Below are 144179 nucleotides of genomic sequence, written 5' to 3'. Positions count from 1 at the left end.
CCATATAAACATAAACTCCTCATTTTATTTTTGGTCCTTAGAGGGCTAGAAAGACCAAGTCGTTTTAGTCTTTGGAGATACCGCATTTCACTGTGCTCCTACGGAGCAGTGCACATCTCTTGGTCCTTAGAAGATGCTGGAATGAATCAGACTCTGAACTCCCCCAAAGCAGAGCCCATAGTCTCAAAAACTGCAAGTGGTGAGCTGGCCTCCAAGGGCTGTGTGGGCCCCAGATCATGCCTCCCTCCCCACACTGCAGGAGGGCTATCTCTCTGAGTTGGTCAGAAGTGGGCGAGCTCCAGAACCCATAATTCACTCAGCACATTTAGACTGAATGCCAGCGGTGATTCAGCAGTACTTTAGGTGCTGAGGATTCAGCAGTGACCAAGACACCAGCCCTGATGTCATGGAACTAATGCTCTGGGCTTGGCAGGACATGAAAGAAACAGAGCAAGCTCTCAGATCAGGTTGTGGCAATGTCACGAGGGCTGTAATGTGATGGCCTGGCGATGATTAAAGTGACGTGGGGAGAACTGTTTTGGATTAAGTGGTCAGGAAAGGCCTCTCAGGACAGGTCATTTTGGAACTGAACCTGAATGATAACAGTATTAGCTAACAATGATTGAGGGTTTTCTTGGAGCCCAGAGATATTCAAAGCACTTTCCATGTATGAATTATTTTAACCCTCTCAACAACTCCATAAAGTCAGTACTATTATCTCCATTCACTGCTGAAGACACCACGGCAGCAAAGGGTTTGATTACGTTCTGAGGGTTGCACAGCTAGCCAGAGGGGGAGGCAGCATGCTAACCCACAGAGTCTGGCTCTGGAGTCTGTGCCCTTAGCTCCTGCCCTATACAGCCTCTTAGCAAATGCTATAAAGAACTACGACCTGAGACGATCTTGGCATGCACTCCAGGACAGAGGGTACAGCAAGCACCAAGCCCCTATGCTTGGAAAGCAGACATCCTTCCCACAGCAATCTCTGTTTGGACCACTGAGTTACTTCCACTTCCAGCCAAACTCAACCTAACTGTCTGAGGCCTCTCACCATTATGCTTGATAACCTCCAACCAAATATTGCACAAAGAAGATGTTGCAAATTTTAACTTGAACTTGAGATCAAGCCCAACATAATTGCTCTCTGAAATATTAAAGCCTTGCTATGGCTCCTGCAACCATCCGGGACCTTATAAAATCTAATTTCATCTTGGCAGAGCTCCTCGCAGGATAAACACAAGCCTATTCAAGGAAGTCTTAATTCAATAACATTCAAAATAGGCCAGCAATTGATCAAGCCAGACCTGTAGGCTCTGTAGAGGAGGGCAGATGTGCACTGAGCTTGTCCATTCAGTGGATAAAACCCTCAGCCTGTGCTGAGCACTGGGGAAACACAGAATGAGGATTTGATGGCAATATTCAGGATCCTGACTCCAAAGATTACAGTTATAGAGATTCTGAGTGCCCTGCTTGACATAGTGAGAATTTCCCCCAAAGTACTAAAGAGATGACAGAATTTTGGAAGTGGAAAATGAAGAAAACGTTGGCACATGTTCTGAACCTCTGATCAGGGAAAACAGCCTATTAAAATGTTCAGTAACATTTGAAGGTTTTTTTCCCCCTCTCCACTTGGCGAAATGCAATAGTTTCAAGAACTGATAGAATGTAAAATACAAAGTAAAAGTAAAACTACAGTGAAGTTTATGTCCCATAATCCTGACGCAGGGCTGCAGGAGAGCTAAGAGCACGGGTTCCGCCGCCACAGGCTGAGGCCCTGCCAAGTTCCAGGGCCCCAGGTGCGCCCGGGCACTGACAGGTGAGAAGAAACACTGTCCCTGAGACAAGATAAAGACTCCACTACAGGGTCCGCCTCTGCTGGAGACACGGGTAGAGGTTTCAGCTGATTTCACCGTCATAAGGCAGGTGGAGTGTGCCCAGTCAGTAGGCCAAATGTGAAGGCAGACAATATTAATGAGAATTCAGTGTCTTTAGACCAGTGGCTTCCAAGTTGAGTCTACCCTAGCATCACCTCTAAGGCTTGTTCAAACAGACACACTGGGCCCCATCCCTGGAATGTCTGATTCAGTCGCTCAGGCTGAGGTCTGAGACGTGGCATCTCTATCTTCCCAGGTGATGCTGATGTTCTTGGTCCAGGGACCACACTTTGAGAACCCCTGCTAATGAAATGAGAGGAAGTGGCAGTGTGAAAGGAGATTTCCAAAGGTATGTCAATGACTGGAACCACATGGAAGCAGATGGGAGCGAAGATTCAGGAACTCTGTCCTTGATAAGTTGTCCAGAAAGGTCTCTTACTGGGACCCACCACCAAAGGCACATCTCTCCCAAGGAAGGGAACTAGCATACAGAACATAAACTGTGGGCAGGCACTGTGCCCAATGCATCAAGAAGGGTCATTTTAATCTTACAACAACCTTATGAGCTAAGAAGCATGATCCCATTTCAAACATGGAAAACCCTGATGGTCAGATAGATGAATCAAGAATTCAACTGTCTCAAACATTAAAAGAGAAGCTCCTTCTCACAATCTGTGTAGCTTTTAGGTGCTATCTTCTGCGACATTTTATGCAGAAATAAAATACAAAGGAAAACTACCAGGACCATTGCAATAGTCAGTGAACAGGGGCCAGTCAGAGAGATAGACTTGGTTTCTCCAAAGATTAGTTCAAAGCATCAGTCCTTGAAGAGGCTTCTGGGATCCCCTCAAAGGGTTGCTTTATGGTCCTAAGAGCCTATGGATAAAGATGCTCACAAATCTTCAGTTCCCTCATGAGGACCCTGCACACAACCACCTTCCCCATCAGCCCCCCAAAACCACTATAGGGTGTGTTGTTGTTAAATTGCTAAATAGTGCCCAACTCTTTGGGATCCCACAGACTGTAGCCCACCAGGTTTCTCTGTCCATGGGATTTCCCAGGCAAGAATGCTGGAGTGGGTTGCTGCTTCCTCCTGCAGGGGATCTTCCCCACCCAGGGATTGAACCCATGTGTCTTGCATTGGTAAGTGGATTCTTTACCACTGAACCACCAGGGAAGCCCACTATAGGATGTACCATCCCTGAAAAGTGATAAGTAACAAGCAGTAGCTGTTATTTCCCAAACGCTAAACTAGTGCGTGTGCACGTTTGCGCACGCGCGCACACACACACACACACACACACACACACACACACACACACACACACACTCTTCACATAATAAAGGCATGAATTGGGCTTCAGTTTGTGACACAGCCCCGCTTTCTGTCCATTTGTGAGCCCTGGGGGATTTCTAGTCAAGCAACCCCTGGCCTGACCGCTGCAGGATGGTAAAGGATGTGGTCCTCATTTGGGAATGAGGACTCATTTTTCCGTTCAAGCTGATTCAAGCCTGTTCCGTTTTACATGTTTGCTTAAAGACAAATAACATGTATGAAAGGAGGTACACCATTAAGTAAAAGGACAGACACACAGTACACACTTTCCCTGGTCAAGGGGAGACAGCTATAGAGACCTTCCAGTCCCAGTGAACATCCTTCTCTCCTTGTCCCCGAAATGCCATTTCCATGGGTCTGGCCCCACCCGTGGAGCTCAGCAAAGACGGGGACCCTGCAGGAGGGGCTCTGATGGTGACGATGCTCAGGGACTGCCACCGGTCTCCTGTTTGGAATTTCTCAGAGTTTCACTAAAACTGGGAGCTGCCACACAGAATTGTTCCTGTGCGTTTGGGGGCAACCTAAGCATGCGGCAAGTGCTTCCTGAATCGCAAATGGCAGGATCCTATGTAGCAGGGAAAGTCTGGGATTGGCGCCTGTCATAAAGACCAAGAAACTGGCATCACAAGTGGGCAAAGGAGGAACTGCCAAGATTTTTTGGTGTTTATATGTGTGCCTGACTCCTGAGATGAGCTGTGTGGATGGCTTCTCAAGGGTGTACCAAACAGATTTTGACCTATTGTTCCTCTCTGTTGAGCAAGTATGCCATAACTTTTGGAAGGAAATTTGACAGTGAGAATCCGAAGCTTTAAAAATGTTTATAGCTTGGAATCTAGTAATTTCACTACTGGGAATCAAGCCTGAAGAAATAATACTAATGCATGAAGAACTTTATGTACAAAGATATTCATCATAACAGTGAAATGACTGAGGCAACGTAAATATCCAACTCTAAGTAAAAGCCTGATACTTTGGGTTTTCACTTTGATCTTCTTGGGAAGGAATCACTGAGACCTGTGTATCTAAAATTCTCCCACTCAAGTATGGAAATTAAAGTACACTTACACTCTAAAACATATAGCTAATGAAAGTGCCTGCAAAAGTAGAATAATATGAATTGTGCTTCTAGTATAGTAATAAATTTAAGTAGACAATCATTTCTACTAGTGTTGTGAATATTGGATAAATGGTAGAAACTGGATATACAGAAATATTTGGACAGCTGTACATAAAGATGGAAGATTGAAAATATCTGATTTTCCTCCTTTTCTAAAACCTCACTAAAGCTATAGTAAAGGGGTTTCTTTTAAAGGTATAATTTCAAAAAGATGGAAAGATCAGGGAAGGAGATAGCAAGAAAATGCTGAAAACTGCCAAGTGAATGAAAGATGGACAAGGGGTAACTGAGTAAACTGTTGAAAACAGAAATTTTTGATTATTTTTAATTGCAAGATAATTGCTTTACAATATTGTGTTGGTTTCTGCCATACATCAGCATGAATCAGCCATGGGTATATACATGTGTCCCCTCCCTCTTGGGCCTCCTTCCCACCCCCCACCCCATCCCACCCCTCTAGGTTGTCACAGAGCACTGCATCTGAGCTCCCTGCATCCTACAGCAAATTGCCACTGGCTATCTATTTTACATATGGTAATGTATATGTTTCAGTGTTACTCAAAAACTGAATTTTAAAAAGGCAGCAGGGAATCCAAGGCCAGCCTGAGTAACACAACAGAATCATCAAAAAGCTCAGGTACTGTGAGCATTAAGTATCTCCAGCAATGGGGTGAAAGAGAGAGAAATCAAATCGTAAAGGAGGGATGAAGGGTCAGATAGCGCTCCAGGCCCCACGCTCACCCCACACTGCACGAGACTTCCCACCTGAGGAAATCTGGAAGTCTCCCTCTGAGAAGGTGAGGGGTAAGCAGAAAGCTCCCAGGCTGGCACAGAAGACAGTGGGCAATGTGACCCAAAGCAGTGGAGTCAAGTAAGGCTATATGAACTGAATGCAGAGGTCACTGCTCTTCCCTCTCTAGGCTCTTAGAACGCTGACAGCCAGACCTTCACCCTCTGCCTAGCCCCGGAGGAAGGACCATAAGATACTGATGTCGAGGTTCCCCAGTAAGACGACCTACTGTGATGCTCACAGTCTTCAAACCAACTCATTTGCTCAGGGTTTCCAAGGGTTTAGCACACACCCCCCCACACACACTTCTTTTATACATGATCAAGAATCACTAGCCTTCTAGGTAAACCTCTAACATAAAATATAATGATCAAAACAAACAACATATAAAAAGAGGCAACTCAGAAAAAATAAAATCTCTGCAGAGAGAACAAACTTTCATAAAAATGTAGATTGTTGGTTACCTTGAGAGAAATAAGAGAAGACATAGCTTCTATGAAACAGGAACATGAACCTAAAGAAAGAATATGCTGCCACAGCATTTTCCAGAGAATTGTACATATCTCTGCATGACTGGTGCCTGACATTACTGTCATCTGCCCCCAGGCTTATTGCAAGGACACTTGCCTTATAATCTAAGTCATAGAAAAATCTTAGCTGCAAGGGAGTCTGGGAAATGTAGTTCTTAGCATTTGATTCATTCTCTATAGCAAGGAGGGTGAAAAGGGCGCTGAGTAAGCCACACTAACTATATTATCAGCTACAAATGGTGCGTTCACTACACTGAGAAATTCACATCTTTTGAAATAAACTCTACTTTTAATCATGAGTTTTTCTATCCCTATTACCTGCATAGAATCAGATCAAATAAAGTCCAAATTCCATTTGTTCCACAGGACATAGAACTGACTTTCAGCAAAGTCAGCCACAGTCATGAGTGACCACTGAAATTAAAATTCCCAAGCACTGTTTCCTGACTTCTACCACTGAGAAAAAATATCACCTACTTATAAACCAGGGATATGCTTTTCTTACTCATACTTTTTCCCATTACCTGTTATAGTTCCTCTACACTTAAGAGTCTCCAGAGTTGCAAATGCATTCCTAGATGAAGATATTAATTCCTGCAAATGTGGAACTAATCCTGGTAAGTATGGAAGATGTACCTGATGGGATGGTGACATACAAGTGGAGTATGGACAGAGTATCAGATGCTTGTTTCAACAGGTGACAAACAATCCTGCGGCATCAGCAAAATCCAGAGGCAGTAAAGGGTTCGGGTGCCGGCAATGAACAGCCAGGGGCTGGAGCTTCATGGGGGCTTCAGCTCCATTCTTCTCCAGTCCTGCTCAGTCCCAGATCTCCCCACCCTATCATGCCTAAATCCTGAGTCCATCTGGATAAGGCTACAAGGTGCAAGACAGCCTTAGCCATGCCATTCCGTGGGGATCTGGATTTTATTATGCTGCCAAAGACCCAGGAATTGATGAACTGGAAATGAGCCATGGAGGTCCAAGTTATCACAGAGCTGTCTCTTCCCCTGAAAATGCCACCTTTGTCCTGAAGACACAGACGTCACTCCACTTTGCCTCTCCTGCTCGAGTCCCAGCTCTTTTGGTTTGGCCCCAGTCCCTGCCCATCTCCAGCTGCTGTCTGGGGTCACTCATAATGGGTGGGTTAGCAGAACCATACTTTATTCCCTCACCACACATTGAATATCATCTGCTTGTTATGGTATCTCGTTGGCAAACTGAACCACCTAAACCAAAGCCATGGCTTTGAAAACACACTGTGATGCACTACTTCAGCCAGATCAGAAACTCAACTTGGCTTTCTCCTTCTTCCTCTTCTCCATGAACCCATGAAACACAAGTCTCAGCAAAGCACCCTGTTTTGAAGGACCTCACTTGATTCTGACAATGGGGGCCATTCAGCCTTTGGTCACGCTGGCCCTGCAGGAACCTAGAATGGAGGAGAAGCAGGGTCAGCACGTAACAGACCTTCACCAATTCCTTTCCCTCATGTCAAATAGTAGCAGAAGTGTCTCATATTTATAACCAGGTATCTGTGAGTCAGGAACTGTGCCATCGGCTTCATAAAAATCAACTCACTTGATAACCACAGCCACTCTTCATGGTTGATACAATAACCCTCATTGTGCAGATGAAGAAATAGGATTGCAGGCACCAAATGATGTGCCACAAGTCACACAGGAAGTATGAAGCATTTCTGTGGAGCAAAACAATACCTTGACTCCTAGTCTCACATCCTTGGAGCAGACCAACAAAAAGATATTCCATAGTTTACTGACAGGATCTCCACCCTGAGGTGTACCAAGTCAGTGGATTAGAGGAGGATCACGGCTAATGAAGAGGGTTCCTTATGCCTCATGACCATTTCCTGAGAAATTGATGGTCCTCATACAGGAACTGAAAATCCAGGAGGCAAGCTGCAGGCAGATGCATTCATGTGTCTTACTGTTTTCTCTTGGACTTGGACCTGATCATTTAGTAAAGTCTGGATTAAACATATCAACCTCTTCACCACTGCTCTGCATGGGAACACTGGTTACCTCCCCATCCCATTGTGTTTTTCTGCAAACAACAATCTGTATTTCCTCTACCTGCGGCAAATTACTTCTTTTGAGAAGCCCGATCCTCCATCTCTCTTAGTCCGGGAAGAATTAATCTTTTTTCTTTTCCTTTGTACTCTCCTAACAGAGTGCTGTTTTGTGACCAAGTGTTTACACAGAGGCAGCATCGCATTGTGGGAAAGCTTTGAATCAGGAGCTAGATGACCTGGATTCTGGGGCTGCTGCTTGCTAGCTCTGCAATCTTCAACAAGGCCCTTGTTCTCACCTATAAAACACAGATAACACTTGCCTCACCTGCCTTGCATGTGGGGCTAAATGAGATGTTTGTGAAAGTGCTCAGAAATTTTCAAGTCGGTTCCTGGGTTAGTGGCTTGGGGGAGGGGGGGCTGTTTTTATTTGCTCTTTGTTCATTTTGGTTTTATGCTTCTTCATCTACATCGTGAGGGTGGAGACTTGTGTTAAGTGGGTTTGTATCCCACTCAGAGCCTGCAGAGTGCTGTTACAGGGCTCCTTGGGACTGGCTTCTCCATGAATGTTTGTTGAAAATAAAAGAATGTAACTGTGAACAGAGAGATCTCGCATCCTTGACACGCAAGGTATGATTACCATACCTCTCTCCCTCCTTTTCTGCATGCCTGTATTGTGTGATTGAGCACAGGCATGCGTGTGTGTGTGTTCCATCGTCAGCCACATCCTTTTTTCTTAACTATGTCTTCCTGGTCCTGCAGAGGAGTCCTGGGGCTGACTGACAGAACCAGACAATGACTGTGAAACAGAATCTTTTTCTCCAGGTTCACACTGTCAGTGGGCTTCAGTTTTTGTTTGTTTAGTTTTTCGTCTTCTTTGCACCTGGACTTGCTGCACCCAGGCTTCAGCTTTCAAATGAGAGCAAACCAAGCTTGGGAGGCAGGCCCTGCAGGGCAGCACAAGGGAGACGCAAGAGAGAAGAAGCCCCCCACCCAGCCAGATGGGCAGCTCAAAGCCAGACTCCATGAGCCTCAGCATAGCCTGCACACAAACCTTCTGTGTCCAAAAGGGCACAGGGCGGGCAAACTAACCTAAGCCGTTCCTTTCTGACACTATTCTTTATTTGGAGTGATATGGAGAAATAGTCAGTACTGTGCAAAGCAGAAAGGTTTCCAATTCAAGACAGATAGCCACATCACAAAGAATAGTAGCTCCAAGATGGGCAGGTGTACAGATGGTGAATCTACAGAACACAGTATGCATGTTCCTGTGTAGATGAGTTCAGGACATCTAGGATGATTCTTCATCTCACTGATATAAAGTCAAGGTGAAGCTGAAAAAAGTGGAAGTTCTTGAAACACAGCTGGATTCTAATACTAGCTCAGATGTGTGTTCTCGGGGGAGTTCTCTCATCTTCCATCCCATTTCATAAATGCGTAGGAAATACCTTCCACAGAAAAAGTAACTTGCACTCAGCCCTAGGGAAAGACTGGGATAAACTACAGCTTCTACGTGAAGATACACACCGCCCAAAGAATGACTGTGTGTCAAAGTGTCCAGCCAGACCCTGAGCAGATGCTCATTCCACACTTTCTCTATATCCTTTTCTACTTTATCAAGTTTCAAGCTGATGTTGGAAACACTGCTATTAAATCTTTATTTCTCTAATTCAGAAATTCAGATTTTTTACCCTTCAAACTGATTTTAATCTCTCCCAGGAATCACATCTCTGATGGATTTTTGAATAACAAATATTTGGTATTTATAAATTATTCTTCAGCACATGTTAACTCAAATTACCACACTGAGTTGATAAAATTAAAGTTCAAAGACGGAAATTTGATTTATCTGCTAGATGACTGTCTCATGGGTAAATGTCTTTTAAATGTTGAAAATAGTTCAAAGATATTTCTTTCCCTATCTACACAGAATGTTGGGGTTCAGGTATCCCAGGTTGGAAGCCACCAACATCTTGGTAATATTCATTCATTCCTGTAAAAAGCACTGCTTTCTCCTAAGAGTTGCCTACATCTTGTTGTGATTCAGTTTATGATTCTTGCTGGAAAGCAAACACTAGTGGGGAAACTGAGATCATCTGAGGTTAGGAGCAGATAATAACTTCAGAGGTCTCATGCTGGAGAAACAAAGAACTGGCAATATAATCCTAGTAAAAATGAATTTTTCAGATTATAGTTTTGCCCATGATGTTCTGAGAAGAACTTAGTGAAAAGTTTCAGATATTGCTACAGACAGTTACTTATTCTTGGCCAAGAAGGAACCATAATCAGTTCTACAACTGTGAGCCATTTCCCATTAAAAAAAATTCTCTAAGAGAAAAGCTTTCATGTACACAACAGAAAATACATATAGATCCTGAGATTTAGCAGGAAGCAAGTAATGTTAAGACGGAAGGTCTTCCCTCCCTAAGATTTCATCACCATATCATGTTACCAAAGGCATGGCAAACACAAACAGTCCCTGGCTGAAGAATCCTTGGAGGTTCAGGGGCTGGAGAACACAACTTGAAATGAGATAAGAAAAGAGTGACAGAGCCCCTGTGGTGGTTTCACGTTCTTTCAAGATGATTTTATTTTCCCCCAGGTCATAATCCAAGAAGATTACCCTCCCCAGTGAAAGGTCTAGAGTTGCATTCCCCCAGGCAGGGAAGAAAGAAAGGATGTGTTGTTAATTATGGAGTTGACTTCCCTGGTGGCTCAGACTGTAAAAGCATCTGCCTACAATGCGGGAGACCATCCCTGGGTCGGGAAGATCCCCCGGAGAAGGAAATGGCAACCCACTCCAGTACTCTTGCCTGGAAAATCCCATGGATGGAGGAGCCTGGTGGGCTGCAGTCCATGGGGTCACAAAGAGTCGGCCACGACTGAGTGACTTCACTTCACTTCCCAACATTTAATGCTTTTGCAATGTCTTCTGGTTGGAACAGCAAGAAAGTCTCAGGGTCCACATGTGAAAACTAGCCCCTGCTTGTTTCTTCTTGTAACCAGTAAGAAAAAGTGTCAAAGCTGATCTTTTTACAAGCACAAGGAGACAAACTCTAGGTATCAATGTGGCTAGTTATAACTAATGTGAAGTTCAAGTGAGACTGAGAAAAGACCAGAGGAGACAGATAAATACGTAATATACCAGCAGGGCTGATATTTGAGGCCCAAACTCTGACTTCTTCCTTTGTAGGGCTGCTTGTAGTATTTTATGCTATTGGAAAACAAAGTTTGTATGTTTATTTTAGCAACATGATTTTAAAAGATATTTCTATTTTCACTTTCACTGCAAAATAAAAGTAATTTATATTTATCGGGTTTCTTTTCCTTTTTTCTCATTCATGGAAACAATATTGTATTTTTTGAGTCAGTTCTAATGAGGTGGATGAACCTAGAGCCTATTATACAAAGTGAAGTAAGTCACAAAGAGACAAATACCACATATTAACACATATATATAGAGTCTAGAACGATGGTACTGATGGGGGCATATTCTTCATATTTTTAACTGTATTTGGGCTTCCCTAGTGGCTCAGATGGTAAAGAATCTATCAGCAATGCAGAAGATTCAGGTTTGATCCCTGGATCGGGAAGATCCCCTGGAGAAGGGAATGGCAACCCACTCCAGTATTCTTGCCTGGAGAATCCCATGGACAGAGGAGCCTGGCGGGCTACAGTTCATAGGGTTGCAAAGAGTTGGACACAACTGAGCGACTTTCACTTTTGTTCCAGGCATTTTCAATGAAACTATTTTCCATAACAGTCTACTAATCTTTTTTTTTTTTCCTAATTTCTTTTCCTTTATAAAAAGCTTTTCTTTATATTTAAGCCAAAATGTTTGTGAAGGTCCTTTTAAATTCAAAGAAAATGAAGTCAGGCATTTTTGGTGCAGAGAGCAATTCCAGACCCAGTAGGAGAGCGCTTATGACTGAACAAAACTCTTCTCTCCTAGGAAATGTGAGCTCTCTGCCTGGGGTTCACACACTAATGACTGTGTGAGTCATTATACATATATGCCTCCAAGGCTGAGGTTCTGTGCTAACCCATCCTGTGCGGCAGATTTCAAAACGTTAATCACGGGATGGCGGGTGTGGCTGCAGTTGTTTTTCTCGAGTTCTTCTCAGCACCACTCTTCCAAGCCTTGTGATCCAGCCAGCACCCAGTGGCAGGTTAACCAGAGACTTTAATTGACACCTGGTATCAGGTTCCCCTCCATCAACGAAACTGGGGCTCTTCCCAAGGGTGCCTCCTTTACCTCCTCCTGTATAAGGGAACTTTTGGTGGGTGGCAGCTTTTCAAATGTCAGATGGCTTATAACTGGTTCTGTGTCTGTGTGTTTGAAGAATTGAGGGGAAGGGGAAAGAAAGTCAGTTTGGAGAAGCAGAGTCAGAAAAAGGATAGAGACCTAGTTTGAAATCCCAACTAAATCCTGGAAAAGGTGTTCGATGGTGAGGAAGATCCTAAAGATTCCTCAACCTCAGCTTCCTCATTTTGAAACAAAAGGAAATCTATTTTTATTCAACATGTTGGAGGAAGGTGGAGACACAAGCAATTGTGGGAAAGATTTGCATAGTACCCACAAACAATAAATACTCTGGGCTCCGTCCCCTTGCTATTGGCTATGTGGTTCTGCTGTCCTTTCCACAAGATATGGCATAATTTCTTTGTTCCTTGAATGTGGGTTCAGTCATCCGACATGCTTTGGCCAATGAAACTGGGTCCCAGTGACAATGTGCTGGTTCCCAACCAGGGCTTGAAAAGGAAATACATGTTTCTAGTATCTCTCTTCAACTTCTTTCTTCAGCATGGGGTGAGCTTTTCCAGACACTTCAGCCTGTGTTGAACACATCCTCAGAGCAGACCTGAGCAGTCTGCAGTGAGGATCTAAACCCAATAAGACCAACAACTAAAGCAGTTCCCAGCCAAACCCAGCCTAGACTACCTGATCTTCTGCCAAACCACAAATAGGCAAGACTGTATTATTAGTAGCATTAGTATTAGCCAGAGTTTGAAGGTGGTTTGTTACACAGTAAGAACGGACAGACACAATACTGAAAAAACCAATGCGTTTTCTGATTTAAAAATATTTTTGACAAGCAGCTCCAATTCAAGTTTTCCTATCTATAATCTCACTGAAATACCAATGAAAATACAGCAAAAGGTGAAAAACTGTACTATCCCAAAAACTTAGACTGAAAGGCAATCCATGAACCTGAAAAGAACAGATATAATCCAGAGAAAACTCCACCTAAAAATTAGTAACAACAGAACTGAAAATTGAAGGTCAACCCCTCTACTGCCTCTGTCTGTTCCCAATTCTTCCATAAGGAAAACAGAATAGTAATCCTCTCCTCTACCACTCCCCAAATAACCAAGCACCCTTTTTCTACATCTGGGATAAGATTACAACACCAAAAAATGACCTGAATAGCAGCTACAGCAGTATGCGTCTGAGTACAGCTGGGGCAGGAGCACAGGCAGAGACCCCTGTAGGAATGTAGATTTTCACATGCAATATTCAGAGCCCAGTCATTTGGGTGTGAGGGAAAGACACTACCCCAATAAAGAAAATGAAAGGCTGCCAGAGATAAGAACTGGAACCATTACTATGCAAATTTATTTGCCAGTTAACTGAATGTCTGTGATAAATTCAACCATAACACAAGTGGACAGAGAATATAACCAAAGCCTGGCTGTTGACAAAATGCTGAAATCTGGTCTGAAAGAAAATACAGTATAAAAATAGATCCTATGTTATGATAGCGATATTTAACAAAATTACATGAGCATTTTCCCTTTGACCCACCAATTTCGTATCTCAGAAGTCTACCCTGAAAATACGTTTGCACAAATACCAGACAATATGTGCTCAAGATTATTCAGAGGACTGGTTAGACAAGCCAGGGTATCTCCACCCAGTGGAGTACTCTGCTACAACACAAAAAGCATGAGGAAATGTTGTTTGGGCCAATACAGAGTGAGCTCCAAGATAAACTAAGCGACAAATACAAGGTTCAAACAGTGTATAAAATATGATACCTTCTGTGTAAGAAACACCAGGAAATACACACATACATACACACACACACACACAATGATTTTTGTCAAAAGAAATACCAGGGGACTTCCCTGCTGGTCCAGTGGCTTAGACTCCATGCTTCCAATGCAGGGGGCCCCGGTTCCATCCCTGCATGTTGCAACCAAGGCCCAACAAAGCCAAACATATGAACATTTTTTTTAAAGAGAGAGAAATAACAGAAGAATAACTTACTAACAAGTAGAATGGACGGTTACCTGTAGAAGTCAGGGGTAATGGGAAGAGTAATAGACTAAAGGGGAGGGGCACAGAAGCAAGGATTTTCTGAGTATTCACTCTTACATCCTTTAAACTCCTAAACAGAAATGTTCACACATTCAAAACATGCACACACGGTTCAATCCTAAAGGAAAAAAGCAAGTTCTAAATTTGAAAATAGAGAAAATAAATATTTCAACTGACATCTGAAATCAGTTTTCAGATTGCACATCTTGAAGAATCATATAAAAACAAAATGAAATGTGTGAGTCTTTGTGAAGATCCTGATTCAGGAAGAGTTGAGACAATCAGGAAAACGTGGCTATGGAGTGGATGTGAGATAAGACTAAGGACTTGTTATTTTCCTTAAATGTGGTGGTAATGGCATGGTGATTACACAGGGAATGTTCTTATCAGTTAGAGATGCATAATGAATAGTTTAAGGATGAATTGATATGATAGCTGGGAATTACTTTGAAGCTCTCAATAAGGAATAAATCAGTGTTTGGAGTGTAAAGAGAGATGAATACTGCAACTGAGACTGTCCAAATACTGATAACTGCTAGAACTAGGAAGTGGGTACATGTAGATTCACTTATTAATCCAAGTACATTCATGTATGTGTAAAAACATCTAGATTTAAAAGTTACATCAACAGCTTCTGAGCTGTTAAAAACAAGCATAATAATTCTATATGTGCTGACATAGGGAAAGCTTCAAAATATATTAAGTGGAAAACTAAAAAGGTGCTGAACAATATGAAAACATTATCTTATTTGAGTGACATATGTGTGTGTTCCATATGTATGCAAAAGATATTGCTGGTGGATGCCATCAAGCTGTTGATCATGGTTACCACCGGCAAGGGCTTAGGTTGTGGGGGAAGAAACTTAACTTTTTATTTGACACCATTCTTTGCTGCTTGATGTCTTAACCTATGAATAGATCACTTTAATAATAAAGTTTTAAGATTTACCTTAAAAAAAAAAGAAAAATGATTATAGATAAACCTTGGTTTACTCGTTTAGAAAAATAAGAAATTATTCAAAAATCTATTAAACAAAGAAAAAAAAAAAAGAACACTCAGAGGTTGCACAATGTCCCTGGAAATAACCTATTAGACAGTCCAAAATAAAATTTCCTGGAAAGAGCCTGTGTATATGTGTGTGCATATATAGATGTGTGTGCATGCTTAGTCGCTTCAGTCATGTCCAACTCTTGCGTCCTGTGGACTGTAGCCCCCACAGGCTTCTCTGTCCATAGGATTCTCCAGATAAAAATACTGGAGTGGGTTGCCCTGCCTTTCTCCAGGGGATCTTCCTGACTCAAGGATCAAACCCACGTCTTCTGATCGTCCTGCATTGGCAGGCAGGTTCTTTACCCACTGAGCCCCTATATATAATGGGCTTCCCTGGTGGCTCAGACAGTAAAGAATCTGCCTGCAATGTAGGAGACCTGGGTTTGATCTATATTCTTGCCTGGAGAAACCCCATGGACAGTGGAGCCTGGTGGGCTACAGTTCACGGGGTTGGCAAGAGTTGGACACAACTGAGTGACTAAGCAGAGTAGCATACATATACTTTTATATATATATACACTTTTTAAAATATTTTAACTGATGAGGTGAGAAGGATCTTTTACAGTCTTGTGTCAGAAACTATACACTAGAGTAGACTGACTTGCTAAAATGGCAACAAGCATCCTTTTGTTGATGAATTCCTCTTTGTGATGTGGCAGCAGCATCTCCCATCAAGAGGGGAGTCTATCTCTCCACCCCACCAAGAATGGCTGGCACTGTCAGGCACTTCCTTTGGAAAACAGAATGTGTTCGAAATCCTGCTGCGCCAATACAAACCCTAAGCCTTGAGGAGCTGTGCATGCATGCTTCTGGGCTCTCTCTTGGAATTCCACCCAGCTGCCATGCCCACAGCCTACTATCAGATCAGGGTCCACATGAGGACCAAATCACTTCAAATGAGGCCAACCCCTACCCACCTAATAGCTGACTGTGGAGGCATGAGTGAGACCATTCTAGAAGAGGAGAACTTCTCAGCAGAACTTGGCTCAAATTGGCAAACTGTAGAATTGTGAACTACATATATGATTATTTTCCAAGTCACTAATTTTTGGATGTGTTTTTTTAGGTAGAAATTGCCAGTTGATGCATTCATATTCACTGTCACACGTGGGAGGGCAAATAAAGACAATCTTGAGGATAGGAGGGATCTGAAAATATACTCTTTAAAACAATTTTTTAAATAAAAATAATATTTAAAACATGAAATAATGAAAAAGGTAAAGCAAAATTAAGAGGCCAAGGAAGAAGTCACAACAAAATTAGACTCCTGAACACAATTAATATAAATTGGCTTAATTCTTATTTGACTAAAAAGAATATAAAAAATGACAGTACACTCATGAAGATCTAAAATATGAAAATAATTGTAGAACTGAAAAAACTGAATTAAAAAGTAAATTTGTATAAATAAATGGAAGAGGAAAAGAGAATAAGTTCTAATTCTTATTACACTATAAATGGGACTGAAAGACACCAATTGTAATATTAAATAGATGTCTATAAGAATATATTTAGAAAAACGTCTAAAGAATTAAAAATGCGGTTTCAAAATAGACTGCAACCAAAATTCGCAAACCACTGAAGAAGAGCAAACCAATGAGTACAAATCCATATAACAAACGGCAGAAACAATAACGAAGAAAACCATGAATATCAACAACAAATAAAAGCAAATGACATAAGGTATATCAGTTGTTGCAATGAACATAAAAGGGATAAAATTTCATATTAAATATGCTTGATACAAAAAGAATTCAATTAAGCAAGAAGCACAAAACTGAAATTTTTTGACAAAGCACAAAGTCAGCAAATACAAACAGAAAGCTACAACTGGGATAATAAAATCAGATAAAGCTGAATTCAAAGCAAACATTATAAAAGGGATTTTATAATTATCATTTTATATTGATCAATAATAGAATCCACAGCAATATCATAAATTTCCATGAATCTTTATGCATCAGTCAACATTGTGTCAACATATGAAAAGTAGCAGAAAAACAAGACAAAATTGTAAAAAAAACTGTTTCAACTATTGACAGATCATAGATGCAAACAACCGTGAGACAAAACTCAAGATCTTGAGGCTGTTTATCTTTTTAGACTCTCAAATCCCTACGAGAGTCTCATGAAAGCACTCTCCTTACTCAGAAACATGTGCATATTCCCTACATGTCAGGGGGTTTAGGAATCCCGGAAGCCCATCTGTAAACTTCTCTGGGGCCCCCTATGGGTTAACAAAACTAGATTAAAGGATTTGAAATAAATAATTCAGAAAGATTGACTTAATAATTACCAATTTTAACTCTATGGAAAATAGCTTTCTAGTGCCCATGGGCCATTCACATAAATCCATCAAACAATGGATCACAAAGACAATCCAGAGTTCTAAAAAGTATTCTGCAGCCACATCCTCTAATTAAAATGCAATAAAACCAGAAATTAATAAGAGCATGTTAATTCTAAGATAAGGCCACTTGAAAATGTTTTTTCTTTTTTAAAAATCACCTTCCAAAAAGCTCTTCGGCTGAAGGAAAAATGAAAGTGACCACTCAAAAAAAAAGGACCAAAAATACAAATACACATACCATTTCTTAGAAGTGGAGATTCATGATTAAGTTCACTTATGAATCTGTTACTAACAGCTCTCTCTCTCTCTATCTTCCTGTTTAACTGCTTCACGATGTTCTGTTAGTTCCTGCTGCACAACAATGTGAATCAGCTATATGTATACATATACCCTGTCGCTCTTTGAGACTCTCTCTCACCCCCCAGTCCCATCCCTCTAGGTCATCCAGAGCACTGAGCGGAGCTCCCCCTGGGCTAAACAGCAAAAAGCTAGCCCTTTTAATAAACTGTATTCAGAGAATAGACTAATTAATTGTCAGGATAAAAAGGAAGAACAAAGGCCATGAAGATCTAAGTCAGTTTTAAAACAGAAGAGGAAAGACGGGAGCAGAAAGTTTGCTACAAGTAATATTGAGATACAGGAAAAGGCCACTGTAATCCAAACAGTATGGACTGGCATACAAAGAGATACACAGAACAAATGTAGAGTGGAATAGAGACTCAGAAATACATCCCACTTGAGATTTCTCTGGTGGTCCAGCGGTTAAGACTTTGCCTTCTAATGCATGGGGTATGGATTTGACCCCTGGTCAGAGAATTAAGATCCAACATGCCTCACAACCAAAAAACCAAAATGTACATTTATATCTAAAAAAAAAAAAAGCCAAACATAAAACAGACTCAACATTGTAATAAATTCAATAAAGACTTAAAAATGGTCCACATCAAAAACATCTTAAAAAAAAAAAAAGAAATAGATTCTATTTTGTATGTGACTTTGACACATACTAAAGGTGACTCATCAAGGATGTATATTGTCACCCTGCTTACTTAACTTATATGCAGAGTACATCATGTGAAATGCTGGGTTGGATGAAGCACAAGCTGGAATCCAGATTGCCAGGAGAAATATCAATAACTTCAGATATGCAGATGACACCACCCTTATGCCAGAAAGCGAAGAAGAACTAAACAGCCTTTTGATGAAAGTGAAAGAAGGGAATGAAAAATTTGGCTTAAAACTCAACATTCAGAAAACTAAGATCATGACATCTGGTCCCATCACTTCAAGGCAAATAGATGGGGAAACTGGAAAAAGTGGCTGACTTTATTTTGGGGGCCTCCAAAATCACTGCAGCCATGAAATTAAAAGACACTTTCTCCTTGGAAGAAAAGTTATGACCAACCCAGACAGCATTTTAAAAAGCAGAGACACTACTTTGCCAACAAAGGTCTGTCTACTCAAGGCTATGGTTTTTCCATTAGTCATGTATGGATGTGAGAGTTGGACTATAAAGAAAGCTGAGCACTGAAGAACTGTGGTGTTGGAGAAGACTCTTTAGAGTCCCTTGGGCTGCAAGGAGATCCAACCAGTCCATCCTAAAGGAAATCAGTCCTGAATATTCACTGGAGGGACTGATGCTGAAACTGAAACTCCAATACTTTGGCCACCTGATGCGAAGAACCGCCTCATCTGAAAAGACCCTGATGTTGGGAAAGATTGAAGGCAGGAGGAGAAGGGGATGACAGAGGATGAGATGGTTGGATGGCATCACCAACTCGATTGGACATGAGTTTGAGTAAGCTCTGGGAGTTGGTGAAGGACAGGGAAGTCTGGCGTGCTGCAGTCCATGGGGTTGCAAAGAGTCGGACACGACTGAGTGACTGAACTGAGCTGAAAGGTGACTCTTCAAAGCTACGGGGAGAGGAGGTTTGCTTGGTGCGTGGTATTAGGAAAATGGATTCTCTGGGACATGAAGAAATGATGCAGGGGAGGGATTCCTGAAAGGTCAACACACACACAAAGATACTCTCACAAGAAAGGAGAAAAATAAAAATTCATATGACAATTAAATACTTCACATCTATTAAAATACAAAGTTTAGAAAAACTGTGAAGATGTAAAAATAACAGGCTCCCTGTGCAGTCCTGGTGGGTATATACACTGATACTGGAAAGGCTTCTGGAAAGTCACTTTGGCTGTCCTTGGCAAGATCTAGCGTGTACACACTCTATTACTGTTAGTCCCATCTTAAGCATTCATCCCAGAGAAATTTTCCATCAGGTTAGTAAAGTGGCAATTTTAAAAGATGCTTTTAATGCATGACTTTGATACTGTAAACAACCCGAGTGTCCAACAAATGAGAATCAGTAAGTTAAAGGTAGAAAATACTTAGATAATATTAATACTACTTACCCTTAAAGTAATATAAGTGAGATCACTTTCAGCACCATGGGCAGTCATTTCAAACAAGGCACTGGGCAAAAGGCTAAAAAAATTTTGAACACAATACCATTTGCATAAACTTAAAAACACAAATACATATAAAACAATACTACATTTTCCAAATATAAATGAATTTAAGAATATGGTGTACTTTCCTGGGGGAACAGTGCTTAAGATGCCATGCTTTCAATGCAGGGGGCAAGAGCGCAATCCCTGGTTGGGGAACTAAGATCCCACATGCCTCGCAGTGCAGCCCACCAAAAAAAGAATATGCATAAAGTACATGAGAATGGATATCTATAGCAAAAGATGAATGAAACCATGGAAGAAGAATAAAGAGGAAATTAAATAATTGAGTCCATACTAGATAGCGGCCTAACATGGGCTTATGGTTCCATTGGGCTGATTAACGAAACTTTCTGTCCTATATTTACCTTTCAAATTATTATTTAAAACACAAGCCGGCTCATCCTTTAGATTTGGTTTCTATTTGTAGAACATCTTCAAGTATGAAGTATTTAATACCTTCACATTCTTTCAGGTAATGCTCACAAGAAACATGGATGTTTGCTATGATTGTCTACATTTTGCAAAAAGGAAACAGTGTCTGCACTTAAGGAATTTTCCCAAGGTTGCATAATTAGTAAGTTAGAACGAAGAGGTTGAAACCTGGGTGTGGGAAATACAGGACAATTCCTCCAGCACACCTCACCTTAACTATGTGGTCTTAAGACTCCTCCTTTTTGGGGCTCCAAAATCACTGCAGATGGTGACTGCAGCCATGAAATTAAAAGATGCTTACTCCTTGGAAGGAAAGTTATGACCAACCTAGATAGTATATTCAAAAGCAGAGACATTACTTTGCCAACAAAGGTCCGTCTAGTCAAGGCTATGGTTTTTCCAGTAGTTATGTATGGATGTGAGAGTTGGACTGTGAAGAAGGCTGAGCGCTGAAGAATTCATGCTTTTGAACTGTGGTGTTGGAGAAGACTCTTGAGAGTCCCTTAGACTGCAAGGAGATCCAACCAGTCCATTCTGAAGGAGATCAACCCTGGGATTTCTTTGGAAGGACTGATGCTAAAGCTGAAACTCCAGTACTTTGGCCACCTCATGCAAAGAGTTGACTCATTGGAAAAGGCTTTGATGCTGGGAGGGATTGGGGGCAGGAGGAGAAGGGGACGACAGAGGATGAGATGGCTGGATGGCATCACTGACTTGATGGACGTGAGTCTGAGTGAACTCCAGGAGTTGGTGATGGACAGGGAGGCCTGGCATGCTGCGATTCATGGGGTCGCAAAGAGTCAGACACGACTGAGTGACTGAGCTGAACAGAACTGAGATCCTATATACACTAGACTGTATACAACACCCTAGGAGCAATGAACAGAGATGCTGATGTTGCTGTGATAGAATCAACCACAACACACAAAATAAGAATGCATAAATCTTGCCATGAAGCCTCTTCCCCGTGGGGTCCCAAAGGAACTATACAAAAGAAGGCATGTTTTTGTTGTTGTTCGGTTGCTCATTGTGTCCGACTCTTTGTGACCCCCAAGGACTGCAACACACTAGCCTCCTTGTCCTTCACTATCTCCCAGAGTTTGCTCAAACTCATGTCCATTGAGTCGGTGATGCCATCCAACCATCTCATTCTCTGTCGCCCCCTTCTCCTTCTGCCCTCAATCTTTCCCAGCATCCGTGTCTTTTCCAGTAAGTCAGCTGTTCAAATCAGGTGGCCAGAGTACTGGAGTTTCAGATTGAGCATCAGTCCTTCCTATGAGTATTCAGGGTTGATTTCCTTGAGAAGGTACATGTGCTTTAAAAATGTACCTGAGTATCATGGCTCAACCTGCATGCTTTCTCCTCTCTCTCCCTCAAATGAATATGACCAGGACCTGAATCTACTAAACCAGAATTTTCTCCTCTTTGGAGGCAGATGGGAGCAAGGTAGTAACAGTCTCGGGGTTGACTCCTGGTTCAGAAAGATCCCCTGGAGAAGGGAATGGCAACCCACTCAAGTATTCTTGCCTGGAGAATCCCATGGACAGAGGAACCTGTCAGACTATAGTCCATGGGATCGCAAAGAGTCAGACACAACTGAGCAACTAACACTTGTCTGTCTTTGAGTAGTAATTTCAGCTGAGGCTCCAAAACAGAGAGAAATAAGTGCCTTTGACAGAGGTGCACCAATATCTCTGTCCCCTTCTCCTGGATATAATACTGGACTACATTTTGCAATATCTCTTGCTTGTATGTAGGTAGGGCCCTATAATTAGATTTCAACAACAAAATGTAAGGAAAAGAATCTCACCACCTAGTCAAACCAGTTAAAAGCGGGGCCATCCTCCGTGCATCAGCAGTTACTGATGCATCAGTACTTATTGATGCCATCTTCCTTGCATGAGGAGTTATTCCTACTGAAAGTGCCACCTCAAATTCAGTGGATTAAAACAACAGCCATTTATTTCAGGCACAATTGGGCAAGTTGGTAACTTGGGTGGGATACAGAGGGTGGTACTTCTCATCTCACTGCGGATGCCCTCTGTGTTTGCAGTGCAATGTAGGTCAGCTGGCCTCTATACTCCTGGCAGTTAGCTGGCAGTTGGCTGAAGGGACAGAATAGCTGAGCACATGACTCTCATTATCTAGCAGACAGATCCAGATTGTTCACATGGGAATAGCAGGGCTAAAAAAAATAAAAGAAGAAGAAGTTTCCTGAGGGCCAGGATCAGAACTGGGTCACTGTCATTCCTACCATACTCTATGGGCCCAAAGCAAGAAATAAAGGCACTGCAGGCTGAAGAAACAAGTATCCAGACTCTACCTTCTGATGGAAGAACTACAAAGCCAAATTACCAAGACTGTGGATACAAGGAAGGGTACCTACCAGCTTCCCCAGGCCTTTTTTCATAACTGTGGTCAAATCTTACCGAACACACCATAAAAGGTGCTGCAGAGGCTCTATAAAGATTCTTAAACCACAGTCCACAGATCTTCAAGGGATTCATTTCAGGAACTGCACGAAGTTTACAAGAGAAAAAAATGCAGTGATGTAAATTAATTTCTAACTGATGTTACCATTTCCTTCAGTTTATTAACGTGACAAACACTATATGATATCAGTGACATTGTCACCATAGAAGTCACGGATGTTTCCTAATATATTCCAGTTGTTAAAGGTATCTCAAAATACTGTTTTGTTCATGATTACTTCAAAAGTACGTAAGTTGTTAGACCTGCCACCTCAGTCTTATTATTTAATGTGTAATAAAGAAGCACCTCTATTATTTTCAACACACTTTACTAACATTTTGACTCTTGTATCCTATTCACTTAAAAGAACTATCCTGAGAAAGGGTCCCTAAGTTTCACCAGACTATCAAAGGAAGCCAGCATACAAAATTAGACTCTCCACAAAGAAGACAGAAAAGACACTAGGAAAAGAAACCTGGATATCGAACAACGGCAGAGAGCAGAGCTCCTCCCAACACCAAACTACTTTGGCCAATAACATGACCCAGAAATAAAATTCCTTTGTTTGAAGCCACTGAGATTTGGGTTTGTGGTTAGAGCACATCTGTGCAGTTTAGACCACTAGTTAACTATTCAGCCTGTCTTTGACATCCAGATGTAAGAACTGGAATCATAAAGAAGGCTGAGCGCTGAAGAATTGATCCTTTTGAACTGTGGTACTGGAAGACTCTTGAGAGCCCCTTGGACTGCAAGAAGATCAAACCAGTCAATCCTAAAGAAAATCAATCCTGAAGATTCACTGGAAGGACTGATGTTGAAGCTGAAGCTCCAATATTTTGGCCACCTGATGCAAACAGCTAGTAAAGTAACGCTCATAATTCCCAAAGCCAGGCTTCAGCAATACGTAAACTGTGAACTTCCAGATGTTCAAGCTGGTTTTAGAAAAGGCAGAGGAACTAGAGATCAAATTGCCGACATTTGCTGCATCATCAAAAAAGGAAGAGAGTTCCAGAAAAACATCTATTTCTGCTTTATTGACTATGCCAAAGCCTTTGACTATGTGGATGACAATGAACTGTGGAAAATTCTGAAGGAGATGGGAATACCAGACCACCTGACCTGCCTCTTCAGAAGCCTGTATGCAGGTCAGGAAGCAACAGTTAGAACTGGAAATAGGACAACAGACTGGCTCCAAATAGGAAAAGGAGTATGTCAAGGGTATATTGTCACCCTGCTTATTTAACTTATATGCAGAATACATCATGAGAAACGCTGGGCTGGATGAAGCACAAGCTGGACTCAAGATTGCCAGGAGAAATATCAATAACCTCAGATATGCAGATGACACCACCCTTATGGCAGAAAGCAAAGACGAACTGAACAGCCTCTTGATGAAAGTGAAAGAGGAGAGTGAAAAATTGGCTTAAAGCTCAACATTCAGAAAACGAAGATCATGGCATCTGGTCCCATCACTGCATGGCAAACAGATGGGGAAACAGTGGAAACAGTGTCAGACTTTATTTTGGGGGGCTCCAAAATCATGTAGATGGTGATTGCAGCCATGAAATTAAAAAATGCTTACTCCTTGGAAGAAAAGTTATGACCAACCTAGACAGCATAGTAAAAAGCAGAGATATTACTTTGCCAACAAAGGTCCATCTAGTCAAGGCTATTGTTTTCCAGTAGTCATGTACGATATGAGAGTTGGACTATAAAGAAAGCTGAGCACCGAATAATTGATGCTTTTGAACTGTGGTGTTGGAGAAGACTCTTGAGAGTCCTTTGGACTACAAGGAGATCCAACCAGTCAATCCTAAAGGAGATCAGTCCTAGATGTTCATTGGAAGGACTGATGTTGAAGCTGAAATTCCAATACTTTGGCCACCTGATGCGAAGAGCTGACTCCTTTGAAAAGACCCCGATGCTGGGAAAGATTGATGACTGGAGGAGAAGGGGACAACAGAGGATAAGATGGTTGGATGGCATCACCGACTCAATGGACATGGGCTTGGGTAGACTCTGGGAGTTGGTGATGGACAGGAAGGCCTGGCGTGCTGCAGTTCATGGGGTCACAAAGAGTCAGACACGACTGAGCGACTGAACTGAACTGAACTGATGCAAACAGCAGAGTCATTGGAAAAGACCCTGATGCTGGGAAAGATTGAAGGTAGGAGGAGAAGGGGGCGACAGAGGATGAGACGATTGGATGGTATCACCAACTCAATGGACATGAGCCTGAGCAAACTCAGAGATAGTGAAGGACAGGGAAGACTGGCATGCTGCAGCCCATGGGGTTGCAAAGAGTAGGACACAACTTAATGACTGAACAACAACTACATAAAATGAGATGGATTAATTAAAAGTAGAATCATTAGGATTATTATACCTTCTTTTACCCCAAAACAAGTAGGGGTATCCTAAAAATTAATTTTTAGACTGACAGGAGAAACAAGTAGAATCTTCTTCCCTGGCTGATGGTATATATACAGCCCAATAAACTTGTGATGAGGTTGGAATGTGAGAGAGTTGTCGGCAGAAACTGATACGGGTTCTCTGGGAGATATGACAGCAAGGGCCTAGCTGGAGCATCACCTCAGCACAGAACAGAAATGAACTTCACTTTGAGAATTCAGTGAATCAAGGAAGCTAAGTTCCCGTGTGGACCCTGTGAAATTTAATCCATTCTTAAGCTGTTTAAGAGGACCTCATTGAAAAGGACTGCCCATAGAGGTAAAGCATGCCCAGTGACATGCCTTGGCTGGCAGAACAGGGGAAGACCTGTAAGAAGTCAGCAGAGACTGGGTCTATTGCCTAAGATAGAGTGAGGTACAGAGGTCCCCACTGGAGGTCTCTGAGAATACCCAAAGAACCACCCACTGGATGCCTATCCTTAACAGAGGGCTTGTGACAGCCATACCATTAGAAGACAACACAATTAGAAACATTGCCTCTGCCTTTTGTAAAGCCCCCACTCCATATTCTCCAGCTATGAAGAAGCCAGATTCAGCAGAGTTAACTGGGAAAGAGGTGGGACAAGAAGACGGAAAGAATGGACCACAACCTTCCCTTCTCCTGCTGAGCCTCAAGTCACAAGTTACGTCTAATTTTGGAGAAAAGGGGTATTGGAGGATCTGAAGTTTTGACATTAGATTAGATTGGACTTTTTACTCTTGCCAGTGAAACTGATCTGATTCCTCAAAATGACTGGGAAAGCAATGAAATCTCCCTAAAACATCATCCAAGAAGTAAGGATTAAATTTTTTTTACAAAAACGTTTGTGAGGAAAGAATGATTCCAACTTATACTCCATTACAGTGACAAAAGGAGCCCAAACTAACTCACAAAATCTGTCAGAAAATGGATGATTCCACATGCTTCAGCCCAGAGTTTTCTCCACATGATTGACTGGCTGGAAGGAACTGCTAAGCAGCAGGGCTTCCTCACTTGGCAGGTATGCCTTGGCGGTGACTACACCACTGGAAGAAGGCAAGGCTTGTGCTATTACCAGGATGTTCCGAAGCTCATGAGATCAATGTATCCTTTTTCACCCCAACTCAAGCCTTCTCAATAGAATCTCAAGATATTTTCTCTACTGAGACCTACTGCCCAGTTACAAAAATATCAAAACTCTCCAGTCTCTTCCTCTGAAACAGGACTATGACTACAAATGTCTTGTTTCCCAAGACCTGTTCTACTTCTCAACCAACTTGTCCACTGTATTCTATTTCTACCAACAAAATATATCATGCAAAATAATCCCAGATGCATGATCACATACAGAAGTATATTTTCCATAAATATTGGTTAACAATTTTCCTGTTTTAATGTGATCAATTAGACTTTTAATTATTACCCACATAGGACACATTGATCTGCCGAGATTTACCACAGTAAAGAGGACCAGAGAAAGACCTGAGCTTGGGTGTTGACCTTTAAGCTACATGTAACAGTAACCGGAAGTGCCCCCACCCATAATCCTCAGACCTGGCCATATTTGTGTATGAGGCAGACCCCCACCTACCAGTATCTGCATCTCCTCCAGGGCTTTTTCCAACACTTCTAGCAGGCCTTTGAGTCTTGGAAATGCCAAGAAATTAACATTTCCCTGAGCAGCCCTCAACTGATAACTGATGGAAGTTATTGTATAAACACCTCAGCTTCTTTGCCCCACAGTAGGATATGTCTGAGTCCTGTGTTCCTTTCTTTCCCAAGAGTGTCCATATGGGATAAAGCTCCAGTTTTCCATGGTGGTAATCGGCTACACGCACCATTTATAAGCTTCCTTCCTTCCCTGTCCCACTTTTTCACCCACTTCCTGAGTTCTTTTCACACCTTGAGAATAAACTATCTATATTCAAAATCCTGTTTTGGGGTGTGCTTCCCCTTGCTTGTTGGTTAAATGTGGCCCCAGAGAATATCCTGGCCTCCGCACAGCCTGACTGGCTTCTCCTCCCCCAACAAATAAGGTAAAAGTGTGAAGTCAGAGAACAGAAAATCTCCCACAGCTCACTCAGTGCAGTGGGAGACCGGCCCAACCTTCACTTTGCTTATTCTGCATGGAGATGTCTCTGAAACTGCCTGCAGTAGAGCTTTTCTGCATCTGTCCACAGGCATGGGAATCTTCCTGGTTTGTTTTAATGAAAGTGACATGTCTGAGAAGAGACAGCCTTCTGAAACCAGATGGGATTTGGTCAAGCATTCTGCTGCCCTTTGCATCTTTCTGAAGTTACTCCTTTGAAAACTGTTGGTGATGGTTAACAAGGCGACCGTTATTCTAGAGGAAAATTTTCAGAGAGGGAGAAGAGATCCAAGCATGTGACTCTCATCTGGACTGCAATGCCGTATGAAGCCAAACATAAGCAGAACACCCCAACTGAGAATTAATGGTGACCGCTCCTGAGCCTCTCCTCTGGCGGGACCCAGACTTCTGGCCCACCTGCTCATGAAGAGCTTGCAGCCACTGCTTCTCCCCACAGAGGGATAAGTGGCTTCTCTTCCAATAAATTCCCCACTACTGGCTTTCTTCACTGGTTTTTCCTTTTCTGTAATCATGATTCCATCATCCCATGCTTCCTCTTGGGCCAATTAACCTTCCATTTCTATGCCTCATCTCATCTCTGGAAAATGTGGCTTCATATTTCAGCTTCTTCTCAGCAGGACTCCAAGCGTAGTCTACAGTTCTTGAAGAGTCTTGAATCCAATCACGACATCAATTAGAGTTGCCAGGCTTCCAGATTCAGAGGATTGTATTAGGTCTTCAGTCATTTTAAGATGAGTTTCCATTTGGCAACCTGCAGCTAACATCTTAAAATGTTCATACTCACTGATAATAATAACATCATCACATCATCATAATAAATATGCACAGCAACTAGTAGGTTCCAGACCTATTCTAAGGGTTTTAGATATATTAACTCACTTAATTCTCACAATAACTCTAGAAGGTAAGTATTATCTTCCCTATAGAAATGGAGGCAACAAACTTGCAAAAAAAAAAAAAATAGTAACTGGCACAAGTTCACACAGTAAGTAGGTGGCAGAAGCAGGATTCAGGGCTGCCATATATGGGTGTGCAGTCGCACACTGCACTCCATTAGGAAGAAGCATTTGCATCAGCTGTTAAACAACCTGCTCAACCTTCCACACCAGGGATATGAAGGACACTCCAGAATTCTTATGGGTTCTCTAGTCAAGACAATTAATGCACAGCCCAAGATTTGCGTATGAAGACATTTATCACAGAATTATTTATATTACAACAGTTAAAGAAAAAAAGCAACAACAGAGGAATGACTAAGGCAATTACATCAAAACCACTTCCTAATTATTTTCAAAGAAAAATAATGCTTTTAAAAGATACATAAAAGTTACCTTGAATTATGGTAAGAGATGAAAAGAAGCAATATAAAAAGTCTAAAAAGTCTGTAGAGTAAAAATAGAAACACAGCACCCACCGTGAGCTCCTGGTATGACACATCCTGTGACCAGCCAGATGCCTATGGCAAGACGATTAATGCAGTATATAACTTTTCATCTCTTTTCCTGCAGCATTATTTCCTTGGGAGATGGTCCTTTCCCTCCTCCACATGATCCTAGTGGGTTGCCACTTACGGGATCCCATCCTTCTAATCCTTTTGACCATTAGAATGGACGTATAACAAGCTTGGCCAAGTTCTGTCTCTATTCCAGATATTTTACTCCCGACTGAGGACACAAAGGGTTGAAAGTGGTTTGAGCAACATTGTAAAGAATTCCTCTGCAGTGTCTGCACACTAAGTTTAGTGAATTTCTATATCAAGCTTCTCAGATCAGGCCTGCCTCTTGCCCTTTCTAAGATCTTTGATTCTATGGACTACCTAGTATCCTTCTTTGCTAGTTATTAAGTGACTGGTTCTCAGATCAAACCACACCCTGCTTTACTTTGCTAGGGTGAGGCCTATGCAAAGCATGGTTCTTTTCTGTCAGTTTGATTCAAGTCAGCTCTGCCACAAACGGTGGGGAGGGAGACTGGAAGACGGGAGGAAGGACTTGCTCCTCCTGAACAAATACAAAGTTTTTCAGTGACACCTGGGCAGCATCTCCCACCCCAGTACACTAACCGGTTCCACAAACAGTGGGTTCCGGTGGCATGGTTTCTATTACTCAGCTTTTATTTCCACACTCTGTGAACTAGCCTCATTGTCCCTCATCTCAGCCCCAAATTACCAGCACCAGGCAGAGCCTTTTTGCAGAGGTCAAGGTACTGATCCATTAGGGTCCCACCTGTGAGTCTCTATGTTCTTATCACCCCCAATTTTCTCCCTCCGTGTCCTTAGCCCTAGCAGTGGGACTGATTCTCGCAATTACTAATTTTATATTAATCCTGCTGCTGCTGCTAAGTCGCTTCAGTCATGTCCAGCTCTGTGCGACCCCATAGACGCCAGGCCACCAGGCTCCCTTGTCCCTGGGATTCTCCAGGCAAGAACACTGGAGTGGGTTGCCATTTCCTTCTCCAGTGCATGAAATTGAAAAGTGAAAGTGAAGTCACTCAGTCATGTCCGACTCTTAGCGACCCCATGACTGTAGCCCACCAGGCTCCTTTGTCCATGGGATTTTCCAGGCAAGAGTACTGGAGTGGGGTGTCATTGCCTTCTCCATTATATTAATCCCAATGTCCTATAATTGCCTTTTCAGTCCTCCAAAACCCAATTAATCCAGACACTTTATTAAACCCTCTCTGTTCAAATAACTGGAATAGCTTCTCTTTTTCCAACTGACTCACCTTCTAGCGCATTCCTTTTTCTCAAGGAATTGCATTGATTCTTTTTCTCAAGCTAGTCAGGCCTCTTGTTGTTGACTAAAATTTAAGAGACCTAATAGGGGGCTTCCCAGTTAGCTCAGTGGTACAGAATCCACCTGCCAGTGGAGGAGATGTGGGTTTGATCCCTGGATTGGGAAGATCCCCTGGGATAGGAAATGGCAACTCACTCCAGTAATCTTGTCTGGAGAATACAATGGACAAATAGATAAAACAACAAGGTCCTACTGTATAGCACAGGGAATTATATTTAGTATCATGTGATAAACCATAATGAAACAGAAAAAAGAAACTTTGAATAGGGTTATTCTCTACCAATGTGGAAGCTGAGACTTAACAATGGTTAATGAACTTGCCAGAAGGCACACAGCAAATAACAGGTGAAACTGTGGCTCAAACTCAGGCCCACCTAATTCTGAAGCTTCCTTGTGGCCCAGGGGCTAAGACTTCGCATCCTCAATGCAGGGGTCCCAGATTCCATCCCTGATCAGGGAACTAGACTCCACATGCTGCAACTAAAGATTCTGCATGCCTCAACTAAGACCCAGTGCAGTCAAATAAATAAAAAGATATTTTTAAATAAATAAAAATTTTAAAAATACAAGTTTTTGCCTTCTCCTCTAGATGACAAAAGTATTCAGCTAAAACATTTTTAAAAGTAGAACCTGACAACTTCTGTCTTCAACAAGATGACATCCTCTGGCCCTGCCCATTCCTCCCCATCAAGTACCATAATAAACACTGCAAATTGCCAGGGCCCAGCCCTGGTGGATCCAGGGAATTCGAAGTGGGGACGGTGTCGGCGATCAGATAAGATTATTTATTTAGAGATATAGAGAGAGATTAGGAAAGAATAGTGTAGTGGAGAAAATAGAGGAGAAAAGAGGCTGTATTCCTTGGTTTACATAGAAAGCCAATAAAGCCCCAAGACAAGGGACTAGCACTGTCTACGTAGGCCGCAGGCGCCTGCTTGAATAGCGGAGGGTGCCCCACCTTGGGGTCCCTCTCGTGTGGGTCTTAGAAGCCCAGGCAAATAAGTAGACACGGCGAGCCTCTATGCTCCAGATGGGAATTCAGCCTGAAAAGGGAGAATAAGAAAAGAACGACATGGGGGAAACCAGTCTTTCCAGGAACTGGTCCATCTCTTTATTTTTCAGTGCAGCTTTTATACTTTAAGTTATACATAGAGATCAATGGATAATACAAAGTCATGCAGGGTCAGCAGTCCTAACCCTTATTGAGACCACGCTTTCTTTCTGCATTCCTTCCGATATAAAAAGTTCTCAGGTGATTTACGTCATCTTCTGGCCAAGAGGCCTGCTAACATTTTATGACCCTTTCTGATGATGATTAGTCAATCAGAAAACTCATTTTCTCCAAAGGTGATTTTTCTTAAGTCAGGCACCACCCTCCGAAGGCACCAGATAAAGTTGCATTCCTACAGGGCAAAGGTGTAGTGGGCTATAATCAAGAGAAGAATTTACTAGCCTGAGGTCTAATGTGATTACTATCAAAGGTTAATACTTATTTTTCCCATATGCTAGTTATATCAATTAGTGTATATAGGGGACAAGGGATATGGAGGCTTAGCAAATATTGGCTCAACGATGAAACCCTCCACCGGTATATTTCTAACAATCCACTAATACTTTACTAATAATTTTCTAACTTCTCAAAAGACTCTGTATTTAGAAAGTTTAGAGTGTCTGGTGCCTCTCACAGTTGGGAGGCTGTGAACAATTACATGTGTGGATGTAAGAGGCCGGACAAACTTGTCAGGCAGGCTAGAGAGCCATCAGAGGAGTTTTTGGACTGAAACACTCTTGTTACGCCCAGGAGACTTATTAACTGGAGCTCTAAGTTAACTCTTTTCAGAGAAAGGTGGTGGGGGATAGCCCTCTATTAATGTCAGAAAAGTTGGTGAAAGGCATAATGCAGTAAGGCAGACAGACTCTGCTTTTGGGGTAGATGCCCTAGAAAGTCCAGGGGGACCCCTGAGGCCTGATCTAGCCTTTGCTCTGGCAGGCCTCTTCCTCATGACCTTTGCCAAGGGCGGGATTCCCCATGCTGGCTCCCGGCAGGAAATAATTCAAGAGACAGCCAAAGGGGGACTCTGAAAGGTAGAAGAAGAGGAGGATCTGGTTTGAGACACCAGAACTGGAGAAGCAGCACAGTGGCTGGGGACCACACAACCTCTCAACCTACAGAAGGGGGTAACCTCAGCCAGATGTTTCCTGATGCCCACCCTGGCAACAGAGGAGGCCCAGGTAGGTTCATTCCTCAGGAGTCCACTGCATCACCAGGTGAGCCCAGCAGCCAAGGTCAATCAAATGCTCCACTGATAGGAAGGAGTCAGGGGGTACTCTTTCCTTCCCCACCCTGGGCTGAGACCCCCACCACCAGCACCACCAACCCACAGACACCACATAGGTGGGAGACACCAGAAGGGAAATACTCCAATATAAGAGGCCATCATGTAGAGTCGGAGTCGCTTTCCAGGCAATAGTGGAAAAGAATATCAAAATCGGAATGAAAGCATTTGCTTTCCTGTCAGATACCAGTGGGGCCTCACACGTATGGACAAAGTCCATGCAGATGTGACTCAAAGCCTGGAGAGCCCCCTGGAAAACAGAGACACAGATAATCCATATCCTGGCCGCTGGGGACAAAAGCAGGGTGAGGGGGTTTCATCTGTCAGATTGCGCATGACAAGGATTCAGGGTTGCATACCATTCCTGACTTTGTTGAAAACACAGCATCTTACGTAGGTTTGCAACCATTCTACTGTTCAAGATATTTTTCAGGTATAATATTTTTAAGAAGTCCACATCCCACCTATTCGTCTCTTTACAGAAACAGGTTTTAAGGAGAAATATTTTGTAAGATAAAAGCAAAATATTCTGTCAACTGAGCTGCAGAGATTGACTAGGGAAAGAGAGAAGAACTCAGGTAAATGTATGTGTCAAGAGGGTAAACTTAGAATATAATTTGGTTTCAACTTTTGTTTCTAGTTTTGCAAAGTAGCATCGAAACTAGGAGATTTTCCTCTGTGTTGCTGTAAAAAGTACAAGTTGGCTCAAAAGGTCACCAGGGATCTGTCAGGGCTCAGCTCCCTGCAGAAAGCACTTTACTCTTCCCAGAAAATGACTTAACAAAGAAGTAAGTCTCAGGATATTTACAAAAAGAGAGAAGGAAGCCAGCATTCCACAGTTTTCCTGGATTTAAAATTCCACTGCCCTAATCAGCAACTTCCCTGGAATAAGGAGTGTTTGGTGGGTGACAAGAAAAAAGTGATAGACAAGCTCCACTTTCAAACTATCACTATGGTACATTTCCCTGTATCACATGCCAGAGTGGCAAAATAAAATAACTGCACTCACACTAGAGAGAATTTACCAGAATGTTGGTAGAAAGCTTTCCAGGGAAATCATTCACTTGTTTATTTAACAAATAATTATTGAGCAATTTCTAGATGACAGATACTGTTCTAGGCACTGAAAAAATGGCATAACAAAGAAACAAAAAAAACAAAAACCTCCCTCAGGAAGCTTACATAGGGGTGAGAGGAAACAAACAAACAAGCATAAGCATATAATGTCAGATGATGATGAGTGTTATGAATAAGGATAAAATAGGTTAAAGGAGGCAGAGTCAGGAAGATGGGGTACAGGAGCAGTATTTTATTTTAAATGCTTAAAGATAACCACTCTGAGGAGGTGGCATTTACGTAGAGACAAAATGGAGCAGGCGATGTGTGCCCATGATTGTAAAATTAAAGAATCCTGGCAGAGCCAACCAAAGGTGAATGGAACACGCACTCAGAAAATGAGAAAAGAGGACTCCCTGGTGGTACAGTGGAGAAGAATGTGCCTGCCAGTGCAGGGGACATGGGTTCGATCCTTGGTCTGGGAAGATTCCACAAGATGCGGAGCAACTAAGTCCGTGCACCATAACTACTGAGCCCGCTTGCTGCAACTACCGAAGGCTGCATGCACCTACAGCCTGTGTGCCACAACAAGAGAAGCCGTCTCCAGGAGGAGCCCGTGCACCACAGCTAGAGAGTGGCTCACGCTCCCTGCAACTAGAGAGAGCGCAAGCAAAGCAAGGAAGACCCAGCGCAGCCAAAAACAAATGAATAAATTATTAAAATGAACACAAGACAAGGACACAAAATGGAGTTGCTTAGGCTAAGCTCCACTCCCCAAACCAGGACTTACCTTAGCACAGCATCGACTCCTTCAGAAACGGGATCTTCCAGAGTCAAGCAGCACGCACGTGGAATCTAGAAAAATGGTACAGATGAACTTATCCGCAAAGCAGAAATAGACACAGACTTAGAGAATAAACGTATGGATACCAAAGAGGGAAGGAAGGGGTGGGATAGATTGGGAAAGTGGGATTGACAAATAAACACTACTATGTATGAAATACTATGTGTAAAGTGGGCTTCCTTAGTGGCTTAGCCGTAAAGAATCCACCAGCCAATGCAGGAGACTCAGGTTCGGTCCCTGGGTCAAGAAGATTCCCTGAAGAAGGAAATAGCAACCTACTGTAGTATTCTTGCCTGGGAAATCCCAGGGACAGAGGAGCCTGGTGGGCTATGGGCTGTGGGGTCACAAAGACAGGACTTGGCAGCTAAACGACAACAATGTGTAACTAAAGAGAACCTACTGTGCTGCATAGGGGACTTTACTTGGTGCTCTGCGGTGACCTATGTGGGAGGGAAATCCAGGGGAGAGGGGAGATGTGTGTATGTGTGACAGGTTCCTTTTGTTGTACAGCAGAAAGTAACACAACAGTATAAAGCAACTATACTCTATTTTTTTTTAAGAGTCATTCAGGAGTCACTTATCAGCACTACTTGGACAATCTGTGTGAGGGGTCCCCACCAGCCCCACTAAGGAAGGAAGCCATGCAACAGTCAACCCAGTTTTTAGCCTCAGTTCACTTCCTCATCCCTGCTCCTGTACAAAATGCCTTTTATTTTTCACAGCTCCTTGGACTCCTTTCTATCTGCTAGACTGGATGCTGCCCAACTCAAACTGATTTCTGCTCAAATAAACTCTTAAAAATTGTAATATGCCTTAGTATCTCTTAACAGTTGTGTCAGAGGACAGAATTAAAGGAGCACCCCAGGGGCCCTGTGAGCCATGGGCAATCAGGTGCAGGTACCACTGAGTTTCCTGAGCTCACTGCCCGTGGATGTTGGCGGGGGGTGGTGGTGGGGTGCAGGGATCAGTTCCTCTCCACAGCTTTTGCATTATGAGCTTTCAGACTTCACATGAGCATTTATTTTTGTGGACTGGATCTGGAAATCAGCCAAGTCAGACTGGATCCAACTTAAAAACCAGACTGGGCCTGGAGTCAGATGGGTTCAACTTAGAAACCAGACCAGTTCCAGCATCAGAATGGTTCTAACTTGGAAACCAGATCAGGTCTGGGGTTGGACCGGGGCCAACCTAAGTGGAACTGAGCCTAGTGTGAGGTCCCAGATGAATAAAATTTGATTCAAGGCTGAAAAAACAGGTTAAACTTACTAAAGATTATCTGGAATTACAGTAGCTACAGTGGAAAATTTTAACCTAGAGAAGCTTATCCACTTATGAAGTATCGTAGGGAAAAGGGCATCTCGGGAAAGGACTCCTCATAAAGGGTGGAGAAGTTACCTCTCCTCTTCTACACTGTCCTATGGCCAGGATGGGACCCACTGGAACCCCATACTCACTCCAGAGCCAGGAGATGGGATCCTGGAAAAACTGGCTTAGAAACAGGCAAAGGGTAAGAATTCTTGCCAAAGTCAGCTCTCCAAAATAATGTCTGTGGTGACTCATCAAGAAAGGAGGTAGGTAGATGTCCATCGGCAGACAAATAGATAAGAAAGCTGTGGTACATATACACGATGGAATATTACTCAGCCATTAAAAAGAATGCATTTGAATCGGTTCTAATGGGGTAGATGAAACTGGAGCCTATTATACAGAGCAAAGTGAATCAGAAAGAAAAACACCAATACGGTATATTAACGCATATATATGGAATTTAGAAAGATGGTAACAATGACCCTATATGCGAGAAAGCAAAAGAGATACTGATGTAAAGAACAGACTGTTGGACTCTGTGGGAGAAGGCGAGGGTGGGATGATCTGAGAGAATAGCATTGAAGCATGAAGATTAACATACATGAAATAGATCGCCAGTCCAGGTTCAATGCATGAAACAGGGTGCTCAGGGCTGGTGCACTGGGATGACCCTGAGGGATGGGATGGGGAGGGAGACGGGAGGGGGGTTCAGGATGGGGAACACCCACGGCTGATTCATGTGAATGTATGGCAAAAAACCACCAAAATATTGTAAAGTAATTAGCCTCCAATTAAAAAGAAAAATAAAATAAATAAATAATAAAGGAGGTAGGACTTCCCTGGTCATGCAATTGGATACTATACATAGAAAACCATAAAAGTGCCACCAAAGAACCACTTGGGCTAATTAAGGCATTTAATAAAGTCACAGAATGTAAAATTAATACACAGTAATCCCTTGCATTCCTATACACTAACAATGAAAAATCAAAAAGATAAATTCAGGAAACAATCCCATTTACCACTGTAACTAAAGGAATGAAATCAGTTCAGTTTAGTTCAGTCACTCAGTTGTGTCCCACTCTTTGGGACCCCATAGACTGCAGCACGCCAGGCCTCCCTGTCCATCACCAACTCCCGGAGTCTACCCAAGCCCATGTCCACTGAGTCAGCGATCCCATCCAACTATCCCATCCTCTGTCATCCCCTTCTCCTCCTGCCCCCAATCTTTCCCAGCATCAGGGTCTTTTCCAATGAGTCAGTTCTTCACATCAGATGGCCAAAGTATTGGCATTTCAGCCTCAGCATCAGTCCTTCCAATGAATATTCAGGACTGATTTCCTTTACAATTGACTGGTTGGCTCTCCTTACAATCCAAGGTACTCTCAAGAGTCTTCTCCAACACCACAGTTCAAAAGCATCAATTCTTCAGCACTCAGCCTTCTTTATAGTCCAACTCTCACATCCATACATGACCACTGGAAAAACCATAGCCTTGACTACACGGACCTTTGTTGGCAAAGTAATGTCTCTGCTTTTTACTGTGCTGTCTAGGTTGGTCATAACTTTCCTTCCATGGAGTAAGTATCTTTTAATTTCATGGCTACAGTCACCATCTACAGTGATTTTGGAGCCCCCCAAAATAAAATCTGACAGTTTCCACATCTATTTGCCATGAAGTGATGGGACCAGATGCCATGATCTTCATTTTCTGAGTGTTGAACTTTAAGCCAACTTTCTTACTCTCCTCTTTCACTTTCATCAAGAGGCTCTTTAGTTCTTCTTCAGTTTCTGCCATAAGGATGGTGTCGTTTACATATGTGAGATTATTGATATTTCTCCTGGCAATTTTGATTCTAGCTTGTGCTTCTTCCAGCCCAGTGTTTTTCATGATGTACTCTGCATATAAGTTAAATAAGCAGGGTGACAATATACAGCCCTGACGTACTCCTTTTCCTATTTGGAACCAGTCTGTTATTCCATGCCCAGTTCTAAGTGTTGCTTCCTGACCTGCATACAGATTTCTCAAAAGGCAGGTCAGGTGGTCTGTATTCCCATCTCTTTCAGAACTTTCCAGTTTACTGTGATCCACACAGTCAAAGACTTTGGCATAGTCAATAAAGAAGAAATAGATGTTTTTCTGGAACTCTCTTGCTTTTTCCATGATCCAGCGGATGTTGGCAATTTGATCTCTTTTTCCTCTGCCTTTTCTAAAACCAGCTTGAACAACTGGAATTTCACAGTTCATGTATTGCTGAAGCCTGGCTTGGACAATTTTAAGCATTACTTTACTAGCATGTGAGATGAGTGCAATTGTGCAGTAGCTTGAGCATTCCTTGCATTTCCTTTCTTTGGGATTGGAATGAAAACTGATCTTTTCCAGTCCTGTGGCCACTGCTGAGTTTTCCAAATTTGCTGGCATACTGAGTACAGCACTTTCACAGCATCATCTTTGGGCATTTGAAATAGCTCAGCTGGAATTCCGTCACCTCCACTAGCTTTCTTCAAAGTAATGCTTCCTAAGGCCCACTTGACTTCACACTCCAGGATGTCTGGCTCTATGTCAGTGACCACACCATTGTGGTTATTTGGGTCATTAAGATCTTTTTTGTACAGTTCTTCTATGTATAATTCTTCTCTTCCTAATATCTTCTGCTTCTGCTAGGTCCATACTGTTTTTGTCCTTTATTATGCCCATCTGTGCATGAAATGTTCCCTTGGAATGGTCTAATTTTCTTGACGAGATCTCTAGTCTTTGCCATTCTGTTGTTTTCCTATGTCTTTGCATTGATCACTTAAGAAGGCTTTCTTATCTTTCCTTGCTATTCTTTGGAAGTCTGCATTCAGATGGATATATCTTCCTTTTTCCTTTGCCTTTCCCTTATCTTCTTTTCTCAGCTATTTGTAAGTCATCCTCTGACAACCACTTTGCCTTCTTGCATTTCTTTTGATTTGGGATGATTTTGGTCACTGCCTTCTATACAGTGTTACGAACCTCTGTCCATAGTTCTTCAGGCACTCTGTATATCAGATCCAATCCCTTGAAACTATTCATCATTTCCACTGTATAATCCTAAGGGATTTAGGTCATACCTGAATGATCTAGTGGTTTTCCCTACTTTCCTCAATTTAAGCCTGAATTTTTCAATAAGGAGCTGAGTCATAGTCAGCTCTAGGTCTTATTTTTGCTCACTGTATAGAGCTTCTCCATCTTGGGCTGCAAAGAGCATTTTCAACCTGATTTCGGTCTTGACCATCTGGTGATATCCAAGCTTAGAGTTGCCTCTTGTGTTGTTGGAAGAGCGTGTTTGCTATGACCAGTGAATAACCATCATTTTAAAATCTACAAACAATAAATGCTAGAGATGATGTGGAGAAAAGGGAACTGTCTTGTACTGCTGGTTGGAATGTAATTGATACAGCCATTATGGAAAACAGTACAGAGATTCCATTAAAAAACTAGGAAAAAATCTATCGTTGCTGTTGTTGTTCATTCTCCTAGTCATATCCAACTCTTTGCTACCCCATGGACTGCAGCACACCAGGCATCTCCTTTCCTCCCACCTCCCAAAGTTTGCCCAAGTTCATGTTCATTGCATCAGTGATGCCGCCCAGCCATCTCATCCTCTTACGCCCTCTTCTCCTTCTTCCCTCCATCTTTCCCAGCATCAGGGACTTTTCCAATGAGTCAGATTTTCGCATCAGATGACCAAAATACTGGAGTTTCAGCTTCAGCATCAGTCCTTCCAATGAATATTCAGGGTTGATGTCCTTTAAAATTGACTGATTTGATCTCCTTGCTGTTCAAGGGGCTCTCAAGAGTCTTCTCCGACACCACAGTTTTAAAGCATCAATTCTGAGATGCCCAGCCTCACGGGAAAAGTTAATACTGGAGATAAACATTTAGAAGATAACACCCACATAGCTGGAATTCGAAGCAATGAGCATCTTCCTGTTTAGTCTGCTGAATTTTACTGGTTGACTGGATGTATGCAAAAACAATAGAAATTTCTGTCTCTGGAGCTTATATGATCAAAGTAGGCATGCCTTTGTGCCTTTAAGATTGCAACCAGTTTACTAGCTCTGCTAAAGAAATCTGATGAGAACAAATGTGAGAATAAAATATAAGGATAACCAAAGAAGAGAATTTAGACAAAGATCATCAAAAATTATTCATAGAATATATCAAAAAGCATGTCTGAAACACATACATATACACACATGTTTGGGAGTCACAAGTTATCCGTACATACACATATGTATAAAAGTCAAGTACACAAATAAGCACACACACTTGCAGTGAGCATTTGTGCTTAATTATTCACAAAGAATACAGTCAGGTTTCATTGTTAATTCTCTATCTCTAATCTTCCTTCTCCTGTCTCTCCCTGCTCATCTCAGATCAGAATTCCAATTTATAAGATGATTCTCGCCATACCAAACACTTAGAATTAGGGGAAAGGGGCATTTTTTACAAGTTAACTTGGGATCTGTTATCATTTTTTAGAGATGACACTTGATTTCTCACCTGATGTGCTGAAGAATGGCAGAGAGGAGGCCTCTGGGGAGCGAATGAGATTTTCATAGTTTAAACTCTAAAAATAACAGCCCCATAACACTGAATCTCATTACCAAGCAGAGAGCACTCTCGTCTCTCCTTCCACTGTGGCATTCGCAAGATGACTTTCAGAAGCCCACACATTCACTCCTTCCCCATCATACATAAACACAAACACACACAGACACACGCACCCCACCAGCTATGCTGTTACCCCTGGCAAACTTGGGAAATATGTGTCAGAACTAGAACCTTCTCTTGTCACGTTATCATAATTTACTGTCCGGGAAATGAGTCTGTGGTTACAGACCACTGTGTGCCTTGCGTGGCAGATTTGGGCAGAGTCCGTGAGCATAATGAATGCAGCTGCACGTCCAGAGTGCTGGGAGGACGGAAATTCAGACCCAGAGTGAATTAGAGAAAGAGAAAACCCAAGCCAGAGGCACGACCCAGCTCACTCAGGCTTCGTCAGTCATTGTTTACATCATGCTCACCCATAAAATAGATAATGACAATACTTCCACATATTTCCAAGCTGCTCCTCTCTGGGGAAGTCTGAAAGTTCATAGTGGCCTTGTAAATAAGTTCCAAATCTGCAGCAGATAATGAAAGAAATACGAAATTGGCATTTCATCAATCTCTTGATCACACCTCCCTGTGCCTCAGGCAAGGACTATTTGCAAAGCTTCCTAAAAGCAATAAGCCAGAGGGAGAGATACACAGCCCTCATGTCTGGCTCAACTATTTGCCCTTAAATCCTATATCCTCAAAATCTTCTGCCAGAATGTTCCAGGGGAAACACACCACAGCCTAAGACTCACCTCTCCTTTCTTCCTACCTCCCCAATCCCCATCTTCACTGCCTTCTAGAAAGCAGAGCTTCCCATCCTGCCAAGGCCTAGAATTAGCAGAATATGTGATTAATATTTCAATTCCACAGACATTTGATGAACTAGGGTTTATAAAACAATTTCAACATCTGTGGGGCACTTTAGAGTTTTCACATGTCTTCACAGCACAGTGAATGCTTGCAACGGGCTGTGGGAGAAGCAAGTGCATCCTCCTCTTCTATCATCCCATGGAGTAGGGAAGGCTCAGAGCTGAAGCAACAGAGGCCAAGGTCAAGGAAAGACTGGCCTTGGGACACTAAGAGGAAATACCCAAACTGAGGTCCACCTGAATGAACTATATTGTCTTTTTTTTTAATAGGAAAATAATTCTGGAGTCAGACAGACCTGACTTTGCCACTCAGGCAAACAGTAATTCCTCCAAGTCAATTCACTAATCTCTAAAATTGATTTATTGTCCCTGCAAAGGCTATGATGATTAAGGGAGAGGGAGAAATGTAAGCACCAGGCACAGAGCCTGGCCTCTGTTCTGGGAACTTTAGCCTCCTCTGTGCCCCTTCCCCACTCCCTGTGTACCAGCTTTAATACCCACAACGCTATGATCACTGCTGCAAGGGCTCCTCTGGTGGTGACTACACTAACCTGTTCGTGGAGCTTCCTACATACCAGGCGCTGTGCCAAGCGCATCCCAGGTACCCATGTTTAATCCTCACCACAACCCTACTGAGTAGCACTATATTATGGGCCTTATTTGAAAGCCTAAAACACCACCCCCCCACCACCAGACACACACACACACACACACACACACACACACACACACACACGCGCGCGCACACACACACACACACGATTTTCAGAGCAGAGTTGAGATTCCTCTCTGGTCTGCTGATTCCACTGTCTTGACCTTAGCCACTCTGGTCCACTGCCTGAACGCTCAGCCTCAGTCCTCTGCTATCCTCAAAGACCTGCCTTCTATGTCTTGTCCTCATATGCCCCGAAACCACCTTGCAACTAGACCAATAAAAAGCTACTAGGTTTTGCTCACCAGGTTCTCATCTAGGGTTGCCAAATCTAGCAAAGAAAAATTCAGAATGCTCTATTAAGTTTGAATTTCAGGAAAGAAAGACAAGGCAATTTAGGGTAAATATGTCTCAAATATTGCATGCTATGCTGCTGGCAGTGGACATATTTATCCTAAAAAATTACTTATTGTTGATCTAAGGTTCAAATTTAACTGAGTAGCCTGTATTTTATCTGGCAGTTCCAGGCACTTCTTAAACCTCAGTAGCCTCTGTCTATTCTATACCCCAGACCATGCTGCAGAAGTCTTACATCAGTGGATCTGGGGGAAAATCATACCTTTAGTCCTTACATCCTTGAGAAGTTCCCACTTCTTGGATCTGAGCCAAAATATAGACATTAGCAAGAATATAATGCAACCAAGTCTCTGCCTGTCCTGAGCCTAAGATTTCTGCCTTTGCATTCTCGGAAGCTCATGTCACAATTGTCACTACCCTGCTGGAGAGACTACAAGGAGAGGCCTTATGAAGGGAGAGGCCTTATGAAGAGAGAGGCAGAGACCCTGAAACCACAGAAAGGGAAACCAAGGGAAGCAGCCAAGAGCAACACTCAAAGCCAAACGTGTACCTAGTCAAGCTATCCCAGCCAAGCCCCAGCCCTTCAAACTATCCTTGACCAAGTGTCGGGCATGTCAGTGAAGAAACCACCATGCATACTCCAGCCCAGCAGAAACAAGTGAAACAGAGACATTCAATCCCTACTGCTCCGTCCAAATTATAGACCCTCCTAGCTATGTCACGATAGAAAGTCATGATACTCTCTACTACTAAGCCTTTCATCTAGTTTGTCACGCAGTGACAGGTACCTGAAATGCAGGCCAAAACATTATTTTCCATAAATTTTATCAGTTAATGTAAGCACCCAGTTCAGCCCAGTTACTACAATGGATTCCTCCCAATGCAACCTACAAACTCTGATTCTAGGTCCAAGCTCCTTCTGCAGTGGTGACTTTAAAGGCTGCTGGAGTGTGAGAGTCAGTGTCCATACTTCTTGGTTCTAGCTAGGAGCTGCAGCATGGCAGGGCACAGCAGGCAGGGATGCTGGGGTTGTTCTGTAACAGAGGCAGCCCAGCACCAGCCCACACCCAGGGAGAGCAAGGCCGAGAGGAGACTGCAGGGCACCTGCCTGTTCTCAGCTGGGGCGCCCGCCAATCCTATTAGCTTTGTGCTTACATAATCACAAAATCCACCCACGCACCTTTCAAAAAAATCCCAGGAACCAAGGGCCATAATATCCGTCTGAATTATTATCTGGATTGGTACACTGAGGGGAGGGTGGATAAAAGCACGGTGAGGAAAATCTGCTGGCAGCATCAGCAGAAAACTACAAGGGCTTCTAATCTTGATTCACAATTTAAAAGATAATAATGCCGTTATTTGACCACTCAAAATTGGTTAAATCATACCCTACGCATTACTCATGTCTGATGTTCAATATAATGATCAGGCTTGATTTTAGTGGAAGATTACTTTTTACTTGATGTTTATGTTTATTTTCCTTCTATTTCAGCTGTGGCAGAAGTAAAACTTCAAGATGATCAATAGACACTGGAACATATGCATGATTTTGGAATGTATTATTACCTACACAGTGATTCACGGTGTCAAGACAGTGTCTACTCCATTGATACCCTTGGGAGAATGACGAATTCAAAAGTGATGCTGGTAAGAAAAAAATCTTCAATACTAGGATTTTCCAATAAATTTCATTCTTAATTTTCACTTTACTCTTGTTGTCTAGAGAACTGAGGTACACATACCTTTAATATGTGGGACCCTATCATCAGTTTATGTCAGGCTTCATTCTGTTTAATTTGATTCCACTTTTTGCCTTTTTTCCTATCTCTTACACTTGCTTATTCCCCTCCACTCCCACCAATGGGCAACTACTCTAATGTGTTTTGTATCTCAACATTGATGTAACTGTTTATGTCTCCTTTCTCTCTGTGAGTTGTCAACCTTGACTATGACAATGAATTTGTCTGTTTTTACCTCTTCAGTTCAGTTCAGTTCAGTTCAGTCACTCAGTCGTGTCCGACTCTCTGCGACCCCATGAATCGCAGCATACCAGGCCTCCCTGTCCATCACCAACTCCCGGAGTTCACTCAGACTCACGTCCATCGAGTCAGTGATACCATCCAGCAATCTCATCCTCTGTCGTCCCCTTCTCCTCCTGCCCCCAATCCCTCCCAGCATCAGAGTCTTTCCCAATGAGTCAAATCTTCGCATGAGGTGGCCAAAGTACTGAAGTTTCAGCTTTAGCATCATTCCTTCCAAAGAAATCCCAGGGCTGATCTCCTTCAGAATGGACTGGTTGGATCTCCTTGCAGTCCAAGGGATTCTCAAGAGTCTTCTCCAACACCATAGTTCAAAAGCATCAATTCTTCAGTGCTCAGCCTTCTTCACAGTCCAACTCTCACATCCATACATGACCACTGGAAAAACCATAGCCTTGACTAGACGGACCTTTGTTGGCAAAGTAATGTCTCTGCTTTTCAATATGCTCTCTAGGTTGGTCATAACTTTTCTTCCAAGGAGTTTCACCTCTTAATTTTTGCTTTATGTACTTTAAAGTATGTTAATTGGGTGCAGACATTTTAGGGCTGTTTTGTCTGCTGTGGATTGGTCCTTTTAGCACTGTAAAATAGCCCTCTTTATCTCTGGACTCCGGAAACAATTTCTGCCTTGAAATTTTCTGGTATTAATATAGCTGTCCTGGCTTTTTGATTTCTGCATAGTAAATTAAGAAGCTGCTGCTGCTACTGCTAAGTCGCTTCAGTCGTGTCTGACTCTGTGTAACCCCATAGACGGCAGCCCACCAGGTTCCCCCATCCCTGGGATTCTCCAGGCAAGAACACTGGAGTGGCTCGCCATTTTCTTCTCCAATGCCTGAAAGTGAAAGGTGAAAGTGAAGTCGCTCAGTCGTGTCCGACTCTTAGCGACCCTATGACTGCAGCCTACCAGGCTCCTCCATCCGTGGGATTTTCCAGGAAAGAGTACTGGAGTGGGTTGCCATTGCCTTCTCCAAAATTAAGACGAGGGATTCATAATTCCCCAGAATTAATGTTGAAGTCATTATTCCCTCAGAATATGTATAGATATCATCTGAAACGTACCAAGGGTAAAAACCTTTGGACAGAATTAGCTACTGTTGCCTGAAAGGAGACCTCAGAGGAGGGACACTCAGCAGACAGCACTGGAGTGAGGCCTCTGCACTAAACCACAGTGCAGGCACTGGAGAGCAAGAAATCAGTTCAAGGAACCCAGTTCTTTTCAAGAACTCAGAGAAATCCCTTCATTTTGACTTAATTGATTTCTCCAGAGCAGACCTTTCATGGAATAAACTGCCCTGTGGCGGGATCCTTTAACTGAAGGTATATTCATTTAAGTACCTCTTCTCTTCTGTGCCAAGGGCCATGCTAGGTTCTGGGGATTTCACGCAATAAGTAGCAAGGGTTTTGGTCCTCAACCAGCTTACTGGCTTATTAAGAGCCATAGGTGAAAGCGGACCCTCAAAGCAGAGTGCTGATGGATGAAACTGATGGGTAAGTAGCACACAGGCTGAAGGAGGAAGACAGTCAGTGGAAGCACCCATATAGGCCTGAGACCTCAGACAACTCCTGATGCAATGCAGGAGCCTAATCTTCTCTGTGACCTTCAGAAAGCTACTGCATTTATGAGGCGACCACTGGCTTAGCTTCATCTAAGTGCTGATTGTCTTCCAGGGCGCTGAATTCATGGTGTTGGACAGAGCTGGATTTGAATCACTAGCTCTGGCCAGCTTACCACCTTTTGAGGCTCAGGTTCCCATCTGTAAAATGAAGATAATAATATGTCCTTCACAAGGGTTTTGTCAGGTACAAATGAAAGCAGGGCAAGTTAGATCAGGTTTGTCAGAGGCAGACTCAGGGCTGAGATTCTTGTGCAAGTGACTGATTAAGAAAACACCCCCAGTGAGACCAGCAAGGGAGAGGAGGGAGCAGGACAGGGAAGAGGAGGATGGCTGGGGAGGACTGGTCTCAGGGAGAGACCTGCAGAGGGTGGCCTCAGCTGGACTGTGCAGGGGCACTCTGGAGTGTGGGTTACACCTCAGAGGTTGTCTCCATTGAAGGCAAGAGGGCAAGACTTTCATATCCTGCATCTGTCCATCAGGAGCTAAGAGTCTCCATGGGGGCGAAAGGGGGCGAAAGGGGAAACCTACACTCACAGACGCAGTGAGCAGAGCAGGTTCCCCTGCAGAGCACCATCTGCCCAAGAACAGACTCCAAGGCAGGGTGTCTGTAAGCACATGCCCATTGAAACTGGAAGGGAATGCACAGACAGGGCAAGGGATACCCAGGGGCCCTGGATGGAATACCTATAGCATCCAGGAACATAACTATTCCTCAATAAATGGCCTCTGTCCTTTTCCTTAAAATGGTAGGAGAGGCGAACTTCTCTGCCTTTCACACACTGCTGCTGCTGCTACTGCTAAGTTGCTTCAGTTGTGTCCAACTCTGTGAGACCCCATAGACGGCAGCCCACCAGGCTCCTCTGTCCCTGGGATTCTCCAGGCAAGAATACTGGAGTGGGCTGCCATTTCCTTCTCCAATACATGCATGCATGCTAAGTCACTTTAGTCGTGTCCGACTCTGTGCAATCCCATGGACAACAGCCCACCAGGCTCCTCTGTCCACAGGATTCTCTAGGCAAGTATACTGGAGTGGATTGCCATTTCCTTCTCCATCACACACTGCAGTTAAGACAAATCTGCAGGCGTCCTCTTGTTTGCAGCTGAGAATCATGTCTTAGGGCAATAAACTGAGACTTCCAGGTGTGCAGGGAAATCCACCCAGGTGCGAGAAAGGAGAGAGCATGTGAGTCACTCACACTGATTAACCCCTTTGGTGCAGCAGCTCCTCCTTAAGTCAAGAGATTCTCTTTCACCCCCATTTCAGCTGCAGAACAGCAAGTGGCTGATGAGGGGACAGGGTAGGTCATGTTGGCACAGCCCAGGCACTCATTCTCCCCATCATTTGCACTTTGATATCCAGCATTCCTTCTTGGTATCTGAACTTCCCCTCCTCCATCCCATGTGTCTAACTAACAGCTCCTGTCCATGATAGCTCTGTCCCCTCAGGTCCCACTAAATGCACAGGTCTCTAGCTCTGAACAGCACTTCCGGTCTGCACTAGAGATGCCAGTTTTACCCTGCCCATATCCTCAGCCTATTTTCTGAGTGAGCCACTTCCCACCGCCCTGCTGAGTGGACACCAGGCCACGGGACCCTGCCCTCTGGTTATGTCTTATCGCACAGAAGAAGATCTCAGATACAGCTGAGCCACTTGGGTTCTTTCTTCCAGGAATCCAGAATGGAACACAGAGGCTGCAGACGGCCTCCTTCACATGCTCCTGGACAGTGCTGTCCAGCCAGGTCTGAAATGGTTTTTTTTTTTTTTTTTTTGGCCTGATGAACAGAGCACTGGAGGAACCAGGTCCAAAGAGAGAAAACTGAATTAGAGCCCTGAAGAGAAATATGCCATGTTAGCTAACATGTTGCCACCTCTTGCTTTTAGATTCTGAAAAATTTCTCCCATCTCTCCTATGTTTTAAAGAAGCTTGTTTGAATGAGCTTCTCCTTCCTGAAAATAATACTCTCTGACTGGGACTTGCTGGTGGTTCAGTGGCTAAGACTCCAAACTTCCAGTGCAGGGGGCCTGGGTTCCATCCTTGGTCAGATCCCACATGCTGCAACTAAGACCCAGCACAGATGAATAAGTGAATAATGTTTTTCAACGAGACTCTTTGATTAAAACAATCTCAAGAGAAAGCTTCCTGAAACCACTGGGGGAAATCCCACAAACTTAGTAGAGAGAACTTCTGGTTAGATCAAGACTGGGTCATGCTCTGAGTCTTATACCAGCAAGAGGCTCAATAGATGTCAATTGAATCAATGAAAAACTGCCCCCAAAGTGGGGACTCTTTGGCTGCCTGAGAATCCTCAATTACCTGTCTGATATCCAGAAGCACGACAAGGACAGGTGTCACAGGGCCCAAGCACAGCTTGGATTCTGTGCCTCAAAGTTGTTCCAGTCATCACTGAACACCTGTTTTCTTTGGCAGTCCAGGTTGCCCTGAGCCATTCCGGTGGATATTAAGAGTTCTTCCCTGTTCCGCATCTCAGATGAGTGATGGTTTTCTTGACAAGGAAAATGTTCAGAGTTCTCTTGAGTCCCATGAGTAGTCAGAGTCATAAGGATTGAGAGCATAGAATCAGGTACAGACAGCCAACGACTGAAGATTTAGATCCTGGTTACCAGGAACAGGTTACACAAGTAGTTTTGGAAATGAGGTCAAACCCATTTATCTCCAGATGGTCCCAAACCAAAAAAAAAAAAAAAAAAATGCACAGCATAATGGAAAATTTTCAGGCATCATATGACCATTTATCATATCTAACCGGCACCCTGATTCCTGAAATGCTGGGTATATCTATCTTAGAATTTAGCCATGTAGTTGTCCCACATTTGTGGACTTTACTATTCAAAGTAAAAACCTTTTATTCAAGGACTGATAAGCTGATCAAAATTCATACCTCCAAGACCAAAATAATCACTCCTTCCCCAGTGCTGTCAAACATTACTTTTTCTTCCTTGCATTATTTCATTTAAAAATATTTATTAAACATTGACTCTTGCCAAGCTTTTCCCTGGACACAAGGATAGTATACAATGCAAAAAAGTCCTAATTTCCAAGGGACATATATTCTACTGGGCATAAGGAGAGACAAACAAACATATAAAAATTAAATATAGATGATTAGGAAGGAAAGGAGTTCAGAACTGTGGAGATACTGAGTGTCCTGAGTGAAAGAGAATTGCTACCCTGTATGGGATACTCAGGGGAGACCTCAATGAGAGGCTGATATGTGAGCAGACATCAGAAGGAAGTGTGGCCTCGATACTGCACATCAAGGGAGAGAACAGTCTGGGCAGAGGAAACTGCAAGTGCAAAGGCCCTGCGGAAAGAGAGGATTTTTATGTTTTAGAAAAAGGAAGGAGGACAGTGTCTCTAAAGTGGCGTGAGTGAAGGTAAGAGGATGGGACATGAGGTCAGAGAGGTGTATGTGATTACTTTCTACTAGTCTGTGAATCCTAAAATCTAAAAAGCAAGCCTCTGTCTTACTTATCTGTATACTCTCCCTAGGTCTTACCACAACTCCTGGTCTGTAAGAGTGTTTTAATAAATATCTATTATAGTTACAAATTAATGCATAGTTGACTAATACTTTATGCCATTTGTAATGCATTTCTTTAATTATTATGAAGAAACCTAATTTTCACTTCCATTAATATTGAACTAATTTTAGTTTCTGAGTCAATAGACATAATTATATCAAATAAATGAGAGATGGAGAGATGGACGGATGGATGGTTGGATGGAGATATAGATATGTTGATGTCATATTTGAGCAAAACCCTAGAACTGGGACTTCCCTGGCAGTTCAGCAGTTAAGACTTCACCTTCCAACACAGGGGTTTCGGTTTGATCCCTGTTTGGGGAGCTAGGATCCGACATGCCTCAAGGCCAAAAAAAACATGTACAGAAGCAATATTCAATAAGTAACAAATTCAATAAAGACTTAAAAAATACCCTAGAACCTAGCTACGATCATACATCTGTACATATGTTCATGATCCCCTGGGCTTTTCGTTTCATCTTTAACCTATTTGCGATTTTATCCATCAAGTATGAGGAGTTGTACTTCCAACGCCCACGTGGGTAAGACTGTGGTTCACTAAAGAAAGGCTATCTCAAGCTAAAGAATGCTGTGCTGTGGTCACTTGAATATAAACCCATTTCTGAGTATCTTTACCTCCTTGGTCTTGAAAACTTACCATGTACATCAGCGACTCTGACTCGTTTCCTGATTGTACCCTTTTCTTATTCTCACCTTCCTGTCTGGTCAGCTCCAGGATAACATTAACAGGTAAGGCTCAACTGACTCAGTCGTGCATAGGACCCATGAATGTACCACAGGCCATTGAGATCTACCAAGTTCTTGGCCACGGTTTCTTCTCTTGTTTCTTTTGCCTGGGTGTCAGTCAAGCCTGAAGTTCCCCTTCACTAACAGGGAACCAAATTAAAAGCTGAATGAGTAAATGAATGAGGAAGCCTCAGTCTCTACCAGATCTTGCAAGGAGAAAATAGAGACGCTTCATTAAGTTGAAGTTGAACAAGTTCTAAATGAGCTGCAAACTTTTTCCTCCAAAATTTTAAGAACAACTGCGTTTTAGCACATAAATGAAGTTATTTCCTTCTGTGAGGCTGGTAAACATATTTACCAGGGGACTTGGTATAAACAGATCTAAGAACATTAGTTGACATGTCATACTAGGATATACATCTATAATTCATTCCCCTTTAAAGATGCTCCACAAATATTTCATCTATCTCACTTACAATATAAATTCCAGCCTCTGTCTTTCACCAACTATTCATTCATACCAAGCTGTGTTTCATGAAGGTCCCTATAAACTATGGCTGTTGTCCAAATACAAGACTTAAGATAAATTTCTCTTGACTTTGAGCACTAAGGGAAGTTTATAGCTTGGGCAAAATTGGTCCAAGTGTGTCAGGATGGGAGCGGCTGTAGGGGGGAGTCTTGTCTTCTAAGAAGCTCAAGGCTGGAGCATTGAACTCTATTTCACTGCCCCTCAACCCAGTTTCCTGGTAAAATTACCTGGTGCCTAAGGATACCACATGATTTCTGATCTTCATTTAGCTTTATTTCAGCTTGCCCACTATAAGTTTTACACTAATGTTCAGGGAAGTTTGAGGGATGCCTTCATTAAAAATAGGAAGATATGTATTTTTGATAAACAAAGAAGTATATGACCTACTACACTAAATGGGATTTTGAATCATATAGACCTGAATTCAATATCAGTTTTAACAATTATTAAAAGTAGGAGCATGATCGCACAAATTGCTTAAATTCTCTGAACTTTAGTTTCTTCGTCTGATAAGAACAATGATTTTTAAATATTGTGAGAATTAAATAAGACAATGCATAGAGAATGCTTATAGCCCAATCTACTACTTTTTAAGTGTTCAATAAACAATACTTCTATGTCAAAAATAAAAGCTATTGATAGGCCCGGGAGCCAGCATGGGGAATCCTGCCCATGGCAAAGGTCATGAGGAAAGGAGCCTGACAAACACAAAGGCGGCATCAAGCCTCAGGGGTCCCCCTGGACTTTCTCAGGCATCTACCCCCAAAACCAGAATCTGTCTGCCTTATTGCATTATGCCTTTCACCAACTCTTCTGACATTAACAGGGGCTATCCCCCACCACCTTTTTCTGGAGAAAATAAATTTAGAGCTTTTAGATAATAAGTCTCCTGGGCATAATAAGAGTGTTTCAATCCAAAAACCCCTCTGACGGCTTTCTAGCCTGCCTGACAGGTTTATCCGGACTCTTACAGCTACTTCCGAGGAGTCAAAATCATTAGAATAGGACTGATTAAGGGTTTCATTGTTGAGCCAATACTTGCTGCCAAGTTTTCATATCTTTTATTTGTTGATATAGTTGGTATGTAGAAAAAATAGGTAGTAGCCCTGGCATTAGCAACATTAGATCTTTGAATTAAGTACTTTCTTTGTTATAACCCACTGCGCCTTTGTTCTACAGCAATGTAACTTTATTTAGTACTTTGAGGGTGATGCAGATTAAAGAAAAAACAGTTCAAGGGAAAATGAGTTTTCTGGTTGATAGACATTTATCTAGGAAGAGAGCCATAAAAATGTTAACATTCTCTTGGCCAGAAGATAATGTAAATCCCCTGAGACCTTTTGTATACGGGAAGGTATGCAAAAGGAAAGCCTGGTCTCAATAAGGGTCAGGACTGCTGCCCCTGCATAACCCTCCATATTCTATTATTTCTTTATGTACAACTTGGGGTATATAAGCTGCCTTTGAAAATAAAGTTGTGGGTCTTGCACTGATGCTTGGCTCCCCCATGTCGTTCTTTTCTTATTTTCCCTTTTCAGGCTGAATTCCCATCGGAGCATAGAGGCTCGCCATGTCTACTTATTTGCCTGGGCTTCTAAGACCCACACAAGAGGGAGCCCAAGGTGGGGTAAGCTATGCTATTCAAGCGGGCGCCTGTGGCCTACATAGACGGTGCAAATTCCTTGTCTCGGAACTTTATTGGCTTTCTATGTAAACCAAGGAATACAGCCTCTTTTCTCCTCTATTTTCTCCTCTACACTATTTTTTTCCTAATCTCTCTAAATAAATAAGTCTCTCCTCGCCGACTCCGTCCCTGCTTCGAATTACCCTGGATCCACCGGGGCTGGACCCTGGCAGATAGGCAACTCTGATTTACACAATTTATGCCAAAGTATTTCTTGAATACACTTCTTGCATAGATTAAAGTTTAGACATTGGAACTAGTTTATGGAGTTTAAATCCCAACTCCATAACTAACTGTCTGTAATCTCAGGCAAGTTTCTTTACCTATTTATGCTTCAGTTTCCTAATATTACGTGATAATGAAAACAATATTTATACCTCATAAGGTTATTTTTAAGAAGACAATATAGTACAGGTGCTTTTAAAGTGTCCAAGGACCTCCCTGGTGGCCCAGTGGCTAAGATTCCACACTCCCAATGCAGAAAGCCCAGGTTCCATCTCTGGTGGGGGAACCAAGATCCCACATGCCTCAACTAAGACCCAACGCAGCCAAAATAAGTAATTTTTTAAAGTGTCTGACATACACTAAGCACTCAACAAATGCTACCATTGTTAGGAGGAGGAGGAGGATGGGGAGAGGAAGACATTAGGATAGCAGTGCTTGATTCCTAGATTCAAACAAAATTTTCAGAAACATCTACTCCATTTTGATCCCAAGAAAAAGTGAAAGTAATAAACACAGAAAACTGAACTGGTCTAGGAACACAGAGATATCTGTCCTGGGTTTATTTTCACTTACACATTGGGTGCTTTGCTGATAGTGACATTCAAGATAAAGACTTTATGAGGGGAAAATACGCCGCATAAACCCAGATAGATGTATACATTGTAATTTTGCTAAAATACTGAGGAATTGGTCGGGGGGGAGGACAGATACATCCCTCTTTGTAAACTTATGGAGTCAGGAACTATGGAAATAATACAGCTCAAACCCCATCACTGTTGATTCCTTGTATATTTCTTTCGTTTTTACTATTTGCAATATGTTTTCATATTGAGCTACCATCTCTTTTGATCTTCTGAGTGAGCCAAAAAAAGAGAGCAGGACAGGTACAATTATTATCAATAAAGTGAGTAATAAAGTGAAGTCTGGAGAAGGAAATGACAACCCACTCCAGTACTCTTGCCTGGAAAATCCCATGGATGGAGGAGCCTGGTAGGCTACAGTCCATGGGGTCGCAAAGAGTCGGACAAGACTGAGCGACTTCACTTCTAAAGTGAGGTATCTCAGGACATAGTAAGAGATTGAACTGGGTTCAGACCAGATACTTTCCCAAACTGTGTACATTGCTGTGTCAGACTTTCATATCGGAGCAGTTTCATGTACAAGAAAACCATTCTACAGTCAGCACTAGAACATCAAAAGAGAAGATCCCAGGATGCTTCAACTTCTTCAGAAAGATGCCTGACACCACATCTCTCAGAAGAGGGGTTTTTGGGAGAACAGAGTGCTTCTTTGTTTTCATTACTTGTGTATCTCGTTTCAGCACATAGCCCTGTCATCCCTAAGTATCCACCACTAGCAATAAAGCAGGTACCTCTAAATCTCTGGGGATTAAAATGGAAACTTGAAGCACATAAGAACAGGATTAGGAACAGCTGAATCAGGGGATGCTGAAAAATTTTAGAACAGGCTGCCAAATTGTTTTGCTTTTTGCCAAAATCTCTTTTCTCTTTATTTAAACTCTTCTGGATTATAAGAGAAAAGTAAGTAAAACCATTGATTTTCTCTACTCAACTGAGAATAGTTTCTGCAGTCTAAGAAAAAAAGAAAAGCCTCAGAAAGGTACCTGTGATTGTTCTACTCCTTGGAAGGAGGAAGAGACCTCTTGAGGCATTCAGACTCAGGCTGCTTAGAAACTGACCATACATGTATGTTGGGATCTGGGCTGGTTATTAAGCTATTGTCTCTCAGCACCACCCACCCATCTGTTCTCTGTTTTATGATCCTGAGGTTGAACTTCACAGGTAAAATTTCTCCTTTGCCCTCTGGCTTCCTGTTAGGATCTGCCAATAAAGGGTGCTAAAGGGAGACAGCGAGACTAGAGGAAGAAGAAAGGAATTGCTCCTTGCTTCCTCTTCCTGTCAATGTCACCTCGGCAATAGTGCTCCATGCTACCAGCAGTAGCAGTTGATTCCAGGTTTTTTTCATCCATACACTCAGAGCCAGATTCATGGGGTTCCCTTCAGGGACACCAGCACCAGACACGTGGCACCTCCTGCTTCACGGCCTGGGTCTCAGCTTTCTGGAGGCCTTCACTCTAAGTCTCTAGGTTCTAATTAACCCAACCTCTTCCCTTTGTTCTCCGCGCTCTAATGGTGGTGGATGTTTCCTGCAGTTGCTACATCTCTCTGCAGTTACAATCCTCCAAACACCTGTTTAGCAATTTAATCCCCAATATTAAATTATCTCTAGTAAAATACCAGATATGGTTCCTGTTTTCCTGAAGAGAGAGACACTGCCTTGGGCAATGAATGCATTTTTAGATCCTAAATTAAATTTTGCCCATCCTACCATCTTGCTGGATAAGTCCATTCAGGTATGACCTAAATCAAATTCCTTATGATTATACAGTGGAAGTGAGAAACAGATTTAAGGGACTAGATCTGATAGATACGGTGCCTGATGATCTATGGAATGAGGTTTGTAACACTGTACAGGGGACAGGGATCAAGATCATCCCCATGGAAAAGAAATGCGAAAAAGCAAAATGGCTGTCTGGGGAGGCCTTACAAATAGCTGTAAAAAGAAGAGAAGCAAAAGCAAAGGAGAAAAGGAAAGATATAAGCATCTGAATGCAGAGTTCCAAAGAACAGCAAGGAGAGATAAGAAAGCCTTCCTCAGTGATCAATGCAAAGAAATAGAGAAAACAACAGAATGGGAAAGACTAGAGATCTTGTCAAGAAAATCAGAGATACCAAGGGAAAATTTCATGCAGAGATGGACTTGATAAAGGACAGAAATGGTATGGACCTAACAGAAGCAGTAAAGAAGAGGTGGCAAGAATACACAGAAGAACTGTACAAAAAAGATCTTCATGACCTAGATAATCACGATGGTGTGATCACTCACCTAGAGCCAGACATCCTGGAATGTGAAGTCAAGTGGGCCTTAGAAAGCATCACTACAAACAAAGCTAGTGGAGGTGATGGAATTCCAGTTGAGATATTTCAAATCCTGGAAGATATGCCAGCAAATTTGGAAAACTCAGCAGTGGTCACAGGACTGGAAAAGGTCAGTTTTCATTCCAATCCCAAAGAAAGGCAATGCCAAAGAATGCTCAAACTACTGCACAATTGCACTCATCTCACACACTAGTGAAGTAATACTCAAAATTCTCCAAGCCAGGCTTCAGCAATACGTGAACTGTGAACTTCAGATGTTCAAGCTGGATTTAGAAACGGCAGAGGAACCAGAGATCAAATTGCCAACATCTGCTGGATCATCTAAAAAGCAAGAGAGTTCCAGAAAAACATCTATTTCTGCTTTATTGACTATGCCAAAGCCTTTGACTGTGTGAATCACAATAAACTCTGGAAAATTCTGAAAGAGATGGGAATACCACACCACCTGACCTGACTCTTGAGAAACCTATATGCAGGTCAGGAAGCAACAGTGAGAACTGGACATGGAACAACAGACTGGCTCCAAATAGGAAAAGGAATACATCAAGGCTGTATATTGTCATCCTGCTTATTCAACTTATATGCAGAGTACATCATGAGAAACGCTGGGCTGGAAGAAGCACAAGCTGGAATCAAGATTGCCGGGAGAAATATCAATAAGCTCAGATATGCAGATGACACCACCCTTATGGCAGAAAGTGAAGAGGAACTAAAAGCCTCTTGATAAAAGTGAAAGAAGAGAGTGAAAAAGTTGGCTTAAAGCTCAAGATTCAGAAAACGAAGATCGTGGCATCCGGTCCCATCACTTCATGGGAAATCAAAGGGGAAACAGTAGAAACAGTGTCAGACTTTGTTTTGGTTTTTTTTTTTTTTGGCTCCAAAATCACTGCAGATGGTGACTGCAGCCATGAAATTAAAAGACGCTTACTCCTTGGAAGAAAAGTTATCACCAACCTAGATAGCATCTTCAAAAGCAGAGACATTACTTTGCCAACTAAGGTCCGTCTAGTCAAGGCTATGGTTTTTCCAGTGGTCATGTATGGATGTGAGAGTTGGACTGTGAAGAAAGCTGCGCACTGAAGAATTGATGCTCTTGAACTATGGTGTTGGAGAAGACTCTTGAGAGTCCCTTGGACTGCAAGGAGATCCAACCAGTCCATTCTAAAGGAGATCAGCCCTGGGATTTCTTTGGAAGGACTGATGCTAAAGCTGAAACTCCAATACTTTGGCCACCTCATGCAAAGAGTTGACTCATTGGAAAAGACTCTGATGCTGGGAGGGATTGGGAGCAGGAGGAGAAGGGGATGACAGAGGATGAGATGGCTGGATGGCACCACCGACTGGATGGACATGAGTTTGGGTGAACTCCGGGAGCTGGTGATGGACAGGGAGGCCTGGGGTGCTGCAATTCATGGGGTTGCAAAGAGCTGGACAGGATTGAGTGACTGAACTGAACTGATGAGGCCTTTGGGCCTCAGGCTAAACTACAGGGAGGGAACACAGCTCCACCCATCAACAGAAAATTGGATTAAAGATTTACATGAGCATGGCCCGACCAATCACAGCAAGACCCAGATTACCCCATAGCCTATGCCTCCCATCAGGAAACTTTCACAAGCCTCTTATCCTTATCCATCAGAGGGCAGACAGAATGGAAACCAGAATTACAGAAAACTAACCAAACTGATCACCTGGACCACAGCCTTGTCTAACTCAATGAAACCACGAGCCATGATATGTAGGGCCGTGCAAGATGGACGGGTGATGTTGGAGAGTTTTGACAAAATGTGGTCCACTGGAGAAGGAAATGGCAAACCACCCCATGAATAGTAACAAAAGCAAAGAGGTGCGATACTGAAAGATGAACTCCCCAGGTCAGTAGGTTACCAATACACTGCTATAGAAGAGCGGAGAAATAACTCCAGAAAGAATAAAGAGGCTGAGCCAAAGTAAAAACAATGCCCCATTGTAGACGTGACTGGTGATGGAAGAAAAGCCCAATGCTGTAAAGAACAACATTGCATAGGTACCTGGAATGTTAGGTCCATGCTAGGTCCAAGAATCAAGGTGAATTAGAAGTGGTCAAACAGGATGGCAAGAGTAAACAGCAACATGTTAGGAATCAGTGAACCAAAATGGACCGGAATGGGCGAATTTAATTCAGATGACCATTATATCTACTACTGTGGGCAAGAATCCCTTAGGAAAAATGGAGTAGCCCTCATAGTTAACAAAAGAGTTGAGAAAGCAGTACTTGAGTGCAGTCGCAAAAATGACAGAATGATCTCTGTTTGTTTCCAAGGCAAACAATTCAGTATCACGGTAATCCAAGTCTATGCCCCAACCACTAAAGTCACAGAAGCTGAAGTTGAACAGTTCTAAGAAGACCTACAAGACTTTCTAGAACTAAGAAAAAAAAAAGATGTCCTTTTCATCATAGGGGACTGGAATGCAAAAGTAGGAAGTCAAGAGATACCTGGCATAAAGGCAAGTTTGGCCTTTGAGTACAAAATGAAGCAGGAAAAAGGCTAACAATGTTTTGCCAAGAGAATGCACTGGTCATAGCAAACACCCTCTTTCAAAAACAAGAGAAGATTCTTCACATGGACATCACCACACGGTCAATACCAAAATCAGATTGATTATATTCTTTGCATCCAAAGACAGAGAAGCTCCAAACAGTCAGCAAAACAAGACCAGGAGCCGACTGTGTCTTAGATCAAGAACTCCTTACTGCAACATTCAGACTTAAATTGAAGAAAGTAGGAAAAACCACTAGACCATTCAGGTATGACCTAAACCAAATCCCTTACAATTATACAGTGGAAGTGAGAAATAGATTCAGAGGACTAGATCTGATAGACAGAGTGCCTGACGAACTATGGACATTGTATAGGAAGCAGTGATCAAGACCATCCCCAAGAAAAAGAAATGCAAAAAAGCAAAATGGTTGTCTGAGGAGGCCTTACAAATAGCTGAGAAAAGAAGAGAAGTGAAAGGGAAAGGAGAAAAGGAAAGATATACCCATGGGAATGCACAGTTTCAAATAATAGCAAGGAGAAATAAGAAAGCATTCCTCAGTGGTCAATGAAAAGAAATAGAGGAAAACAATAGAATGGGAAAGACTAGAAATCTCTTCAAAATATTAGTGATACCAAGGGAACATTTCATGCAAAGATGACCACAACAAAGGACAGAAATGGTATGGACCTAACAGAAGCAGAAGATATTAAGAACAGGTGGCAAGAATACACAGAAGAACTGTACAAAAAAGACCTTTATGACCCAGATAACCACGATGGTGTGATCACTCACCTAGAGCCAGACATCCTGAAGTGCCAAGTAAAGTGGGCCTTAAGAAACATTACTTTGAACAAGGCTAGTGGAAGTGACTGAATTCCAGTTGAGCTATTTCAAATCCTTAAAGATGATGCTATTAAAGTGCTGCACTCAGTGTGCCAGCAAATTTGGAAAACTCAGCAGTGGCCACAGAACTGGAAAAGGTCAGTTTTCATTCCAGTTCTAGAGAAAGGCAATGCCAAAGAATGCTCAAACCACCGCACAACTGCACTTACCTCACATGCTAGTAAAGTAATGTTCAAATTCTCCAAGCTAGGCTTCAGTGATACATGAACCAGGAATTTCCAGATGCTCAAGCCAGATGTAGAAAAGGCAGAGGAACCAGAGATCAAATTGCCAACATCTGCTGGATCATCGAAAAGCAAGAGAATTTCAGAAAAACATCTACTTCATCAACTATGCTAAAGTCTTTGACTATGTGGATCGCAACAAACTGGAAAATTCTTAAAGAGATGAGAATACCAGACCACCTTACCTGCCTCCTGAGAAATCTGCATGCAGGTCACGAAGCAACAGTTAGAACCAGATATGGAACAATGGACTGGTTCCAAATTGGGAAAGGAGTACATCGAGGCTGTTTATTGTCACCATGCTTATTTAATTTATATGCAGAGTACATCCTGGGAAATGTTGGGATGGATAAAACACAAGCTAGAATCAAGATTGCTGGGAGAAATATCAATAACCTCAGATATGCAGATGATACCACCTTTACAGCAGAAAGCGAAGAGGAACTAAAGAGCCTCTGGATGAAGGTGAAAGAGAGTGAAAAGCTGGCTTAAAACCCAACTTTCAAAGAACAAAGATCAGGGCATCCAGTCCCATTACTTCATGGCAAATAGATGGGACACAACAGAAACAGTGACAGACTTTATTTTGGTGGGGCTCCAAAATCACTGCAGATGGTGACTGCAGCCATGAAATTAAAAGATGCTTGCTCCTTGGAAGAAAAGCTATGACAAACCTAGATAGTATATTCAAAAGCAGAGACATTATTTGGCCAACAAAGGTCTGTCTAGACAAGCTATGGTTTTTCCAGTAGTCATGTATGGATGTGAGAGTTGGACTATAAAGAAAGCTGAGCGCTGAAGAATTGATGCTTTTGAACTGTGGTGTTGGAGAAGACTCTTGAGAGTCCCTTGGACTGCAAGGAGATCAAACCAGTCAATCCTAAAGGAAATCAGTCCTGAATATTCATTGGAAGGACTGATGCTGAAGATCCAATACTTTGGCCACCTGATGTGAAGAACTGACTCATTGGTAAAGACCTTGATTCTGGGAAAGACTGAAGGTGGGAGAAGAAGGGGACGACAGATGATGAGATGGCTGGATGGCATCACCTACTTGATGGACATGAGTTTGAATAAGCTTGGGGAGTTGGTGATGGACATGGAAGCCTGGAGTGCTACGGTCCATGGGATCACAAAGAGGTGGACATAACTGAGCGACTGAACTGCACTCGCTTATAGACCAAGTCCGTGAAACCTATGAAAGGACATTCCATGATACATTACTTCGTGGGGGCATTAATTAGTAGGTAGTCCATGAATAAAGGACTCCATGGGTAAATAATTTTGAGAAATGACTGAACAAAGAAAGTCTACTCACTGAACAAAGCAAGTTTAACTTACTGTAGGATTTCTCAGAGCTTTTAATGATCTAATGTTTGTGAATCTCAAAGACAGGGTAACAAATTGCAAGCCGCTCTCCAGATCACACTTGACTCGTCTTTTCATGTATCAGCTATATATACAACTAATTAGATATTCACATTCTCTCTGACCTATTTCTCCCCATTCCTTCCTCCCCATTGCCATCATCCCAGTATTAACCCTCTCTTGTCATCTTTATCGGCCAGCCTCCTACCTGACCCCCTTGCCTTTCTCTTTCCCCAGGTCAGTCCTCCATAGCAGAGCTCAGAAAACTGCAGCCCACAGACAAAGCTAACCAGTTTCCTGTTTCTTCATAGCTAATAAGCCAAGAATTTCTTTTTAATTTTTATATGGTTACATTTTAAATGGTTATATAAATACTTACACATTTTAAATAGTTATGTAAATACTTACATGGTAGCCTCAAGGTTGTCTCCTGGCCTTTAAAGCTTCAGACATTTACTATCTGTCCCTTTAAAAGAGAGTTTGCACACTCCTGCCTGACCCTCTTATTGGACGCATTATTCTTAAATCCCCTACATTTTGTGTGAGATCTCCTCATAAATTGCTCTTCCTTGTTTAGCCTGGATGTTTTGAAAACTATGGACAAGTAAAATCATCTCTTGAAACAGTCCTCACTCACCAAGTAGGGAAGAAAGGCCCCTCTTTCGGATTCTGAGAAAGAATGTCACCCACTGCCTCCAAAGCAGAATCAGGAAACAGTGAAAGTACATGAAGTCCCTTCCTGGGGATACAACAATGTGTGCTAGTGATCAGGTAGAAAGAATGATTAATTTTGTCAGAGTAGAATCACCAGGCAGGAAGTGGGAAGGTACAGACAGGGAGGAGCTGGTCAGTGTTTCACCACTGGCTTTGCAAGAAGATGTGGAATGGGAGATGAAATGCTGATTTTTATCATGCAAATACTCCCACTCTGCTGGTTTTATGTTATCAACCTGACATCACTGGATTCAGAGTTGGGAGAGACACAATCAGCTTTCACTTTAGCATGCCAGGAACAGAACAGGAACCAAAGCAGGAAAAGCAAGGACCTCTTTCTTGGAGCTTCTGTACCCTGACCACTGAGGAGAAAAACCTCGTCACCTGGAGTGGTGATTCGGAATCACGTCGACAGCTGGTCCTTGCTGTAAATCTGAAGTTTGAGAAATTGTCATCTGCTCCCTTTGTGATGTCATTTCTTCATGGGAGCTGGGGAGGTCTACCCTGTGTCTATGCAGAAATTCCTTCCATTTCTTCCAGAGTGAGAAATAAATCAAGGAAATATTTGGGTTGCTTCCAGTTTGGGGCTATGAAAATTGTTGTACAAGTCCTTTTGTAGACATATGTTCTTATTTCTCTTAGGTAAATACTTACATGTGGCATTACTTGGTCAGAGGATACATAGATTTTTTTTTAACCTTTATAAGGAACTGCCAAAACTCTTCCAAAGTGGTTGCACCAATTTTTTACTCCAACCAGCAATGTCTGAGACTCCCAGTGTTTCCACATCTTCAGCAACACTGGGCACTGCAAGCCTCTCATTCTAGCCATTCCAGTGGGTGTGAGCTGGTATCTCCCCGTGGTTTTAATTTGGATTTCTCAGATGGCTAATGATGTTGAGCAGTTTTTCACATGCTCATCAGATGTATACACAGAAGTGGGATTGCTGGATCATACGGCAATTCTATTTTTAATCTTTTGAGGAAACTCCAGACTGCTTTCCATAATGGCTGTACCAATTTACTTTCTGAATCCTGATTATTCTGAATTCTTTGTCAAACAGCTCATAAACAGTCTATTTCTTTAGGGTCAGTTATTGGAGCCATTTTAGTTTCTCTTAGTGGTGGTGTGTTTACCTGATTCTTTGAGATCTTGGATTCCTGCGCTGGTATCTGAGCATCTGAGTAAGTAGTCTCCCCTTCCAGTCTTTTCATTAGGGCCTATCCTTCACCAGTCAGCTCAGCTTGGGGTAACGGTCAGGTCACCTGGCAGTGTCCATAGGCAGGTAGGGCTTACTAACAGGATTTCTAGTTGGGTGGGGCCACTTCCTGTGCTCTGAGGTTAAGAAGGAGTGCTGCTGGCTGGGCTCCACAGTTGAAGGCACTCTCTGGCCTCTGCAACCAGCTTTACAAAGTCATTGCTATGTTTCCTAGTAGGTTGGTGCTGGTTCTACTATGCAACTGGGCAGGGCTACAGACCAAGCACCATGATTGCTTCTGATCAGATAGATAGGGGTCTCAGGCTATGCTACCCAATGGGATGGTACCACCAGTTGGACTCCATATTCAGGCAGAGCTGCAGGCAGGGTTTCATAGACAGATGGGGCCACAGGCTGGGTATCGTGATCACACAGGCCAATATCTGTGCTCTGCTGTTGGGCAAGGCCCAGCTGGGCTTACAGCTGTAGGCTGCAGTTAGGTGGGGCTAGCAACTGTACTATATTGTTGGGTGATCACTGTCTGGGTTCCTTCCCCTGGAGAGGCTTCAGGCTGTATTCAGCAATTGGCAGGGCCATAGACTGGGATCTGTGGCAGGGCAAGGCTGTAAGCTGGGCTCCATGACTCCGCTGCAGGGTGGTGCCACAGGCTGCACTCAAAGGCTCTCTTAGGTGGCGCCTTTGAGTTATGTGGGCCCAAAGGCTATGCTCAACAGTTGGGCAGGGTAGCAGGCTTGGCTCCATGCCAACGTTATAGGATGGACTCTGTGGGATCCCAAATCAAACCAGGATTCTGGAAGGCTGCCTGGGCTGACTCAGCATCCTCACAGCTCCCAAGTCCATGGTCCAGCAATACATCCCAGTGGTCCAGGAAAGAAACCACACCCCTATCCCCATCCTCAGCATCTCCAAGATCCTTCCTAAATCTGATGCTAGAACATAAGACAGTGCTTCTGGCCAGTTCTCACTAGTTTTACCTCGTATCCACACTTTCTCTTTGCCATCCCTCCTTCCCCAGCCACCTCTGCCCAGAACAGGAGGGCTAATTCTCTTTGGCCCTGTGCCCTACTGCCTTAGGCCAGCTAGGAGGTCACTCCACAAGGAAAATGAAATCTTTAATAGTCCAACCATCAAATCAAAGCTATTTTTCAAGCAATGAGAATTGTAGTAAAATACCCATCCAAAGAAACCAACCAGTGATGTGCTCAATACATAACTTGTATTATCATTAAAGGTCAAAAATCAATCATCAGTGAGGACTGAGACAATTATGTGAAACTAAATCTCTACCAGCCAATGAGAACCAGGAAAAGGTGGCCGGTTTGCCATCAGGAAGTCATCTGGCCTCAAGAGCTCATTGTCCTGGCAAATGAGAATTAGACTCTAATTATTCCATTGGCAGATTTCAGAAATTGTTAAAATATACTCTCTGTCACAGTGTCAAAACAATTATTTGCTTGCTTGAGCAGGTGCCAGGCATTGTAAAGTGTGTATGTTCTTGTGAAAATAAGCGGGAAACTTTCAGAAATTGGAGGTCTAAGCTGAGGCACTAATTATAGCATATGCAGTTCCCTAAAGTCAGGAGAGGAAAAGAGAAGCACGCTGATTCTCCTTTCCCTTTTTTTGTTTCCCTGAGACTGTGAATTCTAAGCACATAGGAATTCACCACCTGAACTGCAGAGAGGGGCTCCCAGCCCCTTGTCTCTCACCCTTGCCTTTGAACCATCACTGGTCCTTAAAAGTGCAGCGATTTTCTCTGCACAGTCTGTGGACTTCACCTGTATTACCTCCTTTGATCCTCCACAACAACCCTGTACGTTCAACCAGGTGGTGGCCTGTCCCATTTTACAGATGCAGAAACTAACTAATGAGCGGTGTTCCAAGTCTCCTGACTCCAGGAGACACACTCTTTTTCTACATGACTTCAAAATGGAGCTGCCTTTCTTCCTGGTCCCTAGAATAACCTTCCTGTCGCTGTTTAATAGACTCTGAGACCCTTGGACAGATAGGAAATAAAACAGGCCCCAACACAGTGCCCTTTGAGCTGGTCACTACTAACTAACAGACACTGAGTGGTTGACGGGCTAAAATAATGGCACCAGGAAGCCACCCCCCATCCCCCAAAATCAAGAAGTGCTCAATTCAATCAGTGTTGACTAGCCTACTATGCACAAGACATGTATAAGCAGGTGTGTTACCCCTGAAACGAGGTAAGATTTCTTCTCTTAAGGAGTTCCCGCTTGAGTCAAAGACATAGACATGTTCTCACTTTCTGAATATAATGGCAGCTCCTGTGAAGGTACAAAATGGTCAAAAATCAAAGAGGAGCAAGAAATATTCACAACGTAGGGTCAAAGGACTCTTCTTTTCAATGATTATAAAGGATCTCCCATGATTTGCGCGGCTCAGGCACACTGTGACCATCTTCATATACGCCACAAGAATGAGAGCCACCCACCTGGGTCACTCCAACCCCCAGAGACATCCTTCAGTTCTGAAAAGAACCAGCATGGGTTCACTGTGGATGAGCAGGAGTTGGTGACACCCTACCAGGGCCCCTTTACAGGTTGGTATTGTCCCCCAGATATTATGAGTAGTGACTGTCATGAGCTTCAAATGCGCCTTCCTTCAGCGAACTGCCCTCAGCTGACGTGAGCCTCCTGGCCTGAGGAGCTGTGTCCCCACCCCAGGGACGACTCCCAGCAAGGACCAGTGGAGGTCAGCCAGCTTCCTGGCCCCAGGGTAGGGACCACTCCATGATGAGGTTTATGCTCCAGGACTGCCTCTGGTTCAGGCCAAGCTGAGTGTCCTGAGACTACATCCTTGCTTGCCCTTTCGCTCCTCTCTCCTGCCCCCTGCCTCATTCTAAGTTTCTCCTAAAAGCAGCCCCTCCATGAAACCAGGGGCCCAAGCCCTGTCTCAGGCTCTGCTTCTTAGAGCCATGACAATTACCTACTCTTTCAGAGCCCCATTTCCTCACATATAAAGCTCATCATGTGTCACAAGTGGTCGTGAAAACCAGCTGATATGTCATTCAAGATCACTGTACAATTTCTGGGCTCAATTAATCATGGCATTCCGCCCTCCTTTCCTTTAGATTTCAGGAGGATTTCTGGTCTTGAAACAGATATTGAACACAGAGACCCTGGGATATTGAACACAGAGACCCCGGGCAGCTGCAGGGCCCAACAGACCACAAGCAGCCAGCCAAGTGGCTTGGACCAGAGAGCAAGTCAGGACTTGTGCCAACCAAGTGCACTTTGTGCCGCATTTACCATGACAGGTGGGGGCAGGGAGCTGGTCAAGGACTGGTTGGGGGGCCAGGAGGCTGGGGCAGCAGAGCCATCGGCAGAGTTTTCAATTCAGGACATTTGTAGGTTAGCGCTGCTGTTCAGCTTTTTAAGCAGAGGGGCAGAGAGATCACCCACAGGACGAAACAGCTTCCTCTGAAATATTGCCTCCTGACTCCACTGTTTCATCTCCGACGGCTTCTGCCTCCCTCTGCCCTCTCCTTTCAGGCCGCCTTCCCACCGTCAGCGCAGGGCGAGCCCGAGCTGATGAGGGCACCTGGCTTTTGTGGCAGCTCTTCAAAGCTGGAGGTCAGGTGTGTTTCTAGGATTTAATTAAGCTGGAAATGAAACCCAGCCCTGGAGTGGCTCATCGTCTTTATTATCACATTTCTTACTGCTTGTCAGGCCACACAGTGGCTCCAGGTCTTGAAAAGGAAAACGTGGGATGCTTCCCAGGAAGGGCTCAGTTCATCTGTTTCACACAGCATTTCCTCCATTTTAGCAGGATGGGAAAAAAGACAGCATTCAGGGACATTTCTCGGGAAAAGAATGACCTTACAACGAACAAAGGAAAATGTATTTTGAAATAACACACGGTTTCAAGTATATTTTCTTATTACAAAATGATAAAAATGTGTAAGATACAAAAACATAAGGAAAAAGGAGTCATTTGTGACCTTACCGATGAGAAATACCACTGTTAAATATATGGTCTCCTTCCTGTTAAGTAAGGCTTAAGGGCGTGGGGCTTCCCTGGTGGCTCAGATGGTAAAGAATCCACCTGCAGTGCAAGAGACCCAGATTCGATCCCTGGGTCAGAAAGGTCCCCTGGAGAAGGAAATGGCAACCCACTCCAGTATTCTTGCCTAGAGAATTCCATGAACAGAGGAGCCTGGCAGGCTTTATAGTCCATGGGTCACAAAGACTCAGACACAGCTGAGCAACCAACATTTTCACTTTATTTCAGGGAAAGACAGACAAAGAAAGAGTCCCCTCTTTTGGGCAGAAGAGTCCTGTTCCTATAAGGGTTATGATTCACTCTATAATCCTTTTTTTTTTTTTTCTCCTGGTCGCTCCACTCCACACAGTGTGTGGGGATCTTAGCTTCCTGATCAGGGCCTGAACCCAAGCCCCCTGCATTGAAAGTGTGAAGTCTTAACCACTGGACTGCCAGGGAAATTCCACCCCGTTGTTGTTTTTTTTTAAGTGTATGGATATATTCACTAATATTATTTCACATTGGATGCTAATTCACTAAGATCAACGAGCTTCCCCACCGCCACTTTCAGGCACCCCAGAACCAGGAAAAATCATCAGGCCTGCAAAGAATGTCCATGCTTGGTAACACTGCAGACTATCACATTGCAGGCATGTTTTCCGTGCCTAATAGCATATTCTATAGTCTCTCAGATTAATCAAACGAGATGAGGGGATTTAGACACTGCTGTGCTCTGAGAAGGGGGCTTAACAGGCTCCCAAAGTAATATCGTTTGACATTCGGAGCTAGCAGACTGCAACTGCAGAGGGCATTCATTTTTCAGCCTGATTTGCGTTCGGCTGGTGGCAGTCCCCTTCATGTCCCCTTAGTGTGGCAAGGCTTGGAAGCGACAGGGCACTGACCTTTCTTACTCTGGAGATGTGATTGCTTTCACACTGATCACACAGAAACACTGAGCAAACCTCATACTGTTAACTCCATCCCACACCGGCAAGGCTGGCATTTCATGACTGTCATCTGGCATTAGCCAGCTGAAAACTCACTAAGATGGGGAAGCTGTGCCGAATTAATAACTTTGAAGGGAGTCATTTAATCAGTTTTCATGCAACTTGGCTAAAGGCAAGTCATAGAATCATAGACTGTGGAAGATGGAAGGGGTTTTAGAGAACTTCTCATCCAGCGCCTTCATTTTACAAGTAAAGGAAACTGAGGACTAGAGATGGGGAGGGATTTTTTTTTTTTCCAGGTCACAGAGCTAGGATGGAATAGTGGTTTTCAACCCTACCTGTTAGCTGCACCAGATCTTAAATGAAATCACACATGACCACTACAATGTGCATGAGACATCTAAGAAACAGCATTGTGACTATAAGCAGGGTTGGCCTCCAAAGCTTCACTGCTCCTCGTTCAGCTCAGCTATGAGAATCTCGGGGAAGCCCCGAGTCTCCAGGAGGCACAAATCCAAACCATCTTCCTATGACCCACTGGCTCCAGTAACATTTCCTGTACCTCCAAATATTCTTTATATAAACAATATATTAGACTGATAAATAACTCAAATTAGAAACAGAAATCTCACAGTCTTTTCATTTGCAATAGGAAGACATTAATGGTCCCTGTGACAGCAAGTGAAATACCTGTTATAAGTTGGACAGACAATGCAAGTAAGTAGGCATGGTGATAGCCTCTCCCAGCATCAGTTTTAGCCACTATAAAAGGTTATGTGGTTTAGGCAGGCTAAGCCCAGCCCTGGCTCCAGGAGTAATTCAGAACTGGCCCAAGACAGTCAGCTCTGGGTAACCACTGAAGCGGCAAACATCAAGAGTAACTCAGATCCACTGAGTAAGACCAATACTGACCTTGGCTTGGGCAAATAAAATAAGGTTTACTAACTGAAGGATACAGAAGGAAGTTGGGGTGGTAAAAGCAGATAACAGCAGACAGGACTGTCTAACCAAAGGGGAACTGAGTTACCCTTTCCTTATTAGTTAGGCCAAGAAGTTCTTAAACCAGCAATGAGGTCTTTCTTGTAGCATAATTATAACTCATCATTATAGAGATTGGCTCAAAGACAGACATGTGCCCTAGTTGGTCCCGTCAGAGGAATGCTCAGTATTTTTGTTTGACAGCTTAGGTAGAGATATTCTTTTCCAGTGATATTAACTAACAAGCAAGTGGGGCTTTTTTCATATCATCTGCCTTCCTAGTGGCAAAAGGGGACCCCACCTTAGGATAAAGCTAACACCATGGACAGAATAACAAAACCAGAAAGAAACTCATTCCTTCTTGGCATCATGGAGCTCCTTGATCAACCAGCACCTAAAGTCAGCACTTCTGAAATTTACATTCCACAAGCCAATACATTCCCTTTGTTGAAACCAGACTGATTTGTGTTCTTCCACACTCGCAATGGAGGGTACTCTTATTGATATGCAAACATATGGTGGTTCCCAATTTCACGCAAGCCTGAGGACAGATTTAAATGCTTCTAATCTCATGAGGGAAATTCACTTTAAGAATTATGCAGTATTAGGCCAGTAAATCCAATCCTTCAGTCAACAGTTCAGGTCAACAAACATGATGTGGATGCCCACTCTGTGCCAGAAAATGTGTTAGGCAGGGAGCCCAAATGGAAACCCTGCTCTCGAGGCAATAACCTCTAACCAAATACTGACAGTAGCAATGCAGTTAGAGGGTCTGCAAGTTATTTTTCAATATTTCAAAAGGTCCAAGAAGAAAATAAACACATCTGTAACCAGAATAAGACTAGACTGACTGTGTATAGGAGGCTGATTACTTTTGAATGTGGTAACTCTGGTTATTCCAAAGTTCAGATTGCTTCCACGTCCTGGCTATTATAAACAGTGCTGCAATGAACATTGGGGTACACGTGTGTCTTTCAATCCTAGATGTCCATCAGCAGACGAATGGATAAGAAAGCTGTGGTACAAATACACAATGGAGAATTACTCAGCCATTAAAAAGAATACATTTGAATCCGTTCTAATGAGGTGGATGAAACTGGAGCCGATTATACAGAATGAAGTAAGCCAGAAAGAAAAACACCAATGCAGTATACTAACACATATATAAGGAATTTAGAAAGATGGTAATGATAACCCTGTATGCGAGACTGCAAAAGAGACACAGATGTAAAGAACAGACTTTTGGACTCTGTGGGAGAGGGAGAGGTGGGATGATTTGGGAGAATGGCATTGAAACATGTATACTATCATGTAAGAAACAAATCGCTAGTCTATGTTCGATACAGGATACAGGATGCTTGGGGTTGGCGCACTGGGATGACCCAGAGAGATGATATAGGGAGGGAGGTGGGAGGGGGTTCAGGGTTGGGAACTCATGTACACCTGTGGTGGATTCATGTCAATGTATGGCAAAACCAATACAGTATTGCAAAGTAAAAAAATTTTTTTAATTAAAAAATAAATAAATAAAGTTCAGATTGGAAGTTAGAAATGGTAAAATGAATCTGAATTGTGTTTTCTTTTTATGGCAGAAAATCTTCCAATGCAGGGAGATTCTGTTAGAAAGAAGGAAAAAAATGAGAGAAGGAGGTGGGGGAGGGAGGAAGGGAGGGAAAAAAAGGAAGAAAGTAATTAAATCAATGCAATGGGGAGGGTGGATTGATCTGTAAATCAGTCCTTTCACAGTTGCTAAGATGTCCTAAACTTTATTCTTCTGAATGACATAATTTCTACCTCTGGTAACTTGCAAGAAAAGCCACCTTTGAAAACACCCAGAAACAAGACACCAATAAAGATGAATAAGGAACTTCGCTTTCCCTCTACCTCACAACGCAAGAACAACATGATATACAGAATTCTCAGAGAGGAATACATTTCGTAGAGCTGCCATAACAAATCACACACACTGGTGGCTTCAAACAACAGAAGTATATTCTGCCGCACTTTAGGAGGCTGGAAGCGTGACTCACAGTGTGAGGCCTGACTCCCACCCCAGGCTCCAGTGGGGAGGCCTGTGCAGTCTCCTCTGGTGGGGTCTGGGGGCTCCCAGAGTTCCCTGGCCTGTGACAGGATGATGCCAATCTCTGCCTGGCTCCACTTGGCCTTCTCTGTGCATCTCCGAGTGTCAACCCTCCTCTCTTTTCTCTTCCAAGGGTAACTCACTCCAAATCCAGGATGATTTCACCTGGAAACCTTACCTTCATTCCATCTTCAAAGCCCCTGTCCCCAAGACGGCCACACTTAGGACTGGAATGTATCTTTGTGAGTGGCTGTATTTAAGGCTCTGATTCTGTGAAAGCATCCTCCTGATCATTTGGACACTTGTACTTTGGACTGAGGAGAAGTGTTGTTGCTCAATCAAGTCTTTACGACCCCATGGACTGTAGGCCGCTGGCTCCTCTGTTCATGGGGATTCTCCAAGCAAGAATACTGGAATGGGTAGCCATTCCCTTCTCCAGAGGATCTTCCTGATCCAGGGATCGAACCCAGGTCTCCTGTGTGCAGGCAGATTCTTTACCATCTGAGCCACCAGGGAAGAAACCACCATCTAAACCATCACCAGCCCCTCGAAAGCAGTACAACTGAAACTCACTCCTCCCGAACGTGCTTCTCTTCCTGCGCCTCTCACTATTAACGTCCCACGTTGAATCCGTTTCTCTGCTCTGTTTTCCACCTGGAATTTCCCTGTGCCCGCTTCTTTTCCATTCCACAACCACTGTTTCAATGCTTCCCAAGCATCAGCCTGACAGTTGACTCCCTGACCTTGGCTTCATCACCCCCTACCTCTAATCCATCCTCCCCACCACTGAATGACTGACTTTCCTAAAATAACAGCCTGTACAAACCTTAACAGTGACTTTCCTCTCTCATCTCTCATCAGACCTCACACTTACTTCAAGGATTATTTCAGCCACTTACATGCCACCCAATCCAAGAAACTCTGTCATCTCCCAAGGAGACATTTTGTCTTCTCTGAATTCCCATAATTCCTCTTTCCCAACTTACAGTATTTAAGCAATTGTTATTTTTAGACAGTGATCTCCAGTTGTTTCCACCAAGGGCTGGTCTTTACCTCCCTAGAAATAGACACAAATTGAGTCATTTATTGGTCACTTCCTGAGCTTTTCTTTTCATCCCTATTATTCTGAAAATGGATGTTCACTGGTAAGTTGGATCCTGGCATGGTCCTACCTCCCACCCTGCTGTAGTTGACTGGACACAGGTGTGTGACAATTAGACTCTTCAGTGAACTTGAACGTTGACTCACAAAAAGCCCAAAAGTTACAAAAGTAGTATAGAGTCCCCATGTACTCTTTGCCCAGTTTCCCTGATGGTATCATCTTTCCTCTAGCATGTTGTCCAAACAAACTGTAATATTAAATATAACATACAGTCCAAATATAACATATACTCTAAACTGACTGTAATATTTCATTTTCATAGTATTTTACCAAAATATCCATGTGTGACACATTAGAATTTTTAAAAACCAGTTGTTTACCACAGGTTATCTGGGGAGAAAGCTAGTTTACATAATCTTATACAAAAGAAATTGAAGTTAGTGACAGAAATTGAAAAGAGAATGAAAGTCCCACAGTTTTTTGGACTGACTGATTTGATCAAGTCCCTGTTCAACCCCTAGACTAGCTGTGGGCAAATTCTAGAAATCGGTTTAATAATGATTAACCTTAAAAAAAGGAGATAATGATTCTGTATTACAGAACTATAAGAACCAAATGATATAATGTTTTCAAAGGTACTCTGAAAAGTGCTTGTAAACGTAAGCCAGTGTTCTTTCCACACCAATAAAATCATATTTATGTCTAACTGACAGTAGTGTGCCGTCTTAATACATACACTGCATCTCAATATAGTGCAATTATAAGAACTCCGCATTTTATAGGTGCTTGACAATTTTCAAGACCCTCCCACACCCATATAAACCTATAATTCTAAATATGTCTCTTTAATCTTCACAAGGTGGTTTTCCCAGTTTTACCCAGAAAGCTCCGGAATGTCAAGCCACCCACACAGAGCCAAGCAGCCAGAAGGAGAGTCAGGACAGGAACCCAGGTTTGCTTTCTCTGAACTCAGCTCCCTTTCTCTTCCCCACATCAATGTGCATTTTGCAAAAGCCTAACATTAGCTCTACTCTGCAGTAATCTACCAACCCAGGGGAAGGGAAAAGATAATTTAGGCAGATTTTACAACTGACATTGCCAACTTAAAAGACCAACTTAAAGAAAATACTTGGTGTTTTATGATAGTCAGCCTCTGTCACATGATTCCCTCTCATTTATATGTAATTCTGTCCTTTCCTTCCCCCTTTCCCCAAAGTGGCACCATAGAGGTTGCTAAGCGATTGTCCCTGACAAGGTCTCAGCGCCTGTCAATAAAGTGAAACCTTCTCCCATTCTCTGTTCCCTTTTAGTACTGAGGAGGGTGTCAATCAAAGAACATCAGTAAATGCTGGCTTTTGAGGGAAGGCAGAGAGGCCCTGACAGGTGGGGAATAAAAGATGACTATTTTTAAACTAGCAAGTCCTTTCTTAAAGTAAGACAAGTTAACTAAGAGACAAGTTTCACTGCTCTGCTTTTCTGGGAGGTGAAAAGGCTCCTTCAGGTCAAACCACCATCCTGATTGGGGAAGGATGTCTTGTTTGTCCAGAGAGCAATTTTCAATGGTGTGCTACAGCTCTTTGTAAATCCAAGAGAAAAACACCTCAACAAATAGGTATCTAAAAATAAGGCTCATGGATTTGGAAGATTCTCAAAAGCTTGGCCATCACATCTAACTAAGTAAGACCTCCAAAGAATGGAGAATTGATATGAAGGGTGAATGTGATTAAATGGTATCAAATTTATCAACGTATGTTTATATTCAATAAATACAATCCAAGTCACTATGTGTATACCCTAACAGTGGCTGCCACCTTTGTGCAAAGCACTGAGCCTACACAAAGACAAATACACAGAGATTAAGATAAAGGGACTTTTGCACCCCTACAAATAGATAATCTGATACAGAATTAATATCTGCATGAAGACCTACAAGGCAGAACATCTAGTTAAGCCAGAGAATATCTGTCTTATGTGTAAGATGGAAATTATCAATCAAACCACTACTCTATCCACCACCTCCCTAAAAGGAACTTTCAAACTGTCTTACCCCAAAGGGACCGAGTTCTCAGAACACACAGTTCATTTACCTTAGAACATACCAAGTTGCTCTTGAGCCTGCACCTGAATCATTTTCTGAATAGACTCATTAACCTTTGCTCAAACATAAGCATATGTTCCTAGCAGGTGGCAGCTTCCTTCAGTCCCTGGTAATCTCAAGATAATGCCAGCACAAACACAGAAATGTCACTGTTGCCAAATTTTTGAGTTACACAGACATGTTATCATCACAGGACATGGGAAATGGCACATGGCAAATTTCTGCACAGAGAGCAAATGCCTGTGAGGAAGATAATACAGTGGGCTCAAGACACAGACCCATGAGCGTCAAGTGGAAAGATAACTGACTTGGTGAGGCCGTGAGAATGGAGGTGGCTGGAAAGAGCCAACCCAGGGACAAGTATTGAATTCCCCAGCAGAGTGGCACCAGGGAGCACTGGACTTCCCACACCAATGCCAAGCCAGGAATTGTGAGAACAGCCCCTAAAGAGAAGCATGGAACACACTTTTACCAATATAATCTCGTAACTTTAAAGAAAAGATAAGAGACTTGCTTTTGGCTTACATATTTTTCGGAATAAGAAACAAGGCATTCTGGATAATACGTATGTTTGGTTGTTAGTTTTTAATCTTCCTGGCATTTAGTGTCCCCAGAGTGTTTAATCTCTCAACCCAAACTTCCCTTCCAGCCCAGTCTCTAGCCTCAGACACAAACAGAATTTCAGAGTATCTTGGGACCCAGGTTTCAATAGCACCTTAACACAGGTACCTAAATTGGGAACCCTCAGGTTGACTGGTTTCATTTCCAGTCTCAGCCCATCACTCACATGTCAGGGAATGGTACCCATGCCTGTTCCATCTACGGAAATGGAACCAGTGTGGTGTGGTAGAAGGAGGGTGAGCTTTGAGGTCACTGATCCTAGTTTGGGCTCTATGCCTTCTCTTTGAGCTCCAGATGGCTCCTCTTTAAGATAAGGCTAGTAACGCCCACACAAGAGAGTTGCCAAAAGAACTAAGTAAAATGCCTATCCCAATATCTACCACATAGAGTGTAGTCGCTCAGTTGTGTCTGACTCTTTGCGATCCAATGGACTGGGGCTTTGGGTCCCACCAGGCTCCTCTGTCCATCGACTTCCTCCAGGCAAGAATACTGGAGTGGATTGCCAGTGCCCTCTCCAAGGGATCTTCCCAACCCCGGATCGAACCTAAGGGTTTAACTGGTCTCCCCAGGTGGTGCTAGCAGCCTGCCTGCCAGTGTGGGAGACGCAAGAGACACAGGTTCCATGTTTGGGTCGGGAAGATCCCCTGGTAGAGGAAATGGCAACCCTCTCCAGTATTCTTGCCTGGGAAAATCCCATGGACAGAGGAGCTTGGGGGGCCACAGTCCATGGGGCCACAGAGTAGGACATGAATGAGCGACTGAGCACGCACACAGGTGCTTAATAAATGCCAGTCTGCAGCCTTCCATCCGCATATGAGGCAGATGATTGATTCAGCTTTGTATCATCAACGACATGGAACTTAATATATTGTAAAGTGCTCTTTATTTTTTTTTAAATCTTCTTCATATTCATTGTGATCACCATTCAACCCATCCCCCAGCTAATTCCTCCTTCAGTGTGACCAATAACCCACAAAATACACTACAGTTTTGCTAAGCAGCTAAATAACTGTGAAAGAGAATAATAAAAACAATACATAGATAACCTTGTCCTTGACCTCAGAAAGTGGCAATAGGAATGGTGTGATGTTATGTGAGTGAACGTATCAAATCTCATGGAAAGCTTGCACCTTGCAGGTTACGCAGCAACAGAGACGGCTCTCCACGTAGTGAGCCACCGTCCTCTGCAGTGCTCACTGATTCTATACTATGACTTGTGGTTTTAAAAAGACCAGTCTATTACCCACAGTTCTGCTACCCATCCCCTGCAGCTGTGTCTGTGTGTAAGCAGGTGGCAGCATGGAGATGGCTGCCCCATGTTGGGGACAGAACTTCGCACAAACACAGGAGGTCTGAGCACTGCCTCGGTGTCCCTCACATGACCCCCAAATCGGAGCAATGTCACCGTCTTAAAGAAACTCAGAAACACATCCCTAGCTGTCTGACAGAGATGACCAGACCTTGAGGATGAGAGAAAGAAGGCCAGAATTACAAACAAAACACCGAAGGTGACAGTCGCAGCTTTCCCGCCTCTCTGCACGCTTACAATGGCTGAGAAGTGTGTGGGTGAGGCGCTTCTGACAATTGCCCCTGACCTGTGCTTCTCAAACAGCGCTGCACCCACCATACTTTAAAATTTGATCTGAATTCCAAGACGAGTACTTCTCCTACTGAAAATGTTACAAAAGCAAAATTGAGAATTGTCACAAATTCCATTTGCAGTAAAACCAGGACAGCTATAATCTACAGATTCCAAAAAATCTGCATAAGGGCCCCCCAAAGCCCCTGAAATGCGGCAGAGGCTGTGCAAGAGGTAACAAGAATAAGCACAGGGTGAAAAGGCCCAGCAGAGGCCCATCTCAGAAAGTTCCAGGAAAAAGATCTGCTTCCTGGATATAAGAACTCCTCCTGAGGTAAATGACATCTCATGGTTGTCACAAAGAGTGCAGAAATTGGGGTACACAGCCAGGAAGAAAAAGCCCTCGAGGACTCAATCTGACTTGGAAAGACAGAGGAAATGAGGCTATACTCAGAAAAAAGAAAAAAAAGGCACAGAAAAATCTGTATTTTCAGGAAGCAGTCTGTCTCTGTGGCAGCAAAACAAAGAAAGCCCTTGGGTCGTGACATCTGGAAGTCTAGTCTGGGCATCCCATGCCCACTCCCACCATCACCAAGGAGCTGCCACCAGGAGCTCATCCAGGAAAATAAAACTGATTTAAATATGAATAGTAAAGAGATATAGAAAAGATATCAACACAAACTTGCTAGAAGAAAAACAGGAGAGAGGGGCAAAACTTACCAACAGACAAAAACTTTTATGAGAAAAATGGTGCCACCGAGCAGATTGAAACTGCGACCAAGCATTTTACCAGAATTTATATCCAATATTAATGAAATACCTCACTGAATAAGGACCACAATGCAAAAGTGGAGAAATTCAAGGAAAAGATGATGAAACAACAGAAATATTGTTCTTCCTCATTAGCTTCTCTTTTATTTAACTGTACAAAGAAAGCACTTTCTTCAATTCATCGGCTAATATCAGGTAATAAAAGAAGAGAAAGTTTTAGGAAGCAGATAATACTAATTTATATTGAGCACCTATTTGGCAAGTAACAGATGCCTGGAAGAGTAGACGGTGACCTCCCTAACAGTCCAGTGGTGAGACTTCATCTTCCAATGCAGGGGGTGAGGGTTTGACACCTGGTCAGGGAGCTAAGACCCCATATGTGTTGAGGTAAAAAAAAAAAAAAAAAGTTAAACAGAAGCAATATTGTAACAAATTCAATAAAGACTTTTTAAAAATAGTCCACATCAAAAAAAAAAAAATCTTAAAAAGAAAGTAGGTGGCCATAGAAAATTCTAAGTATGGAAGTAACTACTAAAACAAAAATTCAAACCTTTATAAATTACAGAACCACAAACCAACAAAGAAAAAGAGCAGACTTCATAGTGAACAATTTTTTAAAAAAAAAGAAAAGAGAAACTGAACTCTGCCAAAATTAAAAAGACACGTGTTTTTGGGTGAGGCTTCCACAGACCACATCTGCTTTATCCATTCATCTGCCAGTGGACATAGGTTGCTCCCATGCCTTGCCTGTTACTATTAACACTGAGGTAGCGGAGCATGTAACTTTTTGAATTATGTTTTCTTAAGGAAACTCCATACTGTTCTCCATAGTGGCCAAATTACATTCCCACCAACAGTGTAGGAGGGTTCCCTGTCCTCCACATCCTCTCCAGCATTCACTGTTTGTGAACGTTTTGATGACAATGCCATTCCTGCCTGCGTGAGGTGATACCTCATTGTAGTTTTGATTCGCATTTCTCTAAAGACCCTGACGCTGGGAAAGATTGAGGGCAGGAGGAGAAGGGGATGACAGAGGCTGCGATGGTTGGATGGCATCATCAACTCAATGGACGTGCGTTTCAGTGGACTCCGTGAGTTGGCAATGGACAGGGAGGCTTGGCGTGCTGTGGTTCATGGGGTCGCAAAGAGTTGGGCATGACTGAGCAACTGAACTGAACTGAATAATTCATGATGTTGAGCACGTTTTCATATGCTTTTTGGCCATCTGTATGTCTTTTTGGAGAAATGTTTATTGAGATTTTCTTTCTAATTGTTGATTGGGTTACTTTTTATTTTATTTTTTTTTCATTTTATTGGTTCCCTTTTTATTTTGTTGTTGTATATTTTTCTTTTTTTATAAATTTATTTATTCTTTAAAAAGTGATTCAAAACAGAAAAGAGGCCTGAGCAGTTGCATCACACAATACAAAGAATAACACAAAGCAGGGATCACAATATTAACCCTAGACCAGGTAGAAGTATTGCTCTAAAACAAAGCATTGTATGAAACAAAGAAGGGCAATTGGTAATGGTTGCTGTCAAAATGTAAGATGTTCAAGTTATGAAGATCAAATAATTTAGCAGCAATATTCACAAATCAAAAATTTCGAGAACTATGAGGAGAAATAAAGAAATGCCCTAGTAACAGGAGCTACACTGTTTCTGTCAGCTCTCAACAGTTAAGTAGACCAAAAAAGGGTAACGAGACAAAGATAGAAAACCTAAATGAGAAAGCTGATGAGTTGAGGCAGACCTTGGAGATACTGCAGGTTCAGTTCCAGAAGAAAGAAGAAGGGAAGTTACTGCAATAAAATAAATATTGCAATAAAGTCAGTCACATGAACTTCCTGGTTGCCAAGTGCATATAGAAGTCATATTTATACCATCCTGTAGGCTATTAAGAATGCAACAGCATTATGTCTAAAAAATATACATACTTTAATTTAAAAATATTTTATTTCTTAAAAATGCTAACCATCATCTGAGTCTTCAGTGAATAGTAATCGTTTTTGCTGGTGGAGGGTCTTGCCTCAGAGTTGATAGCTGCTGACTGACCAGGGTATTGGTTGCCATAGGTTGAGGTGGCTGTGACAATTTCTTAAAATGAGACAATTAAATTTGCTGCACGGATCAACTCTTCCTTTTATGAATGACTTCTCTCCAGCCTGCAATGCTGTTTAATAGCATTTGACCTAGTGGAGAACTTCTTTCAAAACTGGAGTCAATCCTCTCAAACCCTGCTGCTGCCTTATCAAGTAAGTTTATATAATATTCTAAATCCTTTGTTGTCATTTCAACAATCTTCACAGCATATTCACCAAGAGTAGATTCCATCTCAAGAAACCACTTTCTTTGCTCATCCCTAAGAAGCAACTCATGATCCATCAGATTTTATCATGAGGCTGCAGCAATTCAGCCCCATCCTCAGGCTCCACTTCTAATTTCAGTTCTCTCCCTATTCTCACTACATCTGCAATTACCTCCTCTACTGATTCTTGAACCTCTCAAGGTCATCCATGAGGGCTGAATGTCCTTCTAAATTGTTCTCCTAAACTCCTTACTGTTGATATTAGTAAACAGTTCTTATAAACTCCTGTTACTGTTGGTATTTTGATCTTTTCTCACAAATATCCTAAATGGCAGCTAGAATGGTGAATCTTTCCCAAAATATTTTCAATTTATTTTGCCCAGATCCATCAGAGGAATCACTATCTATGACAGCTATAGCCTTACAAAATATATTTCTTAAATAGTAAGATTTGAAAGTTGAAATGACTCTTTGACCTGTGGGCTGCAGTATGAAAGTTGTGTTGTTGTTCAGTTGCCCAGTTGTGTCTGACTCTCTGTGACCCCATGGACTGCTGCATGCCATGCCTCCCTGTCCCTCACCAAACTCGGAGTTTGCCCAAGTTCATGTTCATTGCATCGGAGATAAAACAACAGTGACTCTGTACATCTCCATCAGAGATCTTGGGTGACCAGATGCCTTGTCAATGAGTAGTCAGATTTTGAAAGGGTTTTTTTTTTTTTTTTTTTTTTTTTTTTGAGCAATAGGTCATCCAGATATGCTGTCCTCCAGGGTTTGTTGTTCCAGTTAGACAGCACAGGCAGGGTAGATTTAGTACAATTCTTAAGGTCCCTAGGATTTGGGAGGTGGCTGATGAGCACTGGCTTCAGCTTCATGTCGCCAACTTCATTAACCTCTAACAAGAGAATTAGCTTATCTTTTGAAGATTTGAAGGCAGGTAATGGCTTATCCTCTCTAGTATAAAAGTCCTAGAAGGCATCTTCTTCTAATAGAAAGTTATTTGCCTACACTGACAATCTGTTGGTTAACGTAGCCACCTTCATGAATTATCTCATCTAGACCTCCTGAAGAATATGCTGCAGCTTCCGCATCAGCTGCTTCACTTGTACTTTTATGTTACAGAGATGGAGATGGCTTCTTTCCTCAAACGTCATGGACCAACCTCTACTAGTTTCAAATTTTTCTTCAGTGGCTTCCTCACCTCTCTCAGCCTTCACAGAATTGAGGAGAATTAAGGACCTGGCTCTGGACTAGGCTTTGGCTTTGGGCTGATTTTCTATCAAGACCACTCAAACTTTCTCCTTATCAGCAATGAGGCTGTTTCACCTTATCATTCATGTGTTCACTGGAGTAGCATTTTTAATTTCGTTCAAGAACTGTATTCACCACTTGGCTAACTGGCACAAGAGGCCTAGTTTTTAGTTTGTTTGGGTTTTCAACATGCTTTCCTCACTAAGCTTAATCATTTCCAGTTTTCAATTTAAAACTGAGAGACGTGACTCTTCCCTTGACCACTTAGGACATTGTAGGGTTATTAATTAACTGGCTTAATTTCAATATTGTCATTTCAGGGAAGAGGGAGGCCCAAGGAGAGACAAGAGATGGGGAACGGCTAGTGAAGCAGTCACAACACACACCTTTATCAGTTAACTTCATCACCTTATCTGTAAACAATGACAATAATAACAAAGATCACTGGTCACAGACCCTCGCAAAAAAAAAACATAATAACAATGAAATTTTTGAAATATTGTAGTGATGGTGATTTAGTCACTAAGTCGTGTCTGACTCTTGTGACCCCATGGACTGGGGCCTCCCAGGCTCCTCTGTCCATGGGATTCTCCAGGCAAGACTACTGGCGTGGGTTGCCATCTCCTTCTCCAGGGGATCTTCACAACCCAGACATCAAACCCGGGTCCCCGGCATTGCAGGCAGATTCTTTACTGACTGAGCTAAGAGGGAACTAAAATATGACACAGAGACACGAACGAGCAAATGCTATTAGAAAACTGGCACCAACAAACTCATTCAGCACATGGTGGCCACAACCTTCAACTTGAAGGGGAAAAAAAGTGGTATCTGCAAAGTGAACTAAAGCAAAGTGCAATAAAATGAGGTCTGGAATCCTGATTAATATACACCAAATTCATGACCCTAAAATTAAAATGCATTTTAAGTCCCCATGGAATAGTTGTGAAATTTGACCATGTATTAGGCCACAAGTAAAATTCAGCCAATTTCAAAATTTAAAAATAGAACAGGAAGGTTTTCCAATCACAATGGACTAAAACTAGAATCTAATTATAAAAGGAGAAAACAAAAGGGTCCTACTACTCCTAAAAGTAAAGCTTTTTCTCTTAACTCTTGAATCAAAGAGAACTAAATTGAAATCACAGAATTTCCAGAAAGCATGGATGACAAAAAAAATATAGAACTTGTAAAAGTCAGCTAAAATAGTTTTCACAAAATAATAACTTTAATAGTTAATAACCTAGTCAACTAAAATAATAGTAAAATAATTAAGTATATATTCCACTTTTATATGACAAAATTAATACTTTCTAATTGTGGTCCTGGAGAACTCTTGCAAGCCCCTCAGACTGTAAGGTCAAACCAGTCAATCCTAAAGGAAATCAACCCTGAATATTCACTGGAAGGAATGTTGCCAAAGCTGAAGCTCCAATACTTTGGCACTTGATGCAAAGAGCTGACTCATCAGAAAATACCCTGATGCTAGGAAAGATTGGAGGCAAAAGGCGAAGGAGGTGGCAGAGGATAAGATGGTTAGATTGCATCACTGACTCAGTGGACAAGAGTTTGAGCAAACTCTGGGAGACAGTGGAGGACCAGGGAGCCTGGTGAGCTATAGTCCATAGGGTCACGAAGAATCAGACGTGACTTAGGGGCCTAGCAACAATAACAAATCACAGGAAAGAAATTAATAAAAGTTAATAGTAGAAACTGATTAATTAAAAACTAGGAAAACAATGGAACCAATGAAATAAAATATGATTCTTACAGGATGTAGGGAAGAATAGTAATAATATATAAATAATTCTGTATCTTACGTTTTTTTTTAAAGGAGGCGCAAATACAAAAAGGAAAACATGACAAGATGCACAGAAAATTAAAGTATCATGGAGAATGATTTATGAAATTCCACACAAATAAACTTGAAAATCCAGATAAAATAAATAATTTTCTAGGGAAATAGAGTTTACCAAAACTGATTCCCAGAAAACAAAATAGAAAATTTAAGCATATTGTTTTCCATGGAAGAAACAGAAAAATTATCAAAGAACTACTTTTTAAAGCACTAGGCCCTACTGGTTTCACAGTGGAAATAGACTAAAACCTTGAATAATAGATATCCAACATAAAATGTTTCAAAACATAGAAAACATAAATTATGAAGTAAACGTAACATTGATAAAATCTCCAAGATGACACAAAAAAGAAGAAAACAGTATTTAAGAAAATTGCCAAGTCACATCAGTGGGAGAAAGGTAGACTACTTGCTAAACAGTCAATTACTAGCCTTTTGTAGGAAAAATGAAATTGGAGCCATAAACCACATCATGCCAGTGAAAATTCAAATGGAGAAGAGATATAAATTTAAAAAGGAAAACAGAAAAGTGGTAAAATTTTAAAAAGGAGAATTCCTTTATAGCCTCAGTGAGTGAAAGGCGTTAGTTGTTCAGTCACTCAGTCATGTCCAGCTCTTTGCAGCCCCAAGGACTGCAGGGAGGCAAGGCCTCCCTGCCCATCACCAGCTCCTGGAGGTTGCTCAGATTCATGTCCATTGAGTCGGTGATGCCATCCAACCATCTCATCCTCTGCCCGTCCCCTTCTCCTCTGCCTTCGATCTTTCCCAGAATCAGAGTCTTTTCCAATCAGTCAGTTCTTCATATCAGGTGCCCAAAGCATTAGAGCTTCAGCTTCAGCATCGGTCCTTCAATGAATATTCAGGAATGATTTCCTTTAACATTGACTGGTTTGACCTCCTTGCAGTCCAAGGGTCTCTCGAGAGTCTTCTCTAACACCACTGTTCAAAAACATCAATTCTTCAGCGCTCAGCTTTCTTTATAGTCCAACATTCACATCCACACACGCCTACTGGAAAAACCACAGCTTTGACTAGATGGACCTTAGTTGGTAAAGTAATGTCTCCACTTTTTAATATGCTGTCTAGGTTGGTTATAGCTTTTCTTCCCAGGAGCAAGCACCTTTGAATTTCACGGCTGCAGTCACCATCTGTAGTGATTTTAGAGCCCAAGAAAATAAAGTCTGTCACTGTTTCCACTGTTTCCCTATCTACTTGCTGCCATGATCTTAGTTTTTTGAATGTTGGGTTTTAAGCCAACAATTTCACTCTTCTAAGAGGCTCTTTAGTTCCTCTTCACTTCCTGCCATAAGGGTGGTGTCATCTGCATATCTGAGGTTATTGATATTTCTGCCTGCAATCTTGATTCCAGCTTGTGCTTCATCCAGTCCAACGTTTTGCATGATGCATTCTGCGTATAAGTTAAATAAGCAAAGTGACCATATACAGCCTTGACACACTCCTTTCCCAATTAGCTAGAAAAGTCTTCCTAGCTATGTTCAAAATTTGAAAGCTATAAAATCAGATTAATAAATTTGCCTATAAAGGTATTTTTAAATCTTCTGAATAGCAAAATACATCATACAGTTCCAAAAACAAATGAAAACCTGGGAAATATATAAGTAACTTATTTCATGGATATGGATTCATAACATCATAAGAAGCTCCTAGAAATAAATGCGAAAAATATCACAACCCAGTAGAAAAATGGGCAAACAGCATGAACAGGCAGTTTACAAAAATGGAAATACAACTTGCTGTAAGCATCCAAACATGAACTCATTCTATTAGCAAAAACCTGAAATTTTAGTAGCATACTCAATTAATGAATTCATATGGAAACAGCCTCTCTTGTCTATCACTGGTGGGAATGCAACTCTTTCACTGAACACAATAGATTTCAAAAATAAAAATACATATACACTTTGCCCTTCTATTCCTCTTCTCAAAAACTATCTCATAGACATATCTACATAATGTTTGAATTGGCATATTTGTAAGCTTGATAATAATGGTCTGAGAACAACAAATGCCCTTCAATGACAATTAAGTAGATTATGACTCATCCTAACGTGTAGTTGTGAAAATATACCAAAAAAGAGAAAGTGCTCTATGTACTGATCTGGAAATATCTCTCAGATAATGTTGTTAAATGAGAAAATGAGATTAAGAACACTGTAAGCAGTACAAGTCTATAAAACTAAAGCAAGGCATGCTTGTATTTGCTTGAACATGCATAAGGAAACTCTGGAAGAGAACAGAAGAAACTAATAGTTTCTTTGGGGGAAAAGAGAGAAACTGGGAAGCTGGGAAGAAAAATTAAGGAGAAATTTTCGCTCTTTACCTTCTTTATTGTTTTTCATAAACAAAAATATTTTAAATAAATAAACGTAAACTTGAGTCATACACAAATAAAATTAATAAAATACCCTGAAGGAACCAAAATTGAAAAAGCTCATTGCAGCATTATTTACATTAGCTAGAACATGGACACAACCTAGATGCCTGTCAACAGATGAATGGATAAAGAAGGTTTGGTACACATATACAATGGAATATTACTCAGCCATAAAGAGGGATGCATTTAAGTCAGTCCTAATGAGGTGGATGGACCTAGAGTCTATTATACAAAGTGAAGTAAGCCAGAAAGGAAAAAACAAATACTGCATACTAACGCATATTTCCTTCTGGAGAAGGCAGTGGCAACCCATTCCAGTACTCTTGCCTGGAAAATCCCATGGATGGAAGGGCCTGGTAGGCTACAGTCTGTGGGGTCGCAAAGAGTCGGACACAACTGAGCGACTTTACCTTAACGCACACATATGGTATCTAGAAAGACAGTACTGATGAAGCTACTTGCACGGCCGCAGTGAAGACACAGACAGGGAACAGACTTAAGGAGAAAGGGTGGGGAGGCGGGAAGCAAGGAGGGGCCGTGATGTATGGAGAGAGTAACATGGAAACATACATCACCATGTATAAAATAGATAGCCAATTGGAATTGGCTGTATGACTCAGGGAACACAAACCAGGGCTCTGTAACAACCTAGAGGGGTGGGATGAGGAGGGAGAGGGAGGGACATGGATATACCTACGGCTGATTCATGTTCATGGCTGGCAGAAATCAACACAATACTGTAAAGCAATTATCCTTCCATTAAAAAGAAATAAATGTAATTTTTAAAAATGCAAGGTCAAGATTTCTATTTTCTATACATATAAATGTGTTTTATCTGGTAAGGAACTTTCCCTGGTTTATGACATCATCAGGAGGTTGCTTGATGCACAAAAATTAGGATAATACACAAATTTTTTTAAATGAAACTATTTTTTTGCTCAATTGTAAAATAAATTTTTTAAATTAAATACATAAATAAAACTGGACTGTATACTTAAAGTCACAGACCCCTACAACAATTTCCCCAACATTGTGGAAATCTAGAATTCCTTTAATGCATACCATAGACCAATATTTGTTCTAACAGCAATTTTATCATCAGTTGACTGAAGTAAATTATATTTGAGACTGTTATATAGACACTCATACATTTGTACAATGTACTCAAAGGTAATATTTTTTCAAAAATTACAGAAAGTTGAGATTTGAAACTTTAATGAAACTTCACTGAAAACTCTTCATTTTAAAAAATGTTCATCATTAACAAACATATTTATATTTTTTAACTCCCCTTGAGTTATTTTCTAACAAAATAGTCTTTGCAAGAGAAAACTTTTATATTGTGCAGCATTTGTTAAATTAAGATGATGGAAACCGGAAATCATTGGATTTGGAATCAGAAAACATGAGCTTGAATTTCAAAGCTGTAAATTCCTTTATTTCCTTTCAGGAACCAACCTAAGTGAACTCGGATATTGAAGGTTCCCTAGTGAAGCCACTTAGCAGCAGCAGCAGTGTCTATTGCTCCTCCCTCTAGCCAAACCTCATACCCTCTTACACACTGTCGCCTTCAAGACCTAGAGAGCAAAAGGTTTGCCATCTGTTTGCTTATTTATCTTAAAGCAAGGTTTCTCAGCATTGTCACTATGGACATTTTGAGGCTGGTAATTCTTTGCTGCAGGGAGCTGTCCTGTGCATTATAGGCTGTTTAGCAGCAACATCTACTCACGACATGTCAGTAGCACCCTCTCCAGCTGTGACAATTAAAAATATCTCTGGATATTATCAGATTTCCCCCCAGAGGACATCTCAACCAATTTAAAACCACTGCCTTAACAGTAGAACCCTCCATGGATGTGGGACAGTCTGAACATCTCATATGCCGTCTAGTGGGTATGAAGGGAAGAAAGCATTTCCTCTATGGTAGGAAAGCATCCCATAGGGATATCTGCAGAGTTTATTCACTCAGTTGGGTGTGGTCAGGACTCACTAAGTGAGAGCCCCCAGCTCCCACCAAAGACCTCCTTTTCTCATCCCTTTTAATCACGAGAACACCCGACCCTTCTATACCCAGATCTCCTGATGCAAGAGAGGAGATTTTTTGTTTCTAGGAAAGGTAACACAGTTCTGTTCAATCTTTGTAGCCAAACCACTTCTCTGTTATCATCTAATTATTGCTCCTCTGTAATATCTGCATAATTTCCATAGCACTCCTGATCCAACATTTACAAACGGCTGTAATAACAGAGCAAGAGTCTAATGAGTGAAGCTCATTTCCCAAATCTCTCACTAACATAAATGAAAAACCAGAATCAAGTTCTAGCTTGGCCACCTACTTGCTAAACGTCCTTGGACAAGTTGTTTAACCTCTTTGAACCTTGGTTTCTTCAGCTGTTAAATGCATGTAGCAACATCTGCTTCCAGGGTTAAGAAATAAATGATATACTCCATGCAAACCCCCAGAAGGTATCTGTCCTTATTTTGTCAGTAAGGTGGCTCAGATGGTAAAGAATCTGCCTGCAATGCAGGAGAGCCGGGTTCGATCCCTGGGTCAGGAAGATACCTCTGGAGAACAGTATGGCAACCCACTCCAGTACTCTTGCCTGGAGGATCGCATGGATAGAGGAGCCTGGCGAGCTACATACAGTCCATGGGGTCGCAAAGAGCTGGACACAGCTGAGCGACTAACGCTACTACTGCTGGTTGCAACTATTCTTACCACTTAGTCCTTTTTTACCTTGACATGATCTGAAAAGCAAGCCAATAGTTCAGCTTTCCCCATTCCCTGGAACTGCAGTTTGAACAATTGAATTATTTAAACTGGGTAATGGGCATTTTATTTTCATTATATTATTTAACCGTGTATGTATATGTTGTTCATATTAAATCACAAGAGACTGGTGACATATTCAGCCTCAATGAAAATAAGCTAAACTTCTGCTTAGTTTGAAGAGCAGAATGCCAAAATTTAAAAGCTGATCCAATGAGAGCACACAGCAGATTTAGTGAGAAGTCTGGAGACAATATAACCAAACTGAAGTAGCTGCAGCCTTAGTTCACACCTCTCACCCATCTCCAACATTTTAAATGAGCAAATCAAAGACCCAACCAAAATTACCCCCACTGAAAGATGTAATCTTTAGAAATGAAATGGCATGGGCCATCGCTTAGTATTCTGGTAAAAACTGGAAGAGCTATAAGAGCAAAAAAGCGGGTATCACACAATTCAGAAAAACAATTACTCTGGAAAGCAAAAGGAGAAAATCTTTTAGACACACTGCCCTTTATTTTCAAGTAAAGGGAACAAAAATTCCTCACATGAAAAAAATTGAAGAAAAGATAAGAGATAAAATATAAAACAACAGAAGGAGATAGAGGGTAAGCTGTCAGCTCTCAGGAAAGAAAGAGAGAACTTAGCACCTGATAGAAGGGGGGAAATGAGGGATTCTTCGCGTAAGACACTGAGTTTGAATGTCAGCAGTACCATCTACATTAACTAGTTGTGTGAACTCCGAGCAATGAAATCCCTCTCTGAGCCTGTCTACTCACCTATAAAATCAAGACAAAATCTACTTCACTGGGTTATTCTAAGAACTAAACAGGAGAACAACCTCGCCTAGCAATAGGTCCACAGGACACAATGAATGTCTCTCCTTTTATTCATCTGTTCATCTCTATTTGTTCCTTCCTTTGTCCTTCTCCATCTGTCAGACATTCTCCCAACTTTCCTTATTAATAAAAATGACACCTAACTCTTGTTTATTTTTGATAATAGGAAGCAGGTACAGAGAAAATTTTTAAATCTACAAATTATTCAAGCCTTCCTAAATCATTACCTTGAGTCAACTTTCCCAGTTAGAATTATTCCACAGATCATAAAAGTATCTATGCTGATGTACTAAATTTAGAAATTCTACAAAGCCAATAAGAGAAAGAATATATTGACAGATGATACCTAGCTAGATGATAAATAGATGTGTGTGTGTGTGTGTGTGTGATAGTCGTTCAGTCGTGTCAGACTCTTTGCAATCCCTTATTTTAGCATAACTAGTATAACAACTCTAGCATAACATGAGTAAGCATGATCCATTTGTACCAACTCAAAGATAATGTGGCAATAACGTAGCATACTAATAATGTAATGGGGTAAGTACAACAATAAAAAGATAGAAAACATCCTGATACATTGCTTTGGAAAACAGACCATGGACTTCACTGCCTGGCTCATTCTCTCCTTATTATGCTCTGCTGATGCTGCTGCTGCTGCTGCTAAGTCACTTCAGTCGTGTCTGACTCTGTGCAACCCCATAGACGGCAGCCCACCAGGCTCTCCCGTCCCTGGGATTCTCCAGGCAAGAACACTGCAGTGGGTTGCCATTTCCTTCTCCAATGCATGAAAGTGAAAAGTGAAAGTGCACCGCTCAGAGGTGTCCGACTCTTTGCGACCCCATGGACTGCAGCCTAACAGGCTCCTCCATCCATGGGATTTTCCAGGCAAGAGTACTGGAGTGGGTTGCCATTCCCTTCTCTGTATTATGCTCTAGACCAGTGCTATCCAGTAGAATGTTCTGCAATAAAGGAAATTTTCTATCCATTTATGTCTATTATAGTAGCCAAATAGTGGTTACTGACCACTGGAAATGTTACTAGTATAACCAAGAAACTGGAAATGGATTTTTCATTTTACCAAATTTGGATTAATTTGGATGCAAATGTAAATAGCCACATGTGACTAGTGTCTACCCTATTGAACAGCACAGATCTGGGGAAATTAAATCATATAATGTAACAGGGAGGGGATATATGTATCAGTTCAGTTCAGTTCAGTCGCTCAGTCGTGTCTGACTCTTTGCGACTCCATGAATCCCAGCACACCAGACCTCCCTGTCCATCACCAACTCCCAGAGTTCACTCAAACTCATGTCCATCGAGTCAGTGATGCCATCCAGCCATCTCATCCTCTGTCGTCCCCTTCTCCTCCTGCCCCCAATCCCTTCCAGCATCAGAGTCTTTTCCAATGAGTCAACTCTCCGCATGAGGTGGCCAAAGTACTGGAGCTTCAGCTTTAGCATCATTCCTTCCAAAGAACACCCAGGACTGATTGATCTCCTTTAGAATGGACTGGTTGGATCTCCTTGCAGTCCAAGGGACTCTCAAGAGTCTTCTCCAACACCCCACAGTTAAAAAGCATCAATTCTTCGGCACTCAGCTTTCTTCACAGTCCAACTCTCACATCCATACATGACTACTGGAAAAATCATAGCCTTGACTAGATGGACCTTTGTTGGCAAAGTAATGTCTCTGCTTTTGAATATGCTATCTAGGTTGGTCATAACTTTCCCTCCAAGGAGTAAGCGTCTTTTAATGTCATGGCTGCAGTCACCATCTACAGTGATTTTGGAGCCCCCAAAATAAAGTCTGACACTGTTTCCACTGTTGCCCCATTGATTTGCCGTGAAGTGATGAGACCAGATGCCATGATCTTTGTTTTCTGAATGTTGAGCTTTAAGCCAACTTTTTCACTCTCCTCTTTCACTTTCATCAAGAGGCTTTTGAATTCCTCTTCACTTTCTGCCATAAGGGTGGTGTCATCTGCATATTTGAGATTATTGATATTTCTGCCTGCAATCTTGATTCCAGCTTGTGCTTATCCAGCCCAGCGTTTCTCATGATGTACTCTGCATAGAAGTTAAATAAGCAGGGTGACAATATACAGCCTTGATGTACTCCTTTTCCAATTTAGAACCAGTCTATTGCTCCATGTCCAGTTCTAAGTGTTGCTTCCTGACCTGCATATAGGTTTCTCAAGAGGCAGGTCAGGAAGCAACATTCACATTGCTGCACAACATAAACTAACACAACACTGTAATTATATTCCAATAATAAAATAAAATTTTTTAAATCATGTAATGTAGCATATATACAATGGAATATTACTCAGCCATAAAAAAGAATGCATTTCAGTCAGTTACAGTGAGGTGGATGAACCTAGATCCTATTATACAGCATAAAGTAAGTCAGAAAGAAAAAAAATCATATATTAACACATATATATGGAATCTAGAAAGACAGCACTGATGAACCTATTAGCAGGACAAGAATGGAGACACAGACATAGAGAACAGACTTATGGATTGGAGGGCGGGATAGGAAGGAAAGGGTGGGATGAATGGAGAGAGTAGCATGGAAACATACACACTAACAGGCGTAGAATAGATGGCCGGTGGGAATTTGCTGTATAACACAGGGAACTCAAACCAGAGTTCTGAGACAACCTAGAGGGGTGGGATGGGGTGGGAGGTGGGAGGGAGGCTCAAGAGGGAGGGGACATATGTATACCTATGGTTGATCCATGTTGATATATGGCAGAAACCAACACATTATTGTAATTATCCTTCAGTTAAAAATAAAGAAAGAAAATTTTTATATGATATTATACATGTTTCAATGCCATTCTCCCAAATCATCCCACCCTCTCCCTCTCCCACAGAGTCCAAAAGTCTCTTCTATACATCTGTGTCTCTTTCGCTGTCTCGCATACAGGGTTATCATTACCATCTTTCTAAATTCCATATATATGTGTTAGTATACTGTATTGGTGTTTTTCTTTCTGGCTTACTTCACTCTGTATAATTGGCTCCAGTTTCATCCACCTTATTAGAACGGATTCAAATGTATTCTTTTTAATGGCTGAGTAATACTCCATTGTGTAGATGTACCACCACTTTCTTATCCATTCATCTGCTGATGGACATCTAGGTTGCTTCCATGTCCTGGCTATTACAAACAATGCTGTGATGAACATTGGGGTACACATGTCTCTTTCAATTCTGGTTTCCTCAGTGTGTATGCCCAGCAGTGGGATTGCTGGGTCATAGGGCAGTTCTATTTGCAGTTTTTAAGGAATCTCCACACTGTTCTCCATAGTGGCTGTACTAGTTTGCTTTCCCACCAACAGTGTAAGAGGGTTCCCTCTTCTCCACACCCTCTCGAGCATTTATTGCTTGTAGACTTTTGGACTGCAGCCATTCTGACTGGTGTGAAATGGTACCTCACTGTGGTCTTGATTTGCATTTCTCTGATAATGAGTGATGTTGAGCATCTTTTCATGTGTTTGTTAGCCATCTGTATGTCTTCTTTGGAGAAATGTCTATTTAGTTCTTTGGCCCATTTTTTGATTGGGTCATTTATTTTTCTGGAATTGAGCTGCAGGAGTTGCTTGTATATTTTTGAGATTAATTGTTTGTCAGTTGCTTCATTTGATATTATTTTCTCCCATTCCAAAGGCTGTCTTTTCACTTTGCTTTCCTTTCCTTTGTTGTGCAGAAGCTTTTAATTTTAATTTGATCCCATTTGCTTATTTTTGCTTTTATTTCCTATATTCTGGGAGGTGGGTCATAGAGGATCCTGCTGTGATTTATGTCAGAGAGTGTTTTGCCTATGTTCTTCGATGCAGGATGCAGGATGCTTGGGGCTGGTGCACTGGGATGACCCAGAGAGATGGTATGGGGAGGGAGGTGGGAGGGGGGTTCAGGATTGGGAACTCATATGGCAAAACCGATACAGCATTGTAAAGTAAAATAAAAATAAATAAGTTAAATAAATGACCTTAATCAATTACAGTCTGTATATCTCAAGTTCAGAAGGTTTATCTCATAAATGAATCTTTTTTGGAAAAAAAATTGTATTTCTTTTGATTATTTAATTAAAAAATATGATATAATAAATTAACCAGGGTAAAATTTTAAAAATAAAATAAAGAAAGAAAGAAAGAAAATTTTTAAAAATCATGTAATATAGTAAGTGGAAATAATTTCATGTAGGGTCACTTTCTCCATCTTGACAATTATCTTCTCATTAATGGTGATTTGCCCACTCTCCTAATAGGAGCCAATACTCTCCAGCAGTGGCAGATCTCAGCTTCCATTACTCTCTCTGCTTCTGCCTTTACTACCACAGAGGGACAAGTAACACTGAAAAGGCCAAAGACGGAGGTGTTATTGATGAACTAGCCTATTGGACTATTGACTAGGTAACTTGCCCAATAGGTTTAATGGAGTATTACTCAGCCGTTAAAAAGAATTCATTTGAATCAGTTCTGATGAGATGGATGAAACTGGAGCCGATTATACAGAGTGAAGTAAGCCAGAAAGAAAAACACCAATACAGTATACTAACACATATGTATGGAATTTAGAAAGATGGCAAAGACGACCCTGTATGCAAGACAGCAAAAAAGACACAGATGTGTATAACGGACTTTTGGACTCAGAGGGAGAGGGAGAGGGTGGGATGATTTGAGAGAATGGCATTCTAACATGTACACTATCATGTAAGAATCGAATCGCCAGTCTATGTCTGACGCAGGATACAGCACGCTTGGGGCTGGTGCATGGGGATGACCCAGAGAGATGTTATGGGGAGGGAGGTGGGAGGGGGGTTCATGTTTGGGAACGCATGTAAGAATTAAAGATTTTAAAATTAAAAAAAATAAAATAATAAAATAAAAATAAAATAAAAACCTCTCTATGCTTTGCACTAAATTATAAAAGATATTCTCAGGAACATTCTCTCCACAGCCTGCAGAAGGTGTTTCTGAAGGCTGTTCCTCACAATGTTCCTCACCATAAGCTCATGACTCACCCAGACTGCAAATCTTTGGTGGGCCATTATTAGTCAGTTGAGGTTCACAGCTCTTGGGTCTGGAAGGAAATGTTAGCATTTCAAAAGAAGGAATTAACTACACATCCTTTATGCAATCATCCTTAATGTTTCCCCCCCGCCCTCAACTGCAATTTTAATAACTACTGGACAGCTGTAAACTCCAGAATGTGCCCCTGGAAAGTACTTGAACACAGACAACTATGCTGCCATTTAAGTGGAGAACTGCTACCCTTAAAAGGTGGCCAAACTGGAAATAAGAATAGCAAACTCTTGGAAAACTTGAAGACTTTACTGAAGATTCGTGTTAAGGCAGGGGTCCCCAAACTCTGGGATCTAATGCCTGATGATCTCAGGCGGAGCTGATGTAATAACAATAGAAATAAAGTGCACAATAAGTGCAATGCACTTGGACTCACCCTGAAACCATCCAGCCACCTCCCCCACACACTGATCCAGGGAAATATCGTCTTCCGTCAAACTGCACCCTGGTGCCGAAAGGTTGGGAGTCACTGATGTGAAGGGAATACCCAACCTCTTCAAGGAAGCAAATATCCCAGATTAATGTTCCTAATCAAAGTGAATGCTACCTTCCCCAGCTCCTGACCTGACCTCCAAGACGTTATGCCAGTCCTTCCCGATGGTGGGATGTGCCAACTGTTGAGCATAAAGCATATACAGACCTCAGCTGTCAATCACCCTTTCCCACGTGAAGACTTGAAATGACGGAACTCAAAACAATTGTTCCTTAAAGGAAAGGATCGTCCTTTCTGTTTATTCATATCACCTTGCAGTCACCTCTTACACAGTGAGTGCTCATTAGATAGCTTTCAATTATACAAAGAGAAACACACCATAATTGGGATAAACAGAACTTTAACCATGCTATGCTACCCTTGAATGATTCAAAAGAAACTTTGAAAGTATGTTTGAAAATGGTAATGCTTAATTTACATGAGCCTTTCAGGTTATTGTCATCCTTAATGAAAATGATCATCAGAACTATAGCTTCTCTCCCAGGAAACATTCCTTCTAGTTTCTCTCTTGCCCCTCAAAAATGCAATATCCACCCCTTCCTATATACTTCATTTCTTCTTCAATTAATTATTACTTACAGAAATCTTGCCACAAATTCATCTTATATTTTCTTTTCCTACACTCTAACCTCTAGCGAATGATTATCCAAATTCCATTTCATTAATGAATGTCAGGTCAGATTAAATCAGCTCTGTTGAGAGGGGTTTTGTGTTTTTAATGAGTATATGGGGTGGCTATAGGAAGTTGACATCAAACCTTGGAATAAGTAGAACAAACGAGATCCATATTAATGGGAGAAACTGGTCTTGGGTTTTCCACTATTAGAGTGAGTCATGCATTGCAGGGCTTTGTGGGGATCCAATTAAGGTTACTTGAGTATATATTTGTATGATACTTGTTTAAACAGTTAAATTACTGAATCTTAGAAAAGGAATGAGGAGTGGAATCCAGGAAAAAAAAAAAAAGAACAAGAATGTTATAGTTACTACTGAGCCAAAGAGGATATTCTGGTCACTAGACATAACCTGCTCTCATCTGTGGCCTGAAGAAAATACCCACATGGTCACCCAAATCATTCCTTCTAAGTCTACTCACTAATAAACATTCAGTACCCCTATTATCTTAGTACCAAAAACAATTTCCTTGGGGGGTGAGTACCATTATATGGTCACAGAAGATGCAATCTTAGCTTGTACATTAATAAATGCTGTGCTAAGTTGCTTCAGTTGTGCCCGACTCTGTGCAACCCCATAGACAGCAGCCCACTAGGCTCCTCTGTCCCTGGGATTCTCCAGGCAAGAGTACTGGAGTGGGTTGCCATTGCCTTCTCCATTAATAAATAGTTTTCTATAAACATGAATCAGTTCTCAGAGCCTGGTTTAATCCAAGGCACTGACAAGTTTAGTTTCTGGGACAGTCCACAATCATTCCGACACTGCTAACCCTCTAAGAAGTCGGCCAATCAGTAGTTCAGTTCAGTTCAGTCGCTCAGTTGTGTCCGACTCTTTGCGACCCCATGAATCGCAGCACGCCAGGCCTCCCTGTCCATCACCATCTCCCGGAGTTCACTCAGACTCACGTCCCTCGAGTCTGTGATGCCATCCAGCCATCTCATCCTAGGTGGTCCCTTTCTCCTCCTGCCCCCAATCCCTCCCAGCATCAGAGTCTTTTCTCGTCTGTTCTACTTATTCCAAGGTTTGATGTCAACTTCCTATAGCCACCCCATACACTCATTAAAAACACAAAACCCCTCTCAACAGAGCCAATCTCACACTCTTCCTGAATTCATTATCTTACTCTCCACGTTCTGTCTGAAAACACTTTGCCAAGAACTGTTCTTCTCACTATACCTAGCGAACATATATTTTTTTCTCTAAGAAGCTAGAGTAACAATGGAAGATGGACGGTTGCCAACTGCCAATAAAGGTGAAGTTGAAACTTTTCATTTCTTGGCTTTATGGATAACTGTTCTGCTTCTCTATGTTTGACTTTGAAGTAAAACACCTTCTGAATCAAACACATTTAACCCTACAGGTTAAACACATTTAATCTTTCCCTTGATGGGGCTGAATTCTAGAGCTAATATTTGCATTCACTTACTATATGAGATTTTATATACATATATGTGTGTGTGTGTGTGTGTGTGTGTGTGTGTGTGTGTGTGTGTGTGTAAATATAAAGTGGGCTTCCCAGGTGGTGCTAGTGGTAAAGAACCCACATGCCAATGCAGGAGACTCCCGAGACGTGGGTTGGATCCCTGGGTCAGGAAGATCCCCTGGAGGAGGGCACGGCAACACACTCCACTATTCTTGCCTGGAGAATCCCATGGACAGAGGAGCCTGGCTGGCCACAGTCCACAGGGTCACAAATAGTCAGACACAACTGAAGCAACTCAGCACACATGCACACACCGTATGAGACTGGTGAAATCCTTAACCTCTTTTACCCTCTATGTCCTTAGCTGTAAAAATAATACTTTCATCTCAAAATTATTATAAGTATCCAAGGAAACAACATGTAAGTATCTGGCACTTTATGAGTATTCAAAAGTATTCCTATCCTTTCCCCCAAGTAATCATTTCTGGAGAATAGCTTCAGCATTCAGTAGCACTTGTGAGTCTTGTAATATCTTACTGAAAGGAGTCATTCCAATTACTATTCTAATAGTTTTTTCTGAGATTACAAGCCCTAAGTTTATCATCCTGCATCCAATATTAGTCATATCCTTATTATCAGCTGTAACTCTGAATCCATGGGTTTTATTATTATTATTAACAATGAAAAATTTTCTTACATGCTTTCTGGAGCACTTGGATTTACTACACAGTCTATGTTTAGACATCTAATGAAAGGCCAGGCACAAAGCTAATCTTCTTTCTCTCCAATAATTACCATAGTAAAGTTGTTAACATCAAGAAAGGTGCAATTTGTTGAATGTAGACAGTTAGGTCTAAGAGGAAGCAAAGGCTTTGACCATCCATCTCTATTTATTAGAATAGTTCCCCTACTGGTCATCTCCGTCTGAAATCTGTTCTCTAGCTCTGCCCCTGCATGGTCTATGCCCAGATGGAATCTGACTGTAGCTCTTGAATTACAGCCTATGTCTGTAAAAAAAAAAAAAAAAAAAAAAGATTGCAGACACGCGACAAACACAAACCCAAGACCTAGGTGAGGGGTGGGAGCGGAATGAGCCAGAATGGAAAGAAATTACATTCTGGGCCAACAAGTATATCTCTTACAATAATTTTAGATTATATCTAGCCCTGCTGCCAGCTGTGTTATTTCTAAGTGAGACACCAAGATTTGTGAGAAAAACCAGCAAATATTTTACAAGGCAATAAAAATGTTAAAAGGCCGAAGGATCCTTTAAACTATCTGGGGAGCAGAAAAGTCCAATGCAAAGGTTTTATTTCACTGTGATATGGTTAAATCAGTCTTGCTTCAATACCTGAAAGAGGTGTAGATAGAAACATTCATCACAAATGAGGACCATCCTTAAGGAGAAAGAAATGTAACCCAGAGGTCAACCTGCCACTGAGAGTCTCGGTGAAACTTGTCCTGACCCTCAATTCCATCACCTGTAACAGTCATAAGTCCTCTCCACAACATCTGCACAACTGAAAGTTTATTTCCTCGGACTCTGTTACCTCTGAATCCATGTGTGTATGTGTGTGAGTGTGTGTGTGTGTGTGTGTTTGCTCAGTCATATCTGACTCATTGCAAACCCACAGACTATAGCCAGCCAGGCACCTCTGTCCATGGAACTTTCCAGGCAAGAATCCTGGAGAGAGTTGCCATTTCCTCCTCCAGATCTTCCCAACCCAGGGACCTCTGAATCTGGCTCTCTTTAAATCCACAGCAATCTCAGTTTCTTTACCAGTTTCCAAAAGAAAACCATCACTCAAAGCAAGTATTTTTTTTAATCTGGGGAGGCTTCCTGAAGACTCCAGGTGACACATGGAGATGGGTTACCTCACAGCATCTTTCCACACATCTTCCCAGAATCTGCTGGCTTCACTCTCAGTACTCCTACAGCAACCAACAAAACAATCTCTTCCATTAACCACACAAAATATTTTTAGAATATACCCTGGCCCCTTGAGACAGAAGAGGCAGGTAACTAGTACCACCCTAAGTTCCTCTAAAAAAGCCTTCTCAAAAATGCCTCTCACTCTGTCAGGAGAATTCCAGCAAAGTTTACTTTCTCCAGTTAATACACCATGGCAGACAAAATGGTGTCATGGGCAGAGATGGAAACCAGTATTTGCGAATGTTTATTACGTGCAATTGCTTTACGTTTACCCCTTACTTCTGCAAAGACAACCGTCTGTGGTCTACCATCATACAAAATAGAAAACTGAAGTTCAAATTATATCCATGTCTCAGATGCAATGAAACTGGGGTCTAACTTGACTCTAACTGACAGCAAAACCTAAGTTTACCCCCAATCTCCACCTTTCTCCATACTTGCCCTCTTAGCAAAACTCAACCAGTTCAAGGTTCATTCTTCAAGCTATGGAATGCACCAAGGAATTGGAGAGGAACAGAAGAAAGCCAGACTCCACTCAGCCTCCTTTTCTCTCGTTGTCTTGAAATCCCAAGTGTTCCTTTGAAAAACACTGCCATCGTCCTGTGAAAAGTGTATAGCTTACTCGAGCAAAGCATGTTATGAAAAATCTATACTCTGCTGATTTGCAGCTAACAGAAAGCAAGTGAGTCCTTTTGTACCTTTTGCTTGAAGACAAAGAAAAAAAATGAACAGAAGCTTAATCCATGTAGATGCCACTTGAAATCTGTACTTTATTTCCTCCATTTTAAAAAACCTACACCAACTAGCTGACCAGACCATTTTTATTCCATATTTATGCTGACATTTCCCCACTGCAAAACCCACAGGGGAGATACTTACAAACACAAGAGTGAGGGGAGAAAAAAAAAAAAAAAAACCTTTCATGTTCAGCCTAACCTACTTCGCACAGCATCTTTAAATATTTCTTCCTTTGGAGGAGCAGATGTTGGTTGCAACCTTGCACAAAGTCTGAGAACAAAAATGCCTGCTCCCTTTTGAAAATGTCTAATCTCAAGATCCCACAGCCATCTTCTGTGGAATCCCCCTCTGTGTGCATATGTCCTCCTCCTGAATTCATGTGTGTGTTGTGTATGTGTGCATAAATGTGTTGGGGTGGGGTAGTGGGCAGCGAGGAAAGACCTAGCGGATATGAGTAAATATTTTCTGTTAGAAATGTGCCTGGGATGTGCAAAAGACAAGAGATAGCCAGCCTAAGACACTTAAGCACTCTCTTTAGAAGGTGATACAGCATGATTTGTACAAAGAAGTATGGGATAAGTGCAAACAGCCATTACCAGTGCAATCACACAATTCATCTTATGCAATCAGCATACATAAATAAATTATAGAGTTTTATAAACAGGCATGGGAAAATGTTAATAATATGTTGGTAAAACAGAAAGTAATTATAGAATAAAATGGATAGAATAATCTCATATGTTAAACTGTGTATGTCATATTTTTATAGGTTTTATGGTAATAATCACACATTCCATGACATCACATACAAATAGGTCCCATGCTGTATGCCCAGGAAAGGAGGTGGTAATAGCACTTGCCTCTGGATGGGAACTATAGATGTCTTTTACTGTCTTTCTTTGCCTTGTCTGAATTTTCAATTCATGCAATAATGAATATGCATTACTCCTTTCAAAATACATTTTAAAGTTATTTTTAAATGAAAAGATATACACATGTGAAGAATCTTTTTGCATTCCTGCAGCATCAGAACCCAATAGAGAGCACCTTCTTCAAGAGGCTTTTCTGACAAACTCCACTGTCTACAAGCTGAGATTCCCACACTAGGCAGAAACCCCCCCTCAGACTTCTCAGAGCATCAGGCTAATTAGGGATGGTATCACCTTGACACTCCTGGATTATGCTCCTGCATGGTCAACAGTAAGCATGAGCTTCCAGGGAAAGGACAGCATCTGACTGGAACTCAGATGGACTGTTTGGAACAGAAAATGAAGCCCAACTTTCTAGACAAGAAGGACACATTCTTGTCACATTGTTTCAGGGATCTACTGCTGAATAACAAACAACTGCAAATGTAGTGGCTTAAAGCAGTGGTCATATCATTAGGCTCACAAATGCTGTCGGTTAGAAATCTGAGCAGAACATGGCTTGGTTCTGCTCCAGCGTCCAGAGCCTCAGCTGCGCAGATGCCAGTGGCTGGGGGCTGACACATTTGGAGGCCCCTGACTCCATGTCTGGTGCCTGGGGCATCACGACTCAAAGTCTAGGCTCCACATGTTCACCGACGCATGGATGCACCTAATATGGCCTCTCCACGTGCCCTGGGCTTCTCACCACATGAACAGAGCTGTGAGCGGCACAAGAGTGACCATTCCAAGAGGACCAGGCAAAAATTCTATCGTCTGTTGTGAGTTACCCTTGGGGTTCACACAGTACCACTTCCGCTGGTCAAGATAATCCTAGGTTAAAATAGTCGAGACATGGAAGCAACCTTAATGTCTATCAACAGATGAAGGGACACAGAAGATGTGGTACATAGAGACGATGGACACTACTCAGCCACAAAAAGAATGGAAAAATGCCTTTTGCAGCGATAGGAATGGACCCCAAAATTGTCATTCTAAATTAAGTCAGACAGAGAAAGAAAAAATACCTTATGATATATGTGAAATCTTAAAAAAACAATAAAAATGAACTTATTTACAAAACAGAAACAGATACACAGACATAGACAACAAACTTACGGTCACCAAAGGGGAAAGGGAGGAGGGATAAAATAGAGGTTTGGGATTAACATATACATACTACTATGTACAAACTCGGAGAAGGCAATGGCACCCCACTCCAGTACTCTTGCGGGGAAAATCCCATGGACAGTGGAGCCTGGTAGCCTGCAGTCCATGGGGTCGCTGAGTCGGACACGACTGAGCGACTTCACTTTCACTTTTCACTTTCATGCATTGGAGAAGGAAATGGCAACCCACTCCAAGTGTTCTTGCCTGGAGAATCCCAGGGGCGGGGGAGCCTGGTGGGCTGCTGTCTATGGGGTCGCACGGAGTCGGACATGACTGAAGTGACTTAGCAGCATATACAAACTAGATAATCAATAAGGACCTACTCTATAGCACAAAGAACTATATTCAATATTTTGTAATAAAGTATAATGAAAAAGGACCTGGAAAAGTACGTGTGTGTACAGATACATACATATACGTATGAATCACTTTGTTGTACAGCTGAAACCAACACAACATTAGTAAGTAAATCAACTATATTTCAATGAAAAGTTGTTTGAAAAAAGAAAAAGATAATCATAAGATTGCCTGACTTAAGAGGTAAGGACACAGACTCTCTTGATGTAAAGAGTGTCAACAAATTTATAGCCATTTTTCAAAAGTCATCACACACATTTTGCTCTGCGGGAGCCAGTGGAGCTGGAGCTACAGAGGAGAAAAACAGAAAGAGCTCTATACTGGGGATCAGAGGACTTTCTGCCCTGTTCTTCCAATAACTCACTGTCTCGGTAATAAATTCCATTTTTCCCTCAGCAATATAGAAATAGCCATGTTAGGTCGAACCATATAAAACTGCCAATACTCAAACCATTTCTGAGGTTAAAAAAATTACTATTGGTTGAACCTAATACTTAATCTAATGCTACATAGAAATGAAGGTTGAAAAGTGATCAAATTCCTGGGGAAGAGTATTTAATGCTCCTTATTGTTTTAATGCTCCTTGCTTTTTTGCTCTCTTGAATAGGCTTTTGTAATAATTCTACTAAATTTAAAGAGAAATTGATATTCCCTACCAGCTTACTTTTTCATTACATACTGAGTCTATGGTCAGAGTGTATGTCCTGTGACTATGGTTCTCCTCTAGTGCATCCTTCCAAACATCTTTTCTAAAACCTTCTTGAGGTTTCATTTATAGCATAATAACAATGCTTGCTTTTTATTAACCAAATTTTGGATCCTTGCTAACTTTACATTATATTTGAACAATGTGTCAAATGCTACCATATATTAGCTTGTGATATCTTCAGTATTCAATGTGCTGCTGCTGCTAAGTCGCGTCAGTCGTGTCCAACTCTGTGCGACCCCATAGACGGCAGCCCACCAGGCTCCCCCGTCTCTGGGATTCTCCAGGCAAGAATACTGGAGTGGGTTGCCATTTCCTTCTCCAATGCATGAAAGTGAAAAGTGAAAGTGAAGTCGCTCAGTCGTGTCCGACTCTTAGTGACCTCATGGACTGCAGCCCACCAGGCTCCTCCGCCCATGGGATTTTGCAGGCAAGAGTACTGGAGTGGGGTGCCATTGCCTTCTCCCATTCAATGTGTCACTTGCTCTCATTACTCACTAAAACCGCTGGTGGTCATCAAACACCAACTGTACTTATAATCAACCATATTTTCTGCTGTTATAGATACATGACCACTGAAACAAGCTGGTGTACGGATATAATAACATATAGTAGAGAGATCAGAGAAGGTAATGGTACCCCACTCCAGTACTCTTGCCTGGCAAATCCCATGGACAGAGGAGCCTGGTGGGCTGCAGTCCATGGGGTCGCTAAGAGTCGGACATGGCTAAGCGACTTCACTTTCACTTTTCGCTTTCATGCATTGGAGAAGGAAATGGCAACCCACTCCAGTGTTCTTGCCTGGAGAATCCCAGGGATGGGAGAGCCTGGTGGGCTGCAGTCTGTGGGGTCGCACAGAGTCGGACTCGACTGAAGCAACTTAGCAGCAGCAGCAGCAGCAGAAGAGCAAGAGAGGTAAACCAAGAGGCACATTACTAAAAGGCAATTTTGCCACTAAATGTAACTGCAAAATAATAAGACTCTGTCTCTTGAATGACTCTGAAAATTGGATCTAGTGACAAATTGGAAGATTTGGAATTTCCAAACACATTTTGAGTGATGGAGTAATATGCACCCTCTCAAAGACAATTTTTCAAAAGGCACAAGCCAATATTATTAACATTTGGTGTGTTCATTCTCCAGCACAGCTCTAAGTCAGCCAGATGAGTTCCCTGATAGGGTAGTTCACATCCATATGCAAAATAATAAAAGCCTAAATAAAGCCAATTAACACCACAATTAATACAGTGCATATACTGGGGGCAGCTGTGAGGAACAAGAAAGAATCCTGTTCTTGGCTCTGGAAACCGAAAATTGAACTTACTAGCAAGGTGACCAACTCACCCCATTTTGCCCACGACTCAGTCCATTGTAACACTGAAAGTCCCATGTACCAGGAACTCACTAAGTCCCAAGAAAGTGGGAACTGTTCATCAGTCTACTTACTAGACAACCTTTTTCCTTTAAAAAACTCCATGTCTCTGACTGCAAAATGATAAAAATAAAGCCTAATTTGTATACCTGCTGTGAGAACAATGGAATTAATGTAGACCATTTAATGTCTACAAACCTTTGTCCCATGACCCCAGGGCACCTGGACAGCTGCCTGGCTTCCCGTGCCCTTATGATCTTGGCCATTAACCTCTGTTATAAAGATTCTGTAAGCAATTCCATTAAAGAAGAGGTGCTGCCAGCCCTCCTTCTGAAGAACAGTCCTAAGCGCTGTCTAAGTCAGAGGAACCTGAAGACCCATATCCCAGAGAAGGGGACTCCACATTTAAAGCATATTCCCAGTGAGGACTAGCTTTGCGTTCCCCTTGCCAAGTGACAGTCTTCACATGGAGAACTGATCCCCCTCTCCCTCCCACCCCAAACAAAAAGCAATCACAGGATCACAGGAGGGGCAGAGGCAAAGAGTATAAAAGCTCTGTGTTCGGCAAATTTTGAAAACATTTCTCTTCCAAGAGCCATCAGACACGTTTCCTCTGCCTAGTGCAAATTAGCAATCAGAGAAGAAAGAAAATGCTTTCAGACTATTACACTAATAAAGAAGACGTTAAGCCACTCCAGTCAGAAAGTTGAGCAGTAATAATAATGGAATTTTTCCAGCCTATCGTTTAATTAAAAGTTGCCAAAATTAGTGTCCGTGCCCCTCCCTCAACCATCCCCCCTTCCTTCCCCCTCCTGCCGCCCTTCCTGACTCCACACAGTCCCCCATCTTCTCTCCCTGCACCTCCCTCACACCTGGAGACAATAATGATGTGCATCTCCAAATGAACTGAGAAAATGAAAATTACCTTCCTAGAGGAAGGAAAGTGCGTTTGACAGCCACCTTGTTCCAGGACTTGAGAGACTCTGATATAATTACCTCGGAGAGGCTGCGGGCAGATGGCAAACTCGGCAGCCTCGTGTCCTCAGTCAGCAGGACACTGCCGAGATGCTCTCCATGACATTTTGTTCAAGATGTTTCCAGCACACAAAGCCGGGAACTGGCAGCCAGCAAAAGGGCCTGCAGAGCGTTCATTATCCTGAAATCATGGCCAACTCACACTTGAGCCCTGCGGGTCCAAGCCTCTGTCCCTCCGTCCAGCCCCACGGGCAGAGACCGGGGACAGGATCCAGGGGGACAAAAGCACCTTATGGAGAAGCTGGCTTCGCACCCACGTGCTCCCACGGGCAGGACAGCGGCACCACAGCAGAGCTGGGGCGGGGCATGCTTGGCCTGATCCTGGCCCTCCTGGGACATCATTCTCCAGCACTTTTCATCTGTGGGAGTCACAGGAGGAAGCTAACGCAGGCCGCTAACTCCCAGACAGATGTTTGGGATGGCTGTGAAAGAGAGTAATGGAGGGCTAAAGAGAGGCCCAGAGAAATCTGGCCCCACCGAGTGTGGAGTCTCTGGCCCTTGAACGCCCATCTCTTCAACATCCTGCTTTCCAGGAATGTCTCTGTCCATGTCTGTGGTAGGCAGGGTAACACGCTACCTGCGGCAGCAAACAACTCTGCATCTCAGTGACCGGAGGCAGGGGAGGTTTATTTATGTCCTGACACACTCTCACGTGGTTCCTTGGTTCCTCTCTTCCAAGAGGATTTGGGGTCCTTCTACCCACACATGATCCCTGAGACGACTGCTCTAGGAGAGAACAAGAGCATGGCCGACTGTACAGCAGGACTTGCAGACAGGCCCAGCAGGGTCCTTTGGATATGACAATACTAGCACGTCTCTCACCGTTTTGTTTTGTTTTTGTTTTTTTTTAATCAGGATCTGAGTTCCCCAGCCAAAGATTAAACCTGGGCCACAATAGTGAAAATGCCAAGTCCTAACCACTGGACCGCCAGGGAAGTCCCCAGTCTTTGGCCTTGATAAGAGTGAATGAGGTCAGGGCACTTGAAGCAGTGTGCTAAGTCTTGGTGTTGGGTACTTTAACAAGACGACTAAGAGCTCATTCATTTGTTTCCTACGAATGAGGAATTTCTAGTAATTGAAACAAAACTGAGCTTACCATTGTCAGCACATCTTCGAAATGCAAATTAGAGTGTGGATCACACAGAACAGGAGGATGTGGGAATAGCTAAGAGACCATGCCATATTGAGCTAACTTCAGGACTCCTCAAACAGGAGATCCTCTAAGCCCGGGTCCAAGTCACAGTGGATGATGTTGGTATGTGAGTTAAGTTAAGAAAGGGGCCTAGGCTCAAGGAGGAGCCCAGAGGCAGCTAGTTCCCAAAAGGAGAGCTGCAGTGGAGAGGAGGTGGGCTGACGGGTGGAATGGATGGCACTCATGGGCCATGTGTTCATCTTGTTTAATGCCTACAGCCCAGAGACCTCGTCTTCCCACTGCTGGAGGGAGCTGATGGGAGTGGAGACCTCGGAGCCTGAGAAAGGCAGCTGATCCAAGCAAAGGGCAAATGAGCTTTGACTTAAGGCAGCTCAGAAACTTAAGAATCAGAAATTAACAATTCAACTGAAAATTCTTCCAGCTATAAATTATATAAAGCTATCAATGCTTTAATATCTTTACTCATTCAGGCAATATTCATTCAGTACAAACCAACTATATGCCAAGCACTGGGTCAGGTGCGGGAGTGACTATTCATTTGGTTTCTTTCAAGAGTTCACAGCCTAGGACCTTATTCTCCTCTGCACTCCCTTATTGCATAAACTAGAGGGGGAGGGAAACAGGAAAATATATACTACCTCTACTTGTAATACAAGAATAGAGCACTATGAATTTCTACACTCAGAGGGGCAAAGCAGATTTCTCAAGGTCACACAGCTGGGAAATGGCAGCGACAAACTTCACCTTGAAATTAAAATTGAAGTTCCTGAAGTCTATTTCACCCCACATCAGACACTCTTCCCCATAACACATCTGCCCAAGGTTGACTTCGCTGCATTTTGGTTCCTGGAGTTCTTTATTACAGCCCCCGAAGGGATCCACACTTACTCCACACGCAGGGCCATGAATGGAAACCAGCGCTCCCTTGGTTGGTACACCAGGGAAGCTAACAAGAGCCTGTCTTTCAAGGCTTTGATCACACAGAAGACAAACCCAAGCAGAAGTTCACATTGTTAAGAGTGATTATAGTGATTATAATTAATACTAGACAACATAATGATAAGAACATGATGTATTTAGAATGTTTAATTAGAGCCATTTTATCATTATTTTCTTCCTAAGCCCAATGATCATGATCATCATGATTAATAATGATCAGAACCACAGGAAGACAATGACAGCAATGATGACAAATGGCTCAGGGCCAGTCTGGTGTTCTCTGGGAAGTGTACTCCTCCAAGTCTCTGGCTGGTCAGAAGGACTTTGTTAGTTGTGAAGTGACTGATCTAATGTAATTATTATAGTGAATAATCAATAACCAGTGGTGTTACACTGCAGAAGGTAAAAAGGAAAGCTCAGGCCACAAACACATCACTGTGATGGTGCCCCTCCTCTTCCAGCACAGAAGCTCTGCAGTGGGACAGCCTGGGTCTGAGGGCCCTGCTCTCCCACCAGATCTGGTTCCCGGGACCATGAACGTGGCTGTTAGACTTCCAAACAGACTTGTAGCAAGATCCAGTTTGATGGTTAATTTTTAGTTTTGGTGGTCACGTATGAAGTTGGTTGGTTTCAGGATGCCCAGATAGCTGGCAAAACACCGTATGTATGTTCTATACACACGCATACAATGTTGGTTCTGTTTCTCTGGAGCAGCGCTTCTCAACCTTTTTGGCACCAGGGACCATTTTCATGGAAGACAATTTTTCCAGGGACTGAGGGTCAGGGGATGGTTTGGGGATGATTCAAGTGCATTACACTGATTATGCACCTTATTTCTACTATTATGACATCAGTTCCACCTCAGATCATCAGACCTTAGGTTGGGGACCCTGCTCTGGAGGAGGGTCCCTGACTATGATACCTAATGTATCCCAGATACCCAATGGAGCTGCGCTCATGTGCTCAGTTGCTCAGCTGCGTGCAGCTCTTTGCAGCTGCACAGACTGTACCCACCAGGCTCTCTGTTCATGGGATTTGCCAGGCAAGAATACTGGAGTGGGGTGCCATTTCCTACTCCAGGGGATCTTCCCAACCCAGAGATCAATCCCACGTCTCTTGTGTCTCCTGTCTTGGGGCTGGGTTCTTTACCATTAGTGCCACCTGCTGAGATGTACCCAAATATATTAAAGCCAGGAAAATACTAGTTAAGGTGTGAACCCTATAATGGAAGTTCCCAGGGCACCTCAAGAAAGGAGGGTTGTGCTTCTTTTATGGTAGATCTATTTTTTAAAAAATAAATTTATTTATTTTAATTGGAGGTTAATTACTTTACAATATTGTATTGGTTTTGCCATACATCAACATGTATCTGCCACAGCTATACATGTGTTCCCCATCCTGAACCCCTCCTCCTCCCTCCCTGTACCATCCCTCTGGGTCATCCCAGTGCACCAGCCCTGAGCACCCTGTATCATGCATTGAGCCTGGGCTGGCGACTTGTTTCATATATGATATTACACATGTTTCAATGCCATTCTCCAAAATCATCCCACCCTCTCCCTCTCCTACAGAGTCCACAAGACTGTTCTATACATCTGCGTCTCTTTTGCTGTCTCACATACGGGGTAGAGTGTTCAACCTGGGCACTGTCAAGACCATGGTGCTCTAGCTAGAGAATTCCCTAGCACTCCTCCTCATCACTTTTGAAACTTGGGCATCCTGTCTGTTCCTGCCTCACTCTACAGTCTGCTTGGGCTGCTGGAAGCCCTCTCTGCTCCTTTACTGAGCAACTATGCACTCTGCACTTCCCACCAAAGAGGCAGAACCAGCCTCTAGCTCCCCAATGCCGCGGTCATCCAAAGAAGCAGATGACAGAGAAAGGCATTAAAACCATTCGTGAAAGGATGCAGGAGCACAGGGTGAGGAGAGAAAAGAGCAGTCAAGTACAGCAAGAGGAGGAACATCAACCAACACACAAAGAGCCCATCCTTCTGTAGCCCCAGACACCCTGGACTCAAACCAGCAACCTTACAGACACTAGTGGGACCTGGACATTGAAAGCGGAAGTGAAAGCGAAGTTGCTCAGTCGTGTCCGACTCTTTCGGCCCCGTGGACTGTAGCCTACCAGGCTCCTCCGTCCATGATATTTTCTAGGCAAGAATACTGGAGTGGGTTGCCACATGGACATTAAACAACATGTATTCATGGGGTCAGAGCAGCGTCACTGAAATTCATTCACGCATTCAACAAATTTGCCTTGACAATGTGAGGCACTGTGCTAGGCTTGAGAATAAAGCTGCAGGGAAGTCACAAAACCCAGTCCCCAGGAAACTCACAGCCCAGAGAAGACAATCAATAAACAAATTCTAAGTGGCGGTCCATTCTCTGACGGAAGAGCCTGACATCCAACCTGGATGCTGGAGGTTTAACTAGTCCAGGTCCACTGTACATCAGAGGGAGGTCACTGAACCTCAAAACTCTGAGTCTTGTGTGTGTTGTTTCCAAATACCAAGTGTCCTAAGCATGTGTTTTTGAAGCAAATACCACATAATGTTTTTTCTTGGAGTATAACTGCTTTACAATTTTGTGTTAGTTTCTTCTGTACAATGTGAATCAGCTGTATTAGACATATATCCCTGTTCTCTTGGACCTCCCTCCCACCCATCCAGGTCATCACTGAACACCGAGCTGGGCTCCCTGTACCATGTAATGTTGAACATGCAAAACCAGTACCGATATCAACGACAGTGGGCAAAGAACTGACCATAACGTTTTGGCCTCTGTGATGCAATTGCCACTTCACCAGTACTTTCACCAGTAAGACTCGAGGCAGAACTAGTTCAAGGGAATAGGGAGCTGCCATATTTCCTATTCCCCCAAGAGCCTTCTGATGCTTACGAAGAAACGGGAGATGTGTCACATACATCAGTTTCAAACAATTTCAAACCCACCCTCCAGAGAAATCCAAGAGTTTTCTGGGCAACGCAGGAGAGACACAGGTAAGAATCCCCAGTGGGCAGCAGACTGCCATAAACAATTCCAGGATTCAGGAGACGGCACAGCACTGTTCTTTGCCATCAATCTGCCCTTCGTCCCACACACAATCCACCTTATATGAGCATCCAGAATGCCCTCCTCTCCCTAATCTCGCTCCTCCTTTATGCTTCCATTTCTACCTCTGACCCTCTATCCTCACCCCAGGGTCTTGGGTCCACCCTAATAGGCCAGAGGGAAGAGCCTACTGCCATTTATAAGAAGAATCCTAAAGCTTATAGGCTCAAAGATCTACAAGAGCTTTCTCAGGATAATGCTGATCCCTTCTTTAGTATAACTTGTGAGTCTTGGCCTCTTTGCCTGGACTTCCAGGAGTACAGAAGTAAAACAAAACACGGGGAGGACAAGGAAAGAAAACTCCTCTGCCACACCTAGTTTTGTAGGGCTCCTGCAGGTCTTTTCCACCTGAAATTAACAACTGATGGACCCTCCCACACCTGACACTATACACCCTCTCATTCCCCAAAGGCTGGGGTGGCTAAACCCCACACACTCTAGTTTGCTATCTAAGCAGGCCATGCTCTGAACTAAGGCTGTGCCTTTCTGGAAAGCATGAACCAGCCATATATTGTCCTTATTCTCCTAAGCGTCAGGGTTCAATCCCAACCACAATCAGAAGGAAAAATAGACTTCATGGGAACTTGGAGGCCACTGTAAAATCCAAGCTCCAGTCTGAAAGAAATAGCCTGTCAAGTTCTTTAGGGGGAAATAAGAAGAGTGTAATAAAAATATTGTAGCCATTTCCAAAATATTGAAGCCACTGTCTTCCAAACTTTTTATCTATTTCCTACCTCGAGGTCTTTGATCATCAATGGCCCTTCTGCTTGGAATCTTCCCTTAACTTCTCCCATCAAATGTCACCCATAGTTTTAGGCTTCATTAAAAGTTTCCTTCCTAAAAGATGTTTTTCCTTATTTACTTCCTTCATAAACAGTAATATTAGAACACTAACATACATTGGGAGAAGGCAATGGCACCCCACTCCAGTACTCTTGCCTGGAAAATCCCATGGAAGGAGGAGCCTGGTAGGCTGCATTCCATGGGGTCGCTAAGAGTCAGACACGACTGAGCGACTTCACCTCCACTTTTCACGTTCATGCATTGGACAAGGAAATGGCAACCCACTCCAGTGTTCTTGCCTGGAGAATCCCAGGGACAGGGGAGCCTGGTGTGCTGCCATCTATGGGGTCGCACAGAGTCAGACACGACTGATGCAACTTAGCAGCAGTAGCAGCAGCAACATACATTGAGAGTTTATTATAATGCCAGTATTGTATGTACTTAGCTCATTTAATTTTCAAAACTATATTATCAAAACTATATTGATAACCCTATCATGACCAGCTAAGCGACTGATCATCCTGATCAGTGATGATCCTTAATCACCATTACTGTTGTCCGTATCATTCTTACTTATAAGATGAAGCTCAGGTAGGTAATTTTCCTAAGAGCACCCAATCAGAAAACACAGAAGTACACAGTAGAAATACAACCCTCTATATTTGTTATAACATCCCCACCTTCTGCCCCCACCCCAACAGGAAGTCCATAATGTAGTAAATGTTCAACTAATTTTGTTTTTAATTGGACTGAAATAGTTGACTAATAAGAAATAGGATACTTAAGATACAAAGATACATGAAACTATAATATGAGCTTAGTCATGTCCTTAAAAATGTAGTCTTGAGTGAGTCACATTGTTTTAGTAGTTCCAATGAAGAGAAAAGAAGCCTGACAGAACAGATAGTAAGTCTGAGATCAAAGACTTGGCCTAACAAGCTATCCAGCCTTTGGAGACATCCTCAAGCAGTTCAGAGGAGGCTAGACTGGCATCTAACCAGCTACCGAAATGTGTATGTGACACCAGTGCCGTTAAATCCCCTTTAGCCTTTCTTCCATGCCCCACCCACCCCCCCCAACCAGAAAGGCTAATGCACACAGTATTGCTCCAACTGACTTATTTAAGAATAAACTCCTGTATTCATTTTGTATTGCTTATATAATGAATTACCACAAACTCAACAGCTTTGAACAATACCCATTTTATGATCTCATTGTTTCTGGGGGTTAGGAATTCATGCCTGACTTAGCTAGGTTCTCTTGTCAAGGTCTCACAAGGCTGAAGTCAAAATGTGTTAAGGCTATGGTTTCATCTAAGAGCTCAGCGAGGGAAATATCTCCTTTCAGATTCCCTTGGGTTGCGGAAAGAAGTCATCTCCTTGTGGCTTGCACGGCAGCTTCAAAGATATAAGTGGAGAGGGTCTGTTTCTTAGAGTCTCTGATTTCAAAGAACATCAAAGCTCTCTTTTGAAGGACTCACCCAATTAGGCCAGGCCCTTAACCATACCCTAGGGCACAAAACTAACCTCAAAAAATTTAAGAGTACAGAACTCATCTCAAGTATCTTTTCTGACCACGATGACATGAAACGAGAAATCAAACACAGGAAAAGAAACTAGAAAAAAAATTACATGAAGACTGAACAATATGCTGCTATAAAACCAATGGGTCAATGAGGAAATCAAAAAGGAAATTTGAAAATATCTTGAGACAAACAACAATGGATACACAACCACACAAAATATATGGGGTGCAGCCAAAGCAGTTCTCTGAGCGAAGTTCATAGTGATACAGGCCTTTGTCAAAAAACAAGAAAAATCTCAAGTGAATAGCCTAACTTACCACCCAAAACAGTTAAAGAACAAACAGAACCTAAAGTTAGCAGAAGCAAGGAAACAGTAAATATCAGGGAGGAAGTAAATAAAACAATTTTTTAAAAGATAGGAAAAAACAAAACCAAGAACTGGTTCTTTCAAAGAGTAAACAATTAGGCCCAGCCCACTCATGATAATCTCACCTATCATTAACTCAGTCCATTAATGAGGGTCCTTAATTAACCCTGAAACTCCAATCCTTTGGCCACCTGATGCGAAGAACTGACTGATTGGAAAAGACCCTGATGCTGGGAAAGATTGAAGGTGGGAGAAGATAACAACAGAGGATGAGACAGTTGGATGGCATCACCGACTCAATGGACATGAGTTTGAGTAAGCTCTGGGAGTTGGTGATGGACAGGGAGGCCTGGCGTGCTGCAGTTCACAGGGTTGCAGAGTCAGATACGACTGAGTGACTGAACCGAACTGAAATAACCCTGCAAAATCCTCTTAACTTTGTCATATAATACAACAAGGTCACGAGCGTGATTCTGTTAGAAGCAAGCCGTAAGTTCTGCCCACACTCTCAAGGGAGGAATTATACAGGACGCAAGAGCAGGGGGAGAAGATGACAGAGGCCCTCTTGGGATTTTGCCCATCACAGCTTTTCTCTGTCTCCCCCAAAACACACTCCATCGCCTCAAATAAAAGAATTTCAGCTCAAGTCTGGGACAGGCTAACTTAAGCATGTCTTCCCAATTCCCAAGTTAAGGTGTCTTCTAAATTATTGATTCTATCACCCAGATACTAGGTCTCCCCTATCTTAACAAGCAAGGCACAAAAATATTTACTTAAGAGTCCCTATTTCATTCTCTTTTTACTTTTCTTTTCAGATCTTCCTATTAGTTCTCAATAATGATTCAGGTCGTACTCCAGACTCCCTTTCCCTCCCTCCCGCTGTTTCTAACACAATACCAATGATGGCAATGACAGCACTGTGATGACAGCGTCAGGCAGTTCTGACACGAGGGAATCACTCGCCCCCACCCCCTTTCAAGGCTTCCGCAATTGCACATCTGTCATGGGCTGATGGGAAAACAAACCAGATTAAGTTTAATGTCAAGTTGTATCACCTCCCACTTGTGAACTCCTTCTATTTCTTTGTCTCAGAATCTGTGGAATGTGATGGACAGCAGCAAACCCCTCATTAGCATATTTCCTATTGCCAGTTCAGGCACAAGAATCCTCCTTTGCCAGGATTTGAGATTCCAGTCAGATTCTCAATTCCATCTGACTAGGCTTTCTCATTATTATGCAAATGCAAGCTTTACCTGAAGGCAAGAGCTTTCTTCTTAATATTTAAATTCCATTTCGTTTTCATTGATCTCTAAACAACAGCCCATCTTTGAACATTCCTTGGAGAACTTCGTAGGGATGAAATGCCGCCACCCCCCACCCCAAGATTGTTTGGTTCCCTCTTTAGATTGGAATGATTTGGAGAGAGGCGCATGGAAGTGGCAGGAGAAGTATTGATTAATCCACCTCTGCTTACAGAACAGGACTTTTGAGTGACTTTGGCTGAGTCTGGTATAGGGCATTCTGCTGCTACAGCAAGGCACTCAAGGAAGAGATCAACTGGCCGAGAAAAGACCAAGTTGACAAGCCAGGCAAGCCTGCTTGGAAGAGGGCATGGGATCCAACAAAAAGACCAACTGCCAAGGCAAACAGTCCACATCAGACAATGGGAAGGAACTAGGTGGCGGATAGCCAACTGGGAATCCAGGCCAGCGGGTGGGCAGGCTCGGGGACTAGGATGGGAACCGGAGGCAGGACTGGGGTGCCATCTCAGGGCCCCAGGGAGCAGACTGGCACAGCAATTCAGTGTCCGTGCCTGTGTGCATGCCCAGCCACCTCAGTGATGTCCGACTCTGCGACTAAGGAAGGCAGTCCACCAGACTCCTCTGTCCATGGGATTCTCCAGGCAAGAATACTGGAGTGAGTTGCCATGCCCTCCTCCCAACCCAGGGACTGAACCCACACCTCTTACTTCTGCATTGGCAGGTGAGTTCTTTACCACTAGCACCACCTGGGAAGGCCCCATTTAGTGTCCAAGATCACCCTCTCCATCAATCATCTTCTCCACCCCAGTCCTTCTCCTCAGAGGGTCTATATCCTCAGCAGCTACAGCAGCAAACTGGGCCCTTTGATAGAAGCTATATGGACCCCTGACCAAAGCCAAACCAATCAGCTTCTCCCACAGGAAATGTGGAATCGGGGTTCAGAGTCCAGTGGGTCTCCCTCCCCTTCTCTCGCTCTTCCGTGCTCCTCCCACTCCTGTCTCGCTTTCTCAGGGTTTGAAAGGTTTGTATGAGATCGGAGCAAGGAGCCTATTTTCCAGGCCGAGGCTTTTCCTCCCCTAAGAAAGGGGCTGCGGAGGGAGAGTGAAGGAAACACTGGGAGAAAACCATGAAGGAAGGAGAGAATGGCTTGCAAGGTGGGTCCCTAAGTACCCACTTCCTGACCTACCTTCTATTTGGAACCAGAACCAGAGATCACTGAGGTAAGCAGCCAGCACTTACTGTTCTAGAAGGGTGTGGCTGCTCAGCAGGGCTCTTCCCCTTCCTCTTTTGACTCACAACCTGGCTCCAAAGGACCCAAGATCCAGGGCTTCACAGAGTTCCAGCGGCTGCTTCCACAGCCCTCGGCCACTGGCGTCCCCCTAGGCTGCCACCTTGAAAGCCTGAAGATACAAACGATACTTGAAAAGCAGCACGAAGACGGAAAGCTGAAGTTTCCTCATCATTTTCTAATGTATCTCCAATAGGAAGGCCAGCGTCTGGAACTTTCCTTCAGGAGAAAGAAGTGGTTTTCAATGCTTGGAACAACTTGGCACCTTTTTTGTCAAACAAAGACGACGTATTTTCCCCTATCTTGAAACAGGATGAATCCAGGGGAAAGCACGGGGAGAAGGAGCAATATAATGAGAAGAGGGAGAAGGAAGAGGAGAAATGGCTCGCTGACCTGCGCGGCTCTGGGGCTGGCTGTGACTTCTGGTTTCAGCCTTCTCGGCAGTCCCAGGAGGGGCGCACTGAACCGCGGAACAGTGAGGGGAGGGCAGATGTGCACAGCCCTGGAAGCCAAAGGCCTGGATGTGTGTCCTGCTCTGCCATTTACTGCACAACTGTTTGCTTCAGTTTCCTCAGCTGTGAAAGGAGGATGAGGGTAGGCGAGTTCAGTTCACTTCAGTTCAGTCGCTCAGTCATGTCCGACTCTTTGCGACCCCATGAATTGCAGCACGCCAGGCCACCCTGTCCATCACCAACTCCCATTTACCCAAACTCATGTCCATCGAGTTGGTGATGCCATCCAGCCATCTCATCCTCTGTCGTCCCCTTCTCCTCCTGCCCCTAATCCCTCCCAGCATCAGGGTCTTCTGCAATGAGTCAACTCTTCACATCAGGTGGCCAAGGTATTGGAGTTTCAGCTTCAGTATCATTCCTTCCAAAGAAATCCCAGGGCTGATCTCCTTTAGGATGGACTGGTTGTATCTCCTTGCAGTCCAAGGGACTCTCAAGAGTCTTCTCCAACACCACAGTTCAAAAGCATCAATTCTTCGGCGCTCAGCCTTCTTCACAGTCCAACTCTCACAGCCATACATGACCACAGGAAAAACCATAGCCTTGACTAGACAGACCTTTGTTGGCAAAGTAATGTCTCTGCTTTTGAATATACTATCTAGATTGGTCATACCTTTCCTTCCAAGGAGTAAGTGTCTTTTAATTTCATGGCTGCAATCACCATCTGTGGTGATTTTGGAGCCCAATCAAATAAAGTCTGACACTGTTTCCACTGTTTCCCCATCTATTTGCCATGAAGTGATGGGACCAGATGCCATGATCTTCATTTTCTGAATGTTGAGCTTTAAGCCAACTTCTTCACTCTCCTCTTTCACTTTCATCAAGAGGCTTTTAGCTCCTCTTCACTTTCTGCCATAAGGGTGGTGTCATCTGCATATCTGAGCTTATTGATATTTCTCCTGGCAATCTTGACTCCTGTAATATGCTGCTGATGCTGCTAAGTCACTTCAGTCGTGTTCGACTCTGTGCGACCCCATAGACGGCAGCCCACTAGGCTCCTCTGTCCCTGGGATTCTCCCTGCAAGAATACTGGAGTGGGTTGCCATTTCCTTCTCCAATGCATGAAAGTCAAAAGTGAAAGTGAAGTCGCTCAGTCATGCCCGACTCTTAGCGATCCCATGGACTGCAGCCTACCAGGCTCCCTATAGTATACGGAGTGCCTAATAAAACTTCAGCTATTACTACTTCCAGATGTATAAGCTGGATTTAGAACCTCTAGATGTACAAGCTGGATTTATAAAAGGCAGAGGAAACAGAGATCAAATTGCCAACATCTACTGGATCATAGAAAAAGCAAGACAATTCCAGAAAAACATCTACTTCTGCTTCATTGATTATGATAAAGCCTTTGACTGTGTGGATCACAACAAACTGTGGAAAATTCTTCAAGAAATGGGAATACCAGACTGCTTTACCTGCCTCCTGAGAAACCTATATGCAGGTCAAGAAGCAACAGTTAGAACCAGACATGGAACAATGGACTGGTTCAAAACTGGAAAAGGAGTACGTCAAAGCTGTATTTTGTCACCCTTATTTAACTTATACGCAGAGTACATCATGTGAAATGTTGGGCTGGATGAAGCACAAGCTGGAATCAAGACTGCCAATCAATATCTAAATCAATATTTCTATTGATATAGAAATATCAATAACCTCAGATATGCAGTGAACACCACCCTAATGGCAGAAAGCAAAGAGGAACTAAACAGTGAAAAAGCTGGCTCAAAGTTCAGCTTTCAAAAAATGAAGATCATAGCATCTAGATCCCATCACTTCATGGCAAATAGATGGGGAAACAATGGAAACAGTGACAGACTTTATTTTCTTGGGTTCCAAAATCACTGTGGACAGTGACTGCAGCCATGAAATTAAAAGATGACCAACCTAGACAACATATTAAAAAGCAGAAACGTTACTTTGCCTACAAAGGTCCGTCTAGTTAAAGTTATGGTTTTTCCACTGGTCATGTACAGATGTGAAAACTGGACAATAAAAAAGGCTGACCACTGAAGAATGGATGCCTTCAAACTGTGGTGAGGAGAAGACTGTTGAGAGACCCCTGGACTGTAAAGGCAATCAAACTAGTCAATCCTAAAGGAAGTCAACCCTGAACGTTCATTGGAAGGACTGATGCTGAAGCTGAAGCTCCAGTACTTCGGCCACCTAATACGAAGAGCAAACTCAGTTGAACAGACCTGATGCTGGGAGGGCTTGGGGGCAGGAGAAGGGGAAGACAGAGGATGAGATGGTTGTATGACATCACCAATTTGAGCAAGCTCCAGGAGATGAAGGACAGGGAAGCCTGGTATGCTACAATCCATGGGGTTGCAAAGAGTCAAACGTGACTGAGCGACTGAACAACAACAAAAATTACTACTATGAGGAAAACCAAGGCACTGAGAGTTCTCTGGCACTACATGGAGAGTGAGTGAGAGTCAGAAGTCCACTATGCGACCATCCTGTGCTATAACTCTCATGTAGTTGGACTCTTTCCGATCTGTATTGCTCCAATCCATGTCTTAGGAAACTGGGAAGCTGCCAAACTGGTCCAAAAGAAACACACAGAATTGAAGTGAACATAGCCACCTGGACTCCCATGATCAGGTCCTGCTTTCTTTTTCTCCAACAGCAGAGAATGGAAAACAGACACCCAAAGTCCATCTTCAACAAACTAAAACAGACGGTTGAAACTGTGCTAAAAGAGAAAGGACTATGATGTCCAGTGAAATGCAGCAGATACAGACCTCAGAGAAACTATCACAGCACAACTGTCCAAACAAGAGGGTACTTGCTAGAGAGAGAAACAATCTCTCAACTGGAGGAACATGAGGACATCAGCGAGCTGTCATAGGAGGTTTTCTGAGACCCAGTTTAGCACCAAGTGTCAGAGGGGAAAGGAGCTCAATGAGGAATCACACGTATTTTGCAGGAAGATGACTCTGTGACTGATGTAGATAGAAGATGATTATCAATTTCAAAAGCTGTGCATTAATCCTTTTGTCAGGGAATAACTAAAAGCTAAAATGATTCATTCACTCCCAGGTGCATCCAACCTTGCATCTCAAGCCCCTTCCTCATCCAGACCTAATAGAAAAAGTAGATCCATGAAGAACATGTTTCGTTCAAGATGACATAATAAAAAAGAATAACACAGGTTTATTTTAAAAATACCTTATGAAAATAAAAGAGATAGGAAAACAAACAGGAAATAAGAACAGTTGACAGAAAAAAATATAAAAATTGTTGACAAAAACAGGGGGAAATGACTAATATCACTAAGCATTAAAAGTTTAAAAAAAAAAACTTGAAGAAAACAAAAGGGGAAGTATTCATAACATTGGATTTAGTGAAGACTTCTTGAATACAACGCCAAAAGTATAGGCAACAAAGGACAAGTACATAAATTAGACTACATCAAAGTTTATTTTTTTTATTTTTTTTGCATCAAAGTTTAAAACTCCTGTGCATCAAAAGCATAATCAAAAGACAATCCATGGAGTGAAAGAAAATATTTGCAAATCATATATATCTGATAATGTGTTAACATCCAGAATATGTAAAGAACTTGTCTAACTCATGAAACCACGAGCCATGCTGTGTGGGCCACCCAAAACAGACAGGTCATAGTGAAGAGCTCTGACAAAACGAGATCCACTGGAGAAGGGAATGGCAAACCACTTTAGTATTCTTGCCTTGAGAACCCCATGAACAGCGTGAAAAGCAAAAAGATACGACACTGAAAGATGAACTCCCCAGGTTGGTAGGTGCCCAATATGCTATCGAAGAAGAGCAGAAATAACTCCAGAAGGAATGAAGAGCTTGAGCCAAAGTGGAAACAAAGCCCAGTTGTGGATGTGTCTGGTGGTGAAAGTAAAGTCTGACGCTGTAAAGAACAATATTACATAGGAACCTGGAATGTCAGTTCTATGAATCAAGGTAAATTGGAAGTGGTCAAACAGGAGGTAGCAAGGGTCAACATCGACATTTCAGGAATTCAGTTCAGTTCATTTCAGTTCAATTCAGTCGCTCAGTCATGTCCGACTCTTTGCGACCCCATGAATCGCAGCACGCCAGGCCTCCCTGTCCATCAGCAACTCCTGGAGTTGACTCAGAGTCACGTCCATTGAGTCAGTGATGCCATCCAGCCATCTCATCCTCTGCCGTCCCCTTTTCCTCCTGCCCCCAATCCCTCCCAGCATCAGAGTCTTTTCCAATGAGTCAACTCTTCGCATCAGGTGGCCAAAGTACTGGAGTTTCAGCTTCAGCATCATTCCTTCCAAAGAACACCCAGGACTGATCTCCTTTAGGATGGACTGGTTGGATCTCCTTGCAGTCCAAGGGACTCTCAAGAGTCTTCTCCAACACCACAGGTCAAAAGCATCGATTCTTCGGTGCTCAGTTTTCTTCACAGTCCAACTCTCACATCCATACATGACCATAGGAAAAACCATAGCGTTGACTAGATGGACCTTTGTTGGCAAAGTAATGTCTCTGCTTTTCAATATGCTGTCTAGGTTGGTCATAACTTTCCTTCCAAGGAGTAAGCATCTTTTAATTTCATGGCTGCAATCACCATCTGCAGTGATTTTGGAGCCCAAAAAAATAAAGTCTGACACTGTTTCCACTGTTTCCCCATATACTTCCCATGAAGTGATGGGACCAGATGCCATGGTCTTTGTTTTCTGAATGTTGAGATTTAAGCCAAATTTTTTACTTTCCTCTTTCACTTTCATCAAGAGGCTTTTGAGTTCCTCCTCACTTTCTGCCATAAGGGTGGTGTCATCTGCCTCTCTGAGGTATTAGTGAATTAAAATGGACTGGAATGGCCTAGTTTAATTCAGATGATCATTATATCTACTACTGTGGGCAAGAATCCCTTTGGAAAAAATGGAATACTCTCATAGTCAACAAAAGAGTCTGGAATGTAATACTTGGATGAAATCTCAAAAATGACAAAATGGTCTTTGTTCATCTCCAAGGCAAACCATCCAGTTTTACAGTAATCCAAGTCTATGCCCCAACCACTAATGCTGATGAGGCTGAAGTTGAATGATTCTATGAAGACATACAAGACTTTCTAGAACTAACACCAAAAAAAGATACCCTTTTCATCATGGGGAACTAGAATGCAAAAGTAGGAAGTCAAGAGATACATAGAGTAACAGGCAAGTTAGGCTGGGGAGTACAAAATGAAGCAGGGAAAAAGCTAACAGAGTTTTGCCAAGAGAACGCACTGATCATAGCAAACAGCCTTCTCTAACAACACAAGAGACAACTCTACACATGGACATCACCAGATGGGAAATACCAAAATCAGATTGATTATATTCTTTGCAGCCAAAGATGGAGAGCTCTATAGAGTCACCAAAACAAGGCCAGGAGCTGACTGTGGCTCAGATCATGAACTCCTTACTGCCAAATTCAGACTTAAATTGAAGACAGTAGGGAAAACCACTAGACCATGCAAGTATGACCTAAATCCAATCCCTAATGATTATACAGTGGAAGTGACAAATAGATTCAAGCGATCAGATCTGACAGACAGAGTGCTTCAAGAACTATGGTTGGAGGTTCATGACATTGTACAGGAAGCAGTGATCAAGACCCTCTCCAGAGTGTGCAGAGAAAGGGAACCCTGTTACACTGTTGGTGGGAATGCAAACTAGTACAGCCACTTTGGAGAACAGTGTGGAGAGTCCTTTAAAAACTGGAAATAGAACTGCCTTATGACCCAGCAATCCCACTTCTGGGCATACACACCAAGGAAACCAGAATTGAAAGAGACATGTGTACCCCAATGTTCACCACAGCACTGTTTATAATATCCAGGACATGGAAACAACCTAGGTGTCCATCAGCAGACAAATGGATAAGAAAGCTGTGGTACATATACACAATGGAGTATTATGCAGCCATTCAAAAGAATACATTTGAATCTATTCTAATGAGATAGATGAAACTGGAGCCTATTATATAGAGTGAAGTAAGCCAGAAGAAAAACACCAATGCAGTATACTAACGCATATATATGGAATTTAGAAAGATGGTAATGATAACCCTGTATGCAAGACAGCAAAAGAGACACAGATGTATGGAACAGTCTTTCGGACTCTGTGGGGAGGGCGAGGGTGGGATGATATGGGAGAATGGCATTGAAACATGTAAATTAACACATGTGAAATGAATCGCCAGTCCAGGCTTGACGCATGATAGAGGGTGCTCGGGGCTGGTGTACTGGGATGACCCAGAGGTATGGAGTGGGGAGGGAGGTGGGAGGGGGGTTCAGGATGAGGAACAGATGTACACTCATGGTGGATTCATGTCAATGTATGGCAAAACCAATACAATACTGTAAAGTAAATACATAAATAAAACTGAAAAAATAAAATTTTGTATATAAAAAATTAAATTAAAAAAAAGACCCTCTCCAAGAAAAAGAAATGCAAAAAGGCAAAATAGTTGTCTGAGGAGGCCTTACAAAGAGCTGAGAAAAGAAGAGAAGTGAAAGGCGAAGGAGAAAAGGAAAGATATATCCATCTGAATGCAGAGTTCAAAAGAATAGCAAGGAGAGATAAGAAAGGCTTCCTAAGTGATCAATGCAAAGAAATAGAGGAAAACAATAGAATGGGAAATACTAGAGATCTCTTCAAGAAAATTAGAGATACCAAGGGAACATTTCATGCAAAGATGGGCACAATAAAGGATAGAAACTGTACGGACCTAACAGAAGCAGAAGATATGAGAAAAGGTGGCAAGAATACACAGAAGAACTATACAAAAAAAAAGATCTTCATGACCCAGATAACCACAATGGTGTGATCACTCACCTAGAAACAGACATCCTGGAATGCAAAGTCAAGGGGGCCTTAGAAAGCATCACTACAAACAAAGCTAGTGGAGGTGATGGATTTCCAGCTGAGCTGTTTCAAATCCTAAAAGATGATGCCATTAAAGTGCTGCACTCAATATGCCAGCAAATGTGGAAAACTCAGCAGCGGCCACAGGACTGGAAAAGGTCAGTTTTCATTTCAATCCCAAAGAATGTTCAAACTAGTGCACAATTGCACTCATTTTACACACTAGCAAAGTAATGCTAAAAATTCTCCAAACTAGGCTTCAACAGTAGGTGAACCAAGAACTTCCAGATGCTCAAACTTGATTTAGAAAAGGCAGAGGATGATTTAGAAAAGGCAGAGGAATCAGAGATCAAATTGCCAACATCTGCTGGATCATAGAAAAAGCAAGGCAATTCCAGAAAAACATCTCCTTCTGCTTCGTTGATTATGATAAAGCCTTTGACTGTGTGGATCACAATAAACTGGAAAATCCTTAAAGAGACGGGAATACCAGACCACCTTACCTGCCTCCTGAGAAACCTGTATGTAGGTCAAGAAACAACATTTAGAACCAGACACAGAACTACAGACTGGTTCCAAACAGGGAAAGGAGTGCGTCAAAGCTGTATTTTGTCACCCTGCTTATTTAACTTATATGCAGAGAACACCATGCGAAATGTTGGGCTGGATGAATCACAAGCTGGAATCAAGACTGAAGGCAGAAATATCAATGACCTCAGATATGCAGATACCACCGCACTTATGGCAGAAAGTGAAGAGGAACTAAAGAACCTTTTGATGAAGGTCAAAGAGGAGGGTGAAAAATCTGGCTTAAAACTCAACATTCAGAAAACTAAGATCATGGCATCTGGTCCCATCACTTCATTGCAAATAGATGGGGAAACAATGGAAACAGTGACAGACTTTATTTTCTTGGGCTCCAAAATCACTGCAGATGGTGACTGCAGCAATGAAATGAAAAGACGCTTACTCCTTGGAAGGAAAGTTATGACCAACCTAGATAGCATATTCAAAAGCAGAGACATTACTTTGCTGACAAAGGTCCATCTAGTCAAAGCTATGGTTTTTCTAGTGGTCATGTATGGATGTGCATGTTGGACCATAAAAAAGCTAAACACCAAAGAATTGATGCTTTTTAACTGTTGTTCAAAAGAGAGTCCCTTGAACCACAAGGAGATCAAACCAGTTAATCCTAAAGGAAATCAGTCCTGAATATTCACTGGAAGGACTGATGCTGAAGCTGAAGCACCAATACTTTGCCTACCTGATGCAAAGAGCCAGCTCATTAGAAATGACCCTGATGCTGGGAAAGACTGAAGGCAGGAGGAGAAGGGGATGACAGAGAATGAGATGGTTGGATGGCATCACTGCCTCAACGCACATGAGTTTGAGCAAGTTTCAGGAGATGGTGAAGGACAGGGAAGCCTGGCATGCTGCAGTCCATGGGGTCACAAACAGTCGGACATGACTGTGTGGCTGAACAACAACAACAACATAAAGAACTTCTACAATTCAACAACAACAATCAAAAAAGAAAAAAACCCAAAGAACCCCAACAACCAAAAAAACTTTTAATGGATAAAGGACTTGAACAGACACTTCTCCAAGGATATTGAAATGCCAAAACACACATGAAAGATGCTCAACATCACTGGTCATAAGGGGAAAGCAATTCAAAACCACAATGAGGTAGTATTTTGCACCCATTAGAATAGCTGCTACAAAAAAAAACAAGCAGAAAAGAATTAGTGTTGGCAAGGATGTTGAAGAGTTAGAAACTTGTGTACTGTTGATAGGAATGTAAAATGGTGCAGTAACTGTGGAAAACAATACGATGGTTCCTCAAAAAGACTAAGAATAAAACGGCCATATGATCCAGCAATCTGTTTCTGGGTATACACATAAAAGAAATGAAAACAAGGTCTCAAAGAGATATTTGTACACTCGTGTTCATAGCAGAATTAATCACAATAGCCAAAAGGTAGAAGCAACCCAGGTGTCCACCAATGGATGAATGGACAAACAAAATGTGATAGATACAATCAATAGAATATTATTCATCCTTGAAAAGGAAGGGGGTTCTAACATATACCACAATATAGATGACCCTTGAGGACATTATAATAAGTGAACTAAGCCCAGTCACAAAAGGACAAATAATGTATGATTCCACCTATATGAGGTAACTAGACTGGTCAAATTCAGAGACATAAAGAAGAATGGTGGTTGCCAGGGTCTGGGAGTCGGAGAGGAAGAATGGAAAATTGTTAAAATAAATAAAGAGATCCAGTTTTGCAAAATAAAAAGAGTTCTAAAGATTGGTTGCACAATGATGGGAATGTACTTAACAATACTGAACTATATACTTAAAAGTGATTAAAGTGGTAAATTTTGTGTTATTTGTATTTTTATCACCACCAAAAATAATAAATAGAATAGCCATGGTATACACAATGCTAATGTAAAAATAGTTTTACTAACAACAATTAGGGGACTTCCCTGGTAGTCCAGTGGCTAAGACTCTGCACTCCCAATGTGGAGGGCCTGGGTTCGATCCCTGATCAGGGAAATGGATCCCACATGCCACAACAAAGACTGAAGATCCCAGAACTGCCACAATTAAGACCTGGTGCAACCAAATAAGCAAATGTTATTTTTAAAAAGCAGTAACAACAATTGAGAGGAGAGGGGAAGACAGATAAATATATTGAAAGAAATCAATGTGAACCCTGGAAGTTTGACCCAAGAAAAAGAACTGACAAAAATTCAGTACAGACAGGGGGAAAGCAGGAAAAAAGGAGATAGAAGTAAAATTGACTACAGCAAAGTCAATAGAGTTTAAATGAAGGGAAGAGTGAAATTACCAATGTAAGCACCCGAGGAAATTAAAAGAGCACAAACTTTTCAGATCTCCAGAAAGTACACACACATCCCATCCCGCCACCACAAACACAAAGGAAGCAGATCTTATAACAAAGGATTATAAAAAGGAAAAACAGAAGAGATGGCATCTGATATGATGACAGAACTAACATCCCACTCACTTGCTTTAATAATAAATGTGAAGTATGTAAACATCTAGTAAGACTGGGTCATGAAGAAAAAGCCAACAATATGTATACAAGCGACATATCTAAGACAGCCTAACCCAGAAAGGTGGGAAATGAGAGGCTGCACCAAGGTTTGCAGGCAAATGCACATCAGAACAAAGTAGAGGCTCTGAAGCTCCCTCACAGACAGGGTAGAATTCAGGGCAAAAAGCACTAAACGGGCCATAGGATAAAGCACCGAAAACAAGGAAAAATGACCATTAATAGGAGACTTTAATCCACTTCTCTTTAACCCATGACTTAACATGACAAACAGTACAGATGGGACATAAAAACCCCTAAACTCACAAATTAACCACATGGGACTAATTAACACATTCTAAAAGACACAAAATATGTTTGCAGGGGTTTGGATGGTTCAAACCAAAAGCTTTGAGAACAACTATCTTGGCAGACTTAGAAAACAGGCTAAGGAGTTGGATCTGAGAGATAGCTGGCAGCAGACATCGAGCCCCACTTCTGGCCCTCCAGTCTGTACAGTAAATGGCTGTTTGCTTAGTCATCGCTACTGTTCTCAGAGCCTGCTCTCAGATCTGTCCTGCTAGATGGAGGAAGTAAAAGTCACTTTCTCTTGGATCATAATGATGCCAGCTGGGCATCGGAGAAAATGCAGACTAATGGAATGGCAATTCCTGCTCATCCTGCCCGTGGTTTATTTCACAGCTTAAACAAGATGTGGCGTTAACACAGGACACACACACACACACTCCCTCCCTCCCTGGTGCTGCAGGATCACTGAGGCCTTTCTTTGCTCATTGAATGTATGTAGCCAGGGCCTGTCATAGACTGTGTGGCTTCATCTTTATAAGCAGCTATCTCTTGGGAGTGTCTCATCAATAAATCCCTCCCCCCTCATCTCTTTTGCTTTTTATCAGCCCAGCTCCACAAGGTACCATTATCTCCACCTGCCCTTGAAAATGTTTATTTCAAGATATCTCTCTGATGGCTAGTCATGCAACTTGGATGATGACCTTGCAAATAAACATGAGCAGAAAATTCTAGCCAACCAACAGGAGGTTATTCAAAAGCTTTTTATCTGTGAAAGTCAATTATCTTTTCTGACATTTTCTTGTTCTGTTTGCAAAGGAATACACACACACACACACACACACACACACACACACAATGTGGAAATAATGTATTTGGAACATGGATAATGAGAACAATTAATATTTATCGACCAGTTACTGCAAATGAATTGCTTTGCATAATTTATCCCAGCACCCCTGTAGAGTACAGAAAATCTCTTCCCAGCACATCCAAATGGAAAAACTGAGGCTCAGAAAGGCTAAATAATATGCCCAGTGAATTCCCAAGCAGTGAGTGGTAGAGTACGTGTTCTGTGGACCCATGGTCTGGGTCAATTCCTCAATTCCAGGCTGTGAACACAGTGGTCATTAATCTGTGTCACTATCTGCCAAAGCAAGGCTTAGATGCTATTATATACTGCATGCATGTGTCCCCTGAAAATTCACATTGAAATCCTAACCCTCAGTGTAACAGGATTGGAGATGAGGCCTTTGGGAGGCAGTCAGGTTCAGAGGTAGTCACAAGAGTGGAGTCCCCATGATTAGAAAGAGACTAGAGCTCCATCTCTCTGGGCCATGGACTCGGTAAGAAGGCAGCTGTCTACAAGCCAGGAAGTAAGCCCTGTACCCAGGACCTGTCCATTCTGGCACCCTGATATCAAATCTCCTGCCCTCTAGAACTGTGAGAAACACATTTCTACTGTTTAAGCCACCCAGCCTGGGACTGCCCTAGCGGTCCAGTGCTTAAGAATCCACCTTGCAATGCAGGGGACACAGGTTTGATCCCTGGTTGGGGAACTAAGATCCTACTTGCCATGGAGTGCCTAAGCCCCCATGCCACAGCTAGAATCCATGCATCACAACGAAAGATCAGCTTGACACAACAAAGATCCCACGTGCTGCAACTAAGCCCCGACATATCCCTTGGTACTCTGCGGCGACCTGGATGGGAAGGAAATCCAGAACAGTGGGTATGTATGTATACATATACCTGATGCACTTTGCTGCACAGCATAAACTAACACAACATTTTAAGGCAACTATACTCCAATAAAGATTAATTTTAAAAAATGCATTAAGGGAGTTCTTTGCTAATACACCTATTCCTCCATTCAGTTTAATACACTCCTTGGAAGAAAAGTTATGACCAACCTAAACAGCATATTAAAAAGCAGAGACATCATTTTGCCAACAAAGGTCCATCTAGTCAAGGCTATGGCTTTTCCAGTGGTCATGTATGGATGTGAGAGTTGGACTATAAAGAAAGCTGAGTGCCGAAGAATTGATGCTTTTGAACTGTGGTGTTGGAGAAGACTCTTGAGAGTCCCTTGGACTGCATGGAGATCAAACCAGTCCATCCTAAAGGAGATCAGTCCTGGGTGTTCATTGGAAGGACTGATGTTGAAGCTGAAACTCCAATACTTTGGCCACCTGATGCGAAGAACTGCCTCATTTGTAAAGACCCTGATGCTGGCAAAGATTGAAGGCAGGAGGAGAAGGGGACAACAGAGGATGAGATGGTTGGATGGCATCACAGACTCAATGGACATGGGTTTGAGTGGACTCTGGGAGTTGGTGATGGACAGAGAGGCCTGGCATGCTGCGATTCATGGGGTCACAAAGAGTCGGACATGACTGAGCAACTGAACTGAGCTGAAATGATAAGGAAACATAAAACTTGATCCCACCCATGCTCACAGGTTGGGGGACGGCAGGCCGCCCCTTCCACCATCATCTGCTACATCTGGTGGTTGGAATTCTGATCTGGCCTGGCAGCTGAGGCCCTGGCCCCTCCCTCTGACCCTCCGGTCCCTTCAGCCGAGGGCTCTTCCTGCTCCAGCATGCTACACTGTAATACTGCAGTGTCTTTTCAAAAGCTATAGTTGCACAGCAGCACTGCTATCCCCGTTTGCTTCTCCACAATACTCCCGATTTCCTCCTCCATCGTGCAGTCTCTCTCCCTCCAGTCTCAGAGGCACTCTCTGGATCCCAGCGGCCAATGCCTGCCCCTCGGACATCAGAGCCCCTGGTCTGCAAGGAAAGGGGAACTGTAGCTGATGAAGAGACATGCCATCAAGACATGTCAATGCACACACAGAGTAGGAGGGGTGAAGATCAACAAGATCCACAGGAAGGATGGCCTGGGAAAGGCCAAATCCATGCAGACTTCATCTGGTCCTGAAGACACGCCTATCAGGTTTCTCCTCTTGGACTTGAAAAGCAAAAGTTTCCTGCAGAACAGAGGCTAAAGGATCCAGTGTCAGAAGACCAATGTGGTTTTTTATTTGTTTGTTTTTAGTTTTTCTTTGTACTTTTTATTTCACAATAATATATAATAGATTTTCACATTCCTACATCAAGATTTCCCTATTTTAAAAATCTTACAAGACCAATGTGTTTTTAATTCTATATGCCTATCATTTAGGAAGGATGTCAGGTCCCACATCCCTACTCACAGCAGGGGATGCTGAGATGTTGCAAGAGCTCATAGGCTGAGATGAGAATTAGCTCACAAGATTAAAGATATTTCTAGAGCAGACAGGTCCAAAAGAGCTCTGCTTCCTGAGTGTCACCATGGAATCAATGTCAAGAGAAGAGAGTGGGAACTAAAATGATTAGTACTTTGCTTCTTCTTCAAATGGATTTTTGCCATCTTCAAGATCTCCGTCAGTTTATAGACTGATAGATCATCCAACTCCCATTACTACAAGCAAGAAAACTCATCCCCCAAGGAATCACATTACCTCCTCAGGACCATATGGACTCAACCAAGTTCGTAAGGCTGGAACCAAGCCTCCCTTTTCCCAGTCTTAAGCTCCCTCCTCTGCATCACGAGAATGCTTTCAATGTGAATATCAAACTTAAAAGGAGGTGGATCGCAAACTGCAAACTGCTGAAGTAGAAGTTAATCAATCATTTGGAGACAGGGACTGTGCAGGGTCCCTAAACAAAGCTCTGCCTCTCCCACCCCAGGCCCATATGCCACTTCCCTCTGCCAGGGCAGCTCCTGGACTGCTGGGTGTCCTTCTGCTCAGGACATTGAGCAAACTAGGTCAAACACGGTATTCAGCAACCTTTCAGAAGCATTGAAGGTCATCTCAGTGCTCAGCATTTTTGCATCTTTTCAAATAAATAATGAAAGTGGAGATTCTCAATATGGCATAGCTGGGCTAATTCCCTGGGAGCTGCATTCACGCAGCACCACATATTGCCAGCATATGTTTCTCCTTGTAGAGTGGATGCCAAATCAAGATTACATTAGGGAATAAATTTTCCTAAAGAATTAAGGACATCAAACAATAACTTGTTAAAAAAATCTACTAGGGAGGAATCTGAGCAAAGGGAAGTCCTGTATACAATAGCAACACACAAAAGGGAAACTTGCGGAGAACAATTAAGGAGATAGGGTCTATATAACTACTAAAAGTGTTGTTAGCCGCTCGGTAGTGTCTGACTCTTTGTGAGCTCATGGGCCCGCCAGGCTTCTGTGCCCATAGAATTCTCGAGACAAGAATACTGGAGTGGGTAGTCATTCCTTTCTCCAGGGGATCTTCCCGATCCAGGAATCAAACCTGGGTCTCCTGCATTGCAGGTGGATTCTTTACCATCTGAGCCACCAGGGAATCTCATCCAACTACTAAAGAAATCCTCAAAATGTCACCAAGATGATCATGAAGTCTGAACTGTACCTCCCTGATGGATATGCACATGAAATAGTCCACAAATGCTCATTCTTTCAAGATCATTTAACATATATTTAATGGAATCCCAAACAAAATTCTGAAGCTACTTGCTGTAGGCAAACTTATGGCTTCCTAAATAGGTCCATGTCCTAATCCCAGTACTTCTGAATATATTGCATACATGGTAGACTTTACAAATGTGGTTAAGGGTGAAGACTTTGCAATGGAGGGAGATTATCCTGGAATATCCAGAGCTGAACCTAATCACACAGATCTTTTAAATTAGAGGATATTTTCTGGCTCTGCTTAGAATGAAAAAAGTCGGAGAGATGCAGCATTGCTGCCTTTAGAGGTGGGACTTCCCTGGTGGGTCCAGTGGTTATGAACCTGCCTGCCAGGGCAGGGGACATGGGTTCATGCCCTGGTCTGCAAAGATTCCATGTGTCGTGGGGCAACTAAGCCCCTGCACCCCAACTACTGAGCCTGGAAGCCTAGAGCTCACGCTCCACAACAAAAGAAGCCACCTCAATGAGAAGCCTGTGCACCACAACTAGACAGCAGCCTGCATGCAGCACCAATGACCCAGCACAGCCAAAAATGAATGAATAAATAAACAAAATATTCTACTGTAAGTGATGTTCTAATACATAAAGCTAAAAAAAAAAAAAAAAACAGGAAGGCGTCCATGAGCCAAGGAATGTGGGCAGCCTCTAGAAGTAGGAAAGGGCAAGAAAACGATTCTCTCCTATAGCCTCCAGGATGGAATACAGCTCTACTAACACTTTGATTTTAACCAAGTGAGACTTCTAACCTACAGAACCTTAAGGTAAAAAACCTGTGTTGTGTTAAGCCATTAAGTTTATGGTATTATTTTGTTACAAAGCAAAGGGAAACCAATACACTATTTTTTAAACCTGACCAAATTTTGAAATTGTGAAGTACTGCAGAATTAGCCTAAGAAGGAAAACATAGGGACCAAGCCAGGGGTGGGGGAATGAATATTCTTGACATGAAAATTATTAGAGGAGACCACTCTGGTAGGTACTAAAATACATCTGGTACTGGGATGTAGAATCAAATAATGTGGAACCAAATGAATGTTCCAGAAGTAGACTGTATCACATTCAACATTTTTACGTTCTTAGAGGAAACATCACTAAACAATGGAGATATCTGATTAACAAATTTACAATTGTTGTTGCTCAGTCACTCAGTTATATCCGACTCTTTGCACCACACCAGGCTTCCCTGTCCTTCACTATCTTCCAGAGTTTTATCAAACTCATGTCCATTGAGTTGATGATGCCATCTAACCATCTCATTCTGTGTCTCCCTCTTCTCCTCCTGCCTTTAGTCTTTCCCAGGATCAGGATCTTTTCCAGAGAGTCAGATCTTCATATCAGGTAACCAAAGTACTGGAGCTTCAACTTCAGCATCAGTCCTTCCAATGAATGTTCAGGGTTTGTTTCCTTTAGGATTTACTGGTTTGACCTCCTTGCTGTCCAAGGGACTCTCAAGAGTCTTCTCCAGCACCATAGTTCAAAAACGTCAATTCTTTGGTGCTCAGCCTTCTTTACAGTCCAACTGTCACAACCATACATGACAACAGGAAAAACCATAGCTTTGACTATATCAACCTTTGTCCACAAAGTGATGCTTCTGCTTTTTATTATGCTGTCTAGGTTTGTCATAGCTTTCTGTCCAAGGAACAGGTATCTTTTAATTTCATGGCTGCAGTCACCATCTGCAGTGATTTTGGAGCCCAAGAAAATAAGGTTGGTCACTATTTCCATTGTTTCTCCACTTATTTGCCATGACGTAATGGGACCAGATGCCATGATCTTAGTTTTTTGAACATTGAGTTTTAAGCCAGCTTTTTCACTCTCCTCTTTCACCTCCATCAAGAGGCTCTTTAGTTCGTCTTTGCTTTCTGCCATTAGGGTGGTGTCATCTGCATATCTGAGGTCATTGGTATTTCTCCCAGCAACCTTGATTCCAGCTTGTGATTCATCTAGCCCCGCATTTCACATGATATACTCTACATAGAACTTAAATAAGCAGGGTGATAATATACAACCTTGACATACTCCTTTCCCAATTTGGAACCAGTCCTTTGTTCCATATCTGGTTCTAATTGTTGCTTCTTGACCTGAACACAGGTTTCTCAGGAGGCAAGTAAGGTGGTCTGGTATTCCAATCTCTTTAAGAATTTTCCACAGTTTGTCGTGATTCTCCCAATCCAAGGCTTTAGCATAGTCAATGACATGGAAGTAGATGTTTTTCTGGAATTCCCTTACTTTTTCTATGATCCAACAGATGTTGGCAATTTGATCTCTGGCTCCTCTTCTTTTTCTAAACCCAGCTAATACATCTGGAAGTTCTTGGTTCACATACTGCTGAAGGCTAGCTTGAAGGATTTTGAGCAGTACTTTGCTAGTGGGTGAAATGAGTGCAATTATGACACAGTTTGAGCATTCTTTGGCATTGCCCTTTTTGGGGATTGGAATGAAAACTGACCTTTTTCAGTCCTGTGGCCAATTCTGAGTTTTCCTAATTTAATTGAAAATAAAATTAGTTTATATCCTCAGTTTATCATAAATCAAAATAAATTTTAGATCACTGGGGCGGTCCCAAGATGGTGGAGGAACAGGATGTGGAGACCACTTTCTCCTCCACAAATTCATCAAAAGATCATTTCGATGCTGAGCATCTTCCACAAAACAACTTCTAAACGCTGGCAGAGGACAACAGGCACCCAGAAAGGTAGCCCATTCTTTTCAAAAGGAGGTAGGATAAAATATAAATGACAAAAAGAGAGACAAAAGAGTTAGGGACAGAGACCTATCCTTTGGAGGGAGTGGTGAAGGAGAAGAAGTTTCCAAACAGCAGGAAACCCTCTCACCAGAGGGTCTGTGGGGAGTTTTGGAATCTCAGAGGGCAACATAACCAGGAGAAGAGAAAAAGAAAAACACAGAATACGCACCTAACCGCAACTCCCAGTGGAGTAGTCCAGACACTCGCCTCTGCCACCAGTGAGCGGGGGCTGCACAGGGAGGCGCGGGCTGCAAGCTTAGGGTAAAGGCTGGGCCTGAGGACCATCTGAGGGAGCTAATAGCACCCCAAACTGTGGGACACCCAGAAAACAAAGAGAGAACTTTCCCACAAAAGGCTCTAACCTAATGCCCAGCCTGGCCTGCTCACAGAACAAAGCGTTGAGTGAACACCAAAGGAGAGCTAGCCAGCTGTGTACAGGCCCCTCCCCCCACTGGAGGCAGAGAGGCAGGCAGGCGACAGCCAGAGCCTGAAGGCAAGGGGCAATCTCAGCCCCAGAGACCAGCATCCTCTGCCAAACTGTGAGCAGGCCCCCAGCTGCTAACCACATCTTCCTGGGATCCTGGATGGTTAACAACTGCCAGGAGGGTTGTGGCCTGAGATCAGCTCCCCAGAGGAGACACACGGCACATCTGAGACGATGCTCTCGCTGTGCACCCAGGAAACCGAGCTGCCGGGATGGGGAGGTGATTAAGACCCATGGTCCACATGGGACAGTGTGCTCGCCAAGCACTTGGTCACCTGAGCTGCTCAGACCTAGGAAGCATGTAAAACACATGCCCAGGGGAGTCTGTGCCCTTGAGGAGGACCCAAGAACCTGAACCCAAGAAGCTTAGACCTGAAAAATGCACGAAGCACAGGGCCTGCTTTGGACAGTACCCCTGCAGAGTACCCTGGAGCCTGAGCAGCGCAGACCCGGAAAGCACACACCGCTGTGAGCTGGGGCAAACCCAGTGTGGTCCATATACTACGAGCACTCCCCACACATGCCAGTGATATTTGTTTGCAGTGTTCCTCTCTCCCCACAACACAACTGAACAAGTGAGCCTAAATAAGTCACCTCCTTCACCCCCTTGTGTCAGGGTGGATATTAGACACTGAAGTGACTTGCAAACAGAAAAAGCCAAAATAAACAAAGAGGGACTGCTCTGGAAGTGACAGGTGCAACAAATTAAAACCTTGTAATTAACACTGACTAACTGCAAGGAGATCCAACCAGTCCATTCTGAAGGAGATCAGCCCTGGGATTTCTTTGGAGGGAATGATGCTAAAGCTGAAACTCCAGTACTCTGGCCACCTCATGCGAAGAGTTGACTCACTGGAGAAGACTCTGATGCTGGGAGGGATTGGGGGCAGGAGGAGAAGGGAACGACAGAGGATGAGATGGCTGGATGGCATCACTGGCTCGATGGAAGAGAGTCTGAGTGAACTCCGGGAGTTGGTGATGGACAGGGAGGCCTGGCATGCTGCGATTCATGGAGTCGCAAAGAGTCAGACATGACTGAGCAACTGAACTGAACTGAAGCATTGGAATGGGCCTATAGACCTTGAAAAGAAGTACAAGCTGGAACAAGGGACCATCTGAAACTGAACTGACCCCACACTGCCCTCAACAGCTCCAGAGAAATGCCTAGATATATTTTTTTTATTATCATTATTTTAAATTGTTGTATTTTTAAGTTCTTCGTTACTCCTTTAATTTTCATTTTTATAACCTACTATTACCTTGCAAAAAAAAGATACTATTTTTAAAGCAAATTTCATATATATATTATTTATAAATTTTGTGATTGATTTTGTTGTGTATTTTTAAGAGTCTGTCCTCTACTCTAGATTTTTAATCTTTGCTTTTGGTATTTGTTATCAATTTTGTACCTTTAAGAACCGAACCTTCATTATCCATTTTCACTTAAGGGTGTGATTCCTGGCTTGATTGCTCTCTCCCCTTTTGACTCTCCCTTTTCTCCCCCAGGTCACCTCTATCTCCTCCCTCCTCCTTCTCTTCTCTACTTAAGTCTGTGAATCTCTCTGGGTGTTCCGGGCTGTGGAGAATACTTAGGGAAGTGATTACTCCTCTTCTCCTCCTGGTCACCTCTATCTCCTTCCTCCCTCTTCTTTTCTCCATGTAACTCCGTGTACCTCTCTGGGTGTCCCTCACTGTGGAGAAACTTTTCACCATTAACCTAGATGTTTTATCATCTGTGCTGTATGGATGGAGAAGTCTTGATGCTACTGTAAGAATAAGACTGAAAGCCAGAGGCAGGAGGCTTAAATCCAAAACTTGAGAACACCAGAGAAATCCTGATTCCAGGGAACATTAATCAACAATAGCTCATCCAAAAGCCTCCATACCTACACTGAAACCAAGTTCCACCCAAGGGCCAACAAGTTCCAGAGCAAGACATACCATGCTAATTCTCCAGCAACACAGGAACACACCCCTGAGCATTAAAATACAAGCTGCCCAAAGCCATGTCAAACCCATAGACACCCCAAAACTCACTACTGGACATTTCACTGCACTCCAGAGAGAAGAGATCCAGCTACACCCACCAGAACACAGATGCAAGCTCCCCTAACCAGGAAACCTTGACAAGCCACTCATCCAACCCCACCCACAGGGAGCAAGCTCCGCAATAAAGAGGAACCACAACTTCCAGCCTACAGAAAGGCCACCCCAAACACAGCAATCTAAACAAAATGAAAAGGCAGAGAAATACTCAGCAGGTAAAGGAACATGATAAATGCCCACCACACCAAACAAAAGAGGAGGAGATAGGGAGTCTACCTGAAAAAGAATTCAGAATAGTGAGAGTAAAGATGATCCAAAATCTTGAAAACAAAATGGAGTTACAGATAAATAGACTAGAGACAAGGACTGAGAAGATGCAAGAAATATTTAACAAGGACCTAGAAGAAATAAAAAAGAGTCAATCAATAATGAATAATGCAGTAACTGAGATCAAAAGCACTCTGGAGGGAACCAACAGTAGAATAACTGAGGCAGAAGACAGGATAAGTGAGGTGGAAGATAGAACGGTAGAAATAAATGAAACAGAGAGGAAAAAAGAAAAAGGAATTAAAAGAAATGAGGACGACAGCAGAGACTTCTGGGACAATGTTAAACACCACAACATTAGAATCATAGGAGCCCCAGAAGAAGAAGACAAAAAGAAAGGCCTTGAGAAAATATTTGAGGAGATAATAGTCAAAAACTTCCCTAAAATGGGGAAGGAAATAGCCTCCCAAGTCCAGGAAACCCAGAGAGTCCCAAACAGGATGAACCGAAGGCAAAACACCCCAGTTCAGTTCAGTTCAGTCACTCAGTCGTGTCCGTCTCTCTGCGACCCCATGAATCGCAAAACACCCCAAGACACATCTTAATCAAACTTATGAAGGCCAAACACAAAGAATAAATATTAAAAGCAGCAAGGGAAAAACAACAACTATACTACAAAACTACAGTCATTAAGACAGTATGGTGCTGGCACACAGACAGAAATATAGATCAATGGAACAAAACAGAAAGCCCAGAGATAAATCCATTCACCTGTGGACACCTTATCTTTGACAAAGGAGGCAAGAATATACAATGTAGAAAAGACCATCTCTTTAACAAGTGGTGCTGGGAAAACTGGTCAACCACTTGTAAAAGAATGAAACTAGAACACTTTCTAACACCATACACAAAAATAAACTCAAAATGGATTAAAGATCTAAATGTAAGACCAGAAACTACAAAACTCCTAGAGGAAAACATAGGCAAAACACTCTCTGACATAAATCACAGCAGGATCCTCTATGACCCACCTCCTAGACTAATGGAAATAAAAGCAAAAATAAACAAATGGACCTAATTAAACTAAAAAGCTTTTGCACAATGAAGGAAACTATAAGAAAGGTGAAAAGACAACCTTCAGAATGGGAGAAAATAATAGCAAATGAAGCAACTGACAAAGAATTAATCTCAAAAATATACCAGAAAAATAAATGATCCAATCAAAAAATGGGCCAAAGAACTAAACAGACATTTCTCCAAAGAAGACATACAGATGGCTAACAAACACAAAAGATGTTCATCATCACTCATTATCAGAGAAATGCAAATCAAAACCACAATGAGGTACCATTTCACACTGGTCAGAATGGCTGCTATCAAAAAGTCTACAAACAATAAATGCTGGAGAGGGTGCAGAGAAAAGAGAACCCTCTTACACTGTTGGTGGGAATGCAAACAATACAGCCACTATGGAAAACAGTGCGGAGATTCCTTTAAAAACTGGAAATAGAACTGCCTTATGACCCAGCAATCCCACTGCTGGGTACACACACCGAGGAAACCAGAACTGAAAGAGACACATGTACCCCAATGTTCATCACAGCACTGTTTACAATAGCCAGGACATGGAAGCAACCTAGATGTCCATCAGCAGACGAATGGATAAGAAAGTGGTGGTACATATACACAATGGAGTATTACTCAGGTATTAAAAAGAACATATCTGAGTGAGTTCTAATGAGGTTGGTGAAACTGGAGCCTATTATACAAAGTAAAGTAAGTCAGAAAGAAAAACACCAATATAGTATATGAATGCATATGTATGGAATTTTAAAAGATGGTAATGATGACCCTATATGTGAGACAGCAAAAGAGACACAGATACAAAGAACAGACATTCGGACTCTGTGGGAGAAGGTGAGGGTGGGATGATTTAAGAGAATAGTATTGCAACATGTATATTACCACATGTGAAATAGACCACCAGTTCAAGTTTGATGCATGAAATAGGGCACTCAAAGCTGGTGCACTGGAACAACCCTGAGGGATGGGATGGGGAGGGAGGTGGGAGGGGGGTTCAGGATGGGGGACACATGTACACCCATGGCTGATTCATGTCAATGTATGGTAAAAACCAATATGATGTTGTAAAGTGATTAGCCTCCAATTAAAATAAATTAATTTTAAAAAATAAAAATAAAACTTTAGATCACTAAAAGAGTAAATATTTTTAAATCTTAACAAGATGTGGCAAAGAATAAAATTAAACATATTTAAATATAAACAGGAATTAATATTTTCTATGCTTTAATTGATGGGAATTTCAGACTTAATGGTATAAAATATTTATTTTGTGGCTTCTAAATAACATAATGAAAATTAGGAGAGAGAGAGGAAGTAAAATGTTTCTTAAAGAAAGATAAAGGGTGAAAATCTATATTATATAAAATGCATAATTATCATATACAAATAAGGGACTTCCCTGGCAATCCAGTGGTTAAGACTCCATGTTTCCAATGCAGGAGGGGTGGGTTTGATCCCTAGTTGGAGAATTAAGATCCCACACGCCATGTGGTGTGGTCAAAAAAAAAAAAAAAAAAAGGTCATATGCAAATAAGATGCTCAATAGGTGAATGAGCAAAACATATGATCTGATCATCTATGCAGGAGGAAAGAAATTAGTAAACAAACATTCATAAATGCTCCACCTTGCTGTGATCAAAGAAAAACAAATTAAAATATTCATTAAGTACCATTTTACACCTATTATATTATAGAAAATAATGATACTCCTCAAGGCTAATCAAGTTCTGATGAAGTTAGTACATTTATACACTGCTGATTGCAATTTAAATAGGTTCTGTTTTTAAAGTGATTTAACTATATATGGCAAAAGCCATAAAATAAAAATTTTCTTGGATTCAGTAATTCCATCAGTAGGAATTTGTCCTAAGGGAAAAACCTAAAGGAGAGAGAAATGTCTTTGTATGAAGATATTAATTTACAAAACTAAAAAACCAAAGGCAACAGACAAGGAATGGTTAAAGTGAGCATTTACTTGATAGAATATTGGACAGTCATGGAAATGAAAACAATGAAAGCTACCCAGCAACAGAGAAAATTTGAATATTGTACAAAATGTTAAGTTTAACACTGAAAAGTAGCAGGCTGAACCATATGAAGTTATTATTTTTGCACTGAAAAAAATGGCCAAACACTGAAAATTCCACATGGTTCAACCTTAGTTCTGCATGGATATAGGCAGATAAAAATATCTTCTTGTGGACTAGACCTATGAGGAGACACAAAGAGAAAAATGGCTGAAAAGTGTTACTATCAAGGATTAACTTTTCACCTTCTTTTATCTTTCTTGTTCTTGTGATATTATGTGTAAAATCCATTTTAATGTTAAAACATTGAAGATATGATTGCTATACAGATAAAAACATCTCATGAAACAAGTTAAAGAGTATGATTGTGCTGAATCTTCCCATTTAAGATTCTTTAATTCATTGTACAATGAATCAATGAATTAAGTTTTCTACTAGAGAAAGGACTAGTTTTTAAAAGATCTAATCAGAAATGTCAACTTGAGTTGTAAAGCTGCATAGCAGGGGGTCAAGCACAAACTTTTACAGTCAAATCCCATTTATTATTATAATACTTATAAAACACTGGAAAAATTCATTTAACCTCAGTTCCCCTTTCCGTAGTTTCCACAGTGGCTCAAATGGTAAAGAATCTGCCTGCAGTGTGGGAGACCCGGGTTCGATCCTGGTCAGGAAGATCCTCTGCAGAAGGAAATGGCAACCCAAGATGGGGGCAATAATGGCACTTTCATGAGAATTGTTGTAAAGATTGATAGATTGGTGATGATTATCAGCCTCTTAATTGAGTCTCTCCCCTTCTTGGATCACAGCCTTGTCCTGGAAAAGGGGCTTGTGTAACTCAATGAAGCTCTGAACCATGCCTTGCAGGGCCACCCAAGACAGAACATAGTGAAGAGTTCTGACACAGTGGTCCACTGGAGAAGGGAATGGCAAACCACTTCAGTATTCCTGCCTTGAGAACCCCATGAACAGTATGAAAAGGCAAAAAGATAGGACACTGAAAGATGAACTCCCCAGGTCGGTAGGTGCCCAATATGCTACTGGAGATCAATGGAGAAATAACTCCAGAAAGAATGAAGGGATGGAGCCAAAGCAAAAACACCACCCAGTTGTGTGGATGTGACTGGTGATAGAAGCAAAGTCTTATGCTGTAAAGAGTAATATTGCACAGGAACCTAGAATGCTAGGTCCATGAATCAAGGAAAACTGGAAGTAATCAAACAGGAGATGGCAAGAGTAAACATCGACATTTTAGGAATCAGTGAACTAAAACGGACTGGAATGGGTGAATTTAACTCAGATGACCATTATATCTACTACTGTGGGCAAGAAATCCCTAGAAGAAATGGAATAGCCATCATAGTCAACAAAAGAGTCTGAAATGCAGTACTTGGATGCAATCACAAAAACGACAGAATGACCCTTGTTCATTTCCAAGGCAAACCATTCAATATCACAGTAAGCCAGGTCTATGCCATGACCAGTAATGCTGAAGAAGCTGAAGTTGAATGGTTCTATGAAGACCTACAAGACCTTCTAGAATTAACACCCAAAACAGATGTCCTTTTCATCATAGGGGACTGGAATGCAAAAGTAGGAAGTCAAGAAACACCTGGAGTAACAGGCAACGTTAGCCTTGGAGTACAGAATGAAGCAGGGCAAAGGCTAATAGAGTTTTGCCAAGAGAACGCACTGGTCATAGCAAACAGCCTCTTCCAACAACACAAGAGAAGAGTCTACACATAGACATCACCAGGTGGTCAATACCAAAATCTGATTGATTATATTCTTCGCAGCCAAAGATGGAGAAGCTCTATATAGTTGGCAAAAACAAGACTGGGAGTTGACTGTGGCTCTGATCATGAACTCCTTATTTCCAAATTCCGACTTCAACTGAAGAGAGTAGGGAAAACCACTAGACCATTCAGGTATGACCTAAATCAAATCCTTAATGATTATGCAGTGGAAGTGAGAGATAGATTTAAGGGACTAGATCTGATAGAATGCCTGATGAACTATGGATGGAGCTTCATGACATTGTACAGGAGGCAGTGATCAAGACCATCCCCAAGAAAAAGAAATGCAAAAAGGCAAAATATTTGTCTGAGGAAGCCTTATAAATAGCTGAGAAAAGAAGAGAAGAAAAAAGTAAAGGAGAAAAGGAAAGAGAAATCCATTTGAATGCAGAGCTCCAAAGAAGAGCAAGGAGAGATAAGAAAGCTTTCCTCAGTGATCAGTGCAAAATATTTTGGAGTAAAACAATAGAATGGGAAAGACTAGAGATTTCTTCAAGAAAATTAGAGATACCAAGGGAACATTTCATGCAAAGATGGGCTCAATAAAGGACAGAAATGGTATGGACCTAACAGAAGCAGAAGATATTAAGAAGAGGTGGCAAGAATACACAGAAGAACTGTACAAAAAAGATCTTCACGACCCAGATAATCACAATTGTGTATCACTCACCTAGAGCCAGACATCCAGGAATGTGAAGTCAAGTGGGCCTTATGAAGCATCACTACGAACAAAGCTAGTGGAGGTGATGGAATTCCAGTTGAGCTATTTCAAATCCTGAAAGATGATGCTGTGAAAGTGCTGCACTCAATATGCCAGCAAATTTAGAAGACTCAGCAGTGGCCACAGGACTGGAAAAGGTCTGTTTTTATTCCAATTCCTAAAAAAGACAATGCCAAAGAATGCTCAAACTACTGCACAATTGCACTCATCTCACATCTAGTAAAATAATGCTCAAAATTCTCCAAGCCAGGCTTCAACAATATGCGGACTGTGAACTTCCAGATGTCCAGGGTGGTTTTAGAAAAGGCAGAGGAACCAGAGATCAAATTGTCAATAACTACTGGATCATCGAAAAAGCAAGAGAATTCCAGAAAAACATCTATTTCTGCTTTATTGACTATGCCAAAGCCTTTGACTGTGTGGATCACAATAAACTGTTGGAAAATTCTGAAAGAGATGGGAATACCAAACCACCTGACCTGCCTCTTGAGAAATCTGTATGCACGTCAGAAAGCAACAGTTAGAACTGGACATGGAACAACACACTGGTTCAAAATAAGAAAAGAAGTATGTCAAGGCTGTATATTCTCACCCTGCTTATTCAACTTATATGCAGAGTACATCATGAGAAACGTTGGGCTGGATGAAGCACATCCTGGAATCAAGATAGCTGGTAGAAATATCAATAACCTCAGATATGCAGATGACACCACCCTTATGGCAGAAAGTGAAGAAGAACTAAAGAGCCTCTTGATGAAAGTGAAAGAGAAGAATGAAAAGGTTGGCTTAAAGCTCAACATTGAGAAAATGAAGATCATGACATCTGGTCCCATCACTTCATGGCAAATAGATGGGGAAATAGTGAAAATAGTGGCAGACTTTATTTTGGGGAGCTCCAAAATCACTGCAGATGGTTACTGCAACCATGAAATAAAGACGCTTAGGAAGTAAAGTTATGCCCCACCTAGACAGCATATTAAAAAGCAGAGACATTACTTTGGCAATAAAGGTCCATCTAATCAAGGGTAAGGTTTTTCCAGTAGTCATATAGGGATGTGAAAACTGGACTATAAAGAAAGCTGAATGCCAAAGAATTGATGCGTTTGAACTGTGGTGTTGGAGACTCTTGAGAGTCCCTTGGATTGCAAGGAGATCCAACCAGTCCATCCTAAAGGAAATCAGTCTTGGGTGTTCATTGGAAGGATTGATGTTGAAGCTGAAACTCCAATACTTTGGCCACCTGATGAGAAGAGCTGACTCATTTGAAAAGACCCTGATGCTGGGAAAGATTGACGGCAGGAGGAAAAGGGGATGACAGAGGATGAGATGGTTGGATGTCATCACCCACTCAGTGGACATGAGTTTGAGTGAACTCCGGGAGTTGGTGATGGACAGGGAGGCCTGGCGTGCCGCAGTCCACGGGGTTGCAAAGAGTCGGACACGACTGAGCAACTGAACTGAACTGGAGGAGAACATGGCAACCCATTCCAGTATTCTTGCCTGGAGAACCCCATGGACAGTATGAAAAGGGAAAAAGACATGACACCCAAAGATGAGCCTCCCAGTTCGGAAGATGACCGATATGCTACTGGGGAAGAGCAGAGGGAGATTACTAGTAGCTCCAGGAAGAATGGAGTGGCTGGGCCAAAGTGGAAACGATGCTCAGCTGCAGATGTGTCTCATGGTGAAAGTAAAGTCTGATGCTATAAAGAACAATATTGCATAGGAACCTGGAATGTTAGGTCCCTGTATCAAGGTAAATTGGACATGATCAAGTAGGAGATGGTAAGACTGAACATTGACCTCTTAGGAATCAGTGAACTAACATGAGAGAATTTAATTTATGACCATTATATCTACTACTTTGAGTAAGAATTTCCTTAGAAGAAATGGAGTAGCCTTCATAGTCAACAAAAGAATCCAAAATGCAGTACTTGCATGAAACCTCAAAAAAGGACGAAAATGATCTTTGTTCCTTTGCAAGACAAACCATTCAACATCACAGTAATCCAAGTTAATGCCACAACCACTCATGTAGAAGAAGCTGAAGCTGATGGGTTCTATGAAAACCTACACGACCTTCTAGAACTAACACCAAAAAAAAAAGATGCCCTTTTCATAATAGGGATTGGACTGCAAAAGTAAGAGTCAAGAAATACCCGGAGTAACAGGCAAGTTTGGCCGTGGAGTGCAAAATGAAGCAGGGCAAAGCCTAACAGTTTTGTCAAGAGAACATGCTGGTCATAGCAAACACCCTTCTCCAACAACCCAAGAGAGGACCTGATGCATGGACATCACCAGATGGTCAATACTGAAATCAGGCTCACTAAGTTCTCTGCAGCTGAAGAAGGAGAAGCTCTATACAGTCAGTAAAGACAAGACCTGGAGCTGACCATGCCTCAGATCACGAGCTCCTTATTGCAAAATTCAAGCTTATTGAAGTAAATAGGGAAAACCACTAGGCCACTCAGGAATGACCTAGATCAAAGCCGTATGATTATACAGTGAAGGTGATAAATAGATTCAAGAGATTAGACCTGATAGACAGAGTGCCTAAAGAACTATGAAAGCAGGTTTGTAACGCTGTACAGGAGGCAGTGACCAAAACCATCCCAAAGAAAAAGAAATGCAACAAGGCAAAGTGGCTCTCTGAGGAGGCTTTACAAAAAGCTGAGGAAAGAAGAGAAGTGAAAGGCAACGGAGAAAGCAAAAGATATGCCCAACTGAATGCAGAATTCCAGAGAATAGCAAAGAGAGAGAAGAAAGCCTTCTTAAGTGAACAATGCAAAGAAATAGAGGAAAACAATAGAATGGGCAAGACCACAGATCTCTTCAAGAAAACCAGAGATACCGAGGGAACATTCATGCAAAGATGGGCACAATAAAGGACAGAAATGGTATGGACCTAACAGAAGCAGAAGATATTAAGAAGAGGTGGCAAGAATACACAGAAGAATTACACAAAAACAGTCTTAATGACCCAGATAACCACAATAGTGTGGTCATTCACCTAGAGCCAGACATCCTGGAGTGTGAAGTCAAGTGGGCCTTAGGAAGCATCACTATAAACAAAGCTAGTAGAGGTGATAGAATTCCAGCTGAGCTATTTCAAATCCTAAAAGATGATGCTGTTAAAGTGTTGCACTCAATATGTCAATAATTTTAAAACTCAGTAGTGGCCACAGGACTGGAAAAGATTGGTTTTCATTCCAATCCCAAAGGGTAATGTCAAAGAATTTTCAAGCTACCATACAATTGTGCTCATTTCACATGCTAGCAAGGTAATGCTCAAAATCCTTCAAGCTAGGCTTCAGCAGTATGTGAGCTGAG

Source organism: Ovis aries, chromosome 19 (genome assembly GCF_016772045.2).
Source record: "Ovis aries strain OAR_USU_Benz2616 breed Rambouillet chromosome 19, ARS-UI_Ramb_v3.0, whole genome shotgun sequence".
Taxonomy (NCBI): domain Eukaryota; kingdom Metazoa; phylum Chordata; class Mammalia; order Artiodactyla; family Bovidae; genus Ovis; species Ovis aries.
Note: the sequence above shows the minus strand (reverse complement) of the source record.